The following is a 144,179-nucleotide window of genomic DNA, read 5'->3' on the forward strand; positions in this document are numbered from 1 at the left end:
AACAGTATGCCAGAACTCCGATTGCCTTAAATAATAGATTCACCCCTCTGTCTCAGGACAACACACAATACTAGAATCATTTTTTAGGGAACCCCCAACCCCAGTGGCCGGATCGAGGAGATTACACCCCGACCGGAAACAGACAAGGGGGAAAACGAAGACAAAGAGAGGGAGAAGCGCAGGACGTAAAACAAAAAAGACAAAAATCCCATTAGGTAAGGGTATCTATAACATTAGTGGTGTAGATCTTTCGGAGGACGAACTGAGAGTTTTAGATAAAGGTCTTAAATTTGCCCCAGCATGTAACCTTAGCAAGTTCAAAATGTATATCAGTTTGCAAAAATTTGTAAGAACACTAAACATCAAGAGGTATTTTCTTTCTAAACCCGGTGAAAGGTCGGTTTGTGCTAACCCCACAGTGAATATTGGTACACACTCTAATCTGGCCAATAAATCGGTTTTTAACCCCCCAAAATATGATCATAGACATGTAGAGGTTTTTAAGAATATGGTCTCCAGTGACCTAGAGGACCTGAAAGTCAGAAAAGTTGGTGATCCTTCTTTCTTCAAAAAGGGAATTAGTACTTTGGAGAAAAACAATAATGTAGTGATCCGGCCCGCCGACAAGGGGGGTGGGCTAGTGGTCATGAGTAAATCTTATTATCAGGGAGAAATGGACCGTTTACTGTCAGATAGAAGGATCTATCAGGTTCTTAATAAAGATCTGGTTTTTTCAATTTAAGGAGGAGCTAGAGACTCTTGTCTCCTCGGGAAAGTCAGGAGGAGTGCTTAATAAAAAGGAAGCTTCCTATTTGAACCCAAGCACCTGTAGAAGACCGATTATATACTTCTTACCTAAAATCCACAAGGATCTCCAGGCTCCTCCTGGAAGACCCATTGTAAATGGTATAGATTCTGTCTCAGCGCACTTGGGTCAATATATAGACTATTTTCTTAAACCTCTGGTTACCACCACGTCAGCCTTTCTCAAAAATACGAAACATATCATACAAATTGTGGAAAATCTACCCTTCAGTGACAATAGTTTATTGGTGACAGCCGATGTCGGCTCACTATATACAATTATTGGACACTCTGATGCTGTCCGATCTGTGCAATGGGCCCTTGATAGGTCGGATTTATCCCCTCAACTCATCAGTTTTATTTTGAGAGCGCTTGAATTTTGCCTTGCCAGGAATTATTTTTGGTACAGTGGGAATTCTTCTTACAAATTCTCGGTGTTGCCATGGGCGCTCGGTTCGTGCCGAGTGTCGCAAACCTATTCATGGCACACTGGGAGGAGGAATTTGTCTTTGGTAGCAGACCGGCACAGCTGATCTGCTACCAAAGATATATAGATGACCTATTCATGATTTGGGAGGGTGGTTTAGTAAGTCTCCAGTTATTCATGTCTAGGCTGAATGGCAATACTAAGAATATTCATCTCTCATGGAATGCTGATGCTAGCAGCATAGCATTTCTAGACTTGGAGATTTTCAAACATGAAGGTGCGTATAGAACCAGGAACTACTGTAAACCGACCGACACGAATGGCTACATTCCATTGGATAGTTGCCATCTTAACACTTGGCTACTTAACATACCTAGAGGACAGTTTATTCGCCTTCGGCGGAACTGCTTCCTGGATAGTGATTATTTTTCACAAGCCAATGTTATGGCAGAAAAGTTGCTACAGAAAGGATATACTAAATCACACATTACGGAGGAGGTAACTAGAGTGGGGTCCTTCGACCGGTCCACTTGGTAGCAGACTCTAATAGGAATAAGAATGTGATCCAGAACGATTTCCAATACAGGATAGTCCTGGACTATAACATTCAGCATAAGAAGGTGGAAAGAATTAATTTAAAACATTGGAATATTTTGAAAAAAGATAACATATTAGGGCCTACCCTCCCAGCCCGCCCAAAATTTATTTATAGGAGACCACCAACCTTACGAGACCTATTAGCCCCTGCTGTGATCGATCCCCCTGTTATTAAAGAAAACCGTATTTTTAATTTTATGACAGATTTTTATGCGTGCGGAAAATGTCCAGCATGCAGACAATGCAAATTTAACATTAAGAAAAAGAAGGAGTTCTCCGCTACTGCAACAGGAAAATCCTATCAGATAAAAAACGTAATCACGTGCGATACTGTAGGCGTAGTATACATGCTGCAGTGTGAATGCGGACTTCAGTATGTGGGTAGGACATCTAGACCCATGGGAGTCCGCATTTCTGAGCATGTTAATAACATTAAACGAGGCCTCAAGACCCATTTTGTTTCTAAGCATTTTAGATTATGTCACAATAGGGACCCCAAAAAGTTGTCATTTTTGGGGCATTGAAAAAGTCACAAAACATTGGAGGGGTGGCAACTTCATTAGGCAACTTAGTCGTAGAGAATCCTTCTGGATCCACGAAACCCGAGTGATGGTCCCCAGAGGGTTAAACGTTGAGTTTGATCTCAATTGTTTTATCTCTGACAAATAATTGACCGCACTCGGGTTTCTAGATAAAGACATTTGGTCCGTTTTGCAGTTTTTAAGCTTTTCCCACGTAATTGATATTATCAGATATTTACCGTATTTTGATTTCTGTTGGTTTTTGTTTTAATGTTTTTTATGTATTTTATCTACGGTATGTAAGAGATTGCCACAGGTGGTAATTAATAAGCAGAAATTTGCCCATTGCAGGTTTGCTGATCATTTATACTGGCTAATCGCATATTGACCGCTCCTTAATGAGGATATATGTATAAGCATTCATTCTTAGGTTTTATTAAATCTCCTTTTGTTCATTTATCTATCTTTATTAATTTAATTAACAGCGTGTGTCCTTGGTTGATGTCCCCTAATAATAATCGTAATGAATTCCAGTTCCTTTTTCCTGCTTCGGTTATTAGACACTCCTTGCAGACATTCAGCGTATATATTTCTACTAGGGTGACAGGTAAGCTCCACCCTCGCTGACAAAGTCCTTGTGGACGTAACGCCGCGTATGGGGGAGGAGCTTTACGTTCGACGTCACCCGCTGCCATCTCATGCCTCACAGCCGTTCGGACGCGAATAGGCTGTCTGTAGCTGACCAGTGCTTTTTGTATTTGCCGCGCCGTGGAGTGCTTTATCACTTTGATTATACCGAACTTTTATATTGATATTCTCATTGAATAAAAAAGTTTTTTACGGTATACACTTAGATATACTTTTTTATTCTTGGGGATTGCTGTCCTCCATCCTCCATTGAAGGTTACAGCTTATCTCAGGACCTACTGAAGACCGACCATCAGCAGACGAGATCCAGTGCAGCTGTCCACCAGATATATACCCAGGCTTGTCCTGACCCCCTGTAATTAAGGGGTCCACCCTTTCTGGTAAGCGTACCTATATGATTTGTACATGACATCTGAAACGTACGAAAAGGGACCAGCCTGCCTGTGACAAGAAGAATTTAATATATGTTTTGCTTTATGGACTTTTAATTTTATTCTTTTACCAGTTTGCGCTGCACTTGTTTTTGTTTAGTAATCTGTTATCGAGGTTGGTGAATCCTTTAGTGTTCAGCTTGCATCCGAAATCACGTTTAGTTTGCGCTGATTGCCCTCTGTTTATTATATAGTAGCCAATAGCTGCCCTAGCGTCGGTTTTTCGTCCGTCTGACTAGCATACAGACGAGCGTTTTTTTACGAAGGACTCGAGTCCGTCAGAAAGATTTAAAACATGTTCTAAATCTAAAGTCCGTCACATTTTCGATAGAAAAGGTTCCCTGCAGGTCTGATGAAGCCCATACACGGTCGAATTGTCCGACGGATTTGTTCCGTCGGACAAGTTTGGTCAAAAAGTCCGGCCGTGTGTAAACGGCATTACAAAAGTCAGAAACCCTGCCCATTCAGCTATCCCCTGCTATGGCAAATAGCCTTAAGGCCGCATTCCCCTTTAACCACTTGACGACCGCCTCACGCCGATGTACGTCGGCAAAGTGGCACGGACAGGCAAAATCACGTACATGTACGTGATTTGCCTTCCGCGGGTGGGGGGTCCGATCGGACCCCCCCCCGGTGCCCGAGGCGGTCGTCTTTTGTCCAGCGGCGATCCGTGATGAGGGGGAGACCATCCGTTCGTGGCCCCCCCCTCGCGATCGCCGCCGGCCAATGAGAACACTCCTTTGCTGCTGTATGCTAAACAGCAGCAAAGGAAGTGATGTCATCTCCCCTCGGGTCGGTATTTTCCGTTCCGGCCCGAGGAGAGAAGACATCTATGTGAGTGCACAACACACACACACACAGTAGAACATGCCAGGCACACAAAACACCCCGATCCCCCCCCCGATCGCCCCCCGATCCCCCCCCAATCACCCCCCCCCCCCCCTGTCACAAACTGACACCAGCAGTTTTTTTTTTTTTTTTTTTTCTGATTACTGCATAGTGTCAGTTTGTGACAGTTACAGTGTTGGGACAGTGAGTATTACCCCCTTTAGGTCTAGGGTACCCCCCTAACCCCCCCTAATAAAGTTTTAACCCCTTGATCACCCCCTGTCACCAGTGTCACTAAGCGATCATTTTTCTGATCGCTGTATTAGTGTCGCTGGTGACGCTAGTTAGTGAGGTAAATATTTAGGTTCGCCGTCAGCGTTTTATAGCGTCAGGGACCCCCATATACTACCTAATAAATGTTTTAACCCCTTGATTGCCCCCTAGTTAACCCTTTCACCACTGATCACCGTATAACCGTTACGGATGACGCTGGTTAGTTCGTTTATTTTTTATAGTGTCAGGGCACCCGCCGTTTATTACCGAATAAAGGTTTAGCCCCCTGATCGCCCGGCGGTGATATGCGTCGCCCCAGGCAGCGTCAGATTAGCGCCAGTACCGCTAACACCCACGCATGCAGCATACGCCTCCCTTAGTGGTATAGTATCTGTACGGATCAATATCTGATCCGATCAGATCTATACTAGCGTCCCCAGCAGTTTAGGGTTCCCAAAAACGCAGTGTTAGCGGGATCAGCCCAGATACCTGCTAGCACCTGCGTTTTGTGCCTCCGCCCAGCCCACCCAAGTGCAGTATCGATCGATCACTGTCACTTACAAAACACTAAACGCATAACTGCAGCGTTCGCAGAGTCAGGCCTGATCCCTGCGAACGCTAACAGTTTTTTTGGTAGCATTTTGGTGAACTGGCAAGCACCAGCCCCAGGCGTCAGGTTAGCGCCAGTACCGCTAACACCCACGCACGCAGCATACGCCTCCCTTAGTGGTATAGTATCTGTACAGATCAATATCTGATCCGATCAGATCTATACTAGCGTCCCCAGCAGTTTAGGGTTCCCAAAAACGCAGTGTTAGCGGAATCAGCCCAGATACCTGCTAGCACCTGCGTTTTGCCCCTCCGCCCGGCCCAGCCCAGCCCACCCAAGTGCAGTATCGATCGATCACTGACACTTACAAAACACTAAACGCATAACTGCAGCGTTCGCAGAGTCAGGCCTGATCCCTGCGATCGCTAACAGTTTTTTTTGTAGCGTTTTGGTGAACTGGCAAGCACCAGCCCCAGGCAGCGTCAGATTAGCGCCAGTACCGCTAACACCCACGCACGCACCGTACACCTCCCTTAGTGGTATAGTATCTGATCGCATCAATATCTGATCCGATCAGATCTATACTAGCGTCACCAGCAGTTTAGGGTTCCCAAAAACGCAGTGTTAGCGGGATCAGCCCAGATACCTGCTAGCACCTGCGTTTTGCCCCTCCGCCCGGCCCGGCACAGCCCACCCAAGTGCAGTATCGATCGATCACTGACACTTACAAAACACTAAACGCATAACTGCAGCGTTCGCAGAGTCAGGCCTGATCCCTGCGATCGCTAACGTTTTTTGGTAGCGTTTTGGTGAACTGGCAAGCGCCAGCGGCCTAGTACACCCCGGTCATAGTCAAACCAGCACTGCAGTAACACGTGGTGACGTGGCGAGTCCCATAAGTGCAGTTGAAGCTGGTGAGGTGGCAAGCACAAGTAGTGTCCCGCTGCCACCAAAAAGACAAACACAGGCCCGTCGTGCCCATAATGCCCTTCCTGCTGCATTCGCCAATCCTAATTGGGAACCCACCACTTCTGCAGCGCCCGTACTTCCCCCATTCACATCCCCAACCAAATGCAGTCGGCTGCATGAGAGGCATTTTTATGTCCTCCCGAGTACCCCTACCCAACGAACCCCCCAAAAAAGATGTTGTGTCTGCAGTAAGAGCGCGGATATAGGCGTGACACCCGCTATTATTGTCCCTCCTGTCCTGACAATCCTGGTCTTGCATTGGTGAATGTTTTGAACGCTACCATTCACTAGTTGAGTATTAGCGTAGGGTACAGCATTGCACAGACTAGGCACACTTTCACAGGGTCTCCCAAGATGCCATCGCATTTTGAGAGACCCGAACCTGGAACCGGTTACCGTTATAAAAGTTAGTTACAAAAAAAGTGTAAAAAAAAAAAAAAAATATGAAATAAAAAAAAATAGTTGTTGTTTTATTGTTCTCTCTCTCTCTATTGTTCTGCTCTTTTTTACTGTATTCTATTCTGCAATGTTTTATTGTTATTGTTATTGTTATTGTTATTGTTATTATGTTTTATCATGTTTGTTTTTCAGGTGTGTAATTATTTACACTTTACTGTGCTTTATTGTTAACCATTGTTAACCATTTTTTTGTCTTCAGGTACGCCATTCACGACTTTGAGTGGTTATACCAGAATGATGCCTGCAGGTTTAGGTATCATCTTGGTATCATTCTTTTCAGCCAGCGGTCGGCTTTCATGTAAAAGCAATCCTAGCGGCTAATTAGCCTCTAGACTGCTTTTACAAGCCGTGGGAGGGAATGCCCCCCCCCCCCCCACACCGTCTTCCGTGTTTTTCTCTGGCTCTCCTGTCTCAACAGGGAACCTGAGAATGCAGCCGGTGATTCAGCCAGCTGACCATAGAGCTGATCAGAGACCAGAGTGGCTCCAAACATCTCTATGGCCTAAGAAACCGGAAGCTACGAGTATTTCATGACTTAGATTTCGCCGGATGTAAATAGCGCCATTGGGAAATTGGGGAAGCATTTTATCACACCGATCTTGGTGTGGTCAGATGCTTTGAGGGCAGAGGAGAGATCTAGGGTCTAATAGACCACAATTTTTTCAAAAAAGAGTACCTGTCACTACCTATTGCTATCATAGGGGATATTTACATTCCCCGAGATAACAATAAAAATGATTAAAAAAAAAAATATGAAAGGAACAGTTTAAAAGTAAGATTAAAAAAGCAAAAAAATAATAAAGAAAAAAAAAAAAAAAAAAAAAAACACCCCTGTCGCCCCCTGCTCTCGCGCTAAGGCGAACGCAAGCGGCGGTCTGTCGTCAAACATAAACAGCAATTGCACCATGCATGTGAGGTATCACCGCGAAGGCCAGATCGAGTGCAGTAATTTTTCCAGTAGACCTCCTCTGTAAATCTAAAGTGGTAACCTGTAAAGGCTTTTGAAGGCTTTTAAACATGTATTTATTTTGTTGCCACTGCACGTTTGTGCGCAATTTTAAAGCATGTCATGTTTGGTATCCATGTACTCGGCCTAAGATCATCTTTTTTATTTCATCAAACATTTGGGCAATATAGCGTGTTTTAGTGCATTAAAATTAAAAAAAGTGTGTTTTTTCCCCAAAAAATGCGTTTGAAAAATCGCTGCGCAATTACTGTGTGAAAAAAAAAAATGAAACACCCACCATTTTAATCTGTAGGGCATTTGCTTTAAAAAAATATATAATGTTTGGGGGTTCAAAGTAATTTTTTTGCAAAAAAAAAAAAACTTTTTCATGTAAACAATAAGTGTCAGAAAGGGCTTTGTCTTCAAGTGGTTAGAAGAGTGGGTGATGTGTGACATAAGCTTCTAAATGTTGTGCATAAAATGCCAGGACAGTTCAAAACCCCCCCAAATGACCCCATTTTGGAAAGTAGACACCCCAAGCTATTTGCTGAGAGGCATGTCGAGTCCATGGAATATTTTATATTGCGACACAAGTTGCGGGAAAGAGACAAATTTTTTTTTTTTTTTTTTTTTTTTGCACAAAGTTGTCACTAAATGATATATTGCTCAAACATGCCATGGAAATATGTGAAATTACACCCCAAAATACATTCTGCTGCTTCTCCTGAGTACGGGGATACCACATGTGTGAGACTTTTTGGGAGCCTAGCCGCGTACGGGACCCCGAAAACCAAGCACCGCCTTCAGGCTTTCTAAGGGCGTGAATTTTTGATTTCACTCTTCACTGCCTATCACAGTTTCGGAGGCCATGGAATGCCCAGGTGGCACAAAACCCCCCCAAATGACCCCATTTTGGAAAGTAGACACCCCAAGCTATTTGCTGAGAGGTATAGTGAGTATTTTGCAGACCTCACTTTTTGTCACAAAGTTTTGAAAATTGAAAAAAGAAAAAAAAAAATGTTTTTTCTTGTCTTTCTTCATTTTCAAAAACAAATGAGAGCTGCAAAATACTCACCATGCCTTTCAGCAAATAGCTTGGGGTGTCTACTTTCCAAAATGGGGTCATTTGGGGGGGTTTTGTGCCACCTGGGCATTCCATGGCCTCCGAAACTGTGATAGGCAGTAAAGAGTGAAATCAAAAATTTTCACCCTTAGAAATCCTGAAGGCAGTGATTGGTTTTCGGGGTCCAGTACGCGGCTAGGCTCCCAAAAAGTCCCACACATGTGGTATCCCCATACTCAGGAGAAGCAGCTAAATGTATTTTGGGGTGCAATTCCACATATGCCCATGGCCTGTGTGAGCAATATATCATTTAGTGACAACTTTATGAAAAAAAAAAAAAAAAAAAAAAAAAAAGTGTCACTTTCCCGCAACTTGTGTCAAAATATAAAATATTCCATGGACTCAATATGCCTCTCAGCAAATAGCTTGGGGTGTCTACTTTCCAAAATGGGGTCATTTTGGGGGGTTTTGTGCCACCTGGGCATTCCATGGCCTCCGAAACTGTGATAGGCAGTGAAGAGTGAAAGCAAAAATTTACACCCTTAGAAATCCTGAAGGCGGTGATTGGTTTTCGGGGCCCCGTACGCGGCTAGGCTCCCAAAAAGTCCCACACATGTGGTATCCCCATACTCAGGAGAAGCAGCTAAATGTATTTTGGGGTGCAATTCCACATAGGCCCATGGCCTGTGTGAGCAATATATCATTTAGTGACGACTTTTTGTAAATATTTTTTTTTTTTTTTTTTTTTGTCATTTTTCAATCACTTGGGACAAAAAAAATAAATATTCAATGGGTTCAACATGCCTCTCAGCAATTTCCTTGGGGTGTCTACTTTCCAAAATGGGGTCATTTGGGGGGGTTTTGTACTGCCCTGCCATTTTAGCACCTCAAGAAATGACATAGGCAGTCATAAACTAAAAGCTGTGTAAATTCCAGAAAATGTACCCTAGTTTGTAGACGCTATAACTTTTGCGCAAACCAATAAATATACGCTTATTGACATTTTTTTTACCAAAGACATGTGGCCGAATACATTTTGGCCTAAATGTATGACTAAAATTGAGTTTATTGGATTTTTTTTATAACAAAAAGTAGAAAATATCATTTTTTTTCAAAATTTTCGGTCTTTTTCCGTTTATAGCGCAAAAAATAAAAACCGCAGAGGTGATCAAATACCATCAAAAGAAAGCTCTATTTGTGGGAAGAAAAGGACGCAAATTTCGTTTGGGTACAGCATTGCATGACCGCGCAATTAGCAGTTAAAGCGACGCAGTGCCAAATTGGAAAAAGACCTCTGGTCCTTAGGCAGCATAATGGTCCGGGGCTCAAGTGGTTAAGTGGGCCAAATCCTCCCTGAGATATCTGAGTATCCAGCTTACAGACCGCTTTGACACTCTATACATGGGCAATTACCCCCCCCCCCCCGTTGCTGGCTGCATTTAGACGAGACCTGTCAATATGGACTAAGACTGCATTCACCTGGCTGGGAAGGGTAAATATTATAAAAATGAATATCCTTCCAAGGATACTATTTTACCTGCAGATGCTACCTGCGCCCTTGCCCAAAGGCTTCTTCGCCCAACTGTCTAACATGCTGGCTGGGTTTGTCTGGAATTCATGGATACCGCAAATAGCTATGAGAGTACTAAAGCGCCCGAAATACGCAGGTGGTTTAGGTATTCCAGACATACAGAGATACTATAGGGCTATGGTTCTCCAACGGATCCTAAACTGGCGCTTCCATACCCATTCCAAGCTTTGGGTCTCTATGGAGAAGTATATGGCGGGCAGGAACTTGTCCTACCCCCATGACTCTCTCAGGAACACAGGGGGTTGTCAGATGGCACGACTCATGCGCTTAAGGTATGGGACCAGATCAACCAAATGCTGGGTCTGGCTCCCTCTGTGTCCCCGCTGGTGCCATTGGGGGGGTTTTCTTTGGTTCCCTCCTGGAGAACAGATGGCATTCTTTGGGCCCTGGGTGGATGATGGTAACGCCAGTTGTGGTAAACTTATGAGGAATGGTAAACTGTTGCCCTTTGAGACCTTGAAAGCCCAACATGGAGGTTCTCCAATGAATTTCTGGAGGTACAGACAATTACACCAATTTTTTTAAAGTACATGGCAGTTCTATAAGAGATATTACTTCTCTTACATCATTCAAAGGCCTTTTTATAGCTGATGAGCCTATACCGCATATGGTCTCTGAACTTCACCAACTACTGGGGTCTGCCACCTCTGCCACCAAGCCCACATATATCCGGGCCTGGGAAAAGGACCTTGAGTCCGAGCCTACCGCTGCTCAGCTGACCCACCTGTACCTGTACCAGCTCACACACTCAAGCTTCATTGACTCCAAAATGCAGGAGACAAATTATAGGATCCTGGTACCAAGTGCCCGCTAACCTGGCCTGGATTTACCCTTCTACCTCTGAACTAAATATGTTGGCGGGGCTGCGGAGACTGTGGTATGCTTTTGCATCCATGGTGGGACTGCCCTGTGATAGTAATATTTTGGATGGACATTAGCGCTCAGATTAAAGAAATTCTGGGCCTTGAAATCCCCTTCTCTCCGATTCATTTTCTCCTGCATATTCCTCTAATTCCACTTAGTCAGTATAAAAGGAGCATGTTGCCCCACTCGCTGAACTAGCTACTGGAAGCGAGCACAAATTCCTGGTAGGGAGGAATGGGTACATAAGGTGAATGAGATCAGGGAGGCTGAGGATTGGATTGTGACTTGTAAAGGTACCTGGGATCGTTTTGCCAGCACTTGGTCATTATGGTTGGACCACATTCATGATTTAGACCACGTATCCTGCAGTTTAGACTTAGCACTGTTGGAACTAGCAAAACCATCTCTTAGACAGCGTATTCAACCCTAGCAGTAGTAGGACTAGATATACTCTCAGTAAAGGCTGTGACATTGATTATCTACTCTCCTTGCTACGAAGAACATCTTTTATACTCTATGATGACGGACTTGGCGTGGACGGTGACAGCTTTCGTGAGATTTCAGATATCATCCTGATTCTTTCTTTTCTTCCATTTCTTGCTAATCCTTTTCTCTCTTTGATTTTTTTTTATTCTTTTGAAAGTTGTTTTATATGTTTTCTTGTGTATGTATTAACCCAACAAGTGATTCCAATGTCCTGCCACTATAAGGGAACCCATCTGACGTTTAGATGGTATGGTTTTTCTTCTCCTTGATGTTCCAGGAGTGCTTGGATATGGTTCCGGCCTAAGTGTTGTGTTGGAGGAGGCCAGCTGGAGGCGACTGTTGCCCCCTCCTCTGATGTATGGCCCAGGGGGAACCATCTTGAAGTCAAGCTAGACCTTTTGCTGCCCAGTATTGGACTGGCGAAGGGTTTCATTGCTGAGAAGTTTATACATACCAGTCGGTGATAACATAGCAGTAGTCACCCGAGTCTTTAAAGGGATAAACACCCGAGCTATGTATGACGTTAAACTGATTAATTTTCTGTATTCCCTTTGTGTTATGCCTCTTTTTGCTAAGTATAAAAAAGGGAATGTGTCAACTGAATGCTGATATATTAGCTATTCAGAAAATGTTTGTTATGACATGTGTTCCTGCTCTAAATAAAGGTTATATAAAAAAAAGAGCTAGCTGAAGACCTAAAACCCTCCTTCGAGCTTTCCTCTTGAGAACTACAGTGTATCCGCCCCCCCCCTCACAAGGAGCAAGGACATTTGGTGCAGGCCCATACAGTAACCAAGGACTCAGTTTGTTAGAGCATAGGGATAGGAACTGTATAGTGTGCTAGTGTGAATTTAGAGTTTGCACAATTCTGGGGCTGTAATGTCAGGGGATTAAAGGAAGGGGCTTGACGGAAGCCTGGTCACTCCTCTACCCTTTTCTTTGCCTGTAGCTATTGACTTCATTCAGGGCCAAACCTTGCTCTTTATATGTTCTTGAAGTATTCTAATTGCTTATAGTTGGGTTTGCCACCAGTCTATTAACCGTGTCTTACCTATTGTATGATACAAACTCTTGTTGCTGAATACATTGCCATTAATCTTCCAGTAAACAAATCTAACTGGTTTACATTGCATGTGTGTGTGCCTTTGAATTATTTTGCTTATAGCAGAAATGTCAGAAACCAGGATGTCAGAGATGTTGGAGGACTTGCAAGGTCAAGGCAACCAGTGGGGTAGAGAATCTTTGAGCAGCCCCACCTGGGGGTAGCGCTGCACATTTCTCACCTATGACAGACAGCTATGACCTAAGTTAACAGTTTAAAAACTGGTGTGTTGAAATAATATGTTTATATAAGGAACGGGGTCACATAGTCAGCAATCATGTGAAGAATGTTCAAAATATTCTGTGACCTTTATCCTCCACGCATTGTTCATGTACAGTTTTGTAGAGCGTTTCTATGTTTGTCTGTACACTATATAGATGACAGTGATGACTTCCTCTGTGTTAGGGAGTGTCTACGTGTGCTCTGTTGCCAAAACAGCTACAGTCCTAAGTTCAATAGGTTCAAATTGTTTTTTCTAAGCTGTATTATTTCACTTATCTCCACCTTGGGATCACTTGAAGATCTGACTTCCAGCTAAAAGGTCAGCCAATTTTATTCTGTATTGGAAACTGAACTCCTAGTACTGCGGGAGGTATGTATAGTACATTATATTATTTATAGGTTCATTTTATCAGTCTATCTAATCTATCTATCCATCTATCTGTTCACATCATATGTGGTTATTATATATCCAGGATACATAGTAATGTATACAAGTGCATATTATAGGAAGTAAATTAACTGCTTCAGCCCCAGAAGATTTTACCCCCTTGCTGACCAGAGCACTTTTTACAATTTGGCACTGAGTTGCTTTAACTGACAAATGCGTGGTCATGGAATGCTGTACCCAAACAAAATTTGCGTCCTTTTTTTCCCACAAATAGAGCTTAGAACAATTTTGAAAAAAAACTATATTTTTTACTTTTTGCTATAAATAAATATCTCCAAAATGTTTTTAAAAACTAATTTCTTCATCAGTTTAGGACAATATATATTCTTCTACATATTTTTGGTAAAACAAAAATCGCAATAAGCGTATATTGATTGGTTTGCTCAAAAGTTATAGCATCTACAAACTATGGGAAATATTTATGGCATTTTTGTGGCATTTTTATTATTATTATTTTTTTTTTTACTAGTAATGGCAGTGATCTGCAATTTTTATCAGTACCTGCGACATTGCGGCAGACAGATCGGACACTTTTGACTAATTTTTGGGACCATTGACATTTATACAGCGATCAGAGCTAAAAATAGCCACTGATTACTGTATAAATGTCACCGGCAGGGAAGGGGTTAACACTAGGGGGCGTTCAAGGTGTTAAATGTGTTCCCTAGTTAGTGCTTCTAATTGTATGGGGATAGGACTGACTGGGGGAGGAGATATATCACTGTTCCTACTTAGTAGGAACAAACGATATGTCTCCTCTCCCCTGACAGAACAGGGATTTGTGTGTTTACACAGACAAATCCCCGTGCCGGGTAACCAGCGGCGATTGCGCCTGCCGGCCACGCGCATCAGGTCCTGCGCCGTGCAGCGGGCGCGCGCGCAGCCTCTGGCAGCTCTTAAAGGATACAACTTACCCATACAGGGTTTCGCCCAGCAGAGCCATTCTGCCAACGTATATCGGCGTGAGCCGGTCGGCAAGTGGTTAATAAAGGTCCACTTTATTTACACTTATTTTAATGAAATACTTGATTTGTTAAGTACCCCTGTCAGTGGTAAATGGTTTATCTCAGCCCTATAACTGCAACCTTGTCTGGACAACTTGATCTGTTTAATTAAGTTAAAAAATAACAGAATTACTGGCTGGATCGCCAGGTCGAAAATATAGGAAAAAAAGCCTAAAAAAAAGAAAACAAATGCAGTCACCACATCTAAAAACAGGTAAACTGCAATATATTAAATTTATGTTTTTGTGTTTAATACCACTTTAGAGGTGGTGACACAGCTGGGTGCCAGTGTACACAAACTCATAAAATATCAGGTGTGCTATGCTCACTATGACCTAGTATTTGTGGAAGATAACCTGTGCTCAATATTCCAGAAGCATACTTTCACATCCAGGATATCTGATAAGCCGTTGCTCATGTAACTGCTCCATGATAACTGCTCTAATACTCTGTAATCCATATTTTATTTGTATTGAAGCATAAATGTATATCTATGTGTTGTGCAAATAGATATATTCATTTAATTCAGTATATAGTATTAAATCCTTTTACTTTACAACATTTTACAATTCTAAATCTCTAAATCCAGCTTATATATAGTTAAGAAAACAGGCCAATACTTAATAAAATTACTGTTTTTTTTTTTTTTGTATAATGTTAGCTCAATGTAGTAACTGATGGTTTATGATTCGAAAACATGATGTCTCTGCGGCTGGTCACATGATCTCACCCAAAGGAAAAAGAATAATTCTGTGTAATCCATTTTAAAATGGAGAAAATATTTATTAAGTTTTAAAAAAAACTTTTACTGATCTACTATAACATTTTAGTAGTCTATGGGTATAGGGTTTTGTATATGGGATTGTATGATTTTTTTTTCCCTTTTTTTTGGTTGAACTAGATGGACTTGTATCTTTTTTCAACCTGTCTAACTATGTATTCTAGTCATGCCCAGAATTAATTTTATCCTTAAAGTAGAATTTTAGGCTAAAGCTAACTAGTCATAAAAATGCTTCCTAACCCTCCTAACACCTTTACTGACTAACCTGAGTAAGAAAGACGTATATACTTACCTATTTTCAGCCCGCTCTGGATCATTCCCGTGACTTGGCCCCCCTGTGTCAGCCAGTGGTGGCTGCAAGGAAGAGGAGGGAGCGCCAACAACGCATGAGCCATAGAAGCCTATGGGTGACATCACCTCTCTCCTCTCCCCTGCAGCTGCCGCCAGCTGACACGAGATCACGTGACCAGACCAGAGAGGGCTGAAAACAGAAAAGTATATACATCTTTCTTACACAGGTTAGTCAGCATAGGTAGTCGGAGGAGGAGGAGAATTCTTAAAAGATGCTAGCTTTAGCTTGGAATTCTACTTTAGTAATTATATAAAGCTTAAGTTGGAGTTTCGTTTTCTCAGCACAGTTTAATTTTCCACTGAGGATAATGTCTAAGTCAGAGTTTCATTTTAACACTGATAATTAACACTGTTAGTCACAACAATGAGTCCTTCTCCTTGTTCTTACACTCTCTACCTCCTTTGGTCTATTGGCCAATTCGATTGTAAGAAAATTCCTCTGCAGCACCCTGTGCCTGCCTTTAGGCCTCCCCAACTCCATGCAGACCTCCCCCATAAATCCTCACTCTGCTCCTGACAGTCTCCACCGGTCCCGCACTCCCTTCGGCCACTTGCTTGAAGGAGGAGAAGCTGTAGGAGGCTGAGACAAAGGAGGCTGGTTGGAATGCTCCTTCCATACACAGATCTTACCCCGTTACCTGATCACACTGATGATAATAGAAAGAATGCCAAGCTTCTTAAAGGCTTCTGTTGTCAGGACTAAGAAAGCAGGTTGAGGAAATGGCTGCAGTAATAGTTTTTAGGCAGTCTGTCCTCTATTCTATCAGCATCTTTGGCAGTGTGAGCAGGGAGAGGGTCTGTGTGAGGTCGGAGCACTCCTATCAGCACCCAGGCTGACTGGCAGCATCTGTGTAATGGCTGCTTAGTGCACTCTACCCCCCTACACTGTCACCCAATCCCTCCCCCTACAATGTCAGCTAGCGCCCACTATCCAATCGAAAACAAACAGTCAGCGCAAAACTCAATGACTACTAACAGCAGCTGAACACTAAAGGCAAATATATAAACCCTTTTAAACTAAGTATACTGAACAGTGCAGCGCTAAATTAATAAACAACTAAAAACAATCTATGGATGAAAAGTCCATAAGCTCGTATGTAAAAACACACATGTAGATGGAAAGACACACAGACGTCAGCGGTGATAAAGGGTGCTTCATGCAAAAGTCTGAGGTGCTCCTTGGTCCGTGCTCACACCATTTGTTTAGCCAAACTGCTCACCTTGCATAATAGACCCCTGAGCTAACAGGAAGGTCATAGGAGCTTTCACCACCTCTGGTGGTAATGGTAAACTTGTAGATGGAAGCCAGGCACCTCTCAAACTCCGCAGATAGAACTTGTAAATCTCCCGTGACAACATAAAATACAAAGAAAAGATCTAGTGCTCTCTGTATAACTTGCAACTGGTATCATTTATTAAAAGACAGGTACTCACATCTATAGCACTTAATCCAAGTGCTAGGATAAAAAGCGAAAAAAAGACTGGTAACAGCAAAGCTGGTAAGGTGGCTGTAGTGACATTCAGAGGAACTCCCGCACGCGTATCGTCCATAGGACTTCCACAGCGGTAATGGAGTCCCATGATGCCACTGTGTCTTATATAAATAGCCCCTTATCACAATCATCTGTGTAATTAGAAAAACGAGCGGTAAGCATCCAATCAGGACGCACCACTCAAAAGTAGGAAGCGTACATCTGGTGTGGTTACCATAGTGATCCCTAGAGCACGTCATGCGGCGAGGGACATACATGATAATCCGACTATGTGATTGGAGAAAAACGAGCGGTAAGCATCCAATCGGAGCGTACCGCTCGAATGTGGGAGGTGTTTGATAGGCTGTGGCTCCATAGTGATCACTACGCTGCGACGGCGCGACGGCGGATCACGTGGCCGTCCGCCTCGGAGGGTACCTCCCACCTCAGACAGGAATAAACTAAACCTGAAGGATGTTTACCTATTGCCATGGAGATCCGGCGTCGCGTCCACACGGCGGCCGGTCACACGCCAGTCTGCGTCACAACATACCGCCCTCCTGGGGCGGAGGAAACATGCAGCCTCAAGCGTGTGTGGTTGTCACAGCGACCAAAGGAAAGCTGGACACACACCACGTCGCTATTGCTAATCTAATGTCATTCAAAATAAATTTGAAGCGTAACAAGACATACAGGTAACCAACCTACATAATAGAAGGGGTCACCCTGGGAACCAACCTGGCTTGATACTCCCTATAACTAAGAGGTCAACATTAATGCCTGCATAGTCTGTGGTCACCCATGGTCACCCAAAAACCAGCATCATGTATGAATATTAGACCTCAAAGTTGTAGCCAGATGGAGACTAAAATATAATAAAGTAATGGTCCCAAAAATAGTCAAAATAAAAATACCTAAACAGGTGTCAATCGCAGACAACCTTCATTAAAAAGTGTATTATTAAAATAAGTTAGTCACTACAGCCACCTTTTACAATCGCCCAAATAATACACAAACACCAATTACATTAAACAACACATAACACATAAAGCTAAAGATGGATAAAAAAAAAAAAAAAAAAAGAACTACCGGTCAGAAATAAAACAATTCAAATCAAACTCAACATTGAGCCCCGTAGGTACTCCCACATGTGTTTCATATACCCAGAAAGACTCTCGGCGGCTCAATTGTCTTATAAAATTGCCGCCCCTCCAATGGGGTGTTACTTTTTCAACTCCCCAGAACTTTAGTTTAACAGGACTGCGTTTATGAAAGAGTTTAAAATGTTTGGAGACATTGTGGGAATCCAGGCCTTTCTTAATATTGGTGATATGTTCACCAATACGAATATGCAGGGACCTAGATGTTCTTCCCACATATTGTAGGCCACATTCGCATTCCATGATATACACCACTCCTGTTGTCGAACACGTAATGAAATCCCTAATCTGATAAACCTTTTTAGTGGCTGTGGCTATAAACTCTTTACGTTTTTTAATATTGCCCTTGGTTTGTTTACATGGTGGGCATCGCCCACAGGCATAGAAGCCTGTCATAATGTTCGAAATCCTGTTGACAAATGTGAGTGGTGGGTCAATTACCCCCGGGGCCAATTTATCTCTTAAGGACGGTGCCCTCTTATAAACAAACTGGGGGTGTTCTGGGAGTACAGGGCCCAAAGTTTTGTCCTGTTTAAGAATGGGCCAATATTTACGGACTATTTTTTCAAATTTTTTATATTGAACATTGTAGTCCAAGATAATTCTAATATTACCTGTACCATCTTGTTTGACCTTAGGGCCATTGGATACCAATGTCTTTCTCTCTAAAGCTCGAACAGCCTCAATATGTTTATCAATATCGGTTTTATTATAACCCTTTTGGACAAAACGGGCAGATAAAACCTCAGGTTGTTCAAGGTAGTGATGCTCATGCGCACAGTTCCGCCTTATGCGTACAAATTGCCCCTTGGGAATGTTATACAACCATTGAAGATGGTGACAACTCCCAAAGGGTATGTACGCATTGTGGTCCGTGGGCTTAAAATGATTTTTTAACTCCAACTGATTGTCTTTCAAAAAAATGTCTAGATCCAAAAAAGTGACATGAACTTTATCTATATTCCAGGAGAGAACAATATTTCTATTGTTCTCATCGAGTTTCCGCATAAAGGCATCCAAGTTAGATCTATTTCCGTCCCACACCGCTGACGTCTGTGTGTCTTTCCATCTACATGTGTGTTTTTACATACGAGCTTATGGACTTTTCATCCATAGATTGTTTTTAGTTGTTTATTAATTTAGCGCTGCACTGTTCAGTATACTTAGCGCCCACTATCACCCAGCTCCCCTCTTATGCCCCGTACACACGGTCGGATTTTCCGATGGAAAATGTCCGATCGGAGCGTGTTGTCAGAAATTCCGACCGTGTGTGGGCTCCATCGGACATTTTCCATCGGATTTTCCGACACACAAAGTTTGAGAGCAGGAGATAAAATTTTCCAACAACAAAATTCGATCGCGTCAATTCCGACCGTGTGTGGCCTGTTCCGACGCACAAAGTGCCACGCATGCTCCGAAGAAATTCCGACACGGAACAGCTCGGTCAGGTAAAATGAGCGTTCGCAATAAATACAGCACTTTCGTCACGCTGCAATGTTAAAAATGGTTTAATACAGCGCACTCTCTTCTTCTTCTTCTTTATAATGGGACAAGAATTAAGTAGTTTTGCTGCTCATATTCACACACACTTCTCACAAACTAATTTCTTTACTATTTTTCGGGATTCCCTCAATATATTTTGATATATTTTGATTTGTCACATCTGAGATAATTTTTTTTTTTTTGGTTTTTAAGGCCGATTAATTTTTTTAGGGTTTGTATTTTTTTCAAGGCGTATTTTTGGTTTTTGGGATTTTTATTTGTACTCGTGAAAATTTTTGTGTGTGTTTTTTGGGTCAAGTTACCACAACACCATTAATATGTTGTTCTATTTAATCTGTAGGAGATTGTTTGGTGTTGTTGTCCCTTGTTAATTTCACATTTTATGTTAGAAATGTACCTGAATCGTCACCAACAAACTGTCCTTTTTGGATGAAAACACACAGGAGAGTATAATTTCCCAAATAAAAAACTTTTATTAAGGGCTCACAACTAAACAAAGAGGGAGGCAACGCTGGAGAAACAGCAGAAATGGGTGAAGCCTTGGACCCCCAGGGCAGACATCAATCATTTTCACGCAAAATTGGTGGCCTGAGGAGTCCTTATCTAAAGGAGTGCAGTCTGGTCCAGAAGTCCCAGAGATCCGGAAAGCAGCAGATGACATACATGTCCCCAGGCTGTGGTCATACAAGAGACTGCAGCTTTTGTCAGACCAGACTGAACCCAGGGCAATCACTCTCTGGTCTTCTTTCCACGCTTCCTTCCACGCTGTGGCTGTGGTGGTGGAGTTGTGGCAGCAGGAGGAGGAGGAGGAGGATGGTCCAACTCAATCACGTCGGTCTTGGGTGTTAGTTCCCCACTCACCCCCTTACTTAGGACTTTATAAAGCAGGTCCTCACACAGCTTGCCGTGACCCTCCTGCATGCCCTGCAGTTTTGTTTCAGCCATGCAGGCAAAGGCCTCTTCAGGAGTGGGTAAGGCTCGGAGGGATGCAGAAGCCTCCTGAATGAGCCTGAGCGCAGAATCCTGCATGGGAGTCGTCTTCCTCGCTCTTTTATATGGAAGGCGGAGGGGAGGAACCTGCGATTCGGTCAGGCTGCGACTGGTCCCAGGCTTCTCTTGGCTGACACTTAACCCCGCCTCCTCCTGGCTGCCACTAATCCCCGCCTCCTCCTGACTGCCACATTCCACAACCTCCTCCTGGCTGAGGTCTTCCTGTGTATGAAAAAGGGACATAGTTTTAGTATTTTATTCATCAATCACACACAATTTTCACCTTCTGACTGTTGCAAACTGAATGTTCACAAATATAACAGACTAGCATTCTGAGCCCAGCATTTTTCATTCTTGTCCCAATTATTTTTGCCCACTACTGTCTATTGATATGTAAAAAACTTTTTTCAATCAGCAATTAGTGATCAATACTAACATCTAGTAAACATCATTTCTTTATTGTCCTGAAATCTGTAGAGGAATGCTATACCTGACTCCAGCTGGGCTCCTCCACTTCTTCCTGGCTGGAAGGCCCAGGTTGGACATCGGAAGCCTCAGCTGGGGTGGAAGGAAGAGTGGAAGGAAGAGTGGAGAGGGATTCCCTGACTTCAGTGTGGTCTGACAGAAACCGCAGTCTCTCATAGTACCACAGCCTGGGGACATAAACGTCATCTGCTGCAGCTCCGGACCTCTGGGAATCTGTGACCTTCTTGCGCTCCCTAAGATAAGTGCTCCTCAGGCCACCAATTTTGTTTTTTACAAAGGGGAAGGTTGCTGTGGGTACCACCGGCTTCACCAACTCCAGCAGTTTCTCCAGCGCTGCCTGCCTCTTTTGTTTATGATTATAATGGGGGATGTCTCACCTGCCACAGACAGGCCAGCTCCCTGTATTTGTCTATGAACAGGGGGAGGAAGTTGTGGTCATTGAAGCCATCCATTTTCTCTGCAAGACACAACACAAGACAAACCCTAAGGTCAGGCCAAACTCTCCTAATCTTGTTAAAATCTAGGCTTCTATTTCAAAGCAGTATAGGCCCAAGTTTAGATCTTACCTTCGTTATCACGATCGGCGCTTTCGATGTTCCTTCCTCCGCTCACAGATCTTACGTAATACGCACGCGTGTTACGCTTTATACACACTGCGCATGCGTGTAACTCCGCCCGCCCCTGACGTTCTTTCTAGTCTATTCCCCGCCTCTTTTTGTTCTGCGCAGTGGGGGAAGAGCACATGGCGGATACACAGCAGGATCGTGCTAATTATAGCAACGAGGAGGAGGAGGAGGAAAGCCCGGAGCCGGAAACGTCCCGATCCAGAAGGAGATTTAAGGCCTCAAATATGTCCTTTGGGGAGATGTTGGAGATGGTGGACATCCTGAAGAAGGCCGACTATGACGGAAAGTATGGACCTTACCCCAACCCCAATGTCAGAAAGGCCAAGATAATTGCGAAAGTGGTCAAAAGTCTGCACCGGAAATTCGGGGTACGACGATCGAAAGATCAGCTCAGGAAGCGGTGGTCGGACCTCAAATTACGAGAACATGAGCAGTACAGAAAGATCCGGAGAGTGCTGCAAAAAAGTAAGTAGTTGTCCTGTGCTCCTATTCTTTTTATGTTTCTTACGTTAGTGCTGCTCCATGTGCTTTTCTTACAAGTGTACATTTTTAAATGGCAACTTTCATGTTCATGGGTACATTATTCGTTCGTATCAAAGATTTTTCTTTCGGCCTCTAAAACACCATTGTTTAGGCCATATGCATTTGGCCACATTTTTTACGCCCTACTTGTCAGAAACTATTTTGGTTGTGTAGATGGCTTTGTTACTAGAATGAAATGCAAACTAGATTCTGTGTAAGGAGAGGACACTCAGCAGCTGCTTTCACATCTGGACACTGGAGCACTAGTGTGGGACACAAGAACACCATTTTTATTAGGGGGCCACACAGGTGCTCCAGTGTATACTATGGGGAGTCTCCATCTGTGAAGCTTGTACCAAACAGGTAAAGTATTGAAGCTTTACAAAGGACACTGAAAACGCTACATTTTTGCATTTGGCCAAAATAGACAATTGTACCCCACTTCCGAGCAATGTTTCCTATTTATAGTTCTGCCATCAAATCACTGTGTGCTAAGTATAGCATTTGTGTTTTACATAGGGGAAAAAAGACTCAGAGGACACCCCTCAACCGAGGAGACCAGAGACCCCCCACCTCTGGAAGAAGGGGAAATTCCCCCAAACCAAGAAGTGCAGGAGGATGAAGAAGACGGGGTGGAACTAGCCACCACAACAGGTGAGTGTCTGCGACCACAGGCTCAGGTAAGAGATGGATGCCGGCATATTTTTGATACCTGTTTTTGTTTGGTTTATCTCTTTTTAGGTGATCGTGATGTTGGGGATCCAGATCCTTTCACATCAGAAAGTGCCCAGATCCTGATCGGGGAGATCATGGGGTGTAATTTACAATTGGAAAACCTAAAGAAAAACATCAATGATGTTATCCAAAAAAATAAGAACATCATTGATGTTTTGGGGCGAGTTTAAAACCCCTCCCAATCCTTTGGTTTTTTGGTGTGCTCCAATGTTCAAAATGTTTGCAAGATTTGTAGAAAAGCCTAATTTTTAGGATGCACACAGTGTGCCAACATGTGCTATCTGCCATCACGGGAGATCAATGGACGCGTTTTGGGGTTGCAACCCCTTCCTCTATAATAAAGTAGCTGAGAGGAAGGGGTTTCTCCCCCAAAACACGTCCCTTGATCCCCCGTGATGGCAGCTAGCACATGTTGACATTGGTAAATTTGTGTGCATCTTCCAAATTTGCCTTTTCCTGGGGTGACTTCACCACATCTGAACGCAATATCAAACACAGTTCTTAAATACTCATGTCTGATATTGCCTTCAAGTTCTACCAAATGTGAACTTTGTAAGTTCAAGATTTGTGTCTTTCTTGTTGGTTTTACACATGCCTGTTTTATCTGAAATAAATGGACCTTTATCTGGTTTATAATGCTACCCCAAAAATTGAAAAACAACAAACATGTGGGTTTGTTAGAAAAACCTTTTCGGGGGCGTGGCTTGGCAATGGCGCTGTGAGGCTGCTTTTCCCGGGAGCTCCGTGCATCATTCGCGTAGGGAACCGGAGTTAGCGCACGTACCGAGACAATACTTACATGTCCACGACGGACAGACCACCGGGATCACCCACAGCGAGCAGAAACACGGACATCACCGCGCATTTCTTGCGGAACTCAGCTACTCCGTCGCAGGCCCCGGATTCCAAGATGGCGCCGCCACGCACTAACACTGCAGGTACGGCATCGCTTAAGAAGGCTGGTAAAGGGCTCCCTAACACTTCTCAGTGGACTGGGTCTCTCCCTAACAGGCCGGACTCTCCGATCGTATCCCCAGACATCTTAGGGGCAGATGGTTGCTCGTCTTCACAGACTGCCAATACCCAGGAGCAACCATTCCCAGAATGCTGGAAGGAGATACTTGCCCTCCTCCCCACTAAACAGGACATTACTGAATCTGCAGCCTCCATTGTGAATACCCTATCTAAAGAAATTCATGATCTCAAACAAAGGATAGATACTGTGGACAATAGGGTATCTGAGGTGGAAACATCTACTTCCTTGTTAGAATCCAGAATGTCTGCTATGGAAAAGGCACACACAGAATATAAGAGACGCCTGATCCTGATGCAACTTTCAGTGGATGATGGCGAAAATCGCAGCAGGAGAAACAACATCAGAGTGCGTGGCCTACCGGAAGCCACTTCGGGAGGTGACCTCAGGGCTACGATTATGGCCATATTTAACCGTTTATTAGACAAACCCCCGACGGCAGAATTTGAATTAGACCGCGTACACCGTGTCCAAGGTCCCAGAGGAGGTGATGATCTTGCACCGCGAGATGTCTTGGCGAGAGTCCATTATTACACGATCAAGGAAGAAATACTATGAAAGGCATGGACTCAGGGCCCCATAGACTTCGATGGTGCATCGGTGCAACTATTCCCGGACCTATCACGGTTAACCCTGCGGATGAGAGGTTAATTGCGACCACTTCTAGAAGCGATCAGAACAGCAGGAGCCACCTACAGAGGGGGTCATCCGTTCCACCTGATTGTGCTGAAAGGCAACAACTCTTTTGTATTACGATGGCCGGACCAACTTTCGGAGCTGTTTATGTTCCTGGCAATCCCCGGGTTCTCGGTACCTAACTGGTTGGACTTCCCGATCACATTCAACAACCCGAGATCTACATCACCTAGACCCCAAAGAACCAGCAGAAGACGGTGTCGTTCAAGATCCAGAATAGCCCCAAGAGACAACCCTACCTCTCCGGAATCCTGATCGGACTCATTAGTTCAAGAGTACCACTTATTGAGAGAAGATGGATTTCTGGGGGGCCCTAGAGGCCTAGACCGAACTGGTATCCTTTTTGTGCACACTTTAAGTCCACTCAGTTCCGTGAGTGGTTCACAAGGTTAATGGGGGTTATACTGAATGTGTTATGAGGTAATACCCTACCCCACAGGGTGGAGATGGGGTACATTAGAATCAATATTTGAAACTAAACGGAGCTGGTGTCATCCCACCGCACCTCCCCCTCGTTGTTTAAAAAGTTATGCAGAGGGAATTTTTATTGTCCTTCGCTATGTTTTTTCCTAATTTTTCTCAGACACGAGAGCGGGGTGCCGGGGTGGCCCTTATCTAGAAGGCCAGGGGGCACATATAGAATCTTACCCCATGTTTAAGACAAGTGGGATATTTGTGATACCTAGGTTGTTCTATGAGCGCAATGAATGTATATCAACACGTTCATAAGCATATATATTGCGAGTGAAAATAGGCCCTTAGTTTGTAGGGTTTGCACTGTAGTTATTTAGTTGTTACTGGATCTTAATGTTAGATGTATCTAGAGGTAATAGTCTGGTGTTTTACACAATGCCGGTTCCCGCCAGATGACACGTCTCCCTCTGTGTCACGGAGTCTAGTCTTCCACGCCCACCAATAGGAAGCGCATATCTGCGCAAAGCTTAATATAGCAACAGTTGGATAACCTTTGTCCTTCCTGGTCTCTTCTGCTATCTTTGCTCTGCCTTACTTTCACCTCTTTCCCGCTTATTCTCTTTCCCTTCGTGTCTCGCTCCCTTCTCCCCCCCCCCCTTCCTTCCCCCCCTTTCCCTTGCCCCCTTTCTGTACCCACCTTCGAGTGACCCTACCCAATCCCAATTTATACAGGTGCGCGGCATGGCCCCCCCGGGAGTACCCCCGACTCCACGTCCCCATGGGGAGATAAAATTTACCTCCTTAAATGCTAGGTGCCTGGCTACGCCGGAAAAATGCTCCAGGCTGCTGGCGGATCTTAAAAAATCTCACATCCAGGTGGCGTTAATTCAGGAGACACATTTCAAACAGTCGGCAGTCCCCAGACTATGTAATAGAGACTTCCCGAATGTCTACCATGCTCATTCCCCTCTATCAAAATCAAAGGTTGTCAGCATACTGATAGCTAAATCGCTGCCGTGGACTCTATTGGAGGAGAGAGCAGATCCACTAGGCCGATACTTGTTTGTAAAAGGCAAAATCAGAAATACCACAGTGACCTTGGTTAATGTTTACTTCCCTAATTCTGACCATCTGTCCTTTATGAGGTCCCTCATTCCCTTAATTTTGGATTTTAGGGAGGGACTGTTTCTGATGGGAGGGGACTTTAATTTTGCACAAGAACCACTGCTAGATGTCTCGAGAGGGGCGTCGCATTTATCTTTCTCCTACCTGAAAAAACTTAAGACAGAACTGGCCAACCTGCAGTTAGTAGACCCTTGGAGGATCATGCACCCAGAAGATAGGGACTATACCTACTTCTCTTCGGTACACCGCACATACTCCAGGATAGATTTTTTCCAGGTCCAGCATAAAGACCTCCCGTATGTCACCGCCTCCCAGATCGATTATATCTCTTTTTCTGATCACGCACCCACTCATGTGACCCTATGCTGAGATACGGAACTTAAGTCCCCCCCAACCTGGAAGCTAAATGAATCACTATTACAAAATCCAGAGGTAGGTAAGGAGATAGTTAAGGCACTCTTCAATTATTTTTCAGAAAATACAGATCCGTCGCTGTCTCCAATGACGGTATGGGAGGCACACAAATGTGTGATACGGGGAGAATTGATCAGGATTGGGGCTGCAAAGAAAAGGGAAAAAAATAAACAGATCGATCTTTCGATTTCCCAGGTACGATCTCTCGAACTGCTACATAAGAAATCATTTGCCGAAATGCATCTCAAGGCCTTGTTAAAGGCCAGAGGTGAACTGAAAGATCTTTTGTACTAAAAAACGATACAAAGTCTGGCCTGGGCGAGAAGGACCTTGTTTGAATTCTCAAATAAACCAGGTACAATGCTGGCTAGATTATTACATTGCCCGAGAGAGCGCACCTATATACCATCTATAGTGACTTCACAGGGGTCCAAAGTACATTCCTCTAAGGATATAGCAAACGAATTTGCTGCTTACTATCAACAACTGTATAATATACACAGGGGAGAATCTGCGGAGTCCCTTGCAGAAAAGGCTGCGGCAGCAGGGGAATACATCCGTTCCTCAGGTATGCCCACCCTACCAGATGACGTAGGAGACTCTTTGGAGACTGATATTACGTCTGAAGAACTCTTATCAGCCTTGGCACAAACGAAGCCAAGGAAGGCACCTAGGCCGGATGGTTTTACCCTGACCTACTATCAGACCTTTATGCCTATTTTATCACCTCACTTCCTGAAAGCTTATAACACGTTAAAAGGGGGCAGTCCTAGCTTGGCAGACTCGCTACGGGCATTTATCTCTCTAATACCAAAAGAAGGGAAAGACCCTAACCACTGTAGCAATTACCGCCCGATTGCCCTACTAAACGTAGATCTTAAATTGTTCTCCAAGATTCTCGCTAACAGACTACTACCGCATATCCTGCATTTAATCCACTTTGACCAGGCAGGGTTCGTACCGCTGAGGGAGTCGAGAGACAACACTATAAGGGTCATCAACCTTATACACGAAGCACGGTCTGTTAAAAAGCCTTTTCTGCTGCTCTCAACGGACGCAGAGAAGGCTTTTGATAGGGTGGCCTGGCATTTTATGCGGGCCACACTGGAACATATTGGTATCGGACCAAACATGAGAGGCTGGATCTCATCTCTATACTCGGCTCCCTCAGCGGCGGTGCGGGTTAATGAGTGGCACTCAGACTTTTTCAATATCACTAACGGGACGAGACAGGGGTGCCCCCTTTCCCCACTGGTCTTTATTTTGATGCTTGAGCCATTTCTATGCAGTGTCCAGGGAAACCCCAATATCACCGGGATTACGAAGCCCTCAGGACATCACAAAATTGCGGCCTTCGCTGACGACCTGATTTTTTTTGTATCCAATCCACAAATATCATTACCTAACATTCTAGCTGCTTTAAGGGCGTATGGCGACGTCTCAAATTTTAGGGTCAACTGTGCCAAGTCCGCAGTGTTAAATGTTACCATACCAGTCTCAGAAGCACGGACCATGTGCAAATCCTTCCCATTCCGTTGGGCAGAAAAATCTATACGCTATCTGGGAGTAGACATCACTCCGGACCTGGCACATTTGTATGCACACAACTACCTACCACTATTACAAAGACTTAAAATAGATCTCCAGACCTGGCATAAGTTGACTTTGACCTGGTTTGGGTGATGTAATGCCCTGAAAATGACGGCTCTAACACGGGTTCTATACATACTCCAAACACTGCCGACACAGATACCTTTGACCTTTTTCAAGCAAATTCAGTCTATAGTACGGGATTTTATTTGGGCTCATAAGTCTCCCAGAACGAAAATGCAAACACTGGCAAGGCCCAAGGAGAGAGGAGGCATTGGTCTCCCAGACATCCTCCGATATTACAAAGCAGTACACCTTGCCAGGATTGTTGATTGGCATTGTCACAAAGACTCAAAGCAATGGGTAAGAATGGAAGTTGAGGATGCCTCTATCCCTCTGTGTTCGTCCCCGTGGCTTACGTCTCCGCCCCCCGCGGACTTGAAAGCTCACCCCCTGATAGGGGCCACACTCATGGTAGTGAGGAGAATATTCCATAATACGGACATATCTTTGCTACCTTCTCCCATGACACCGGTCATTGGAAATCCAGATGTCATTCCCGGTTTAACTAGCCGCAGGTTAAGGCAACTGATTACATTTGAGAGACATTCCCTGGGTGAGATATGGCCTCAAGGAGAGCTTCCGTCTGCGGTTACCATCTCTAGACTTACGGAGCCACCGCTAGATAATCTTAGCACCATGCAGCTCAGACACTTTCTGAAGACTCTTCAGAAATCTTCCTACGTCCCCCGGGATCTCACTCCTTTGGAATCTTTATGCAAATCTGGGGAACCAACAAGGCACACACTCTCATTCCTATACAGTCTCCTTACCACCCAGAGGGAAAACCCGACTCCAGAGTTTCTATTAAAATGGGAAAAGGACCTAGGGATCCAGTTCTCCGCACAACAAATAGAGAAAGTTTTGGTATTGGCACACAAATCCTCGATCGCGAGCCACTATCAAGAATGAGGGTATAAAATCATGACCAGATGGTATAGAGCCCCATATGTGTTACATAAAATGTCCCCTTCATTATCAGATAGATGTTGGAGGTGCAATACAGAAGTTGGTAGTATGTTGCATGTCTTTTGGACGTGTCCAGTGTTGAGGCCTTTCTGGAAGGGGGTGACATCGACCATTAAAAGTTTGACCTCAGTCGAACTCAAAGACAATCCAGCTGCATGCCTTCTGCATTTGACCCCGAGACCAACCCGAAAGTATAAGAAAACACTGACAATGCAACTCCTAAATGCAGCGAGAGCTTGTATCCCTGCATTGTGGCGAGAACCCCTTCCACCTACCAAGGTCCTGTGGTACTCTAAAGTAAATTGTATCCTCCGTATGGAGGAACTGACTGCAACTTTACAAAATAAGGAGGAACAATTTAATGACAAATGGAGACCCTGGAGATATTTTGTAAGCACTAACGCATACCTACATGAGATAGCTCAAGCACAAATCCAGGCTACCTGAGATGACAACTCTGTGGGTATCATTTAAACAAGTACATGTATGCATCCCTCAGAAGTGCTGGGGGTGGGGTCGGGGGGGAGGGAGGCAGTGTCGCAGCCATTTCTTTCCCTTACCCCCTTTGGCTCTCCTCTTCTCTTCCCTCCTCTTTGTCTTTTTCACCTCTTTCCCTTCTAGATATCTGTTCTAATCTATCTTGAGTTTCCTTTTCATGTCCTCTGTACTAGTATGCTCGCTACGTAGCCGTGGTGACGGCATTGATGGAGATACTGTAAACACTTAATATACGGCGAGCCGGAAAAGTTTACTAATATATTATGTGATATATTTGTCTGAAAACGTTTAAGCACTTTAATGCAATACAATTTTGTTTATGACCAGTTGGATGTTTATGCAAGGAGGCCCATTTTTAAGGTACCTTGCTTTACTATGTATGTAAAAGATATAATTTTGGCTGGAACATACCTGTATTATCACATATGTTTGTATACACCTGATACTGGTTTTCAGTCTCAATCTAACGGAATCAAAATGTGTTATTGTCAGAAATTGTATGACTGGACTTATACTGGATTATGTATCTATGCCTTTTTTATAAAAATAAAGGAATTTAAAAAAAAAAAAAAAAAGAAAAACCTTTTCAAAATGCACATGTGATTGTGAGTTGAAATAGTATGACCCCGAGTTGGGTGGTGGGATGATGTGGACATGTTTCCCATCAATTGCCCCTCCGCAGTTGGGAAAGTCCCACCGCTGGGCAAAGTGGGAGGCCACAGTCTGCCATTCCTGTGGCGTGGAAGGAAACTGTTGAGGAAAAAAAAAAATTAATATTTTTGCTCAGAAACATGGCAAGCAGATTAGGCACAAACATTATGGGGCAACCTCCAGATAGCATTTATTAAGGGGAATTTAACAACACCAAAGTATAAGGTACACCTATCATATTCCCCTTCCCCCCCCCTCTCATGGGCCATTTCTAACATTATGGGGGGGTGGAAATCTTGGACAGGTAACCCTCTTCACTTCATTGAGAGATGAATGCCTAAATACAGGGTATTACTTGGAACAGCCCCTCCTTAGTTACACTATTGGCAGCCCACTGGACAGGTAAGAAGTGTCCGAATACAAAGATAGAAATACACACTGTACACATTTGAGCACATTTGAACATTCTGCTATTACCTGTCTCAAGATAATAATAGGATCTTAAAAATTCAAACAGTACCATTTGAAAGTATACAGGCAGGCCCTTGCACTACATGCTTTGGGGAATTCATCCATAAATCAGAGCACAAAAGAGATGGGTATAGTGTGTATGGGTTTGGCAAAGTCAGCAGATAGATGATTGAGGATAGATAGAGAATTGGGATCAGCTGACTTAGCAGTTGGGGGAGGGAGGGTTACTAAAAATGATTTGGGGACACCACAAAAAAAAGCCTCTGCCACTCTGCCTGAATTTAAAGCTAAAATACCATTTCAAAACATTTTAGGGGGTGTTCGGGGTAAAGCACTACTATGGAGCTGATAAAATACATTAATTTAAGTGACTACATGCGGTGAATATAGGGCCCGTAGAGCATGCTGGGGAGGTTAGTGAAGGACAATCTGTATGAAGGACCTAAAAAATTAATTACATAAAAATCCAGCATGCATGAGGACAAAGGGGACATTCACAGCATATTACAATCATGGTAATTAGGGAATGAGGAAAGAAATACAATATATTAGCAAACATTAAATACAATAAAATGTGATATTAAAGGATAAAAATCTTACCTTCATATACTCCTTCTGCAGGACCTGGATGATGGCAGAACAGGTCTCTGGGATTATGATCCCCAGAGCCTGGGGGGAGATGCCTGTCGAGAACTTCAAGTCCTGCAGACTTCTCCCTGTCGCCAAGTACCGCAGGGTAGCGACGAGCCTCTGCTCCGGAGTGATGGCTTGCCTCATGCAGGTATCCTGCCTGCTAATATAAGGGGTCAGCGAAGCCAACAGATGGTAAAATACGGGGTCCGTCATCCTGAGAAAGTTCCTGAAATCATCAGGATTATTCTCACGGATCTCACGGAGCAAAGGCATATGAGAGAACTGGTCACGCTGAAGCAACCAATTCTTGGTCCATGAACTCCTCCCCACCCTGTTCATGGACTGGACTTGTGTCAAGGTAAGGACCCCAACACCAAGCCCCCGAACAGCACGAACTCTACGAGGAGTACGCATACGCAACATGGCTAGAAAACGGTCGGCTGCTCAGAACGAAGTAACAGAAGGCACTGAAGAACAGGAAGGCCTGTGAAGAGCGACCTGAAAAACAGTAACGAACGCACAAGAACACACTGACAAGTCAATGGTACTAGCTTGCACGCACTGAAGAGCAGATACAAACCCACAAGCACAAACTGAACGGTAGAAAACGATCTGAAAACGAGTCTGAAAAAGCGCGAATCGTCTCTCACCAAACTTTTACTAACACAAGATTAGCAAAAGGAGCCCAAAGGGTGCTGTGCTTGGTTCTGAACTGGCCTTTTCTAGTCTCGTCGTACGTGCTTGACGTCACCGCGTTCTTGGCGATCGGAAATTCCGATAACTTTGTGCGACCGTGTGTACGCAAAACAAGTTTGAGCCAACATCCGTCGGAAAAAATCCTAGGATTTTGTTGTCGGAATGTCCGAACAAAGTCCGACCGTGTGTACGGGGCATTACAATGTCAGCCAGCCCTCCTTCTACAATGTCAGCCATTATCGCCCACTAGTGGTGACCCAATATCACCCATTCCCCATTCCTGCAATGTCAACCAGCTTTCCACACTATTGCACTATCCATCACTTAGTTTCCAAGTTTTTTCCAATGTATCTGCTCAACCACACCCTCAAAACCTCGTCATAGTGCCTGCATGCACACCACCCCTCCTCTCCCACAAACATATCTACAAGCTGCCCCCTTCTCTGCCCACTACACCACCAATTCCACCACCACCCTGCTCACGACACTATCTGATTCACCCCCACCCCTCCATTCTCAACAACACACACACTTGCATGCCACCCATTTTACCATGTCTGCACCTCCCTGCTCTCACCAGTATGCATTATCCCCCCTGACAGCCGTACCCATGCACGATTTTCACTGCCCTCACTCTAGCATTACACTGAGACCTTTACCCCTTCTCTCACCAATATTTTCCCACACTTTCAATCCACACCCCTCTCTGCTTTCAACCTTTGCCTGTTGGAAGAACTACACCTTTCTCCCTTGTAGCTAAACCTACCCCCCCCCCCCAGATAACCTCCCTTTTTCCCAATTCCCTGCATCCCCACTACTCATGCTCAAACCACCCACACCTAGGTCATTCTATAATGGACACACTTTTACTTGCTACATAACATAAAAAGACTCATTAGCTACTTGGATTTGTAAATATTTTCTCTCTTAAGAATGATAAAGGTAAAAAAACTAAAAAAAACTTTGTCATATAAATTTAAATTAATGTATGTTATATTATACATTCTCCTTTTAGCCAACAGTTCGAGCTTTATTCAACATTTCACGTTTTCCAGTTTCCCTTTTTACAACAGCAGCAGCACAGTGGTGCAGTGGTTAGCACTCTCGCCTAGCAGTAAAAAAGGGTCGCTGGTTCGAATCCCAACCACGACACTACCTGCCTGGAGTTTGCATGTTCTCCCTGTGCCTGCGTGGGTTTTCTCCCACACTCCAAAGACATGCTGGTAGGTTAATTGGCTTCTGTCCAAAATTGGCCCTAGTATATGATTGGGGACCTTGGATTGAGGGTAGGGACTGATGTGAGTGTGCAATGTACAGGGTTAGGGACAAGGGTCAGGGTCAGGGTTGTAGACACACACTCACTCAGGTTGAACTGGATGGACTGGTGTCTTTATTCAACCTTACTAACTATGTAACTATGTAACTATGTAACAGGACCTGTTGTAAAAAGCCTATTGTTCACAGAACTCAGTTGCTCAAGCTGGGTTTTAAACAAACACATGAATGAGTAAGATTAATGCCTCATCTCACTTACTACCACTCCCTCATTATAGCTGTGTGGAGGTATTATTCAGACAGAACCTGAGCCTGAAGGTAGGCAGTTTTCTGCTGCTCTTTCTCTGAAAAAACCTACAGTACCCTGGGTGGGTCGATGGTCAATCTATGTTGCTTTACGTCACCAGCCTGGCTGTACTGTTTACAAATTAGCATAGGAATGATTGTCATATCATTATTTTCATATATATATATATATATATATATATATATATATATGCTTTCAATGTTTTTGGAGCGCAACTCTTTCCTATACTAATCTGAGTCCCACTGTGCCAATATCTCACAGATGAGTTGCTGCTCTTAATCACGTAAAGACATTATTTGAGTTAAAGCGGAGTTCCATCCAAAAATGGAACTTCCGCCTTAAATGTAGGTGACCCCCTGACATGCCACATTTGGCATGTCATTTTTTTGGGGGAGGTGCGGGTACCCTGTTTTTACGGGTGCCCAGTTCCCACTTCCTCCCCTGGCGCCGCAGCGCCGGAAGAGAGATCAACTCTCCCCCCCTCCCTCCCTGCAATCTTCTGGGACATGTCACAGGTCCCAGAAGATTGCCCAGCCAACCACAGTGTGGCTCACAGTGCGCGCCTGGCTGTGAAGCCACAGCCGGGCGTCCACACAATAACAATGCCGGCAACTCAGAGAGTAGGGGGAGAGGAGCGGGACTTCGTGCGCCCACATCGCTGGACCGTGGGACAGGTGAGTGTCTGATTATTAAAAGTCAGCAGCTATACTTTTTGTAGCTGCTGACTTTTAAATGGGTGGAACTCTGCTTTAATCTTTGATTAACTAATTATTATTATTATTATTATAATACAGGATTTATATAAAGCCAACAGTTTACGCAGCGCTTTACAATATAAAAGGGAGACAATACAGTTATAATACAATAAATTACAAGAGGATTAAAAGGGCCCTCAGAAGAGCTTACAATCTAATAGGGTGGGGCAGGTGGTACAAAAGGTTGTAACTGTGGGGAATGAGCTGATGGAAGTGGTAAAAGATTAGTTAGAGACGTGATAGGCTCCTTCCTTTAGCACTCGTATAGAATTGCCGTGTAGCAAAGGAAGGAGTGAAGGGTGACGGAGCGGAGGGTCAGTGGAGGGATGAGTGCTGCGGACGGGTGAGACGAACGCTAGTGCACACACTTCCTGGGTCCGCCGTGGCCGCCTGTTGTGTTCTCTGTTATCATGGCATGCTTTGCTGTGAGAATTCCCAAATGCTGTGGAGTGATTTGCCCTTTGCTTTTATTTTAAATGTGAGTGTAATTGAAGGCGTTTTTTAATGTGTGATTAAACCTTTTTAAACGGTAATACACTATTGGGGCTTTTTTTCACTTATATGTTACATCACCAACGTAAGGAAGGTGTTCGATCTATGGAGCAGTGGATTTGTATGCTCGCATGCTGACCCCCATGAGAGTGGGTTAAAAGCTCTGTCAGGCCAAACACGAGAGTGAGAGGCCTTAAAAGCTGGTGAGTTTGAATTTCAGAAGGGAGTGGAATCACGTCATGGAGGTGTGGTGGATGCTTTGAAACACAGCTGATCAGTTTGGAGTCACCTTCACTTTTTGGACTTTCTTCATTAAATTGTCTTCAGGATCTATTGGGACTATTATTATCAGTATTAACACTGTTTAATATATTTATATATTTGGGATTTTGCAATATTTTTTCCAGTGTCAGAATACCTCCTTTGTGGGTATAATAATTTTTTTTAAATCACTGTCACAGGGTGTTCTGTTTTTGTTTGTAGTTCATTATTTGATATATATATATTTTTTGGGGGGTAATAGGGAAGATCACTTTACCCATACAGTATTTGTGCATTTTAGTTACCGTATATACTCGAGTATAAGTCGTTCCGAGTATAAGTCGAGGCCCTAATTTACCACAAAAAAATGGGAAAAACGCATTGACCCGAGTATAAGACGAGGGTGAGAAATGCACAGCTACTGTAAGTGGAAAAAGATGGTCAACAATGCCCATTTGCAGCTGTATACCTCCCTGTGTCCTGTGCATATGTGTCATGTGTCCTGTGTATATATGTGCATGTGTATATGTACCTGTGTCATGTGTATATGTACCTGTGTCATGTGTATATGTGCATGTGTATATGTACCTGTGTCCTGTGTATGTGTCATGTGTATATGTACCTGTGTGCATGTCTGTGTGCATGTGTGTGCATCCTACCTGTGTCCTGTGCATCCTCCGTGCGCCGCTCTTCACCGATCACCGTGTAGTATTCGGCGCCCATTCACTGTTCAAAAGCCGCGCCTCCTCGTCCAAAAAACTCCATTTCCCAGCAGTCAGCGGTCAGCCTATCACGGACATTCTCTCATCCTCATACCATGGACGAGGATGAGAGAATGTCCGTGATAGGCTGTACACTGACTGCCTATCACAGACGAGGAGGCGCGGCTTTTGAACAGTGAGAGCCGCTGCCGAGTGCTATGTAGCACACGCTGGCCACCGTCTGCCTGCATGACACGCTGATCATGTAGGCAGATGGCGGTGACTCGTGTATAAGTCGAAGGGGACACTTTCAGCCCCAAAAAATACGGTATATATTTTTTGTATCATCTGGTACACGTCCCTATCCATTGTAACTTATTGGCTATATAGGAGTGTCTGATACCTCCCCACTATCTGGGGGTTAGTGCCACTATTCATCCTTGGTGAATTCAGCTTTTTTATTTATTTTTAGTTTTTAAGTGCCAGCTCCAATAGTACTTTGACGTTGAAACCATAGCGCAGAGGTGGCAATACAGGCCTGGGGCGATGTTTGTTTGAACCTGTATACCTTCAGTTTTCATATAAAGAAATAGTACTTGAACTACCTGAGTGTAGCAATGAAAACATTTAAACGACTTTCAGCTGAAAAATAATAGTCTTTAGAGCTATCTTGTTGTAAATGTAAATATAATACAGATGCAATAATATCTATACATTGTTTTTTTTCACTGAAAAAATGTATGTTTTTGAATTATGTACATAGCTGATTTTTTTTTTTTTTTTTTTCAGACTCGTTGAAATGGGAAATACAAACCGAGGTTACTTTTTTTTTTTGCACCTTTTACCTGTTACTACACCATCTTTCTTTCAGTCTTGGTCTCTGCATCACCCACTTTATGGTAGCCCTGGTTCACATCAGTGCAGCTTTGAAATCGCGCTACTTCTGCGCTATTTCAGAGCCGCACATCAGGGCAATTTGCACTGCAGATTTCATTACCGCTTGCAACTTCATTTAGCAGAAGTCTATTCAAGTCGCAATAAAAATGGTAAAAAGTAGCGCAGGAACCTTTTTTATAATCGCGTGACATTGCAGTGATATGAACTGTTCCATTGCCGGCGATGGGGTGTGACTTGTCATGCGATTTGGAACTGTCAAATTGCATGACAAGTCACACCGGTGTGAACAGGGGCCTAATATTGTAATCTACCATAGACTAGATCAATGGGGAGATAACCGGAGGAAGCTCATGTGCAAAGAAACAGATTGGGACTTGTAACATTTGATGCCCTAAATTACCATTTTGCACATGTTTATGCCCTTTTGGTGCCACTTGGCCAGTCTGTCTCCATCAGGAGACTCACTGCCACTAACAGTGTACTTTGGATATAAACACAGCTGTTTGATTTATTTCTTTCTTATATCGAACCATTAACTAACCCAATCATTAAAGTGTTACTAAACCCAGGATCCTGCATCAATATATCTGGTCTCCCACACTACACAGAACATGGAAATGCAATTATTTCAGCAAATATAAACTGCTAAATACCTTTTCTTATCAGCAGTATATAGCAGTCATGTGACTTCTATCAGTGTCTAAAGCTTGTAGGAGGAGACTTAAAGCGGAACTGAATAATCCTATCGTTTTCAGCCAAGGAAGCTGCCATCTTAATAAAAATATGTTTTTGGTGTGTTCAGTTGGGAAGGTTACTCCACTTTTCCTTCTCTGACAGGAAAATAACTGGTTTTAAAGGCTCAAGGATGTTTACCTTCATGCATTCTATGCATAAAGGTAAAAAACTTTCTGTGTGCAGCCCTCCTCCCCCCTAATACTCACTTGAGCTCCTTCTCGATCCACTGCGCACGAGAGCTGAGCTTCTCTCTGGTCTCTCATTCCTCATTGGCTGATGCTAATGTCAATCACAGCCAGTGAGCCAATAAGGAGAGAGTGGGGGTGAGGCTCAGCCACGGCTCAGTGTGTCTTATGGGTGCATAGAGCAGGTCTCGGGAGCGAGCATGCACCAGTGCCCCTAGAGCAAGCAGCTTGCTGTTGGGGGCACTGGCTGAGGAGGATGAGCCAGGAGCACCGACAGGGGACCCACAAAGAGGAAAATCGGGGCTGCTTTGTGCAAAACCCTTGAACAGAGTAGGTAACATATAGTATAACAAGCTTAAAAAGTATAACATGCTTGTTTTTTAAATGAACCTTCAATGTCACCTTAGGATAAATGTCCCAATGTGGTCATAGGCAGCAATAAAACTTGAAAGAGGTTCTTACTCTTCCTCAAACTAAAGTGTTTGGCTTTAAGTTTAGAAGGAAATGACTGCCCTTACCTGGTCCCATGTGATGCCATATGGTAACTTGCATTATCATGGCCCTGGTTGCTGGCAGCATAGTGAAGCAAAAATGAAGCCCAAAAGTTAGCCTACTGATCTGTTCATATATGCATTATTCTGACTTATTTGTCTGAGTTTACAATTAACTACAAATAGTAATGTTTTATTCAGGACCACATCACCCTCACCACGACCACCACCACCACCATCCCCATCATCATCATCCCCATCTTCATGTAGGTCATCCTCCACACCATCAGATGGGTCCACATATACACGCTGGCCATCATGTGCACCATGGACCACAAGGCCATCATGGAATTCATGGGCATCATGCGCATCATGGGCATCATGGACATCATGGAAAACACTAAGTCTAGAATGGTGAGACAATAGTTGTTCTGCTAAAAAAGTAACTGTGTAAGCAGGAAAATAGTTATAATTCATATATGTCTACTGTTTTACATGCCAAAGTATTTGTAATTCTGGCTAAACAATCTCTCAATCAATGATTTACAGAGTTGCATGTTACACAGCCAAAAAGATGATACTTATTTCCTGTTTAAGCAATTCAGCTTCCTGGTTTCCTGGCCTCCTATGTTGTCCTCCCACCTCCAATCTGATCAGTGGACAATAAATCAATTTCTTCAGTCCAGTGAGCAGGAAGCTGAGACAGGATGGAGTAATAATCCTGGAAGTAGCAGAGTGATCAGCAGAAGTGTGTGTGTATCACAAGAAATTGATGTTTGCTATACCACATCATTTCTCAAATTGACTTCTAAAACTGGCTACAAACTATACAATTGTTATACAATTTTCTTGTACAGCTTTCCTTTAGATTTACCAAAACCATATAATATGAGGTCAAACCTAAACACTTTCAAATTGCATTCAATCAGACAGGCCCTTGCACTACATAGTTGAAGGTAAAGCTAAAGGAAATTGAATAACAAAAATTGTATAATGTGTATTCAGCTTAAATTGGATAGTTTGCTGTTGTTATCGCTGACTGAGCACTCTCGTTGTTATAAGAAAATGAAAATCCTCTACATTCCTTTAACATGGGATGCCCTCAGCAAAAATTAAACTATTGTTGCATGGAATAATTGTTATTTGATTTCCAGCTCTATTGTGTACATAGATGGTGTACAGAATACTTGTGCTGCGTACACACGATCGGACATTCCGACAACAAAACCATGGATTTTTTTCCGACGGATGTTGGCTCAAACTTGTCTTGCATACACACGGTCACACAAATGTTGTTGGAAATTCTGAACGTCAAGAACGTGGTGACGTACAACATGTACGACGAGCCGAAAAAAATGAAGTTCAATAGCCAGTGCAGCTCTTCTGCTTGATTTCGGGCATACGTGGAATTTTGTGCGCCTGAATTGTCTACACACGCTCAGAATTTATGACAACGGATTTTGTTGTTGGAAAGTTTGAGAACCAGCTCTCAAATTTTGTTTGTCGGAAATTCCTATGGAAAATGTCCGATGGAGCCTACACACAGTTGGAATTTCCGACAACAAGCTCCCAATCAAATATTTGTTGTCGGAAATTCCGATCGTCTGTACGCGGCACTACAGTTCGCCATATTACATGGAGTACACATTTGAATTGTTTAGCATTTTAAACAAACATAGCTGGGCACAGACTGAAAATGGTTATTATAATAATTATTAATTACATAATGGCCTGTGTAGCAATTACATATTGTTAACCTTTAAGATAAAGTGGTGTTTTCTATGACAGTGTGCTCTGCTCTGGCATATTGTACATGTTGTTTCATCTACCAACCATAAGAAATTCGTTTTATTCACAAATTGATATTTATGGTTTTGGAAATCATTCCTTTCCACATACCTGTAGTGACTGGTAGTAGATATTGTGTAAACAGCCCAAATCTGCCACTGTGATGACTTCTTGCATTGGCTCCTTTAGGCCTGGTTAACACCTATGCATTTTTTAGTGTGTTTTCAGTTTTGCAGAAACACACTACAGTCCATTTAACATGGTTTTCTACGGATGTTGTTCACATCTGTGCATTTTTTGGAAAGGGCCAGGGATTTTCTTCTGGTTTTTGGTTCCATAGACTTCAATGGATCAAAAATGTGTATTAAAAAACACAAAATGCACCTGGAAGGTGCAAACTGCAACCTGCATAGATGTGAATCAGGCCTCACCGTGTTAATGTGCGTGTTACGTTCTGTTTGTCTTTGTACCTACATGACCATGATGGTACTGGACATGAATTACAAGCATGTGCAAACACCAGAATGTAATGATGTGGTCTCTGTTAAACAAAACATTAGTCTTCCCACACTCCTCTTCTCCAACAATAAACCACTAAAATACACTTCGAAAACAGGTTTGTTCTGTTTCGACATCATAGTCCTTCTACAGTCAGACTTAAAGCAGAACTCCAGGCATACATTTTTTCTTAAAAGTCTGCTGTGCAAAAAGTTTACTCACGTCGGGTGTACGCTACTTTTAGGATCCCCGCCTTTTCTTTAATATTTACAGATTTATTCATGCTGCATTGCATAGATTTCACTATACTTCCGATGCTGTGACTATGAGAGCCATAGGGGGCAGAATCTGGTGCAGCTGTGCATAGTAACCAATCAGCTTCTGACTTCAGCCTGTTCAATTAAGCTTTGACAATACAACCCAGAAGCTGATTGGTTACTATGCACCAGATTCTGTGTGCACCTGTTTTTAGTAAATCTCCCCCATACTGTCATTTATCTGCCCCTCCTCTCCCTTTTCCATTCACAAAATGCTTGTATTTTGTGAACTATTCACAAAATACAAGTTGTTTTTTGAATGGATACAGGGAGAGGATGGGTGGATAAAAGACAATACGAAATCTGTATAGCTCCCATAGTTGCAGCAACAGAAGTATAGTATCTGTCATGATTTCAATTTTAGGGTAGCAAAACGAATGGAAGAAAGGGCAGCAATCCTAAAAGCAGCATAAACCCCATGTGAGTAAACTTGGAGTTCTGCCTTAAAATAACTGTAATGCCGCGTACACACGATCGAACTTCTGGTTGGAAAAAGATATGATGGCTTTTCCGACGGGATTCCGCTCAAGTTTGCCTTGCATACACACGGTCAAACAAAAGTTTGCTGAAATTACGACCGCCAAGAACGCGGTGACGTACAACACTACGACGAGCCGAGAAAATGAAGTTCAATGCTTCCGAGCATGCGTCGAATTGTTTCCGAGCATGTGCAGGAATTTTGTGCGTCGGAATTGCCACAGACGATCACATTTTCGGATAGGAACTTTTTCCGACCGAAAAATTAAGAACCTGCTCTCAATCTTTTGCTGGCTGTAATTCGGCCAGCAAAAGTCAGATGGAGCATATACACGGTCGCATTTTCCGACGGAAAGCTCTCATCGGTCTTTTGCGGGCCGCAATTCCGATCGTGTGTACGCAGCATAAGGGTCCTAAGGTTAAAAACTATTATTTTACTTTTTTTTTTTTTCATACTGGAATATTTGTTCTGACAATATTACAATATTGTAGGTTATATATAGGTTGGTCATATTAAGGGTTGTTAACGTTTTCAGTCAACATTCTTTTTAGAAGCCTAATTGTTGATGATTAAAACAGGAACATGTAAGTATGCAGGCATCCGGGGTAAAGCTGTCCACAGACCGTCCACTGCACTGCCGACTCTCACCGCTGTCGGTATGCAATCGTGACCGGGAAGACTACCCTGCAGAAGAGTGATCCAAAAGCGAGGCTTGAAGCGCTCGTGGAGCGCAGCGTGGAAGGGATGACGTCGATAATGGTGCAGAGGATGGTCTATGTGGACAGCTTTACCCTGGATACCTGCTTACTTAAATGTGCTGGTTTTAATTCTTCAACCATGTGATTTGCTAAATGTTGTACCTTCATTAAATGTAACCATATTGCTACACTTAGAGGCGCCTCTCTTCTCTTTTATACTCTGTAGCTCCCGCTGGATTTTGCTTCTAATCCCCTTGTGGAGGCTTCCATTTGTGGATGGACATTTTATGGTTGCACAACATATCACATTGCTATAATCTTTTTATATGGACTATAAACTGAAGGATTTATGAATAAATAGTTGTGGAAGGAATCATTTGAATTTCCATTATTTCTTATGGGGAAATTTTCTTTGATATACAAGTGCTTTGGATTACAAGCATGTTTCGGGAACGAATTATGCTCGCAATCCAAGGTTTTACTGTACTTATTTGTAGCATTTCCATTGGCCTGTGAAATTCAACAGTTTTCTTATAAATGTCGACAATGGGGCTCATTGGTTTTGTTCTGAGATCACTAACTAATATATTCTTTTTGTAGATGTGGAGTGAAACACAGCACAGCACCACAATGGCAATCTTATGGATCATTTACCATGACCTGAATTACCTGTCCTGAATCAACAAAAATTAAAAAATCTTATATAATTCTTTTCATATTTGATTATGTAACTTTCAATAACATAAATACCTTAGCAAACAGTGATCAACATAAATTACTCAATGTGCAAATAAAATGTTTTCAATAATAACATGTCTTAAGTTAATATGTCAAATTGATTCTTGACAGACTTCACTGTGTTTAAATTATGTGTATATACAAAGAGACGTGTACTTCATGCTATGTACTTTGCCATGGTATGGATTTCATATGTTGTTTAGAAGAGTATAGCCATACAACTATATAATTGTTCAAATACATGACAATGAGTGAAGGCGAATATTTATCCCGAAAAGGCGATGGCCTGAAACAGGCTTACAATGAAAAAACTATTTTAGGATCAGATATTATCTAACAATATGTGAACAAATGAATTGAAAAAAAGGAGTAAAAATTGTAGTTGGTAACATTCAGCTGCACTTGTTTTATAATGTTAAAGACATTTTGCTAATCATCCAAGTGGCTTCCTCAGTTCTACTGATTGTGAGGAACATTATAACTGAGGAAGCTACTTGGGCAAGTAGTAAATAAAAACTCTTTAACCACTTAAGGACCAGCCGCTGCAGATATACTGCAGCAGGTTGGCTCCCCTTGGCGAATCGGCGTCATGGTACGTCGGCCACTTTAAGAGCTCTAGGGGGCGTGCGCGACGTGAGAGCGTGGCCGGTGGTCGCGATGACTGCTGGCCAGTTATATCGCTCCCGACAGAGAGAGAACGGAGATATATATAATACATATATATATATATATATATATATATATATATATAAACAGACAGATCACCTTTCTGTCAGGGGAGGAGAGACAGATCTGCTGCTCCTTAAGATTAGAAACAGTGATCGGTCTCCTCCTCCAGGCAGTCCCATCACCCCACAGTTAGAACACACATGAGGGAACACATTTAACCCCTTGATCTCCCCCTAGTGTTAACTCCTTCCTTGCCAGTGACATTTATACAGTAATCAGTGGCTATTTTTAGCTCTGATCGCAGTATAAATGTCAGTGGTCCCAAAAAAGTGTAAAAAACTGTCCGATCTGTCCGCTGCAATGTCGCAGTCCCACTACAAAATTGCAGATCACCGCCAATACTAGAAAAACAAAAATTAATAATAAAAATGCCATAAATCTATCCCCTACCTATTTTGTAGATGCTATAACTTTTGCGCAAACCAATCAAAATACGCTTTTTGCGATTTTTTTTACCAAAAACATGTAGAAGAATATATAAAACTGATGAAGAAATGTTTTTTTTACATTTTTTGGGGGATATTTATTATAGCAAAAAGTAAAAAATATTATTTTTTTTTTCAAAATCGTCGCTCTTTTTTGTTTATAACGCAAAAAAAAAAAAATTGCAGAGGTGATCAAATACAACCTAAAGAACGCTCTATTTGTGGGGAAAAAAGGATGTAAATTTTGTTTGGGTACAGTGTCGCGCGACTGCGCAATTGTCAGGTAAAGCGATGCAGTGCTGTATCACAAAAAATGGCCTGGTCATTAAGCGGGCAAATCCTTCCGGTCCTTAAGTGGTTAACATTAACATTGAATGTGGCTAACTACTATTAGCTATACCATGACCTAAACCTTTACAGACATAGTGATGCAGTGGCTGCAATCGTTTTTTCAGGCTATGTGCATTTTCTGTAAGTACAGAAAACACCTGTTACAGCTGGTGGGGGAAAGCTGCAGCATCACACTGATGCTGCAGCATGAAAGTGAGTATGTATGTTTATTTGTTTATCTACCCCAAACTTCTCCTTTAATTTTTAATTGTAGTCTTTGGCCCTGCTGGTAAGATTCACCCACTATTAATCCTGGCGACTATGGTTCCCGGGACATAAAGTTGGGACACCTGTTTGTGTGACAATTCTCTAAGACAGGAATTTCAGTAAACTCTAGAGAGATTTCCTTTCGTGCCTTAAGGAAGGGAAATGCAGGGAAATCTCCATAGCAGGACGAAAAAAAATCTGATAGGGGTTGTAAACCTTCCCTAACACTAAAAAAAAGTTTTGGGATAACATACACTTTAAGCAAATCTCAACCAGCTGCTGTTATTGAGAGGACAGGACCACCCCCTACCACCTCCTTTAACACTTAACTGGTAAGGCCACATGTCATAGAGGTGTACCAATAGTAAGGCACAAGAGGGATAATGGGATGTGTCTGAGCTGTGGACTGGCAGAGCTGTGTTTTTGCTAATATGTTTTGGTGTGTAATTTTTTGTTCTTGTCATTTCAATTTTTTTTTATATTGTTCTTCATTCTACAGTGCAGACATAATCTCATAACACTATGCTCATTCTGTTGTTCATACTGGCCTATTGGACAAGGTCCATCTACACCTTTTATATAACCTCGGCTATTACACTATTAGGATTGTGGGCACAAGTAAATAGAAAAGCTACTAAAAGTGATTGTGAAGTCAGAAGGTTTTTTTTTTTTATCTGTATAGAAAAAGCCTTCTGTGTGCAGCAGCCTCCCTAGCACCCCCTAAGACTTACCTGAGCCTCCTATCTGTCCAGCGATGTCCACGAGTGTCTCGGCCGGCCGTCCGTCTCTCTTTCTCCTGATTGGCTGAGACACAGCAGCGGTGCCATTGGCGCCTGCTGCTGTCAATCAAAGTCAGTTAGCCAATCAGGAGAGAGAGGGGGTGGGGCCGGGGCTCCGTGTCTGAATGAACACAGGGAACTGTGACTCAACTCAGGTGCCCCCATAGCAAGCTGCTTGCTGTGGGGGCACTCAACAGGAGGGAGGGGCCAGGAGCACAGAAGAGGGACCCGAGAAGAGGAGGATTCGGGCTCTTCTGTGCAAATCCAGTGCAACAGAGCAGATAAGTATAACATGTTTGTTATTTTTATAGAAAACAAAATGAGACTTCACAATCCCTCTACAAGAACAGGTGAATTATTCGACTGAAATAGAACATACTGGGTATAACATTTTCAAAGAACAGACTAGCCACCTTTCTTTGCATTTCATCAAACTCGGCAGTTAAAGACAAAGTGATTTTTTATTATTTACTATACAAAGCATGCTTTTATTGGAGGTAAAGGAAAAAAGAAAAAAGACACAGTATGACAGGAGAACATTTTATTGTCAGTACAGTTCCAGTAAAAAATTGAATAGTTCATTAATTCCTGGGTTTCTGCATCATGTGACAACAAACTGTTGTGTGGGCCTAATCCTCTCTTGCCAGTGTACAAAAATACCCTCTTGTGTACCCCCCTTCCCACCCCTGCCACAGGTTTAAATTCAGGTCACCATGTCATGTGACCTGCAGTTAGCACCACATGTGTGTGACAAGCAACAGTGACACTGACATGTCTGAATGTGACACTATGAGCTGCATTGATGTTCAGTAACTAATCCAAGTCACACATAAAAAAAAGTTTTCCTTAGTTACAATATTAACAAAACAAATTCCAATTTTAGAAACACAAGATACACTCATTACCTATAGGTAAGTGCAGATCTAAATGTGCTTCCTGACTTACATCTTATGTTTCTTTGTGTTTCAAAAGTTGTTTGCCAAATGATAACTTTTCATAAAAAGACATAGCCAGTTGTTTTAGAAGTATTTGCCCAAATTTATAAGTATCTGCGTGTCTGTCTCTAATTTGGGATTCATTTAAAAACATGGCACAAAAAGCAAAGGCGTGCAATTGTAGATAACAACCAACTGAACGTGTATTCACGGCAGTGAAGTATACCTCCCAATATGTTCACATGCAGAATTGTGACTGTTAAGCTCTCTTGCTGATCTGCTCATACTCCCTACAAAATATCAAACACCCCCTAACAGTCCAATCAAACTACACCCCTTCCCCATGCCCCTCTCCTACGCACTACCAATAGAACAACCATCCATGAAATTCCTTGAGGTATTCTAAACTACTAAAATCTGGTAGGTACAAAATTACTATAGGTAATGTCAAATCTTCTTATCATTTGAACCATGTTTTTAAATAGGCCTCTAGATTGATAATGATTTTTCTTATTTTTCTGATTTATTACATCATTAGAAAATGCTCTCTTAATTACAGTGCTATTATATGACTTGTGGATAAGTGGTCAATCCAAGGAGTAGCACAGTAATTAAAACAGATTTATTTAAACATCTTCCAGCAAGACCACATTTTGCTCATTACACAATGCTCTGCACATACATTTCCCACATCTTTCTAAACTGCAGTAACCTAAGTGGAATCCTATGTATGATGTTCAGCTCAAACATTTAAGAGGATTCAATTCAGATCAATTAAGAAACATTAAAATAATTGTAGAGCATTGAGTAATAGGAATACCCTATGTGTTTTCTCAATTAGCACACCCAACGCACAAATCTGTCCAAGAAGGCATTTTCAGTTAGCCTGGCATATTCCTTCTCTTTAAAAATGGCTGCACTCTCACCTAAACTAAGCTGCTTTAGAACCTGCATGTCAAGGTCTGTTCCCACAGAGACCAGAGTAGAGACAACATTATTCTTCTTCATTGCTGAAACAGCTTCCTTCAGGCCTTCATCACCAGTAACACCATCAGTGATTAAGACAAAAGAGGTCTCTGCAAACCGTCGTGCTCCTCTGGTTTTATCTTGAAGGATTTTGTTGATGGCATAAATTATGGCATTTCCAATGTTTGAGGATGAGTCAAAGTAAGTGAGACGTGAAAGACCTTGGGAAATCTCAGTAAGGTTGTAGGTAAGAGTGAATGCCACAGCCTGCTCATCTTTTCCACCGTACTGAAGAAGGGCCACACGGGCATTAGCTGTGTCATCATCCTTCTTTGATAGTGACAACTGTCTTGAGACCTCCTCCACAAAGGATGCTGCTTGTTTGAAGTTTTGTGCTCCAATCCTCTCAGAGCTATCCAGAATGAAGACGAGATCCACTGGGCGCTGTGAGCACTGAGCAACGGCAAGCTCTGTGAAAGAAAGGTGTATATATACTATGTATACAGTTCATATACACACTATATATACTACAAACATAGCTCTACATCCTAAGATATCTGCAGATAGTTATTTTTACATTTCTTCTTCCTTCTCTCCTCTCTTAGGATTAAGTTCATAATCAGAAGGATGACAAAGAGATAATTGACCTTTATATAGTAACATAAATATGTCATTACTTGTAGTGAAACATGGATGATGCTTAACCGGTTCCCGACAGGCTCACGCAGATATACTGTGGCAGAATGGCTCCCCTGGGTGAAATCCCATATGGGTACATCCACTCCTTTAGCGGCCACCAGAGGGCACGTGCACGCCGATGCATGGCGGGGGACCTGATGCACGTGGCCGGTGGCCACGATCACCGCTGGCCACGCGCTTTCGCATGCACGAGCACCAGCACGGGAATTTGTGTGTGTAAACACACAAATCCCTGTGCTGTCAATGAAGAGGAGCCATATCGTTTGTTCCTACTAAGTAGGAAAAACGATGTCTCCTCTCCTAGTCAGTCCTATCCCTCCACAGTTAGAACACACTGAGGGAACACACAATTAGCTCCTTGATCGCCCCTAGTGTTACCCCTTCCCTGCCAGTGACGTTTACACAGTAATCAGTGCATTTTTTAGCACTGATCGCTGTATAAATACCAATGGTCCCAAAAAAGTGTCAAAAGTCTCTGATCTGTCCGTCGCAATGTCACAGTACTGCTAAAAATCGCAGATCACTACCATTACTAGTAAAAAAAAAAAATAATAAAACTGCCATAAATCTTTCCCATAGTTTGTAGACACTATAACTTTTGTGTAAACCAATTAATATACGCTTATTGCGATTTTTTTACGAAAAATATGTAGAAGAATATATATTGGCCTAAACTGGTGAGGAATTTTTTTTTTTTTTTTTTAATTTGGGGATATTTATTATAGCAAAAAGTAAAAAATATTGTTTTTTTTCAAAACTGTTCTTTTTTTGTTTATAGCGCAAAAAATAAAAACTGCAGAGGTGATCAAATACCACCAAAAGAAAGCTCTATTTGTGGAAAAAAAAGGACGAAAATTTAGTTTGGGTACAGCGTCAAACGACGGCGCATTTGTCAGTTAAAGCGACGCAGTGCCAAATTGTAAAAAGTGCTCTGGTCAGGAAGGGGTAAAATCTTCCGGGGCTGAAGTGGTTAAAGTGTTTGTTACCCCAACACTTCATATTCCTGATATGTGCCTGCTGTACCATGTACTTGTATGAAAAAGTATCCAGTTCTCTTTGTATTGCTTCCTTTGTGTGAAATCCCTGGTGTTTCTGCCTGTCCCCTTGTTTTCCTATTAAAAACTGACCAAACACTAAGCAGAAGAGCACCCCATGGTCAGTTTTCTAGCTATGTTGGGATCTCAGGGTACTCTCCTCCAATGATACACCCCATGCTGCATAGACATTTACTGAACAGAGGGAATGTGATCACTTATAAAAAAAGGAAAAAAGGTATATATAATTTTTTTTTTTTAATATCTATACAAAAATGTTTTGCCTTTCTATTTTAAATAGAATGGGTTGTTTTACAAGGTGATCATTTACAATCACTTTAATGTATGCTGACTGTGTTTCTACTGTTTTGAGACATTTTTACCTAGTGGTCAAGTTTGCATTATATATATGTTATTACATACAGATCAATGATCTTTATGGAAAATTTATATTTACCTTTGATCATAAACCGCATTTAAAACAAAGGACAGACTAAACGATGGTATCCACCCACACATATGCTCACCTAAACTTGGACTAAAATGATCTACGTTAAAGTAGCACCTCCTTCAACACTTTAACAAGTTCAGGATTATCCTGCCACATTCAAAGCAACAGAAAAATAGCACAATATTACATACTTGCAATATAAAGGCAAGCCATTGTTAGTATGCCCATGCATATATATATATATATATATATATATATATATATATATATATATATATATATATATATACTCATGTACACAATGCAGTATACAGTAGATCACAATGTATTGGTAAATAAGCTACATGGCATGGATACTGAAATAGGTTCCCCAATCAAAACTATTATTTAGGTATGGTATAAGGACAAGGAAAGCGATAAATAGTTGTCTCCTAAAGAGAGCCAATGCTTAGTAAATTTAGTTAATTAAATTCAGCCTTAGATTCCTAACACAATGGTATTCCATGATTGGTCATTAGGTATTATTATTATTATTATACAGGATTTATATAGCGCCAACAGTTTGCGCATCACTTTACAACATCGGGGAAGACAGTACAATTACAATACAATTCAGGTAGCAGGATTCTTCCAAATATTTATTTACCATAAGGGCACAGTGACAGTATAGTTAGAGGAGGGCACACCAAACCTCAAAATGCACAAATTATGAGGGTTTTTTTACATTTTGTCTGTCCATGTTGTGACATTTTGAGGCTAAATTTATCAAAACTGTATTGTAAGGGATGGACAATGCAAGGGATGCATTGTATTAAAATGACTGCATGACATGAAAAGATGTGTGCACAACAGGGCATTACTATTCATCATGACTTCGGAAAGACAAATTGGCTTGGGGATGGAAGCTAATTTTTATGCACATTTTACTCTACATAATAAATAACTATTTTAACTGTTGAACCTATTCAGATGAATAAGCAAAAGCTGTTAAGGAAGGTTGGATAAAGTGAATCAGATAGCGGTATACAAGAATCAGAGGATTAAGATGTCAACAGGGAACTTGCAGAAGGAATCAAATGATTCCAACAGAACTACTTGCTACTGTTATTAATATGTATTAATAACAAGAAAACATTTCAAGAAATTTCAGAAAGGGAACTTCACAGAAATAAATTTTTAAATAGTTTTCAAAATATGCAAACAAATATATAATCTTTATATTTTATACATATACAAAACATTTACAAGACAAACTCTTCAATATAGATTTATTGATAATGCGCCCCTCCAGAATCCTGTCTGAGGACCAACTATATATCTCTACTCATAGTATAAAGCTATACCTGACTATGCTTCACAACTTGAAAATACAAACCCAAATGCATACACCTGTTAAACCTGTAACAGGGATCTACCACCTTATTTCTAACTGGGGATGACCATTCTGATTTAACAGAGTCCAATTAGAGCTTCTGAGTCTCCTACAATGTCTGCGTGAACCATTTTAAAAGTGTCAATAAACAGCCCGGTCCACTTCTGCCTCTCATCTCCATTGGAAAACTTGGCTTTCTCAGCCGTATAAACCATCATAGCAATGAGTTGGGATTGCGTTGGGGGCTCGGAACTCGCCTTCTGGGACTCAAGGAATTCAGCAACCTGAGGGATGGTTTTGGGAAAGGCGATCTCCACACCCTCTTCATTAAGGTCGTAATTAACGATAGTTGTTGGGTTATGTCCCTTCCGACCTGCAAGTGAGTGTCAGAAGGACAGGGTCAGGGCTCCCTTTCCTCTGAGACAATTGTTATTAGACCAAAAGCATTTAGAGATCCTTTTTGCCTTTTAACTTTATAATGTCCTCAGTGTTTTAGCTCTCTAATTCCGCAAAGATATCACTGCCTCTTTTTTGACTACACCAAACTACCAGATCACACAGGGGGTCAGAAACAGGGGCAAGATAGACAGATCATGCAGTGAAATTGCAGCAACAGAAGCAGTGTAAAAAAAAATCAGTAGAAAGATATAATGATCTTCAAAAAGATATAGTTATGCATCCTCACATTATTATTTTGATCACAGTTATTTGTAATAGTTAAATTATTAAAGGCACTTTTAGGGCCATGTCACGCTAGCTGTCCTGTTGCTAGAAGCATTCATCTGTTCCTACATGTCACTGCCTCCCTGACCAATTTGCTGCAGTATCTAATTCTTCAGCATGCAAATACTTTATGTACAGGTGACTATTCTTTCTTCTTTTGTAACAATCCTATCATTAACAAGTTGCTGCCAGTGACTGGATGTTTAGTGTGACATGGGCCTTCCAATTAAGGAGGGGGGGGGGGTTAACATAGACAAATTTGACTTGTTTGTTGATTTCACTTTCTTACATTTTTCATTTTAACATCTTGGAAAAAAGCTCAGATGCTCATTAAAACAGCATGTCTAGTTGAACTCAAAGGAAACAGATCAACACTTGCAAGCAATATATAGGGGGTCTGTTTATAACAGCTTTCACTAGGGATGTACACAACTTTCACTTATTTTTCACACATTTATTTCAATATAACATTTATGAATAGATTATCGATTGTTCTGATCATTGCTAGCTGGTTTCCCAGTTTACTTCTATAATTAAGATTTACTGTATGCATGGGCTGACTGATGGGTAACGTGAGATAAATACCACAAATGCATGTCATCTGTTTCCCATAAAAATAAATGAGAAAGTATAATCATGGTGGCTATGGTGAGAAGGGGCTAAAGCAATCAAAAGCCCTCCATTGAGTCATTGTGAAGCACAGTAAAACCTTCTTAGAACAGAAGGTATTTGCATGTCTCATTCATCACATATGCCAAATATAATGGGGATTATTCTTCATTTCAGGATAGTGGGCGAGCTATGAAAATAACTCCTTAGTGAGGAACTTTTTGGCTGAAGCCAGGTAGGCAGTATCTAAAAACGTCCTTACCAGTCTGTAACCAATTTTCCTTGTAAGACTGCACTTGAATAAATAAAGTTCATCCCTCCTCAATGGCAATATTATTTGTATGCTGTTTTTACTGCAGCTAAATTGTACCATGAAAGGTTGCTCCAGCACAATGGTCATCAACCCTGTCCTCAGGGCCCACTAACAGGCCAGGTTCTATGTATTACCTAGCGGAGATGCAGACTAGAATGCTGCAATCACTGAGCAGCAAATGATATCACCTGTGATGTATTTCAGTTATCTTGCAAACCTGGCCTGTTAGTGGGCCCTGAGGACAGGGTTGGTGACCACTGCTCTAGCACACAACATTCGATTATCTTTTTATTGAGGCAAACCTCAAGCTTTTTGTTGTGGAAGGGGGAATGCCAGAGTCTGTGACCACCTATGGAGTTAACAAAGTAATGCTCTGCTACAGGCTGCACTCCTTCACCACCAGTGAACCACCCTTACCCAAAAGAAGGAGCAGAGGAGCAACTCTCCTTAAAGAATAATCTTTTGTTTATTGTAACATAGCAATACACCAACATACCACCTGTTGCTAAACAAACCTCACATGTTTCACTCCTCAAGGGAGATTAGTCATGACTCTATGACTAAACTTCCTTGAGGAGTAAAATACGTAGGTTTGTTAAACATCAGGTGGTATGTTGGTGCATCATTATGTTACAGTAAACTGAAGATGGTTCTTTAAGGAGAGCAGTTCCCCTTCTCTTTCTCGTGGGGACTTTCAAACTACAGGCACCTAAGCAGTTTGCTCATTTCAGATTTTGGTTTTGAGATTACAAAATGGAAGGTCGCAACCATCATGCAGGCACATGGATGACTGCTGGGTAGTGGGGGTTGTATTTTTCCACAGATTTTCTTTAAAAGAGAAGTATAGCATAGCAGCATCAGTTCAATACTTCATCTGTCCCCTGCCATTTCTAAAACTCAGAACTGAGTGATCAAAGACCACTGATCGCTTAGTTCTTATTCTCCACTGAGCAGAGAGCCAGTCAGTCACTGGCTGTCTTCTCTGCTCCCCAGCACTCACTGGAGTCCCGGGCTGTGCAGGGGGCGGGAGCGGCTAGCTCAGGGTTTCAGTGGCTTACTAAGAGGCTGAGCCAGCTGCCGATCCAAGCATCTGGGTGGATCCCGACTTTACAGTCGTGATCTTTCCCGAGCCTGTACCGGCTCAATGATGTCAGCTGACCTTGGACTTTAGCTCGCTGTCAGCTGAAAATGGGTCACAGAACGAACTGCACCCCTGTGTGCAGAAGGAACTGCACTCCTGTGATTCTCAGAAAAAGTCTAGCCAGAAAATCTTTGGCTATACTCCTCCTTTAAATAACTTAATGATTACGAAAACACCAGCAATTTTAAAAAATAGTGTTCAATTAAAATTTTAGGCCCCATTCACATGTATTGCACAGTGTTTTTGAATCTGCATTTTTTTGCCACGTTTTCGAAGCAGCACCAATCATTTCATTGGGCTGCTCTCTGCATTAAAAATGTGCCAAAGTAGATCCTGCACTTCTTTTCTGAGCTGAATATGGCACGTTTTTGGAAATTGCGGTTTACGCGCTTGTTTTGTCGAGTGACAAAATGCCTGTGTCTTTTGCGTGGTTTCCAGCTATTTTACCACATTCCAGAATCGCATGATTCTGCCAGCGATCTTAGAATGCCCAAATGTGAATGGAGCATAACATTGGAAAAAATGATAAACAGATACAAAATTAAAAAATAACCATATTTAGGGATGTTTATTATTAAAAAATCTGCAAAGCTTTATAAATAGGCCCCCTCTGTATCACCTGTATGTCTGTGGAGACAATCCAGAAGCATGCATGGTTGGGGGGCATTGAGGACATGTGGCATTACTTTGGAATGTCTGTCTTTTCCAGATAGCGATACTTACACAAGTCCACACACTACGTATTGCATTAGAATAAGGGATAGATATGCATTACCTTTACGTTATAATTACCTGATTGACATGGCAGATCTGGACACACAATCTGAGGGTCTGCAAAAATTAGAACATTTAGACATTAAAGAAAATTTTTGCATTTGAGAACATTAAAGCAAAATACAATCTAATGGTAACACCTCTATAAAAAAATTCTAATAATAAACCACATCATAATGTGCCTTTCAATAACCTATATAACTATGCATGTATAGAGTTGCTGGTCTGTGGAACAGTTTTACTTGAAATAGGAAATAACCAAAGTTGCATTACTGTGCTCTTTTAGTTTATTATAATGTTTTGTTTATTTTTGTTTATTCATTCTATTTACCCTGTAAATCCATGTAAAGATTGCTCTTAGAAACTGTGGAATGCTATATACTTACTATATAAGCTATTGCTTGTAGGGGTATGCCATATATGAATATTCTATATACCTGGGCACAGTCGCTCCTCCATGTTGTCTATGAACTCGTCAGCAACCAGTTCAGAGAAAAGTTTCATCTTCTGGATTTGCTGTTGCTGGTTGCAGGCGATGGAAGTCAGGGTCTCAGCATCATCCTCTTTGTTGAACATGTCACCGATGCCAATAGCATTGACTGTGACGTCCCCACCACACAGTGAATTCAGGCCATCATCAGGGTCTCTTGGGTCGTGACGACCATCAGTGAGCACTACTGCAAAAACTTTGGCTTTGTCACGTCTTGTTTCTTTGATTAGTGTATTATAAGCAAACTGCAGAGCAGAGGGGGTCCATGTTCCTCCCGCAATCCATTCCAGACGCCTCACTGCCTCCTTAAAGCTGGACAGAGAGTCAATGCGGGGATCATTCAATTGAATAGCCTCAAATGTACCCTCATGACTGTACTGGACAACGCCAACTCGAGCACCTGTAGAGTGATATCCAACTATATTAGCAAATAAGCTCTATTATATCAAAACCAGCCACAATTCATTTAAACACGTAAAACAGAAATACAACAGGTTCTTCTATTAGCAAAATGAATTCTTTTTTATAAAATTGTCTCTTAAAGGAAAAGTTCACCTTGCAGTGATTTTTTTTCCTTAGCTGTTTAAGCACTTGCATACATGGCAATCATGTGCAAGAATAATGTTTTTTATTTTCCATGCTAGTGATTGGCTATGCTTTGCGCCATGGAATTTCACTACATTCATTATGCTCTAGGGAAAATTCCTTTGCGAAGCGCAACTTTCTTTGCAAAGTGAATGGTCTATCTGGCTTTAGTTAATCAATTCCTATAAGTCTAAAGTCAACCATTATGGAAAAGCTTACATTTCTAAATAAGTCTAAGGCTGAACTAAAGAAAAAGGTTGTATTAAAAGAGATTTAAGCCCCAAAAAATTCCCCCTGCCTCAACCCCAGTCCTCTCTCATGGGGGGGGAGGGGGGTCATTCAACTTGGAAGAGGATAGGTGCCGAATCATAGATTGGGTGGATCTGCAGAGGACAGTGGAGGAGGGGGGGGTAGAATTTGCTGGTCAATTATTGAAAATAAGTCATGATTGGATTTACCCTTTGTCCTCTTTTAAACAAAGTAAGGATCTGTGCGGTGTTATGTAAAAAACACAATTAAATTGTTAAAAAAATAAAATGTAAACATGATTCTCTTTTGAACACCTAATAGTCTTAGATTGCAGTGTTCTAAAGTACTGTACCTATGTCAGAGTTTGGATCTTTGGCAAAGGATCCTAGTCTGCTTACAACATTAATGACAAAGTTCTTCTCCAGAGTAAAGTTGGTGTAGCCAATACTTTCAGAGCTGTCAATAATGAAGACAATGTCCAGAGCACCACAGCGCTTTTCACAGTCTGAAAAAGGAACAGGGACAATACAGTTCACACAATGCTAGAAAACATTCTTATATTTAAAGTGCAACTAAACTCTTATGCCCTGTACACATGTTCGGACATTCCGACAACAAAATCCATGGATTTTTTCCTGACGGATGTTGGCTCAAACTTGTCTTGCATACACACGGTGACACAAATCTTGTCGGAAATTCCGAACGTCAAGAACGCGGTGACGTACAACACGTACGATGAGCCGAGAAAAATGAAGTTCAATATCCAGTGCGGCTCTTCTGCTTGATTCCGAGCATGCGCAGAACTTTGTGTGTCGGAATTGTGTACACACGATCAGAATTTACGACAACGGATTTTGTTGCCGGAAAATTTGAGATCCAGATCTCAAATTTTGTGTGACGGAAATTACGATGGAAAATGTCCGACAGAGCCTACACACAACAAGCTCCCATCGAACATTTTCCATCGGAAAATCCGACCGTTTGTACGGGCCATTTCAGTCAACATCAACTAGTTTAATCCTTATGCTGCTAGCCTTAGTAAATATACTCTATATATATTTAAACTTTTTTTAAAAACATTTTTTCAGTTGCTTCCTGGTTTTTGGACTAGGCCAAAATGCTGCCATACACCCTATGAGTCTTCTTGGGCATTTTCTTTTCTTACATCTAGAGGAGAGATTTTCTCATCTAAGCACATTCTTCTGCTTGCATGCTTAAAGAGGTTGTTAAAACACTAGTTGAAATTGTTGGCATCCCCTCTGTTTTAGGCAGATATAAAGCACTGTGTGTCAATTTTTTAAAGACTATGGGGGTCATTTACTATAGCGCTATGGCGCTAATTCGCGCAAATTGCAGCGAATTAGCGCTAATTTGCGGCAATTTAGCGCGAATTAGCGCTAAAACGGTATTCACTATAGCGCTGGTGAGAAAATACTCCCAAAATCGAATTTACTATAGCTCCCTGAAACTAAATAGAGCCCAAACCCTTACTCTGCTAAAACCTAGAGAATTGCACATGGAAATAATGTTTAGAGCATGATATAATTGCCTAAATGGTACTGAAATATGCGGTATATTATTTAAAGATTATCTGCTTTTAAACTGTGTGAAAAAGTGATTTCTACACTGAAATATCTTTAAAAGTCTGAAAAGTGAAAAATTCCCCGTTTTTGACAACTAGGTGCCAACACAACTGAGCATGCTCAGACCTGAAAATAACTCTCATTTTAACTCAAGTGTCTTTTTTACCTGGAGGTATAGTAAATACCAAAATGAGAGCTAATTAGAGAGCATTTTTTGGGAGTTAAAATCTGCTCTAATTTAGTCCAAATGAAGTTTCAGTCATTGATTCTAATGGAACAATTCTAACTTTCACAAAAAAACCTTTTAATGTTGAGATGAAATGTATCTTTCTGTGAAATAAATTTTCCTTTGCAACATTGTTGCTTGTACTTAAAATATTTTGATTTTAAGAATGCTACAATGTGGAATGTTTTGATGTTTTGGTAAAATATATTTTTCTCTGTCACTTTCACTTGTTATTCTTCATCTCACAACAATCTTTACCCCAAACTCACACAGGTGTCTTTACAATCCTCAAACAATACCATTGCTGATGAAAATTTAAAATGAATCACAATTTTTTGTGCTTTGTATTATTTCCAAATATTCATAATTTGAGCCCAAAAAATGTGATATGTGTACCAACATCAGAAATCAAAATGTAATTCCCAAAAATTTGAGGGTAATATTCTACTCTCACCCACAAAAAAACACCAAATATCACAGAATAAATCAAGAAGAATAACTCTTGAGTAATGTAATTCCATCACCTGTATGTCCATAGAAATGCAGTATTAATGTGTTTTTATGTGTATTTATGTGTAGTTATGTGTAGGAGGGTCTCACATGTGGCAGCTCTGTGGCTTAGAGGTTAGAACTTCTGCTTAGTATCTCTGAGGGTCTGGGTTCAAATCCCAACCATGTTACTGCATGTGGAGAGGTTGTCTCATCTCCCAGGTCCTATAATTATGTCTAAATGTAGTAGTTATGTGTAGGAGGGTTCCACCACCATTGTAAGTCTTTTCCAGATACACTATATAGCCAAAAGTATTGGGACGCCTGCCTTTACACACACATGAACTTTAATGGCAGCCCAGTCTTAGTCCGTAGGGTTAAAATTTGATTTGGCCCACCCTTTGCAGCTAGAACAGCTTCTGGGAAGGCTGTCCACAAGGTTTAGTCTGCCTATGGGAATGTTTGATCATTCTTCCAGAAGTGCATTTGTGAGGCCAGGCACTGATGTTGGATGAGAAGGCCTGGCTTGCAGTCTCTACTCTAATTCAGCCAAAGGGTGTTCTATCTGGTTGAGGCCAGGACTCTGTGCAGGCCAGTCAAGTTTCTCCACCCCAAACTTGCTCATCCATGTCTTTATGAACCTTGCTTTGTGTACTGGTGTGCAGTCATGTTGGAACAGGAAGGGGCTTTCCCCAAACTGTCCCCACAAAGTTGGGAGCATGAAATTGTCCAAAATGTCTTGGTATGCTGACGCCTTAAGAGTTCCCTTCTCTGAAACTAAGAGGCCAAGCCCAACCCCTGAAAAACAAGCCCGCACCATAATCCCCCTCCACCAAATCATTTGGACCAGTGCACAAAGCAAGGTCCATAAAGACATGGATGAGTGATTTTGGGGTGGAGGAACTTGACTGGCCTGCACAGAGTCCTGACCTCAACACAACAGAACACCTTGGGGATAAATTAGAGAGGAGACTGTAGGTCAGGCCTTCTCATCCAACATCAGTGCCTGACCTCACAAATGCACTTGGAAGAATGGTCAAACATTCCCATAGACACACTCCTAAACCTTGTGGACAAGAAGAGTTGAAGCTGTTATAGCTGCAAAGGGTGGGCCAAATGAGTTTTGAACCCAATACTAATACTGGGATGCCATTACAGTTCATGTGTGTTTAAAGGCAGGCATCCCAATACTTAGGCCAATATACTGTATATTGCTTGTGACACTGAGCATGGCTATGGACTTAGGGCTGGTTCACACCACAGAGATGCAGAGAACATGTGTGGGGTTGCCTGGTGGCTTAGTGGGTAGCAGTTCTCTCTAGCAGCACCTGAGATGTTGGTTCAATTCCCCAACATGCTAATACTTGTGTTGAAGTTTATATGTTCTCCCTGTGTGGGTTTCTCACCACAATCTTAAGACATGCTGGTATCCTATTTGTCTCCTGTCGAAATAGGTTCTAATGTAAGAACGTTCATTTTGGACTTTATATTGGAAGCTCATTGCAGCCAGGGACTGATGTTAATGTTTATTAGCACTAATCATGCCCAGGAACTTGGACATTTCAAATTTTAGGGTTTACACTGCACAGGTACATGCTTAGAAAACTGTTGCTTTGTTTATGTGGATGCAAATGGACTTTGGTCTTTGTCCTGTAGTTGGAGATTTGATGCACATAGCCAAGGGCTAACAGAGTTGCGAACACTATTATGTGTTCCTGCCCATCAGGTGCAATCACTTTAGACATACATGAAGAGACAGATTGAAAGATACTGGTGGGTGTGTACTTCTATTGGGTGTGTCAGTGTGCTAACGATACAACCTCTCTTATATAAAGGCCTGCAGTAGGGGGTTCGTTTGGCCTCAGAAGGTCAGGTTTTTTGCTGTGATTTGTAGGGGGAGAAGGAATGATAGTGGGAGATTTGATGAAATTCTTGTGCATTTTTTCAATCAAAAGTGGGTTTATGTGGCCATGCTGTCAATGTTGTGTGTGTATTGTTCATGTCTGATCATGCAAACATTGTTTGGAAGCATCTGCTGACCTACTCTTTTTGATCTTGTTTAATCGTGTACACCGAAATGCAGCTTCCAGCAGAACATGGTCACCAATGTATGTATGTGTGGATTGTGGGCTGGTGGTGGGTGTTTTGAATAAGTCTTTTGTAATATTATGTGGGAATGCTTTGTAAGAATGACTGTTAAGTATGTTTCTATAATCTTGCAGATAACAATGTGATGTGTTGCCCATTATACACAGAAATTAAAGCTGTGTCCACTCTAAGGTTTTGTCTAATTTTAGATTGTAAGCTCCTATGAGCAGGGCCCTTAAAATCCCATTGCTAAATGTAGCACCATATATCCTGTCAAATTTTTTGAAGCTAGTAAATGAATGTAATTTTTTGTTTTTCTGTTGGTATAATAAAAGTACATTATTGAGCCTTGTTGTGGTGTTTTGGTTTTTTTTTTTCTTCTTCCTTCTTCTCTTTAGTTTGTGGGTGGTGGTTTTGGGAAAGTGCAATCTCTTATATTTTATTTCAATATGTATTTGTGCACCAAACAACTAATCTCTTTGCCCTGGTTCACATTGATGCTACTTTGAAATCGCGCTACTTCACTTGAAGTAGCACGATTTCAAAGTAGCAAGGTCAGTGTGATTTTAGGTGCTACTTGATAGACATCCGTGTGGCTTCATACACAAATGTCTATTGAAGTCGCACCAGAAATCGGCAAAAGTAGTGCAGGAACTACTTTAGCAAATTGGTGCGGTGCCACAAAAAAAAAGTTGCATCGATTGGAACAGTGCCATTGCTGCCAATAGTCATGCGATTTGATCTCTCAAATTGCATGACAAATTGCTCCAATGTAAACCTAGGCTTCTGCACACCTGCAAGTAAATGATAAAGGTAGAATCTTTATATATAACAGCTGTGGAGAATTGCAGGTAATGAATTCAGCTGGTGGATAGGCAGTGTTTGTGTCAGCTTTAGTTCACATTGGTGCGATTTGACATGTCAAAGCGGTGACAATTGCACTGTTTTAATTGGTGTGACTTTGGGGTGCAATTTGTATTGATATCAGTGCAGAAACCTGCACAGATGTCTCTGAAATTGCCCCTGCAGTCGGGACTGACATGCGGGAATGAAAGTGTGTGATTTCAGCTGAACGATTTCCTCCTGCTGCTAACCCAGGGACACCATTTCTTATCGAACGCCTTTAAATATCATAAGTAGAAATACAAATTTGCATATCTGCAAATAAACAAAAATAATAAAATTCTAATAGTGGTTGCGATCAAATATTTGCAGCAGCGATCAAAAGAGTGTAGTTTCGCCTTCTGACCCAGAAATAAGTCATTGTAATCACCCAGAAGTCCCTGTGCTGGTCAAGATCTCCATCTAGGTGGACATGCCGAGGTCCCTCTTTAGCAAAGAGGAGGTGCGGCTCATTTTCCGGATAAGGGTAAGATATGTACTTGTGCTTAATCAATGCGGGGTGGATTTGGTAGTTAGATTTGGTGTGGGTGGGGTTCATTGATTTGTTTGGAATTTCCACACATTTGCTTCTGGCCCATGTGCACACATCACTTCCTGCATTTGTTCTGCTGATGTAAATGCAAGTATAAATGAGAGCTCCTTTCTATTAAAATATATATGACTTGTTTTACAGTTGGGCGACTTTGGACTTCTGAGTTGCTTGACAAGTTGTAACCCCATGATTCTTAATGAGAACTAGGGATAGGCCGAACATCCCCCCTGTTCGGTTCGCAGCAGAACATGCGAACAGACAAATAAATGAAATAAATTTGTGCGAACACCATTAAAACGGCTTCCCGCCCGCCGTATGCCAAATGATGTCCTCGGCTTTGAGCGGGGATATCTGAGTGATGCCTGTAGCTACAGACATCATCCAGATATCGTCTTTTAGAGCCTGCGAATCTGCATACCATAAGAATGATCATAGTGGCTGTTCCACTGCTTGATCATTCTAACAGGAGGCGAGAGGGGACGTCCCCCCCTCCCGCCACCCTCCGGTGCTTGTACCGACTTACCACTACGATCAGTGAGTCGGTCACAGGATCTGCCAGCCCCGGATGTTTAGCATAGAGATTTCTGGTGGACCAGATGGTCGCCGGAATCTCTATGATCGTTCGGAGGCCGGGTGTGATGTTATGACGTCACGCCCGGCCTCTGTATTGAAAAAAAAACGGCGCCGCTTCGGCTGGGAAGCAGAGATCGTTTTTTTTTTTTTATTTCAGCCTTCTAAGCCTAGAGGTGAGATGTGGGGTCTTATTTACCCCACATCTCACTGTAAAGAGCACCTGTCATGCTTATTCCTATTACAAGGGATGTTTACATTCCTTGTAATAGAAACAAAAGTGATCAAAAAAATTTTTTTGGGAAAAAAAGTGTCAAGCTAAAATAAAAAATGTAAAATTAACAATAAAAAAAAAAAACTTTTAAAGTGCCTCTGTCCCTGTGAGCTCGCATGCAGAAGCGAACGCATACATAAGTCCCGCCCACATATGAAAATGTTGTTCAAACCACATATGTGAGGTGTCGCCGCGAACGTTAGAGCGAGAGCAATAATTTTGGTCCTGGACCTCCTCTGTAACTCAAAACATATAACCAGTAAAAATTTTTAAAGCGACTTCCCTGTGGCATTCCCCGTGACGTCAGAGGGGGGCGGGATCACCCGCCCTGCGTCAGAGGGGGCGGGGTCACCCGCCCTCCGTTATTTAAGAACTGTCAGAAGAGGAGAAGCGTCACACAGCGGGAGCCTCCCATCCAATCGTGGATGCGGAGCAGCCCGAGGAAAGAAGATGAAGTGAAGGCGGCGCCGCTGAGGAAGATGCCGGATGAGAAGACTGGATGAAGAACCAGAAGAACCAGAAGAACAAGAAGAACCAGAAGAACAAGAACCAGAAGAAGAAGAAAATGGAGGAAGAAACCGAAGGAAGATTGATGAAAGAAGATACAAAATAGAAGAAAGAAGAAGCATTTAAATAAAGGAATTGTCAAAAACTGTCTCTTGTCATTTTTAACATTTTTGACATTTTTTTGGTGAAATGGTAGGGGTACTTTTGTATCCCCTTACCATTTCACACAGGGGGTAGGGCCGGGATCTGGGGGTCCCCTTGTTAAAGGGGGCTTCCAGATTCCGATAAGCCCCCCGCCCGCAGACCCCCACAACCACCGGGCCAGGGTTGTGGGGATGAGGCCCTTGTCCTCATCAACATGGGGACAAGGTGCTTTGGGGGGGACCCCCCAAAGCACCCTCCCAATGTTGAGGGCATGTGGCCTGGTACGGTTCGGGGGGGGCGCTCTCTCTCCTGCGGCCTGCCAGGTTGCGTGCTCAGATAACGGTCTGGTATTTGTATCATTTTGGCGCGGGGTTCCCCTTAAAATCCATACCAGACCTGAAGGGTCTGGTATGGATTTTGAGGGGGACCCCCACGCCTTTTTTTTTTTTTTTTGGCGCGAGGTTCCCCTTAATATAATGCTCTGAGGAAGCTATTGAATTAGCGAAACATGTAAGCAGCACTAACTGGTATCTCTGAGGAGGATTTACGGATGGCCACACAGATATACTTATTAAACTGCTCTGCATGTATCTTCGTTTCCTACTGACCGTGATCTAGCTTGAGAGCCTGATGACAGCAGCTTCAACAGCAGACACTTTATATGGAATAACAGCGAGGACAATCTTTACAAAAACAGCTGATGAACACAAGTATTGTGAAAGCGGCAAGCTGCACAGAGATTAGTAAGCGGGACTCCGCACTTCAGCTCCAGTGACAGCTACCTATAGACCGGTGAGGTCTCTTTTCAATACCACCCACTGTATACTGGATCCTCTGATATCTGATATAATGGGCTGCTTGATGAACCGCTCCAGCTGATGGTAAAGTCAGATTCATTTCTTAATCTTGCCTAAATGCTGTATAACATCTGCTGTGCCTTCTTTATTTCTGGTCATCCTTGAACAGACTTTTGTTATATAGTGAAACTGAAGCTGCAAATGTCATAAACTAGCTTCACGGAAGCAATAAGGAATTATCTCACTACACTCGGGACTGCCTATTAACACTATCTACATCCACCTCTTCATGGATTAACCCCTTTGATCACCTGATGTGCACATCTACAATCTATACAGATTTTTTTGAGCGATCAAGATCTCCTAGTGTGTGTGTATGTGAGAATGAGTGCTGAATGAGCTTTATTTAGAAATAGGTGGCCACCTATACCTCCTCCAGACATTAGGTCTTTTTAATGTTAATTGGGAAATAGGGTTGTTTAGTGACATCTATTTAATATGTAGTATTTTTCAATTTTTTTGGATAGTTGTTAATAAAAATTTATACCTTCATCACTGACTTGTCCTCATGGAAGAGTGTCTTTGTGGTTTTCACGAATTGTTTTATATGATTACATATAACTCAGAGGACAACTAAGCTCTGGTGTCTCTGATTTTTATTCACAATCCGAGATACCGAACTTTGACGGTGTGATAGTCTGTTTTAAATAATCCCCATTGAAAGGTTCAGGCCAAGGTACGGCCATTACATTTCCTGGAGGGACTACAGGCATTGGTATGTTGGAGTAGTTGAGATTTCCTTTTGGCATTGTGCCTTTCCCTTTTTTTGGTTTGTCTATATGAGGCCCTTGTCCTCATCAACATGGGGACAAGGTGCTTTGGGGGGCTACCCCCAAAGCACCCTCCCAATGTTGAGGGCATGTGGCCTGGTACGGTTCAGGAGGGGGGGGGGGCGCTCTCTCGTCCCCCCCTCTTTTCCTGCGGCCTGCCAGGTTGCGTGCTCGGATAAGGGTCTGGTATGGATTTTTGGGGGTACCCCACGCCATTTTTTTAAAAAATTTTGGCGCGGGGTTCCCCTTAAAATCCATACCAGACCTGAAGGGTCTGGTATAGATTTTGAGGGGGACCCCACGCCAATTTTTTTTTTTAATTTTGGCCAGGGTTCCCCTTAATATCCATACCAGACCTGAAGGGCCTGGTATGGAATTTAGCAGGACCCCCACTTCATTTTTTTAAAAATTTTGGTTCGGGGTTCCCCTTTGGGGAATTCCCATGCAGTTTTTATTAATGAACTTTTATGTGTATTGTCGAGCCGGCAATTCAGTATAGCCGCGAGTAGTTTTAAATAACTTTTTTTCCTTTCAAATGTCATTTTGCTGTCAGACTGTTCTAAACACGGGAAACATGCGCCCCTTTACAGGCATACTATAGACATCCCCCAGGTACGAAATTTAAAGGAATATTACACTTTTATTGTTTCACTCAAAGCATTATTAAAATCACTGCTCCCGAAAAAACGGCCGTTTTTAAAAAAAAATTTGGCATTGATCCATGTCCCCTGGGGCAGAACCCGGGTCTCCAAACACTTTTTATGGCAAAGAACTTGCATATAAGCCTTCAGTGAGAACTTTGGATTTTGCAGGTTCGAGCCCCACTGACTTCCACTATTCCAGCATATGTGATCTGACAGGCATTATTGCCGCAATAGCGCTGCTTTCCATTTGCATTAGCGCTGACTTTCTGAGAGTTGAAGTCTTCCTGGCCTTTTTTGAGACTTATTTTTTGGTACTGCAGGATAATTTTTTGGCGCTATAGTAAATGACCCCCTATACTCCTAAATACCTTTTTCCACAGCTCCGCTGTGCGGTCACATGATCCCCTTCCACTCTCCTTCCCCTATCTAAGGAGAGCAGCGGAAGGTGCTGAGATTACCCTCTGACATCAGCCAGCAGAGGGAGACCACGTGACCGCACAGTGGAGCTGTGCAAGAAGGTATTTAGGAAAATTATTTTTAAAAAATTGACACATAGTGCTTTATATCTGCCTAAAATAGAGGGGATGCCAGTGATTTTAATACATTAATAATACATTACAGGAATGTAATTCAATAGCCCATATAAGCCAACAGCAACCAATGGTGAATGTCAGCACCAATTTGTGTACAACATGGTCCACAAAGAAAAGGGGAAATGGTGAGGAGCACCGGGGCTTTGTGATACCCAGATATTTTTTAAATAGTCATACACAGTAATGAAAATATATAACAAACATTTATCGAAAAAGCTAAAATGTCACCTCTATCAAAGTAGAGGGCATCACTGAACATTAAAAATACAAATAGCTGTAAACATGGACAAGGATATACAATACAGTGAATCCAAATAGATACTCTATTTTGCGTTTTGCTAAGCGGCCCAATGCGTTTCGACCAGTGTGGTCTTCTTCAGGGTATTGCCCTTTGATAGCACAATGGAGGATTATATGGATGATAAAATGTACACGTGGCAAATTCACCAGTTCCCCTTTCCTTTGTGGACCATGTTGTACATTACAGGAATAGCCACAGGAGGGGAGGGGTGGGGAGGAGATCATCTTTCACACAGACTACTGAGCTGACAGGCAGGAAGGGGGGGTGGAGACTCACAGCAGAGAGCAGAGAGCGGGACAACGGAGGCACGTAAACTGACCACAGTATCATGGATCAGCAGCCATGATTATCATAGTAAGCACAGGCAGGGGGACACAGGAACAGGCAGAATTAACTAGGTATTTTACATCATACAATGAGACGAATTACAGGGCACAGGCACTATAGGATCATACAAAAGAGAACAGGGAAGCGGAACTTTAAATGAAGTACGCGGAGGGTCAAGTGTTTTGTGGAGTTATAAATAACATAGGAAAGTGGTAAAGTGCAGCGTTGTGAAGATGAAAGTGAGATTCCCGTGACGGGATCAAACTAGTAACAAACCATTACTAATGTGCATAAACCATGATAAAATACATCCAATATTACTCTAATATACAAACAACAATAATGATGATGTTTATATAAACCAACAGTGCATGTATATAATAGAATGAAAGTCCATAAAGTGACTCCAATATATAAAGTGATGTCTTATTGAGATGAAACCGGTCGGGATGGGCTCTGCTGATGCCACTGCGATATTTGATTTTACTTACATGCCTTTTAATGCCTTCTCAAATGTAAGTGACCATTTTACTTTTTTCAATAAAATGCCTTTTATGTAAATGGAATCACACTATGTGGCCCAATTTTTTTCCTGTTACCATATATAATACTGGGAGGATCCGTTCTTGATCTTTGGTCACTGTTTCCTTGGTGGATATCCATTGATGTTATACATTGTGACGGACCCCCACCTGATTGGTCTACATCGGAAACCATGTATGCTGATTTTCTTCCCTGGGTGTGTTACACCACAAGCTCTGTTGACTCATCAGGCATATGCCTAGTTGGGTTCAACTTGTCTGGTAAGCCTCTTTCCTTTTGATGGTGGATTATCAACAGACAACTAGTTCACAGAGATTAATCTCACAAGTCACTTTATATATTGGAGTCACTTTATGGACTTTCATTCTATTATATACATGCACTGTTGGTTTATGTAAACATCATCATTATTGTTGTTTGTATATTAGAGTAATATTGGATGTATTTTATCATGGTTTATGTACATTAGTAATGGTTTGTTACTAGTTTGATCCCGTCACGGGAATCTCACTTTCATCTTCACAGAGCTGCACTTTACCACTTTCCCATTTGTTCACATACTGACAGATTTCTGTTGTGCTGGCAGCTATTATTTATCACTTTAAGACAGTGCGTTTTTTTCTTTTCTTTTTTTCCATATAATTAACATATAGACATATAGATATACTGTAGATATGTTAATTATAACGCCACACAACACTTGACCCTCCACTTACTTCATTTAAAGTCCCACTTCCTGTTCTCCTTTGTATACTTTTATAGGGATGGAGGCTGATGACGTCATCTCCTCATATAAAGTCCCATAGACCCCTCTTTTAGATATGCTGTAGATCATGTTTTAAAGGAACAGGAGCATTTTTTTTTTTTAATTTTTTTTTTTTTAGGGTTACAACCACTTTAAGCTAAGGACAGAAGTATTCTGGGAAGTAAATGCTACATGAATCATCTGCCGTTACTCAAGATGGCCATGACTAGAAATGCTAGGGCGTGTTTTTCAAAGTGTTTTTTTTAACAAAATAAAGCATGGAGACATAGATGGATGGGTGCGTTTGCTTTAAATATAAAAAACGATTAAAAGTGCATTTTCAGTTTGTGGTGCTCAGATACAATTAAGTTCCACTTTAAACACATCCAGGAAAATTGCAGTGCCTTGCAAAAATATTCACCCCCCTTGGCTTTTTACCTATTTTGTTACATTACAGCCTTTAGTTCAATGTTTTTTTTAATCTCAATTATATGTGGTGGTTTAGAACACAATAGTCTAAGTTGGTGAAGTAAAATTAGAAAAATATGTACATAAAACTATTTTTCAGAAATAAAAAACTGATAATTGGCATGTGCGCATGTATTCACCCCCTTTGTTATGAAGCCCATAAAAAGCTCTGGTGCAACCAATTACCTTCAGAAGTCACATAATTAGTGAAATGACGTCCACCTGTGTGCAATCTAAGTGTCACATGATCTGTCATTACATATACACATCTTTTTGAAAGGCCCCAGAGGCTGCAACACCTAAGCAAGTGGCACCACTAACCAAACACTGCCAAGAAAACCAAGGAAAACGCCAAACAAGTAAGGGGCAATGTTGTTGAGAAGTACAAGTCAGGGTTAGTTTATGAAAAAATATACAAATCTTTTATGATCCCTAGGAGCACCATCAAATCTATCATAACCAAATGGAAAGAACATGGCACAGCAGCAAACCTGCGAAGAGACTGCACACCAAAACCCATGGACCGGGCAAGGAGGGCATTAATCAGAGAGGCAGCACAGAGACCTAAGGTAACCCTGGAGGAGCTGCAGAGTTCCACAGCAGAGACTGGGTATCTGTACATAGGACAACAATAAGCCGTACGCTCAATAGAGTTGGGCTTTATGGTAGAGTGGCCAGAAGAAAGCCATTACTTTTAGTAAAGAACAAAATGGCACGTTTTGAGTTTGCGAAAAGGCATGTGGAAGACTCCAAAAATGTATAGAGAAAGGTGCTCTGGTCTGACGAGACTAAAATTGAACTTTTTGGCCATCAAAGAAAATGCTATGTCTGGCGCAAACCCAACACATCACATCACCCAAAAAACACCATCCCCACAGTGAAACATGGTGGTGGCAGCATCATGCTGGAATGTTTTTCAGCAGTCGGGACTGGGAAACTGGTCAGTGTTAAGGGAAAGATGAATGGTGCTAAATATTGGGATATGATTGAGCAAAACCTGTACCACTATGTGTGTGATTTGAGGCTAGGACGGAGGTTCACCTTCCAGCAGGACAATGACTCCAAACTCACTGCTAAAGCAACACTTGAGTGGTTTAAGGGGAAACATGTAAATGTGTTGGAATGGCCTAGTCAAAGCCCATACTTCAATCCAATAGAAAATCTGTGGTCAGACTTAAAGATTGCTGTTCACAAGCGCAAACCATCCAACTTGAAAGAGCTGGAGCAGTTTTGCAAGGAAGAATGGGCAAAAATCCCAGTGTTAAGATGTGGCAAGCTCATAGAGACTTATCCAAAGCGACTTGGAGTGGTGATAGCCGCAAAAGGTGGCTCTACAAAGTATTAACTTTAGGGGGGTGAATAGTTATGCACATTGACTTTTTCTGTTACTTTGTCCTATTTGTTGTTTGCTTCACAATAAAAAAAAAAACATCTTCAAAGTTGTGGGCATGTTCTGTAAATTAAATGATGCAAATTCTCAAACAATCCATGTTATTTCCTGGTTGTGAGGCAACAAAACACGAAAAATGCCAAGGGGGTGAATACTTTTGCAAGGCACTGTATATATTTTTTGTTTCGGATACAGTGGGGAAGATTTGGAAATCCTGGCAGGTTTTAATTGTTGTGTTTTCTTTAGGTCTGGAGACATGCTTGGCCAGTCCATCACCTTTACCCTCAGCTTCTTTAGTAAGGCAGTGGTCATCTTGGAGGTGTGTTTGGGGTCGTTATCATGTTGGAATACTGCCCTGCAGCCCAGTCTCCAAAGGGAGAGGATCATGCTCTGCTTCAGTATGTCACAATACATGTTGGCATTCATGGTTCCCTCAATGAACTGTAGCTCCCCCATGCCGGCAGCACTCATGCAGCCCTAGACCATGACACCCCCACTACCATGCTTGACTGTAGGCAAGACACACTTGCCTTTGTACTCCTCACCTGGTTGCCTCCACACAAGCTTGACACCATCTGAACCAATTAAGTGTATCTTGGTCTCATCAGACCACATGACATGGTTTCAGTAATCCATGTCCTTAGACTGCTTGTCTTCAGCAGACTGTTTGTGGGCTTTCTTGTGCATCATCTTTAGAAGAGGCTTTCTTCTGGGACAACAGTCATGCAGACCAATTTGATGCAGTGATCGTACGGTCTGAGGACTGACAGGCTGACCCCCCACCCCTTCAACCTCTGCAGCAAAGCTGGCAGCACTCATACGGTCTATTTCCCAAAGAAAACCTGGATATGATGCTGAGCACGTGCACTCAACACCTTTGGTCAACCATGGCGAGGCCTGTTCTGAGTGGAACCTGTTCTGTTAAACAGCTGTATGGTCTTGGCTAATGTGCTGCAGCTCAGTTTCAGGGTCTTGGCAATCTTCTTATAGCCTAGGTCATCTTTATGTAGAGCAACAATTATTTTTTTTAGCTCCTCAGAGAGTTCTTTGCTATGACGTGCCATGTTGAACTTCCAGTGACCATTATTTGAGAGTGAGAGCGATAACACCAAATTTAACACACCTGCTCCCCATTCACACCTGAGACCTTGTAACACTAACGAGTCACATGACACCGGGGAGGAAAAATGGCTAATTGGGCCCAATTTGGACATTTTCACTTAGGGGTGTACACACTTTTGTTGCCAGAGGTTTAGACATTAATAGCTGTGTGTTGAGTTATTTTGAGGGGACAGCAAATTTACACTGTTATACAAGCTATATACTCACTGCTTTACATTGTAGCAAAGTGTAATTTCTTCAGTGTTGTCACATGAAAAGATATAATAAAATATTTACAAAATGTGAGGGGTGTACTCACTTTTTTGAGATACTGTAAATGGACTGCCTGTGCGTTTACACCCGACTGCCATCCGGTCCTATTTGCCAGCAGATGGAGAACAGATCCCCATCCGTTTGTTTTTAGCGCATAGCATCGGATGTCGGCGGTTGTCAATGGACACATGTCCGTTGACACCTGCCGATCCAAAGAGGAGGCTGGTGGGTTCGATCGGGTCTGCCTAAAAAACTGACAGGCGGACCCGATTGGTCCTCTAGTGTGAAAGGGGACAAAGTAAGGACAAAGGCAACAAAAAGTTTTGACCTGAGTACTGCTTCAAATTTACTAAGAAAATGAGGTATTTAAATGGCTAAATTAGGGCTTAATTTTAAATGTACTTAATTTTAAGATTTGTACGGTATATAGGTCGAATCTGGTGTGTAAAAAAAATGACCCGGAGGCGCATGCGCGGCAGCTTCACGGATGGCCGCCTGTTCTGAGAGCTCTGGTCCACTGTAGCCAGCTCTCTCCGCCACAGCCCCCAAATGACTCGGATCACATCAGCCCCACTCCCCACCGACTGCAGAGGTCCCGAGGACCCCCCATGGATGGCAGGGGGCACAGCAAGAAGGGACTTATCCCAGCAACTTGATCCCGGGCCTACAGCCATGGCCTCCCCAAATATGGCACCTGCCAGGGACACACGAGGCACAGAGTCTGACCCAGAGGAATCTGATCAGGATGGCCTGGATGCCCGCACAGAGGGGCCATATCATACCACAGTGAGTACACAGATGAACACCCTGTTGTCCCCGGCCTCCACTGAATCATTGCTGGACAGAACTCTGGATGGCCTTCTCCTCATCCCAAGCACGCCAGAGCATCTCAGGGCCCAAAACAGATCACTCCCTAATACTCCTACTGACTTATCCTCATAATGGAGACATTTTACAAAATGCTTTCCAGGGGCTTGGCCCAAACCGTAACACAGATCACATCCACTATCCAAGCAGATATGCATCACTTCCATGCACCAGAATAGGAGCAATTGAAGCTAAAACTGACCAAACAATCGCTAGAGCTAATCAGAACACTAACAGGATTCAGGAGCTCCATGAACAACTGGACATTGTATTCTCGAAACTGGATGATCTTGAAAATAGATCCCGCAGGTACAATATTAAACTCAGAGGCCTCTCTGAATCCTTTAAGGACACTGACAAGTTTATCCGCATGTTCATTAAAAATTTAATCCCAGACATACCCAATCATCGTCTGGAAATGGATCGTCCCCATAGGGCCCTTCAACCCCCAGGAAAAGATGGCTTACCCAGAGACATCGTGGTAAAACCACATTTTTACAAGGAAGACGTTATGCGGCGAGCTTGGGAATCGGAAAACCTTGCCATACATGGACATCCCATTCAAATATTTGCCTACTTGTCTCCCTACACAATACTAAAAAGAAGACCTTTGAAACCTCTTCTCCAGGTGTTGTCACAGAAATCTATCACCTATAGGTGGTCTTTCCCTTTCCGCTTAAACTTCACTCACATGAACAAATCCTATGGCTTCTCCACCTTTGCGGATGAAGAGTGCCTGCTTCTGCAAATGGGCTTCATCTCCCAGACCCCGACAACCTCATCGGACCCCAGAGGTTCCATCTCATCAAAGAGACCTCCACCCGCAAGCCCTATCAAGTCTATGTGGCAAAAACAACAAGGAAAGAGATCCAAGGATGGTCGCGCCCCTAATGCGGATGTTCCTTTCACTCTCTCCTAGGATTTTGCTCACCAAGCTCTAGAAAGTTTGGTCATCCAGTCCTTTCTCCACCACGAGTCAAACCTGTTTTGACCCACTTTACCTATTAATCCTATGACAAAGGAGCATGTATAGCCACTACATTAGCTCTGATCGGATGTTACTTGTTCTGCATACCAACCAGACTCAACTAGCACTTTCTTCTACCCAGATTCTTCTACACATCCAAAGACCTGTGCGGTCTAAACGTCCCCTTTTTTTTACCCCCCCGGAAGTCTTGCTTCAAAGAGGGACCATAATATCTTTCCTTCCAGGATCTCAGAGACTTCAAAGACTGCTGTTGGTCCCCCCCACCCTGGCTTTTTGGGGGGGAGGCAGAAACTCTCAAGTAGTGGTTCTTGCTTCCACTATGCTCATATGTTTTTTTTTCTTTGCATCCAGAGCTCCACCTTTTTTTTTAGTTTTTAGTTGGCGAAGAGGCTGGAGCGGCTGCACTACGCCTCCAATAGTCCCAGAGTGGCATTTTTCTACCATTCAGGGACTGTTCTACACCCCCTACAATTGGGGATGTTTTTTGGGAAAAGATTTGCAATAAGAGGGACCCCGTACCTTCTTCCTGCAAAGGGGTTAGGGTTTTCTTTTTTTTACTTTTGTTTTGTTTGTTATAGTTCTCTGTTCCATGTTTTTCACTTGCCATGTCTTCTCTTCTCAGGACCTGTCTACATCACCCCTCCCTCTCACCCCTCCTTTCCTTTTTCTGGGTCACCTAGAGGCCTATACCCACAATCTGACCTATGTTCTCGGAAGCTTTGGATGGAAGATGTTAAGAACCAACACCTGCCTCCACGGGTCAGGGTAAGATCCCTATTGTTGATGCATTTGTCCCACCCTCTGATCCATGCATGCTGACAGCACCATTTCTGCTCCCCTCTGTATAGCTACCCACAACATTCAAGGGATTAACTCCCCAATTAAAAGACGGAAACTTTTCAGACTCTATCAATCACAAAAGATTGATATCCTTTTGCTACAAGAAACCCACTTCCCTTCCACCTATAATTCCTCTTTCTTACATAGCAACTATTCCCAGTTCTCTCTCTCTAATGCAGGGAACAAAAAAAAAAGTGTAGCCATATGCTTTTCTAAAAACCTTAAATTCTCCCATTTGGATACCATCAGAGACCCCACAGGTAGATACCTATTAGTAAAAGATTCCATAGACGGTACAACTTTTAGAAACTATTAGATAAGCACCTGAACGACCGCAACATACAGGGATATACAATGTAATACTGACATATAATAACACACATAGGTTGGACTTGATGTACTTGAAGCTCTTTTAAGTGACCCAGTTCAATGCTTAATCCTCGCAAAGGACATTCAGTAATTTTTTCAACTAAATGACAAAGATTCCATATCTACAGAAACCTTGTGGCCAGCCCATAAGGCTGTAACGAGAGGGAAGATTATATACTTCTCGCCTCAAACGGGTACGCAGGGCATCCATGAACCAAACTCACTACAGAGTTCCACTCATTACCCATAAACGCAACCCTACTAGAGAGTCCTTAGATCGTCTAGAAACAGCCCGGACAGCTTTAAACCTAGTCCTAACCACAGAAGCAGAGAAATACCTCAGATGGTCAGGAGCCCGGTTCTACTCCCAGAAGGACAGGATCGGTGCTAAACTAGCAGTCAAACTATCTCCTAAACCCTGATCCCTAGCTTTCCCTAAAATACGCACCCTGATAGGAGATTTAACACAAAACCCACAACGCACCATGGAACCTTTCCATGAATTCTTCACAGATCTTTACAAGGATAATAAACCTAGCACACAACCTCACCTTGATGGCTTCCTCAACATCATATTCCTCCCAAAATTGTCAGCGAAACATTCTGACCTTCTGGACAAACCGATAACTGAAATGGAAGTCTTGGAGTTGATAAAACATCTTAAACAAAACTCAGCTCTGGGACCTGACGTTTTTTTTCGGCCTGCTACTATAAAAAATTTGCTACTACGCTAGTTCCCTAGATGGTCAGATTCTTTAACTCGCTCAGGTCGGGATCTCCCCTGGATAAAGTCCTAAATTTAGCATATATCTCAGTATTACCCAAACCTGGTAAGGATCCGAATGTAATTAGCAATTACCGCGCAATCTCTTTAATTAACGACTTAAAAATTTTGACAAAAATATTAGCTAATAGACTATCATCCTGTATGGCTCAATATGTCCATAAGGACCAGGCGGGCTTTATCCTGGGGAGACAGGGACCTGACCAGATAAAAAGGGCCATAGACATCATCTCACTACTCAACTCCCAATGGGATGGCGGTCCTCCTCAGGAAAGCTTATTGCTGTCAATCGACCTCCAAAAGGCCTTTGACACAGTTACATGGCCTTACCTGTTTAATGTGCTAGAGAGATGGGGCTTTGGCCCCAATTTTCTGGGGTCACTCCGATCCCTGTTCTCTAACCCCAGCGCTCAGGTAAGACTCAAGGGTTGCTACTCGGATCCCCTTAACATCGAAAAAGGCACCAGGCAAAGATGTCCGCTTTCAGCCCTCTTATTTGCTATAGCTATCGAGACCCTGGCCATCGCGATTAGAACCCACCTTGACATTAAGGGAGTACTCTGTGGACCCCAAGAGCACAAATGCAAAGAGCAAAAGTGTATTGTTCGCAGATGATCTCCTATTATTTGTTACCTCCCCCTTATCTTGACCCCCAACATTTTCTCTTTACTCAAAAAATTTGAAAATGCTTCCGGTCTTCGGGTTAATGTATCAAAATCCTTGGCATTAAACATCACAGTTCCCTCCAATTTACTTGAAAGTTTACAGGACCACTTCCCATTTGCCTGGTGCTCTCATATATACCATATTTAGGTGTCAATTTAACCTCCGAGATGGATTCATCATACTCCTCTAACTACCTGTCTATGTTCCACAAACTGTCGTCAGATCTCTCTACATGGTCTAAACATAACCTTTCATGGCTAGGCCGCATTAACGCTATCAAAATGACACTCCTCCCACGCCTATTATACCTTTTCAGATCTCTACCCATCCCGATTAGAATCAAAAATTTTGAAATTCATCTTGGAACCTAAGGGCAGAAGATGCTCCAAAAATATCCTATTCAGACTTAAAACGCAAGGAGGACTTCCCCTCCCCTACATTTGGTGGTACTACCAAGCAGCTCAACTTGCTCAGATCTCCATTGCATACTCACGTGACTTGAAATCCGATTGGGTGTCAATGGAGAGGCAAGCTCTTCCCCATCACACAATTGATTTTCTACTGTGGTCCCCCACAAAACTCAGACCTCCTATCTTAGCTCTTACTTATGAAGATCCTGGCCTTTCGTTGGTAGCTCAACAAAGGTTTAAGTAGAATAGCGAACTTCTTTACGTCTACAGGCCCCATTACACTTGGATACTGCACGAGCAAACTGGAGATGCCCACTTCAGAAAGGTTCAGATACACACAAATTATTCATTTTCTTCAATCTATCTGGCCTAATAAGCCGGAACCTTCCCGGGTCACGGCTTATTAATCTTGGTGCTCGAACGTCACGGATAAGAGGGGGGGAGGGAATATCCATCATCTACTCTTCATTATCTTCATCTCTGTCCAAACCTTCCTATGCCCAAGCATGGGAAAATGACCTCCAGATAGAATGGGAACCGGAAAAATTGAATGTCTGCTTCCAACGATCCTTTAAAGGTATATTAAATATTTTCCTGATTGAGGCCAGCCTCAAACTATTTACACGTTGGTATAGGGTTCCCTATCTCCTCACTAAAATCTACCCAGATGCTTCCCAGTTGTGTTTTAGAGACTGCAACCACATGGGCACAATGTTCCACATATGGTGGACCTGCCCACGAATACAAAGCCTTTGGAATAAACTTTTCTCTCTAATATGCAAGGTAACGAATACTCAGGTTCCCCAAACATAGCACTCCTTAACCTCAAGTTGAAGAAAGTAGATAAATATACACAAGCGCTGATCTTCTTCATCCTTTTAGGAACCAAAATTACTATAGCATGTCATTGGAAAAAACCTCAGTCCTGATCTCAGCAGTGAAGCGCAAAATCTCCTGGATTATGTCGCAGGAGAAAATAATAAGTATTCTACAAGACAAGATCCATGTTTTCGAACTTATCTGGGAACCCTGGGCTAAACATTGTCATATACCTCTATACCCTGGAAATAACTCCTCATAATGGTCTTACTTCTAGGTGACCCATCTATCCCCCCTCATCCTACCCTGTCTCTCAGCTCACTTCCTCCTCTCTCTAGAACTTCATTACCTTCCTCTCTCTCCTCTTGTGCACCCTTTTTTGGGCCATAACTAGAATTACATGACATGGCTAGTTTCTACTTTTTTCTTGCCATGTTGGTTTACAGATGGAATCTCGGTTTATGAGCTCAGTCTCCCTGGATTATCTAACTACACTCCTGATCAGCCATATATATACCGTATATACTCATGTATAAGTCGAATTTTTCAGCCCCTTTTTTGGGGCTGAAAGTGCCTCCTTCGACTTATACACGAGTCACCACCGTCTGCCTACATGATCAGCGTGTCATGCAGGCAGACGGCGGCCAGCGTGTGCTGCATAGACTTGGCAGCGGCTCTCACTGTTCAAAAGTCGCGCCTCCTCATCTGTGATAGGCAGTCAGTGTACAGCCTATCACAGACATTCTGTCATCCTCGTCCATGGTATGAGGATAAGAGAATGTCCGTGATAGGCTGACCGCTGGGAAATGGAGTTTTTTGGACGAGGAGGAGGCGCGGCTTTTAAACAGTGAATGGCCGCCGAATACTACACAGGTAGGATGCACACACACACACAGACACATGCACACAGGTACATATACACATACACAGGACACAGGTACATATACACATGCACATATACACAGGACACAGGACACATATGCACAGGACACATGACACATATGCACAGGACACAGGACACATGACACATATGCACAAGACACATGATACATGCACAGGACACAGGGAGGTATACAGCTGCAGATGGGCATTGTTGACCCTCTTTTTCCACTTGCAGTAGCTGCTGCATTTCTCACCCTCGTCTTATACTCGGGTCAATAAGTTTTTCCCATTTTTTTGTGGTAAATTAGGGCCTCAACTTATACTCGGAACGACTTATACTCAAGTATATACGGTACTCCAGATCTCCAGTTCCAGATCTCACCCTAGTTCAATGACTTGTATCACATAGCAGTAATTCAATAAGGCCCTAGGATATGTATCAGCCCCAAATACTTCCTCCCCCATTATATAGTAGGGGACTCATGGCAGTGTTAAATGGTCAAGGTGGTTTAGGCTCCCCCATCCACAGCGTGATCCCTTTTGAGGTGGCTGGTAGGACCCTTACCTTCCCTCTTTTCCCCTGCTGACTAATAGATACTGTTGTGACTCTCCTACACGGTTATAATTCAATGTCATGGTTTCCCAAACATCGCTTAATGATATCCAGACTGAGATCAATTACCATTGGATGGACTTATTTCACCATCTATGGTACACTAACTAATGTGTTTCCAGAGTTTGTATTCTGTTCATCTGATGCTTTACAGGCCGTGTTGGCCAATACATAATTTTATTCTCTGAAAGTTATCTTCTTGAATGTTACTTGTATTCTTGCTTCTTAAAACCAATAAACTTTATTGAACGAAAAGAAAAAAATAAATAAAAATGACCCATTCTTGTATTCGATAATAAACTTTTAGGCCCTATTCGTACATTCAGCAATGCACATGTTACTGCAATGCATCTGTTCTATGGTTTATTTTTTAGTAGTGAACATAACAAAAATATATACAAAATTCTATACATTCTTATAAAAACAAGCTAATTAAAAGTGAATAATAATGAATAAATATACTATACTGAGCATCCAAGGAGTGTTTGTAATAAATAATCACAGTGAAAAAAAAGAAAACTAACCACAGCATCCACATGTCTCTCGTACGTATGTCATGACATCACATTCCTGTGCAATAATAGAAACAAATGATCTTGTAACATCCAGTTAATACAGCTGTTAAGCATTGTTTAAAGCAATATCATTTTGGACTTTAAGTAATACAGGGTAATTACGCTGTACAAAGTATGTTGTAATGACATGGCACATGATCTATCAATAATTAAACATTTGCTTCCAATTACATAACCTTATTATGACATCATACACTACTTACAGTCAAGGCAGGGTCACCAGGAGGTCCAATGTCACCCTAAATATAGAAAACATAAGAAGTTACAATCTGCCACCAATTGTATATAATATTAGCTATTAGAGATACCTGTATTGTACACTACAAAACTACCATTAGATGAATTTTAGCCTTTGTACAATTTTTGCAGACCTGAGGTGGGGGAGGGATTGTGGCCCTGGTGCCTGTGAATCTCTAAGGTGCATATAAAGTTCAAGCTGATAATATGCCCTACAATCTGCTTTAAATCTACCAACATCTACTGTATGTAGAACATGTATCTGCCTGGCTAGATAATAATGGAATAGATTGTTTAGGTAGGGCCTCAAATAATATCAGAGATTGTACAGACATTGTACATTCAAATTTTAAGGTACTGTAAATGGTCATCTTTAGGGAGGTTTTTTATGTGCCCAGTGGGACCCATTGCACTTGGTGAGAGATCTCACTGACCTAATCAATCTCTCACCATTAGGTTAAACAGATATAAAAAAAACAGATTCCTCCAGGCAGAGGCAGATGCCAACACTGGAGTCTAAGCATCTTGATGTAACTGGGCAAGCATCTAAGCAACTGAGCAAGTGACTTCTCTAGGACACGGGAAAGAAAGTCAGGTATCATGGGTGCATCCAAGTACCACTATGGGCTGAAGAGTAGGTGTTTGTGTGCAGCCACCAGGCAGGCTGGCTGCTAGTATATTAGTGAGTGAGCCTTAAGACTTGTACACAGAATGAGAATATCGGTCGAATGAGCGTCCGTTTTTATTTGCATCCTAGTCTCATATCGCAAATTAAGAGGTTACTCAACTTACAAAATTTCCCCTACGGCAGAACATAACTTCGGAAGTGATGTAATGTGTTGTATTATATTGTAATGTGTTCTTTTGTTTCCGAGCATGTGTGGTCTTGCTCTTCTGATTTTTTTCGGATGAATACTATACTGATTAAATGAAAATCGTACAATCTGGTATCGTATGACAAAAAGTTTGTGTCTGTCCGTACGAATAATTTCGGATGAACTGCGGTTATCAGTTCTCGAAAGCTCTGTACTAAAGTTTAGATAATTGTATGATTGCTTCGAAAGCGGTATCTTTTGTCCGATTTTCTGATCGTGTGTACTAGGTTTTAGTGTGCCATAATGAATGGGTGGTCTAAAAGAGGAGTGCTGAGACATCAATTTTCAAACAAAGCAGGGGTTCTGGAAAGGCTTCCTGCCCTGGAATTTATGATGCCTCTCTGTGACCAGCGAGGTCTTTGATGATCCAAAAGCCCATATGATTTTACATTTGAGCTAATAGATTTAAAAACATGTAGGAGAATGCACATATCGTACCTCGCCTCCAGATTCCCCAGTTGGTCCGCGGGGGCCAGGCTCTCCGGTGGAACCTTTGTCACCCTAGAAAAAAGAGACAGCAAAATCCATGTTACTGTACTTCATAGATCATTGTTTGGACATAACCAGATAACATGAAGTCACTGAAAACACATGTATAAAAGAAGCACTTAATTCAGTGAAAGCAGACTACTTTACTGGATACAACAATGATGGTGTCTTCTGTTTAGGTTGGCTACTTACAAATTCCCCCTTCACTCCTTTGGGTCCAGGGGCTCCTTTTTGTCCAAAGTCGCCACGTCCTCCCTGTGAAAACATTACATGAAGATCTCATTGATGAAAGGCAATATCATAAAATAAGCATTATACAATTAGTCCACATTAGTCAGCACATCGTATTATTTCACTGAAAATTAAATGCAACAATATCATACTAACTGTATATCTGCAATGCAAAAAACAGTGCGAACACAGAAATGTAATTATTCCTTTCATTGGTATTGAACAGTCAAAATGGTGAATGATAATTGCTAATTGGCTGCTCTAGATTTCTGTTGTTTGCACGCTGTTTGACATAAATAAATAATCATTAAAAAAATGATTTTGCGTGGCAACAAGCCATAGCAGATAAGGCAAACTGACCCCAGTTCATTGGTAAATATTAACCCTACTGCTAAATTCAAGCTCATAATATCCATAACCTGCCTGGTATAAAGTTCTTTTAGGAAAATGCTCTGACTGAGTAGCTCTAGAAAATCCAATAAGCACACAAATTCTCTCAGATCCCTCAATCCACAGTTACTAAATTGTCCTGTTAAGTAATAATGTATAACAGTAGTTATATGTCATATGCCAAATAAATACATGTTTTTGTAGTTTAGAACACAAAAGAGGAAACCATGTCTAGTGCAAAACACATAAAATATTATAATTTCTCACCTGAGGTCCTGGTGGTCCTTTGTCTCCTTTATCACCCTAGATTAAAATAAGAAAAAAAATCAACTACTGTTTCCAATTTTATATAAGAATAAATAAACAGGACTATAGATCTTTGGTAACAGTGTGGCCATGAAACAATCTATACTCTACACAGTGGCAGACATGAACTACAAAAGACCTTGTGCAGAAAATCAACCATTCAGTGGCCATCGTATCTGCAACATGTGCACAACCGCCTATCAGGATTCCTACTTTTCTACAACTGTCCATACTATTTTCACTCTATACATCCTAGGGGTAAACTCCACATAAGACTGGAGTCTTGATTCATACTAGTGTATGGCACACCAGTGGGGAATTCCCAATTCACAGCATGGCTGTGACAGGTTGACCCTAAATTTTAAGCCATATCACTGTTTATAACTGCATATGTATATAACAGAAGAATGCCTAGGTAGTTATCTTTCACTTTATGGTTAATTCTCCATGAGACTATATGACTGACTTTATAGTGATAAAGTTGGGTTGGTTGAAAAGATAGATGATAATATCTCCACCAAAACCCTAGCTAGTAATTGACAGGGGCTGAATTCTACTTTACTACACAGTACCTAAAACAGAAAAAAAATAGTTTGGACTTGCTTTTTATCAACACTTACTCCTCCATATCAAATGTGTATGCATGCTCTTTGCCTGCCAGCTTCAGCCATATCATGTCATGTGTCAGAAAATGTGCTTATGTGGCATAAATACACCTGGGAACCCTACATGGTACCTGGCTTCAAAGTACATACTGTATCATTCTAGGCTAAGAGCCCAACCCTAACCCTTCTTTCACTGTTCTTATGGGCCCCTTTGGTTTTTGGAGTAGCTACATCATATCTCGCACTACACAGACAAAAGAGTTGATTTACTAAAGGCAAAAAAGCTGTTCACCTTGCAAGGGAAGATGCACTTTGCACAAGGTTTCCCCCCGGAGCTTAGTGATGAAGCTCATTCTGTCACGGCTTCCGTTATCCAATTATGCACAAGCAAAAATGTTGTTGTTTATATTTCTTGCATATGATTGCATTCAATTTGTTGCAAATTGAAACTTTACCACATTTACTAACTTTTAGGGTAAACTCCTTTGCAAAGGGCAAAGTGAACCGCCTATTTGCTTTAAGTAAATCAACCCCAATATGCCCATACCTAAATGTACATACTTAGAGAGAGCATGTGTATGTGACAGGCATCTGTTAACTGCAAAACATGCTATAGGTCTTTATCAGTCTTGTAGTAAAATGATGAATGGCACCTATCAAAGTTCATGCTAGCAATATGTCTCACCAGCACCATATGTGAAGAATTAGGTTTTCATTCAATCATTCTTAGAACCGCCACAATACAACCAACATTGCAGGTTTAAACGTGCTTTTATTTTTATGGCTAAGACACCTTTTTACCAGAAAAAGTTACCCTGCCCTGTCCTGAAATTTTAGTGTAAGGATTCTGTAGATGATTGAAAATAAAATATTTTTTTTACTTATTAAGATGTCCTGGTGAATGATATTGCAAGCATGCAGATATCCATGGCACCACTAGAGAACAACAGGCTGCTGATGGGAACTGGCAACTAGGACAACAGATGGCAGCCTGAAAATGTTTGTACATGCTCATGGTAGCCTATAAAAATGTTAGGTATGTAGTCTGGTCTGAAATTTAAGGAATAGAATAAAGGGTAATTAATGTTAATGGACATGCTATTTCCAAATATCTCTTACCTGACAGCAAAATCTAATAGTAACTCTGCACAGTTTCTAAATCTGCTAAATGACCATGTGTGGTCAGATCAAATTAACAGCTTTACTGGAATCCTCTTCAAAGCAACCTAGGAACTTCCAAACAATCCTATTGAAAGACAGGCTTTCTAAAATGCGGTATTTGCAAATACTGATCCACACTCCCAAGCAAAGAAGGTATAAAGTGATGGGGGTCACTTTATACCTTCTTTTCTTGGGACCTTGGCCCCTCTCTTTTGTCAGTGTGTTTTCGGGTATGTTGACCCACTCTTATATATGATGGAATTACGGATGCTTGAAATTGAAATTGTCCCTCTCCCTTACCAATAGGGCATGTTGGTGTTCTCTATTTTTGACTGATCCACACTCCTACCCCTCACATGACACTATTCTTGTCTGGCAATTGGCTGTCTAATTGTAACACGTCTATAGGTAAGAAGGACATGCTTACACTCTACATAACTTGATAGAGGAAATTCTTTAAAAGGCTCTGCCAGGGTACTGAAGAGATTTCATGTAAGCTTTCAGGTTAGATATAGCACCTTATGGTACCTACTATATACTGCTGACTCTAGTTTAGTACATTACTAAGCAGTATAGGATTAACAACTTTTAAGAGCTTTTTTCTATATGTGTGTAATATATATATATATATATATATATATATATATATATATATATATATAAAGCACATGTGATTTTTCTGCTCCTACTTACTGGAGATCCCCGTGGTCCTGGGTAGCTGATACCAGGTCTTCCTCTGTCTCCCTAAAATAAAATGAATTGCATTAACAGACTGCATAAAAATGGCATCATAAAATATTTATCTTGCTGCCTTTGGGGGAACAGGATGACATTTTTTTCACTGTTAGAGCAAACCAGAGCACACCTTTTAGGGTTTTTATGCTTTGCTCTACATCTTGAGCACACTGTGTGTGCTTTTCATTTGTTTGGGTTTATTAATTCTAAGGATACAAAGTCTGTTTAATTATTTTGTGGTTGAAATAAATAGATTTGTGTCTTTAACAATGTCTTTAACCATTTAGCCAATGACAGACTGCCAGTCAGTACAGGTAAACAGTGAGAAAAGATGATCAAAATTCCTAGGAGTTAAAGAGGGATGGAGACCACATAAAAAGGCCTATAAAGTGTCTATTATATACGCATGTCTACCTTAGGTCCTGGTGCTCCCGGGTTTCCTCTTTCTCCCATGTCCCCTGGGTCTCCACGTGAGCCCTGCAGAAGAAACAAACATTACTGTTTAACTACAGGGGAACACAAAATATTAGATCTAAAGTGTTAAGAAAACCAGGGTTGGGTAGAAACCAGTGACTGCAGAAGCAGACATAGATCAGGAATATGCAAACAATTCATTAGTTAAAACAATGTGAGTATTAGTATATTTAAACATGACTATGGAAGAGATCAAAAACTCAATGATATAGCTTTATTCAGAACAATTTCCAAATTAGCAGAACTGGCAGATGGTGATTTTTTTTTTACATGACTGCTAATCTGTCTATTCTTCATAGATATATAAAATCAGGACTGATTAAATGGCATGATTCTTCACAGATAAGACAGATCTATAAACAAATGTTCTGTCAAATTTCATATTAACCAGCAACAGATTTGATGCAAACCACCACTAGGAATCGTTTATTGACTCAGATAAAGTAATACATAGAAGCAACCATCATGCAGTGAATAGCTGCATAAAATATTCTCAAATAACAAGATACCTTGCTAAAGAGACTATTTATAGAAAAATACTTTACCCTTTCTTAGTACCTTGTGTGGATTACTATTTACACATGATTGCTGTACCACAATGAAACAGAGTGTATAATTGCACTAAGTGCTACCCCAACATTTCATGTTACTGATATGTGTCTGTTGCACTATGTATTTTTGTTAAAAAGTATCCTGTTCTCTTTGTATTTCCCCCTGCTTTTCTATTTCAAACTGACCACGCTAGTCATAGAAGCACATCCTTCCCAGCATGGTTTATATATATATGTTAGAAGGCCAGTGTGCTGGCCTGAATTTATGGGAGGAGCCCGGAGGGTATTTAAGCTGACCACTTCCCCTTCCTCTTTGTCAGTTTCAGTGAACGATACTACATGTCACTGTGCTGACTCTTCCCAGCTTACTTTGTGTTCATAAGTCTGTGCGTTCGATTACAAGTGGGTTGCGGCGTCTTCGTCGGCGGTTCTCGCTTGCTGTTACAGGTAGGGTTCAAACCTTTTTTTTCATATGCAATGTTACCATTGGATATGTTTCCTATACCTGCAAACTTAGATTTGCAGGCTTGCTCTGCCTTGCTTGTCATCCTATCCACAAACATACGATTTGTTCGTAGATCCAAGCCTCTGAGCCATTGTTGGTTGTTCTCTGATATCACTCGATACAGGCTTCATTTTCTCATAGGATTCACTGTCTATGGGGTTGCCGTCTCATCCATTTGGAGATCAGCATGTATTATTTGCATGGGTTCTGTGTCTGATTGAGGTGGTAATTAGACCCACATGGGGCCTTGTCTGCACTTTGATTAGCCTGGGGGGCTGGGCGGTTGGAATGTGTTCGGTTTTAGAAGTAAGGTGTGGTATACACGCTGCAACCGATTTGTATTGGATTCACTTCATACATCTTACAACCGATTTGTATCAGTGCCATCTCTTTACAGCCGATTCATATTGCATACCTGCTACAATCCGATTCCAACCTAGTCGCATCGGCAGCACAACGGTTCGCATCAGATGCATCCCGCTCACTGATTCTTATTAGTCCCTGTTGTACCCCACAAATGGTTCGTTGTTTATGTAATTTTCTACTGACTGTTTCGTATTGCTTTCATGTCATACGAATCACAGTCGGATTCAAGCCTAGTCGCCTCGGCGGCACAATGGTTTGCATCGGTCTTATCCTGCACACCAATTTGTAGTGGTTCTTACCATACCCTACGATTCATTATTTATTTTTTGTCCGATTCACATCACCTCAGCAGCTACATGCATCACAGTCCACTCCGAACCTAGTCGCACAAGCGGCACAACGGTTCGCGTCACGAGTATCCCACACACCAATACGTAACAGTCCCTATAACAAATCGACGATTCGTTACGTATGCCACTTCGCAGTTCCTTCCTACATATACAATTTCTGCTATCCTTTTCTTTTTCGCCTATCAGTAGGTGACCTTTCTTGCAATCGCTGCAAGCTACGCATCTCATCATAACTCCTTGCAATCGCTGCAAGAACACGCATCTCAGCATATACCCATTTGCAATCGCTGCAACATGCATCTCAGTATAAACTCCTTGCAATCGCTGCAAGAACACGCATCTCAACATTTACCCATTTGCAATCGCTGCAACATGCATCTCAGTATAAACTCCTTGCAATCGCTGCAAGAACACGCATCTCAACATTTACCCATTTGCAATCGCTGCAACATGCATCTCAGTATAAACTCCTTGCAATCGCTGCAAGAACACGCATCTCAACATTTACCCATTTGCAATCACTGCAACATGCATCTCAGTATAAACTCCTTGCAATCGCTGCAAGAACACGCATCTCAACATTTACCCATTTGCAATCGCTGCAACATGCATCTCAGTATAAACTCCTTGCAATCGCTGCAAGAACACGCATCTCAACATTTACCCATTTGCAATCGCTGCAACATGCATCTCAGTATAAACTCCTTGCAATCGCTGCAAGAACACGCATCTCAACATTTACCCATTTGCAATCGCTGCAACATGCATCTCAGTATAAACTCCTTGCAATCGCTGCAAGAACACGCATCTCAACATTTACCCATTTGCTATCGCTGCAAAAACATGCATCTCAGTATAATCTCCTTGCAATCATTGCAAGATCACGCATCTCAACATTTACCCATTTTTGCAATTGCTGCAACATGCATCTCAGTATAAACTCCTTGCAATCGCTGCAAGACACGCATCTCATCATAACTCCTTGCAATCGCTGCAAAAAACACGCATCTCGGCATATACCCATTTTGCAATCTCTGTAAAATTATGCATCTCAGTACAAACTCCTTGCAATTGCTACAAATACACGCATCTTACCATTTACCCGTATACAATCACTGCAAAACATGCATCTCAGTATAAACTCGTTGCAATTGCTGCAAATACACGCATCTTAGTGTTTACCCACTTGCAAAACATGCATCTCAGCATTTACCCATTTTTGCAATCACTGCAAAACACGCATCTAAGTATAAACTCCTTGCAATCGCTGCAAAAACACGCATCTCAGCATTTACCCATTTTTGTAATCACTGCAAAACACGCATCTCAGTATATACTCCTTGCAATCGCTGCAAAAACACGCATCTCAGCATATACCCATTTGCAATCGCTGCAAACATGCATCTCAACATATACTCCTTGCAATCCCTGCAAGCACACTCAGTGGTGCTCATACAGCCCACTTCATTTTTTAGTGGCACTTAATCGGTCACTCGTCTCCAGTGGCATTCATACGAGCCACTCATTGTTTTCGTCTATCTTTTCTCCCTCAGGTCAGTCGAGTTCAGGTTCCATCCTGTACCAGGTTAGACGTTATTTCCCAGGTAAAAAAAAACAAAAAAACAAAAAAACAAAAAAACAAAAAAAAAAACGCTATGTTTGCATCTTCACCAGGGCCAGTCGCATACAAGGGGGACACATAAAAAAAAGAAAAAAAAAAAAGTAAAGAAATCTTGTTGCACTCATGTCACCCCTACTGCAGGTGTTCCCGGTCGACCGAGTTTCAATCATAACCAGGACCTCGCTACTAGAGCGTCAGTCAGGGCCTAGTTCATGGGCTTTTCTATCGCATCATTCTGCAGCACCCTTTCACTATACCGTTACTTCACATACATCATTGGACGTGATCTCCAGGCGTTAGTTCTGTCACATATGTCTATACATGACACTCTGTTTTCGAAGGGCGACCCTTCACCTCGCAGACAAGGTCGCTTAACAGTAGACTTGCTGGCAGTGCAAGTGTTAGCAGGCCGAGCACACGTCACCCCCTACAGACCGCAACATTCCTACGTAGGCCGTACCAGACTTCTACTTCTCGCCCCAGTACGCCCTGGGGTATTGGTCTTCAGGTTTGTGCTTGCCACAGACAGGCACCCGAGCTATCGGTTATCTGGCCAGTCACCTCCTGGCCCACCTCGGTCGCCACGCACTCTTCTGAGTTTTCTAAATTTCCACTCAACATAAGTTCTGCACAACAGAACTCTGTCAGCTCCTGTCTATGCCTATCATTCCTTTTTCTGTACCTCTTCCTTTTTCCTCCTCTCTGAGTTTTCTCTTTACCACTCCGCTCTCTATCCTATGGCTATGACTCCTCTTAAATATGAGCACCCAGCCCCCTTTTTGTCTTCTGGCAGCGAGGACTTCACACCCGCCCCTCTGTTACCCCCCCCCCCCCCCAAACGGCTCAGAGCGCGGCTGCCTGCAGTCCCTCAGGGGACGGAACATCCCCAAACTCATAGCTGAGTCGCAGGGATATTCCCTTTCCTGCTAACGGCCAGGAAGGCAAAGCTTTTCAGGCTCCTCTTCCCGCCTCCAGCTGCAGCTGGGCCCAACAGGCATCCCTACAATCCATGCACTCTTTGGTCTCCCCCTTAGCCGCAACAGTTCGGACGTCCAGACCAGAGTCACACCTTTGAAAGTTCGCCCATCCATGGCCCTCCCGGACCTGGTCATGGTCCCGATGACAGCTTCTCCTTCTGCAGGTACACCAGGCTCTGCACCTATCGTCCTCCCCATTCATCTTGTCCCGACCAGCATCAGGGAAGATATATTGGAGGGCAAAGACGTCAATTGGCATCCCTGCTCATCTCAGTCCATGACTTGGCTGACAACAAATCATACGCCTGGGGGGGATGTCTCAGTGGTTGTCAAGTCGAGAGACCTCAGCCTCAGTCGTAAGCTGTCAGCCACTGAGTTCACCCTGGCCTTCGGGATGTTCAGAGATGTACTTTGTTCAGCCACCCTCAGCAGTAGGGAGGAGCGGGACTTATACCTTCATGCAATGACAGATCTTGCTTACAAATATGGAGGTTTTGCCGTCTACGACCATCGGTCGTTTTTCAGCCAAAGCAGCAGCGAGACTTGCCCAGTTCCAGATAAGCTCTGACTGGAGCCTCACAGACACGGAACTCTTTTGTCGCCACTTCGCCCACAAAGCTGACGGTTTTGCCCAATCCCTCACTTAAACCTGTCACACCAGGCCCAATGTCACAGGGTTATCCATTATCCGGACGATTTTCTGCTTATCGAACACCTAGACATACCCCGGTAGATCTAGACAAGCTAAGAGAGGTCTTCAACAATCTCAATGAACACATAGTGGAAGGCCCAACACATTTCATAAGTTTCTCAGGCATCGTCCTGGATACGCACGCCATGCAGCCTAGCCTGCCTTCTGACAAATTAGCTTGTGTTAGGTTGGTCATTCAGGAGTTTACCCAGTCACAGGAATGTACTAAAAGACAGCTGCAGTCCTTGATAGAGATGCTCAATTTCGCTATGAGAACAATTCCTCAGGGGCGGTCGTTCATCTCAAGGCTCTTAGTCTTTCTTGCCCGAGTGCAGGACCCGACCAAGTCCTCAGACTAGACCCAGCAGCAATAGCAGACTTGGCTATGTGGGACGAGTTCCTCTTCAACTTCAACGACATATCAATGTTTTTCCCTCAGTATCAGCTCAGTCGCGCCAGGTAGTCACAGATGCTGCAGCCTCCATTGGCTTTGCTGCAATTTTTGGCCATCACTGGTTTGCCAGACCTTGGCCCCCGGAAATCTGCCTGATTCCTGGCTTCCCTCGATCTTCGTCATTGTTCGAGCTGTACCCCATCGTGGCAGCAGCCCAAGTCTGGGGCCACACGTGGACAGATCAGACAGAGCTCTTCACCACAGACAACCAGGTTACAGCTGACATCATTAATAAGGGTAGATCCAAGTCGCTCCCCGTCATGTCCTTCCTGCGCAGTCTGCTGCAATTGTCACTACATCACCAAATTTAACAGTTACTGTAAGCATATCCCTGGCAAGTGCAATACCGCAGCCGATGCACTGTCCCGCTCCAATTTTGTCTTTCTTCCAGGAGGAACCCGGAGCCGACCCATCATCCACTCCTATCCCACCTTGGTCTCAACTAACAATGGATTGATGCCACACATTGCCAATGCAACCCGGCTCATCTACCACTCACTGTCTAGCAACACACTAAAGGCTTATCCTACGGCCTGGAACACCTACCGTAGGTTCCTTGCCACTTGTCCCGGAACCACAGTAGATGACGTCACTCATGTCCTAGCCTTTATATCTTATTGCCACACACAGCTGGCTCTCCCTCATACCCCTATCAGGCTGTACCTGGCCGGTATCCAAGCCACTATGTCCTTTTATCTTTCGGAAATCGCAACAAACCGGACCCGGAGTGGATATAAACTTCTTTCGAACCAGCAACGCCTGGTGCCCAACAACGATCTTTTGACCGTCTGCTCTTTCACCCAGCCAGCCAGTCTCCAGCCCGTTACTGCCTTTTCAGGTCAACCCCCTGAGTGGAAATCCGTTTATTAAACATGTTTGGGTCCTACTGGTCAACTTAGGCCTAGACCCTGGGCGGTATTCTGGATATTCCTTTGGATCGGCGCAGCCTCAGCCACATCTCAGCATGGAGTACCAGACCATGTGACCAAGAAGCTAGGCAGGTGAAAGTCTGCCTGCTTTACCAGATATATATATGTTCCCTCAAGATGGCCCTTTCTCCAAGCTCACTCAATGAGGTTAGAGGCAATAAAGATACTTCCCTACCTGGTTATTTTTGGCCCCTTTTCTTGCCATACCTACCAGACGACCAAAAGCCACACCTCAGGTCTATTTATGTTGTGAGTCTTGTCGCGTGTTTATGTGATCCACATTTGTCTCGGTCTTAGGGCCAAGACCATAAGTTAGAAGGCCAGTGTGCTGGCCTGAATTTATGGGAGGAGCCCGGAGGGTATTTAAGCTGACCACTTCCCCTTCCTCTTTGTCAGTTTCAGTGAACGATACCCTCCCTCCCATTCCCCTTTTTACAGCACTTCTCAGCAAATTCTCCTCCACAATCATCCATTACTTATCTTGGGTATGGCCCCTTTTCTTGCCATACCTACCAGACGACCAAAAGCCACACCTCAGGTCTATTTATGTTGTGAGCGTGTTTATGTGATCCACATTTGTCTCGGTCTTAGGGCCACGACCATAAATAAATATATATATATATATGTTTTGCCTTTCATTTCTATGTTAAAGTGAATGGATTGTTTTACAAGGTTAGGGCGCATGTACACTTTAAACAAGGACAGGGTAAAACATAACAAGCATACTTACATTTTTGCCAGGCACTCCAACTGTTCCCTGCGCTCCCCTTGGTCCTGGAGCTCCACGATCACCCTTTAAGGACAGAATTGGATTAGTATACAGTTTAATCACCACTACCTCCAGTACAAGCATAGCTGTGGATTTTATACACACCATTAATATATTTCCATTTATTACTCCTAGGCTACACCTGGAGGCATTTGTGAATGTAGAGTATTCATGCACTATTAGGATCCAATCACAGCACAGGAAACACGTCTATTCACAGTGCAATTTAACACACACATTCTGAATAAGCTGTGGATGCACATGCTCTATTTGTGAAGTGTGTTTGCATTTGTGTGGTGCACAGTACGGCACTGTTTATGTGCGCTGGGGTGCTATTAACAATGCATGGCAACACACTTCAACACATATATATGTGTCCTGTCAGTCACCGTTCTCTGCCTTGCCACTTCAGCGCTCACTGGAGAGCTGGACTGTTGAGGGGATGAGAGCGGCTGGCTCAGGCTCTCAGCTGCCAATCAGATATCTGGGTGGATCAACATTATTGCTGGAATCCTTCCAGAGCCTGGAGCGGCTCTGTGTTGTCAGCTGACAGCAGATTTTAGCTCGTTGTCGGCTGATGCTGGGTCACAGAAGTTCAAAGGCAAGTGCACTTCAATAGCCCAGAAGAGAAGTATGACCAGAAAAGCTTTGGCCATACTTCTCCTTAAAGAAGGCTAATATTACAAGGATACAGGTAAGGATTATATAATATTGTAGATGATTTCACAGCGGTCAAGCCAACAGATTTATTATGGAGCCAGTTACTAAGCTAGTTGGCAAAATGTAGTATCTACCTTTGCTCCTTTTAGGCCAACTTCTCCACCAAGTCCTCGTGGACCCTCTGGACCAGGATCTCCCTGAAACCAAAATACATTATGACATCACATCCACCATGGTAATTTTAATAATTTATTGCTGAAACACATTTTAATGTAACTATTTTATTCACCTTCTCTCCTTTGGGTCCATCAGTGCCTGCACCCCCTTTGGTACCAGGATCTCCTCTGCGACCCTAGAAAAAGATATGGAATGAGTAAAAGCCTAATGCAGCAAAATATCTTGACTAGGGAGCCACAATATACTGCAAGTGTGAAAGTGAACCACATAGACAACATAGTACAAACAGTGGGCGATGAACAATAAGCAGCAATAACAGAAGATAATGTCTTACTGGCTCTCCTTTTGGTCCTGCTGTCCCAGGTCCTCCTTTATTCCCTTTTATACCTGGACCTCCAGGAGCCCCAGAATTTCCAGGCAGACCCTGAAAGATATAAAGAGACTTGTGTTACAGCAGTAAATGCTTTATGTTTTTGAAGACCATAAATAAGATCATTATGCACGTAAAATATGCATATAACACTGCAATAATAAAAAAAACTATAGTTCTGTTCCTAAAAAAATCATTTGATGGTGCCTCCATGACTGATTGGATATGGTAACATGAAAGCGGATCTTCAGCCATTAAAATAACTTTCTTCCTTCTGGCTCCCCCAACCCTTATAATATATGGGGCTTGTTACCTTATTTATTAAATGCATTCTGACTTTTTTGTGTTGCAATGCAGCACTTCCTTCTTTGTCGTCTAAGCTAGAATGACGTTAGGCTCTGCTGCCTCCTAGGATGTGTTATCTACGCAACACATCCTAGGAGGCAGCTTCACTAACGGGTGCATGCCAAATGTTCAAAGATGGTGCAGAGGGACAGGATCAGTGTATCGGTGGACTGAAGTTCCTCTTTAAACTCCTCAGAATGTCATATAAATGTGTTGGGAAATTCTGAACATGTCTTATGTCAGGCTACAGGCCTGCTGGTTATGGTCTCAGCTCCTCCAACCTTGTAGAGAGGTAATAAACAACAATGTGTGTGGATATTGAAAGGTATAGTTTGTTAACCACTTCAGCTCCGGAAGATTTTACCCCCTTCATGACCAGGTCATCTTTTGCTATTTGGCATTGCACTACTTTAACTGGCGATTGCGCGGTCATGCAACGTTCTCAGGGCCGTCTTTAATATTGATTGGGCCCTGGACAAACATTTTCTTGGGCCCGGGCAAACATTTTCTTGGGCCCGGGCAAACATTTTCTTGGGCCCCCTCCATTCTGAGACATACAAAAAATAGCAGGCAAACTCAAAATCAGTTTACTGCAGCAGATCACATAGCGATTGCAATTGGTTGCCAGAAATTACAGCCTATCCTTACCACTCACTGGCAGTACAAAGTAGACATGTGCATTTGTTTTCGTCCGAATTTCAGGTATTTCCGTTATCGTTTTAACAAACGATAACGAAAGTGCAGAATCCGAAAAACGAAAAATCCGACATAAACAAATGCTTTATTTTCATTTTCGTTGCTACAACAGTTCGATATAGATAGGAGATTCGACATGATGATGACAATAACAATCTGTGTCCATCAAACCTGTGGTCGAATGTGCCTAACCTTAACTCTATTAGTCCAAGATTATTCTACATAGAGAGAAAAGATTCGACATAGAGAAAAAAGATTCGACGTAGGGGAGAAAAGATAAATAAAAATAATGATGATGATGAATGTTATTGGCTGATTGTAACCAAAGAGGAGGAGTAGTAAAATAGCTAGAACTAAGTACACACGTACTTTGGCTTATGGTGTCTGTTGAAAGTTCTAAGAAGATTCGACGGAGCAGGTAAACTATACGGCGTCGTACAGTTTAGCTGCTCCGTCATATCTTCTTTGAACATTCGACAGACACCATAAGCCTTCAATGACAGATTCGACCTTAATTTGGATTTTCGGACGAATGCAATTTTTGACGAAAAACGAAATAAATAAAAACAAATTTTGGGAGTAACTAAATAAATTTATTTTTCGGACAAAAACGAAATTCCGAAACGAAATATTTCAGTGTGCACATGTCTAGTACAAAGTCAACAATCTGATGGTGACAGAAGGGCTTTCTATGATAAGCATATTCCAAAAGTTCCATAGAGAAAGTTCAGGTAGTAAGTGACACAGAAAGTGTGAAAATGTTTCCATGATAGGTTACCTTATCTCCTTTCTCTCCGAATGGCCCTGGTGGTCCATTACGTCCAGGCCTTCCAGCATCACCCTGGAAAAAAAAAAACTCAAATATTAACAATCTAAAAAGAGGTCCATTAAGTGGTCAAGTGTGTGGTTATAACAATGAGCTAAGACATGCTAAAGAGACTCTCCACATTACATTGTGTATGTGTAGACACTAGCAAACTAAGTAGAGCTCCCTAACACTTCCCTAACACTCCTTACCCCAATCTGTCCGCTTAACTCCTACTTTATTAGCTTTCAGAAGATCCCTGAAAACCCTTCTCTTCAGAGAAGCCTATCCTACCCACACCTAACAACTGTATTTTAATTTTTTCCATCAGCTCATCCCCCACAGTTATTACCTTTTGTTTCCACTTGACCCTCCCTTCTAGATTGTAAGCTCTAACGAGCAGGGCCCTCTGATCCCTCCTGTATTGATTTGTATTGTAAGTGTACTGTCTGCCCTCATGTTGTAAAGCACTGCGCAAACTGTTGGCGCTATATAAATCCTGTATAATAATAATAATAATACTATACTTTTAATTTTGTAATTAAACACAGGAATTGTGAAAAGATAAAGTACAGTAAGTTGATTGTATCCTATATGTATTGGCAGACTTTTTACGCAATACAAGTTGGTACGCTTAATTTGTCACAAATCTTTTGGCCCCCTCTAGTGGAGAATGTTTGAGTAGCACCCCTATATTTAGGAAAAAAATGTGCCATTGAGACTTGAGGGCTATTTACAAAAACATGAGATAAAGAAGTTGTACAAAATCAGCAGTTGTTGCTTATGGTAGCCAAACTAATTTAATCTCTGGAAACATGAAACAAAGAATCAGGTTGGTCACCATGGGTATTTTCTCACTTTTTCACATTTTCTTTTCTCATGTTTTTAAAAATTATAAAGTGCCATCTCAACACAAAATAACTTTCAACATTTTTACCTATCCATTGTAGTTCACCAAAAACTTTTCAGTAGACATGATATACAGTATATGTGAGTATATGTAAGGCCTAGACTAGTAATCTGGCTACTCTGGAAGATGCCAGGGAGCTAAATAACAAAAAAGTATTCATGGGCTGGTATGAGCACCTGTCAGCTGTCCAGCCTCAGTAGGCAAGTTTTAAACAAAACGTGTACTGAGGAATTATGGAGGTTGGCCTTGCCAAATCCTTTTTCTGGTTGTCTTGCTGATCTAGTGGCTCCCCTGCTTTTCTTTGTTGGATTCCCAGCCTTGAGATTAGCACACCAATGAGAAATTAGATCTTTTCTTATGGCAGGACTGATTTTGTTGTCCAAATTAAACTCTTATGCCCCGTACACACGGTCGAATTTTCCGACGGAAAATGTGTGATAGGACCTTGTTGTCGGAAATTCCGACCGTGTGTAGGCTCCATCACACATTTTCCATTGGATTGGACACACAAAGTTTGAGAGCTTGCTATAAAATTTTCCGACAACAAAATCCGTTGTCGGAAATTCCGATCGTGTGTACACAAATCCGACGGACAAAGTGCCATGCATGCTCAGAATAAATAAAGAGATGAAAGCTATTGGCCACTGCCCCGTTTATAGTCCCAACGTACGTGTATTACGTCACCGCGTTTAGAACGATCGGATTTTCCGACAACTTTGTGTGACCGTGTGTATGCAAGACAAGTTTGAGCCAACATCCATCGGAATAAATCCTAGGATTTTGTTGTCGGAATGTCCGAACAAAGTCCGACCGTGTGTACGGGGCATTACTGTAGCCTTATTGATTAATCAAAGTATAACTAAAGGCAAGGCTTCTTTTTTAGTTTTGGATAGAGTGGAGAGGGTGCAGAACACCTGTCAGTTTTTATTGCTGTCTGTGCCCCCCTTAGGGAGATTCACTCTCTCTGTTTGTAATGTTTACTGTATTACTGAAAGTATAGGAATAGAAGACAAATCTTCCAATGGGACCATTAGTTCTGGTGACCCTGGTGACCACTTCCTGTTTTGGCTATGGGGTAGGAAGTGAAGGAAAATCCCCCAATGGGACACAGATGACAAAAAAGACTGACAGGGGTTATACTCCTTTACTCTCTTCAAAATAAAAAAAAAAATGCCTTTTCTAATGTAAGACAAATAATAACCAAAAAGCCCACATTATTTTAAATATTGGATTTGTCAGACAACTGCATTATATGTATATCTAAAACTGCCACACATAGGAAAGTTATCTGATGAGAAATCTATGTATGTTTTGATGAGCTTTTCCAGTCATTTGCCGAATGTGACCTAATCTAGCATCAGATGTCCATAATGGTGATCATGGGTTCCATTGGAGCTTCCATCATCCTCTGTATAATCTGAATGTTTGACATTTATGCCTCTCACAAACGATCAGATTGTTGTTGATTGATTGTTGTTGGCCAACAAAACCATGGAATTTTGTCCGAAGGGCGTTGGCGCAACCTTGTCTTGCATACACACGGTCACACAATTGTTGGCCAACAATTACGAATGAAGTGACGTACCAGACGTACTACATGGTTCTTCAGCTCTTTAACGCCACCCTTTGGGCTTCTTCTGCTACTTTCGTGTTAGTAGAAGTTTGTGAGTGTTGATTCGCGCTTTTCATTTCGCACTTTTCAGTTCGTTTCTGAATAGCCGTTCGTCAACCAGACATGTTGCGGAATCGGAGGAGATAACGTGTTATTCATTATTGGCCTTGGAGTTATTGCTTTGACATTATTTTTTTGGTTGAATAATGATTTGATATATTTTCTATATTTTTGGATGCATAGAATGCACTTTTTGGCTAAGTTCTATTGGCAGATAGCATGTCTAATTTTATTTGTTTTATTTTTTTAATGTACAAAAAAAAAATTGTGGAGAATAATACTTGGCTATGTGTTTTACTTCAAAAGACAGTTTGGGAGTAGGCAGTTACATTTTAAAAAATACAATGTAAAATTAACAAGGGACACCAACATAGTTGTATCTTTGATCTTAAAAACTACGGGATAATGGTGTTGTGGTAACTTACCCAAATGAAAAAAAAACCATAATAATATTATTCTTGATATCACTAAAAAAAAAAAGCCTTTGAAAATTTGTTTGCAATAACTCCATCAGTATCACCAGCAAAGCAGCTTCATTATTATCCCATTAAATAAGAAGAGAATTGTGCGCTGCATTTCGAGATTTCATAATTTGCCACGTCACGAATGTTAATTCTCCACTACGATACGTTAGTTTACAAAAGCGACCGCTTTTGGCTCGTCCTTGCTTCCAAGCATGCGTGTTTGTACTTTAGACTTTTGTCCGACGGACTTGTGTACACACGCTCGGAAAATCCGAAAACACACATTTGTCCGCGGAAAATTTGAAAACCCGCTAGCCAACATTTGTTGGCAGGAAGTCCGACAACAATTGTCCAATGTTGCATACACACGGTCAGATTTACCGACAACAGCCTGTCTATCCAGTCTCCACTAAACTAAAACTTGTAAGCTTGGTTGAACTATGCCTGCATGCTCACCCAACATTTAAAGGGCATGGGCAGCCTAAATCTCAGTGAAAAATTCAGTTGTAGATTAGACTGTCCACAGCTAAGTAAATTGTTACTAGGAGTCTGATCAGCCCCATCAGTAACAGCTACTTGATAGTTTAAAGTGGTTGTAAACCTCTGACATGAAATATGAACAAAGCATATCCCTCTATAGTGCGTACTGGTCTCAATCCAGAGCAGTTTCATTTCTGTCGGCTGCCTTGTTCCTCTGCTATTAGAATGAGTCACTTCTGACAGGTTTTTCTAACACTGAGAGAAAAAAGTTGATAGGGGAGGGAGCTCCAGCACACAGCCTATGATTGACAGCCTCAGCTCTGTTCCTGTGTGCTGTGTGAAGAGGGGTGTCCCTTCCCTCCAATCAGCTCTCAGCTCAGCTCACTGAGCTCTGTGAGTGTAACTTCATTTCCTCGCCTCCTTCCTTCTGTTAGCTCAGACAAGCTGTATAAAATCTGTACTTTGAATGGATGTAAACTGCAAATAATCAGGGAGAACCTATGTAGAAGGATTTGTTTCATCTCTAGGCTGGTCACTTCATTCAGCATATGTAAGGAGTTATAACCACTTTAATTCTTGATTTACAACCGATCACTAAAACAGCATTGGTCCATGAGCATAAGAATTTATAAAAATCTAATGAAATGATCATTGGGAATATATGCTGTATATCTTGCAAAGGCAAGACCTTGTTGCGTGAATAAACAGATGTAAGCCATCTTGAATGTAAATGAAGTGTTCTATGATATCTTATCTCCTATGGCTGAAAACATAAAGAAACCACACACCTTTGGTCCAGGGTCTCCATCATCTCCCCTGTCTCCAGCATCTCCTGCATAGCCATTAGGGCCCTGAAGAATAAATAATATACATATGTGAAATTTCACAGTACAGAATGTGTTTAAAAAGGTCTATAGCATTAGTTTCTATAAGCAACAGAAGAGCACATACAAACTTCCAAAGTCACCCAATAACATAGCCTAATCAAGCACAGCAAAGCAAAGTTTTCCTGCTCTGTCCTGACTCTCCAACCAAGTCCAATGTAAGCTGACAATGTTCTTTTGTCAGATCCAATTGGGAACTTTATTTCAGAAGGGCAACAGGTACACAACCAGCAGCTTGGTCATTTGTCTAAATCTTTACCTGTACTAGCAATGCATAACTCAATTATTCTGTACATAGCACCTTTAAAAAAACTGGCATGGCTATGGCTAAGCAGTTATGTTAATTTGTTTTGCTTATTTTAACTCCAAAAAAAGTTGTTATAACTATATTTATATAATAATCAAATATGTATGATTTTTTTTTCAAACTGCCCAATAAATATATTGCTTCCATGCAACCATGGCAAACTCAGGGTGAACATTGTTAATGTGCAGAATGCCCCTTGGAGTGGTCATGCACAGATATCCTGTATAGTTTATTAAAGGGAAAGGAGCACCAGAATGATGTAATATGCAAATAGTGCCTTCAGTTAATGAAGTCTAATGGACCCAATCTTCTTCCACATGTTACTGTTACTTCATTCTCATAATGGACAGCATCATTCACCAACAGTGAGGCACAGGAGTAGGCAGGGGATGGGTATTCATAATTGCGAAACAGGAACTATATGGATATGAGAGGCCAAGGTACTTACTATGCATGGCTGCCTGTTAGGGAAGTTCGCTTAGCTTATGAAAACTCAGATTGTAAATCTATCAGATGTAATGGTCATTGCTTCTTTCTTTAGATCAAAGCAGTACATAACCACTTTCAGAGGTAGGTTCCTGTTAACTTCGTCAGGGTTGTATTCAGACGTCATGCTAATCTGGGCTCCTGCATACAATGTTTTTTTATTTTATTTTACAGACTCCCCATGCTTTATTTTTGCACCAGTTAATACAAAAATACGACAATTAAGTCGGTACACTATTTGATTTTAAAGTTTTACACCTTATGGTATATATGATCCTGAAAGCTTACCTTATCTCCAGGATCTCCCTTACAGCCAGGAGAACCAATTCGACCCGCTTTACCCTATAAAAAAAAAATATTGAAATTGGCCGTCAGTGACATTCATTTATTGTTGAAATGGAAACTCTTTTACCCTTTATTTAACATACACTGAAAATCTGTATAATAAAACTGCATTTCAAGCAGTAAAAACACACGGTTATTTATTACCTTCAGAATAATTTTAGCTTGTACATTGTTGTGGGGGCTAAATAATGCCCGATTCTATACAATATCTGTCTAAATAATTTAGCAACTATCTTCTTCTTTTTATGTTAATATGAATACATTTGTAAATTCAGTATATATAGTCTTAGTATAGTGAAGGTAGAGATTTGCGCCTACCTTCTGTCCATCTGTACCATTTCTTCCAGCCAGCCCAGCTGATCCCTGTGTCATAAGGAGAAAACAGTTAATAAAGCACAAACTTCAACCTCTGAACCCTTTAATTACACCCATCCACCAAACTACCTACCTTTCTTCCATCTGTTCCAAAATCTCCCTGTGAAACACAAGGCAAAGACAGTTACAGGTGACCAACCACACTTACCATATCAAGCATGACTGATGAAGGAGTTCATTTTTACCTTTTCACCTTTCAACCCTGAAACACCCTAAAAGAGAAGGAACTGTGGTTATATAAAATCATTTATAATGAGAACAGTACAGATTGGTGATAAATGTAGTTCTTTTGAACTTCAAACCTTGGGCCCGGGATATCCAATTGGTCCTTCAATTCCAGGGTCTCCCTAAAAGAGAAGAGATCAAGACATGAGCACAGTCAAATATTAGGTCAGGTAGATTACATGCTTTCTAGTACATAAATTGGTTACTGACCTGCCGTCCTTTTGGTCCAACGGCTCCAGGTTCACCAGCATTTCCTTTGGCACCCTAAAAAATATAAGAGAAAAGATCAGGTGTGGAAGTAAGCAGGTATTCAGAAATGTGATCAAAGGATGCTTTAATGCTTCATGTTCTTCTGCAGATGTCTCTGTAAGGTATATACTCAAAGAAAAAAAATTACCTTTCTATGAGTTTGATCTTTAAGTCCAGTCTTGAAAATCTTTGCTGACCTATTATATTAATTTGTAGAGTTGGGAGAACAATTTGAGCCGAGCAAAAGTTCGGCCTAAACATCGCCTGTTCGGCGAACACCGGAATTTGCGGGGCGCTTGGTGGGATGTTCGTCTGCCGAGTGCCCCACAATGCCAATCAGGGCATAGTGAATAGCTGGTCGTTAAGGAGCAGGTCGGGAAGCTGGTTACTGCGTCCTTAACAATGGATGCGCCATCAGCTGTCAACTGAATGAAAAAAAAAACATCGCCAGCAATAGCAAAAATTTAAAAAAAAAACGGCCTAGGGGTGGCCTGGTATGGTTCAGGACTGCTGAACTGCATGCTCAGATAAGGGTCTGGTATAGATTTTGGGGGGGGAAACCCACGCCGTTTTTTTAAAAACTTTGACGTGGGGTTCCCCTTAAAATCCATAGCAGACTCAAAGGGCCTGGTATGGATTGTGGGGGGGACCCCACACCATTTTTGTTTTCCTTTTTTGTATTGCCGGAAATGGTATTGCATTGCTGGAAATTTTAATTTTATTTTGTTTCTTTATAAATTTCAGTTCTATACATAGTACAGATTCGCCACTTTACAGGCAGATTAAGGGGATCCCCAGGCACTATATTTAAAGGAATTTTTCATTTTTATTCTTTCACTTTAAGCATCATAAAAATCACTGCTCCTTTAAAAGCAATCTTTTTAAAAAGTTTTTTTTGCATTGGTACATTTCCCCCAGGGTAGTATCCGGGCCCTCATACCCTTATTATGACCAATAACTTGCATTTATGCCTTCAAAATGGGGACTTTTCATTTTTTTAAATTTGGGTCCCATAGACTTCAATGAGGTTCACGGTTCGGGCCAAACTTTTGCAATGTTCGAGAGTTCTGGTGCGAACCGAACCAGGGGGTGTTCGACATATCTCTATTAATTTGACTTAATGCTGTTTCTATTAAAGTAACATAGGTAACACCTTACAAAGGTAACAAGGTAGAAGAAAATAAGGCTGGTGCTACTATGGGAATAAATGGGCAGTCTTCTAGAGACAGGGATTCATTGTCACAGCCCTAGTCACCATGCTACCATACATACAAAGGAATGGTAATGCTTCTTAGTACAATTTTCTACCCATTGCATCCTGTGATTATTTTATCTAAAACTACTGCTAGAGAGTGCTATTGGAAGCAGCATGGTATATATTCCTAACTACATTTAAATGTGTAGGGTGGCAACAAAGAAAGATGGTTTCAGGTCTCCTGAACTACAAAGAGTCTTCTGACTTCTATCAACATACCCTGCATCCTCTTTCCTCTATATGTCTCTTCCTGCATTTAGCCTCAAATGTCCAGAGGTGGACGGATGAGGGGAGCGAAAAAGGAAGAATTTATCACAAAATGTACATTCTGAGACTTGGTGGTACCTCCTCTAAGCCTGCTGCCATAGACCCTGACCCACAAATGTCCTATTTTGCTGCTACTTTGGTGGAAGCAGACTTCTAAAGGAATCAGCAGCACTGGAGTTATACACCTGAAGGTGTTTATTTTAAAACTTTAAGGGGATCTAATATCTGACATTTTTGTATATGTAACACGAATAGTTTGCACTGCAAACTCTGCAGAGAACTAAAGAAAAGAGAATCAGTTGTAAATGTATATAGGTTACCTTTTGTCCTCTCTGTCCATCTACACCAGGGGGACCTGCAATCTCCAAGCAGCTCAGTTTATAGCACTGAAAGAAACAAAAGAATTGTATGTATGAACAGAAATACAATATCAGCAACAACACGGCTAAATGTACACATACATTCAAGTTTCCTGACCCCTGGAAGATCTAGATTTCATCTAAGATGCAAATATATATTTAGTGTATGTAATGACATGACGTTTGCCTCCAATTGCTCCATTAACAGAGAATAACAGGTGTTCAGCTGCAATTTTCCTCTTGGCATATTCTGTCTATACACAATTAGACAGACTCTTAATTACGATTGAATCACCGATATCATGCTGATGTTTACAATTTTGTAAAGGTGAACAGGGGAAATGATATACTTCATTACATAATAAGAAATTAGCACACTATTCTAGAGGTAAGTAGTGGACTCTCTAAGACCCTTTCTGATGAGCATGCCCTTTGGGCAATATATCTACAAAAATTTCGGTCAAGAGGAGGATTTTGAAAGAGAGGCAAAATAACATAGATAAATAGATGAAAAATATTGAGATACAAGGATGGAGTATTATAAAGGAGCTAAATACAAAGAGAAAAAAAATACTAAAGCTGGCCAAAGATGGATCGAAACTTAGCCAGTTCAGCAGGGACTGTTCCAATTTTCGATCCATGTGTGGTTGTGCCTATTAAACAGAAGCTGATTGTTAGATCAACTTTTGCCAAACAGGCTTCTGGAAACTTTTTCTCAATCAGTCAGCTGCAGCCGCTGATCAGTATATTTTGACAGAGGAGTCCCGCTGTCAGAATACAAAGTCCTAGCGGGGAGGATTTCTTTATCCACTTTGTTTGTGTGGATGTAGGAATCTGTTCATCTATGACCAGCTTAAGGAACATGAAAAGGAGGGAGGATAGCAAGGAGAGATTAGTTGTGATGTACTGAAACAAACATACAATGCTCGTGCAAATGTTTTAAAAATGTAAATGCTAACTAAATTTACTACTGAAAGTCCACAAATTGTGTACAATAAAGCAAGATCCTTTACAGACAGGTTAGTGTTACAATAAGTGAATATTATAGTCATAAAAAAGTGGTGTATTGCAAATATCAAGGGATGATTCTATGCCAGAAATGTTCATACTGCATTATATATTTAAACTGTAAAAACTATAGCTACGTCCCTTGAATACACAGTGAGAAGTAGACCCTTTGCTAACTGTGGGACACAGAGTAATTTACTTGCTAATATGCAAATGCAATAAATTATATGTGGAAAAGACGAAAAAAAAAAGAATTTCAGGCTACTTTCATGACTTACAGTATCTCACAAAAGTGAGTACACCCCTCACATTTTTGTAAATATTTGATTATGTCTTTTCATGTGACAACACTGAAGAAATGACACTTTGCTACAATGTAGTGAGTGTACAGCTTGTATAACAGTGTAAATTTGCTGTCCCCTTAAAATAACTCAACACACAGCCATTAATGTCTAAACCGCTGGCAACAAAAGTGAGTACACCCCTAAGTGAAAATGACCAAATTGGGCCCAAAGTGTCAATATTTTGTGTGGCCACCATTATTTTCCAGCACTGCCTTAACCCCCCAGAGCTTCACAGGTTGCCACTGGAGTCCTCTCCCACTCCTTCACGACGACATCATGGAGCTGGTGGATGTTAGAGACCTTGCGCTCCTCCACCATCCATTTGAGGATGCCCCACAGATGCTCAATAGGGTTTAGGTCTGGAGACATGCTTGGCCAGTCCATCACCTTTACCCTCAGCTTCTTTAGCAAGGGAGTAGTCATCTTGGAGGTGTGTTTGGGGTCGTTATCCTGTTGGAATACTGCCCTGCAGCCCAGTCTCCAAAGGGAGGGGATCATGCTCTGCTTCAGTATGTTACAGTACATGTTGGCATTCATGGTTCCCACAATGAACTGTAGCCCCCCACTGCTAGTAGCACTCATGCAGCCCCAGATCATGACACTCCCACTACCATGCTTGACTGTAGGCAAGACACACTTGTCTGTACTCCTCACCTGGTTCCTGCCTCCTGCCACACACACTTGATACCATCTGAACCAAAAAAGTTTATCTTGGTCTCATCAGACCACAGGACGTGGTTCCAGTAATCCATATCCTTAGTCTGCTTGTCTTCAGCTGTATGCAGGCTTTCTTGTGCATCATCTTTAGAAGAGGCTTCCTTCTGGGACGACAGCCATGCAGACCAATCTTCTTATAGCCTACGCCATCTTTATGTACCGCAACAAATCTTTTTTTCAGATCCTCAGAGAGTTCTTTGCCATGAGGTGCCATGTTGAACTTTCAGTGACCAGTATGAGAGAGTGAGAGCGATAACACCAAATGTAACACACCTGCTCCCCATTCACACCTGAGACCTTGTAACGCTAACAAGTCACATGAAATCAGGGAGGGAAAATGGCTAATTGGCCCCAATTTGAAAATTTTCACTTAGGGGTGTACTCACTTTTGTTGCCAGCGGTTTAGACATTAAAGGCTGTGTGTTGAGTTATTTTGAGGGGACAGCAAATTTACACTGTTATACAAGTTGTACACTCACTATTTTACATTGTAACAAAGTGTCATTTCTTCAGTGTTGTCACATAAAAAGATATAATAAAATATTTACAAAAATGTGAGGGGTGTACTCACCTTTGTGAGATACTGTAGGTTTGTTGAACCTTATGTCTCCTTTAGCACACCACATTGTAATTGAGCACTAAGGGAGATCTGAAAGTTACCAAAAGCAAGAGGGGATGATACATGGACAGATTACGCCTACAGAGAGAATGTAGGTGGATCCAGGTTGAGTTAAGAGCTTTTGATGATCCAGGATTAGGCTGGGTTCACACCAGTGTGAATTGGATGCAGGTGTCTCAGCATCCAATTTGCATAGCAGGGGATTGTGACCGACTCTCTATGGAGTCGGTTCACACATCTCCACAGCGACTCTGATGCGAATTGCACAGAAGTCCTGTGCATCTTTTGGTCCATTTCAGATCCAAATTCAGACCAAAATTCGGACTGAAATCAGACCTGAAACGGTGAATGGAGACGCACCGGACTCCTGCTGTAAGCTGCTGTGATGAAGGTGCATTAGAATTCCAAAGCTTTCTATGATGAAGTGGCAGTCCTAAATCTATCTGTTGGAAACAGGAGGATCTGATGTTTAATAATGAAAAATTTAGATTCTAATTTTCCCCGTGTTCTCTGGGGTTCTCTGCCGTTTCTGACCTATAGAGTCCCACTACTAGACTTTTGCAGCAACGTGTGACCCTCTGGTGGTAGCTTAAGTCAGTGGTTCTCAACTCCTGTCCTCAGGACCCACTAACAGGCCAGGTTTGCAAGATAACTGAAATACATCACAGGTGATATCATTAGCTGCTCAGTGATTGCAATATTCTAGTCTGCATCTCCCCAAGGTAATACTTAAAATCTGGCCGGTTGGTGGGTCCTGAGGACAGGAGTTGAGCACCACTGGCTTAAGTGATACAACAGATGGGCTCATATTGGCACATATTGAGGTATGCATTAACTGAGGTTGATTTGTATATTAATAACAATCAAACAAATTTGGATTAAGGTATATAAAATAAAAAAAGGGGTTAATTTGTTGTATTATGATAGATGTTATGTACAATTTTTACGAGATATGAATTGATATGGCATCCTTAAAATAATGGCAATATTGCCTTATGTGTCAACTTGTTTATTGATTAAATCTACTAACCACTAATTTATATGTTATACACGGTTTGGGATCAGACAATATAGAGTACACTGATGATATGCGCACTTTATACATTCTCATTCTTGTCCTCACGCTCTTCTCCCCATCAGGTTCAAGAAGCCATGAGGTGTGTGACATCCAGCAATTTGTTTGGACCAGTACGAGGTGGCATACAGAAGTGGGGTTGTACCTTCCATGGATTGAAAGGCTGGACGTGTGAATCACAGCATAAATGGGAAGGGGAGATGCCCTGAGCACAAGGCCATACCCTCTCTAAGGAAGTCCCTATCTGGAAAGAAATGCAACAGCAAACATGTGGCTTGGTACATCCGTGCCAGGCATGATAGCTCTAGCAATATGCCTACTGGGACCAGACAGCCTGTACATGCATGAGTGTTGTGGTACTCGGCCTACAGGCTTTATGGCCAAATTACCTAGTTTATAATCCTCTCCCCAAAATCTTCGACAAATGTGGTGTATTGGTTAAACAAAAGCTACTTGATGAAAAGATGATAAGTACCAGGTAGCACTACACTCTACTATGAGTATGCGGGCTAGCACTTCATGCAGTGGATGATCCCAAGATTTAGTATAACAAAACTCTCAGACTCTGGCCAATTATATACTATCAAACCTGCATGCTTACAATTTTGAGAAACTGCTCTGAAGATACAGTGCATAAGTACAATATAAATGTCCACTTGAGATATCCAGGAAAATAGCTCTTGTCCTTTGAGTGGCTTATATGAGTACCCTGATACCAGCACATAATCTGTAGACAACATCAGCCTTATGCGCAATCTTGACATGTACAATATACAGTTTGGGTTAATCACACCGATCACCACATTACCATTAAAAGGGAGACAATAGTCATATTGAATGAACAGGTACATGTCTCTCTACTAGGAGCAGGGCCGGTGTTCTGTTGAGAAGTGCCCCCCATCGAATAGTGCCCATGCATGCGCAGGACAAAGCCGCACTTCAGCTGATTTGCCCATCAGCTGGAGTGACGTGACCAGGGCGCAGGCGCACATCTTAGGAGGCATCTCTCGATGGGAGATACCATTTCACGGCCACAAATGAAACCTATACAAATAGCGGGGGGGAGGAGACCGTAGTTCTCACATTGTGCCTCGCTGTTGCGGGGCGGTTTCACAGTGTGCTGATGGTCCGGTTTTGTCTGTATTGCAGGGCAGGTTTGCTGTGTGTTGAACGGCCGGTTTTGCCTGTATGAAAGGGCAGGTTGCAACACAGACAAAACCAGCTCTTCAACACAGCCACTAGCCACCCTCCAGCAGCAGCGATGCACAATCTGAGAACTACGGTCTCCCCCGCTGTTTGTATAGGTTTAAATTGGGCCTGTGAAATGGTATCTCCCATCGAGAGATACCTCCTACGATGTGCGCATGTGCCCTGGTTAGGTCAGCCCAGCTGATCGGCAAATCAGCTGTCGCGCTGTTCCGTAGGGCGCATGCGCCATACATATCGGGCACTTCTTGATAGCGGGCACTTCTCAACAGAACACGGGACAAGGGGTGGGCAGGAGGTACGGTTGCCCTGGGTGCAATGGTTTATTGTAGGGATGTGGGTGCCCTGACCCTAACCCTAAAGGAAGGAGGGATGCAGTTTAGCATCTTTGCCCTGGGCGCAGGATGACCTTGTCCCGGCACTGACTAGGAGAATGAAACATCTGATCACTTGTTTGTGACGATTGTCTGACTATAATTTTATAACAAGTTTGGATTTATTAGTACAGAATAGCGTACAGTTGCTGCAGGGCTCACTGTTAGTCGGGTTGGATTACGTACCACATTGGAATATACACAAAACAACTATATGCTAATACACATGAGATGACTGGGAATTCTTGCTACATTTTGTACAGCAGTTATTAAAACTAACAAGATTGGAGCTATATAAACATGTCTGCAGAGAATGTTTTAAATTGGTGGTCTCCAAACTATGGCCCAGGGGCCAGATACAGCCCTTTTGCTTGCCTATATCTGGCCCTTGGGGCAATGTTCCTCTCACTGATACAAGACACTATTCCTCCCACTGACACCATTGATGGGGTATTATTCTTCCTATTAATACCAATAATGAAGCTTTTCTACTGACTCCAATGATGGGACACTATTCTTTCTACTGACACCAATGATGGGGTACTATTCCTCCCACTGACACCAGTGATGGGGCACTATTCCTCCCACTCACACCAATGATGGGGCACTATTATTCCCACTGACACCAATGATGGGGTACTATTCCTCCCACTGACACAAATGATAGGGCACTATTTATCCCACTGACAACAATGATGGGGTACTATTCTTCCAACTGACACCAATGATGGGGTACTATTCCTCCCACTGACACTAACATCTGGCCCGCCTAAAATCTGAAAGACAGTAGATTGGCCCTTTGTTTAAAACATTTGGCGACCACTGTTTTAAATGATTTTTTTTCAGCGTGTCATTTTTTATATACTTTGATACAAAGAAAATACAATATAATCAAATGTTATCATTAAGAATTGCTATTTGGATGTGCTTAGTGGAAGAAATGTAGTTGACCCAGACAGAGATATCTCCAGACTTTTGTTGGTGGTTTATATTATTTATAGTAGGAGTTTCCTCCATTTTGGTCAGATAGTTATATGTACTAAAATAATTTTTGTAGTGTACCATATATGTGTTTATATCTATAGCTATACATATCTGTGCATATCATTTTATCTACAAAAATTACTACTCAACTTGTGTTTACATACCTCTCCATAAGCTTCGTGTTTCTGCAGAAAGATACAAAGATACAGTTAGATTCTCAACGAATTCACAAAAATCATAATGTACTTATAATATTACCTACATACTATTGTCAAATGTCCTATGTTTTTAACATATAAAGATTGTTTTTTTAATCTAGTAGTCAAAGGGCAAAGTCTATGATCAGTAAACATTAACACAATGGACCCATTCACACTTGTCTGATTTGATACTTTGCATTTTGAATGAGCTGCCAATGCACCAGAGCAGACATGGTAGTGCATTCCCATGCATTGTGATGTGCAGCAACACACAAGATGTGTTGGGTTGGCATTCAAAATGAATGGTTCCGCAATACACAGTGGCATACCTATGGAGACAGCCGCTGACCACAAATGCTGGAGGGGAGTTATTTTTACACCATGCCACTGACCAGCAATACTAGGGGAGTAATGTTTCTACCAATGACCACCAATGAAAGGGGATATTATTACGGCCACTTACATCAATGCAGGGGGTTATTATTGCTGCCAAAGGCACCTAAGCTGGAGCATATTTTACTGCCACACTAAAAGCCATAAACCATGAAACGACACCCACTTTATTGGCCAAACACCCAGGTGTTCAGCATGCGGCCATTATACACACCCAATTTTTCTTCTTGCTTTGAGGCATCCCTCTTAACTATTTTTCGATGTTGGAAACATGCAGGAGGTGGTGAATGTGAGCTCTTGCACATCGGGAGGGTTGACAATATAAGTTCAGTATGAGTGCATAAAGTTGCAACCGTACATACAGCTGCTGCTATCTGCCCTCCACCAGCTAATTCTACCCCCCCTTGGTGTGCATGACATTTTAGTTCATGATTATCACTGAAAATAATTTTGATGTATGGGGGGAAGTTTAAAAAAAATGATCTGCCCCAGGTGCCTGATATGCTAGGTGCACCACTGGCAACACACCAACATGCACACCATGTGGTAATGTTCTCCAGACTCTATTTATAGGTATAATGCCACTTTTGGACGGATGGACCCATAGAATCTATAAATATAGAGGACAGGAGAGTGAGTACACTATACTTTATGCAATTTTAAAACAAAATTAAAAAAATATATAAACAAAAAAAAATCCTCTAGCCATTTTTACAAAAATTGGATATAGTGGTAAAGTGTTCACATTTCTTTCGGGTTTTTAATTCTGCCTATAACCCACTGATGAGACTTTCACTCACTTCCTATCCCTGTGACGCCCATGCAAGAAATGGGCAGAGTGTGGGTCAATGGTACAGGAAGCCACAGACAGAAGAAACATCAGAAGTGCTAACCATTTTTTACTTTGCTTGATTGTATTTACCATTAATACCTGCGGAAAAAGCAAGTGAGAGAAAATCTTCCCAACAGGAAGACAGTGGCAATAAAAAATCTTACAGAGGCTCTAGGCTGACCCTGAGAGTTTGATCCAGTTTGGGAGGCTGCCATTGCCTGACTTCAGGAGGCATTGCTGGTTCCAGGGCAGACATGCCACTGTCCATTATGCTGCAGAAGTGCGATTTGGTTTGGAACAAGCACTGCCTCCAGGAGTCAGGAAAAGGTAGCTTGTGGCACTGAATATAAGCAGAATAGGACAGATAACAGTTGAGATAGTATTTCTTAAAAATAGGCTTCTCCTATGTGTTCTTCGAGCAATACAAAAAGGTCAAAACTACCACTTCGTAAAATGTTAGACAAATGAAACTGTAGGAGTACATAAGATTAAATCTGAAATTCTTATCTTATCTGAAGTTACAAGTTCAATAACCGTAAATAAACTGCCCTTCTGGCCCAGAATCAATGCTAGCAGCATGACATACAAAAGCCAAAAAAAAGAAGCCCTCCTTGAAACAACCATGGCCTTTTTGTTTTATTAATGATGAATTGCCCTGGGTACTTATCATATGCACATTTTTAAACCCTTTATGACAGCTATTCAAATATATGTGGCCTTAACGCCAGGCTGCCACGTGCACTGTCTTGTTCAGGGTTGCGCTTCATCTGAAAGTATCCATCATCAGCTGCTAGGATGGGCTCCCAATGAAGTCAGCACTGTGCAGCCAATCACAGAAAGGCTTAATCAGGAGGCCCTTTTACCAGCCCAATTGTTAAAGTGACATTTAAAGCGTTGGCTCTTGCCAATGTTATAGGGTTAATGTCAGCTATTCTTAAATATATTGTAGTGCAGCTAATGTAAGTATCTGAATTTGACATGATATCATCCTTTTGTAATCACCTATACAGCAGTACCTAGACAGAAAGCTAGGGGCAGGAAAGCTGCATGTACATGAGCTGACAGGGGACATGTTGACAGGAGGAAGAGCTTAGTGAGCAGAGATATAACTTCATCAGTCAGCTGCTGCTCCTTCACTGTCCAATCCAAGGGCTGGTGTAGGGAAGATGACACCTTTGTAAACAAAGAAAATTGTGCCATCCTCCTGGCTGTGCTGTGTGATGGGGCTGTGTAAAATTTTAGGACTGGATGGACAGAAATCGTTTTGTGGGTACACAGCCCCCATGTACAGTATGTCATCTGTGTATTTAGATCTTTGCTTGGAGTTAAAGAGAAGTTCCACCCCCCCCTCCAAAAATTAGAAGTCAGCAGCTACAAATTCTGTAGCTGCTGACTTTTACTATTAGGGAACTTACCTGCCCAGGCATCCAGCAGTGTTCACAACTGCACATGAGCAAATTGCGATGTGCTCTGTGAATAGGCTGGTTGCGCGGGGAAGGAGGAGGGGGTACCAGGTACCTGCTGCCCCCCAAAAGGTACAAAATGTGGGAGTAGAGGAGGCAGACAAGCAGAGCTTCCCCTTTTGGGTGAAGCTCCGCTTTAAGCTTTTACCAAAAATTAGTTCTAACCATATGATTCATTAGTTTCACAGTATTTTTTAGACTGACACTCTGTGAAGTTTAGGTATGCTACTTTCTAATGTGTGTTTCAAGACACTGAACTTACCATAACTTGAATGATTTTATCAATGGTACTCTGATCGATCTCAGTTTGGTCATTGGGATTGGTCACTGTATATGCGTTCCTGAACAGCTCATAGGGTTGGCTTGCAATCTCCCTGAGACCAGACTCATACACATCACGACTTGCAGCTACAGAGAACAGCTTGATACCTTTAGACTGAGCTGATTCGACCTGTGCCTTCACTCCTCCACATGGATTTCCAGTCACATGACCATCTGTGATCACTACTGCAAAATTTACTACATCCTGACCTTGGCTAGCCTGAGCCCTTATTGCAGCATCAATTAGTGCTGTCATATTAGAAATGGCGCAGTCAGTGAAGGTGCCCCGTCCAATATACTGGATTCCACGCAGTCGTGAAAGATATTCAGTCTTGTCGGCAGTAAGTTGGCTGTAGATTTGGACCTCATCTGAATAATGCAGACCACCATACACCCAGTTCAGAAGGATCTGGTCCCGGTAGGCAGCATTCTCTAGCTTGTCCAAGAAGGCTGGAATGAATCGCTTCATATGCTCCAGCAAGCTCTGAATTGGAGCGGTCTGTAGAATTATACTTTCGGATGTATCAATGATGAAGAACACATTGACTGGACATTTGGTTTTATCTGTAAGAAAGTATCAAAGAATATGTTAGTGCTGAGTGAGCTTGTGCCTGGCAATGTTCCCATAACAAACTGCTGAGGTCCTTGGGCCACACATCATATGGGTGTTTATTTATTTCATTGGCCTGAATTTTTATTTATTCTGACCATTGAAAAGAATAAATGCTGAAGTGCTAAACACAAATAGCGTTTAGACATGTTTAGCCACGTTTGGTGTTTTTATGCCTAAAAGCTCCTCCTTTGAACATGATACTTCTGTGTTCAGGAGAAGAAGCTTTAAATGCCTCTAATATCTGCTGCTCCTTTTTGTTCTAGTGGCTGGTGGGCATAAAATAACAGTAGGGTGGGTTTCCTGCAAACTTCATTGTCCAAGTCACCTCCTTCCTTGACATATGACAGTGTTCAAAAAGGGCATTTGTTATTCTGTGTGTCTTCCCACGTAAACGTAATAGTTTTTGTTCACAATTTTTTTTTTTTTTTTAATTTCAAATTGTTTTTTCTTGACCCATGTATCATCCACATGCCTGAACCAATAACTTTGTGTTGTACCCCTGAATGAGCTCCAAATCCTCGATGTACAGGTGAGCTAAAATGGGAGACATTGGTACTCCTAATCTTTGTTCTTGCTGGTGTTGAGACAAAGGTTGGACTGGCTTGAGTTCCATTCGGCTGCCAAAGGTCTTATTCTATTTCAGATGTCTCGTGGCAATCTCATCAGCCTTGTTTCTGACAATCATTAGAACTGATAAAGTCACTTGGATGAGTAGTAAAACATCTTCAACATTAAAGAACAAATCCAGTTTAACTACTACTAGCTATACTATGACCTGAATACATGAGAACCTTCACAGACACCCTGTCAGAAAGTCTGCACGTCTGTGTGAAAAAACATCTAATCAAGCCACAGTATAGGATAAGATTTAGTATTCATCATTCAACAGAAGACAAGTCTCTCTTGGAACAGAATCTGAAAGTCTTCCTGAGAAAAACACCCTGGAAGAATAATGTCATCTGAATCTGCTGTAGTTACCATTCACTGGGACTGTTGTAAAATTATAACTTTCTACCAAGGCACACAGTCATAGGCAGTAGTAGAAGGGTGATCAGTATGAGACAACATGTGTATACAGAGCCATAAACATAACGTCTAGGGTGCAGGCACTAGGATCTATTGGCTAGCATGTTAGGTTAAAAAGTAGATACTAATCTTGGCACATAGATGGCAATAGAGAGAAAGGAAGTTCAGAGCATTTTCAGAGCATGAGCAACAAAGGCATTATCTATTGTTAAAACAATCTTTTCAGACACAAATCTTACAGATTATGCCACAGTGTCCTACTGTAGGAAAGATCTAAGCTAGAGGACATTTTGTAAACTAAATTTGGCCATACGCTTGTAGGCAGATGCAGTTTACTTTCTCCACTGCAGGTGGCACTCAACCACAGTGGCATTGCAGATGGAGCGGAAGTCAAGAGGAACGTGGTTCCGCTATGGTTTCCTGGGTCACTGGGGGAGCTATCTGACTGGATGCTGGTGTTCTATGTGACCCTGATGGCCACCTTGGGTCGGGCAAGTGTATTTAAGACCCTGGCTGCCAGGCTTGGCATGCATTTTGCATATAGGTAGTCTAGGGACAGGTCACCCATCTGTCAGAAACAGTAATTCGTGGCAGGGAGGTTCCAGGCAAGTAGGGAAAGAGCAGGAACATCCTTCCTGAAAGCCTCCCCATTTTGGTACGGACTGGCCAGGCTGCATTACACACTTCGAGACAAACGCTGTTGGTGCACCCAAGACCTACTGCTTTACTTTTTTGCTGCAACATTCTGAAGGTGCACCCCACCGGGTTGTCTTCCCACTTTGCTTTGTTGAACCTTAAACGAGAATTGCAGCCAAAACCTGCTTGGCTGTATTTCTCCTGTGGAGCATGAGAGTGCAGTTCATTCTGCACTCCTGTGACCCGTTTTCAGCAAACAGCAGGCTGAAGCCCGCTGTCAGCTGATGTCACAGAGCCGGTCCAGGCTGGGGAAAGATTGCGACCATATGGTCAAGATGCACCCAGATGCCTGGACCGTCACCTGGCTCAGGCTCTCAGTGAGCCACTGAGAGCCTGAGCTAGCCGCTCCTGTCCCCTTCAAAGCCCAGCGCTCCAGTAAGTGCGGGGGAGGGGGAGAGGAACACAGAGTTGGTGACGGACAGTCACCAGCTCTCTTCTCACAGAGCACTGAGCAATCAGTGGTCTTTGAACACTCAGTTCTCAGTCTTAGAGCTGGCGGGGGACAGATGCAGCATTGGGTAAGTATGATTAAAAAAAAAAAAAACATGCTTCTCTTTTAACTTCAATACAGTTCTGTTTCTGAAACTGGACTGTGAGTGTTTACTGCAGCTGCGCCACACTGCACCTCCTCACGCACTGCTGATAATCCAGCTGAAATTAATTTATAGGATGGATGTGTTGGCTTCTTCTAGTTAGACATCCTTTGATTGAAAAAATCGAAGGAGCTGGGTCTAAAAAATTGTTGGACAAAACAGCAGTGTGTTTGTGTGTTCAATAAGCAACCTAGCCTTCTTCATCTGCTTTAACTGCTTCCCGACCGCCTCACGACGATATATGTCGGCAGAAGGGCACGTACAGGCAGAATCACGTACCTATACGCTGCCCTTCAAGAGGCGGCTTGTGGGCGCGCGCGCCCACCGGGAACTTTGTGAGCGTGAGCGTGAGTCCCACTGACTCGATGTCCGCGGGGATACCTGCGATCTTCTCACGGAGAGGAAGAAAGGGGAAATGGTAATGTAAACAAGCATTTCCTTGTTCTGCCTAGTGACAGTGTCACTGATCACAGCTCCCTGTAATCGGGAGCGGTGATCAGTGTTGTGTCACACACAGGCCCTCCCCCCCACAGTTAGAATCACTCCCTAGGACACACTTAACCCTACAGCGCCACTTAGTGGTTAACCCCTTCACCGCCAGTCACATTTACACAGTAATCAATGCATTTTTAATTGCACTGATCATTGTATAAATGTGAATGGTCCCCACATTGCGCCAAAAGTGTCCGATCTGTCCGCCATAATGTTGCAGTCACAATAAAAATCACTGATTGCCGCCATTACTAATAAAAAAAATAATTAATAAAAATTCCATAAAACTATCCCCTATTATGTAAACGCTATAACTTTTGCGCAAACCAATCAATAAACGCTTATTGCGATTTTTGTTTTACCAAAAATATGTAGAAGAATACGTATCGGCCTAAACCGAGGAAAAAATACGTTTTTTTACATATTTTTGGGGGATATTTATTATAGCAAAAAGTAAAAAATAATGAATATTTTTCAAAATTGACGCTATTGTTTTGTTTATAGCGCAAAAAAAAAAAAAAAAAAAACCCACAGAGGAGATCAAATACCACCAAAAGAAAGCTCTATTTGTGGGAAAAAAAGGACGTTTGGGAGCCACATCGCACGACCGTGCAATTGTCAGTTAAAGCAACGCAGTGCCGAATCGCAAAAAGTGCTCCGGTCTTTGGCCAGCTAAATGGTCCGGGGCTGAAGTGGTTAATATTACAAGTCTAGTGTTCTTAAGCCTATGGTCTATCAAAATCCACAAAAACATTATATCATTAATATGTTTGCAACCTCACAGATCTTCTGTAGTCTGAGAAAAATATCAAGTTACCTGCACATGATTTTTGATCACCATTCTGTGCCCAGAGAGAGCCAAATGTGGTGGCAAGCAGCAAACACAGCACATGGAGCTTGGCCATGACTGCTCTGTGGAGATAAACAGAGGACAATACACCACAATGTTAATGATACATAGCATTCAGATACTGATAATATAATGAGATATATCAGTCACATGCATGACAGCACCACAAAATTTAACATTCACATAGCATTAATTTACATAAAGATTAGTGGTGGAAAAATAAACATATCCTTATACTCTGCCCAGTGTTCTATCTGTGTTCTTCTTGGGGAACTCCCCCCCTGTCCTGATAACCATTGTCATTGGGGCAGAAAGCATACCTCCCAACTTTTTGAGATGGGAATGAGGGACACCTATCAGCAAAAGTATGCAGGCATAGGACACACCCCTTGCCACGCCCCCTTAAAGGAGAAGTGTACAAAAAAAAACAAGATTGGTTAAACCCACAAGTGTTTTTTTTTACCACTACTATTCCTTCATATTGGCTTTTGGAATTTACAAATGCTGCAAATTAGAAATCAGATGAAAGGTTTAGCACTGGAAAACACTTTATGATAGATAAAAAGTGCGTTTTATATACATCTATATAGATTAGACCAAAATGAGGGACAAATGAGGAGGAATGAGTAACAGAGGAACATTGCCCCAAATCAGGGACAGTCCCTCCATATCAGGGACAGTCCCTCCAAATCAGGGACACTTGGGAGGTATGCAGAAAGTGATCGAAAATCGAAAGTTTTCATTTTTCCAGGAACAGAAGGTGAGGGGAAATCTTATAACTGGGAACCCTTGTCTAACAAAGATTATTATTCCCTAAATAGAGATTCCCTTACTTCCTGTTGTGTCTGCAAGACAGGAAGTGAAAGAAACTCTCCCAACAGAGCACAGACAGAAAATAAAACAAACACCTGTGGTGGAATGCAATAGGGGTTTAGTGAGTAGAACAACTGAATTCAGAATTATAAGGAGGCCAAGCCTTAGCCAGTACAGGGCCTGGGTTGCATTCTCAGGAACGACAGAGATTTTTTTAATCTACTGATATGTTTCATTGTTGGATGGAAACAGTGTCCTCACTGTCCACATTGGCCAATGAGAGTCTCTCTTTCATTGTGCCTTACTACGTTGGTGGCATAAAAAAGAGAATATGATTGGTTGTTAGGAGCAGAAAAACAATTTTTTTTTCAGAAATGATCATAAAGAGGCCCTCAGTGATGGTGGTCTATGTAAAATAAAGAAAGGAAAATTAAAATAATGACCATCTCATCAGGCTTAAATAACATACTTGGAGTTGTGGCCCATAGCTTGGTAACTAAAATGGCCAATGCGATTATTATTCCAAAAATTTTTTTTTAGAAGGACCATATTGTGTTCAAAGCTTACAACTATCTGATTTATCGATCACAATCACGAAAACGTCATAGATTTAAAGTAAACCTGTCACAAACCAGAGCAATTCCAACTTAACATTAAAAAAAATACATCCGAAGAGGTTACCTTTAACAGGAATCAAAATTCAAAATCTCAGCACACCTAGAGATACAAGCTTTTATCTATAGTTAGGCTTTTCTTCCACATTAAATCCTTCTATACTGTATACCCAGCCTCAGGTGATAGACAGAGATTAAACAAATCCTCCTACAAAAGTTGTACCTGTTTATGCGCAGTTTTCTCTTTTCTACACCAATTCAAAGTGCTGAATTATAAAGCTTCATTGTGAGTTCAGAAAAAAGGGGGCAGAGAGCTGAAATCACACAGTTCAGAGCTCACTGAGGAGAGCTCCGGGATCTGATTGGAGGGAAGGGAAAAGACACCCCCACCCCACCTCCTTCACACAGCAGACAAAAATGATGATTCCTGAAAACCTTTCTCTTCAGGGAAGCCTACCCTACCCTCACCTAACAACAACTGTTTTTTCATTTTCTCCATCAGCTCATCCCCCACAGTGATTAACTTTTGTTCCACTTGACCCTCCCTTCTAGATTGTAAGCTCTAACGAGCAGGGCCCTCTGATCCCTCCTGTATCGATTTGTATTGTAAGTGTACTGTCTGCCCTCATGTTGTAAACCGCTGCGCAAACTGTTGGCGCTATATATGTATTATAATAATAATAACATTTAGTGCTCTTAATTGAGACAAGTACACACTATAGAACAGGGGTCTCCAAACTATGGCCCTCCAGTTATTCAGGAACTACAATTCCCATCATGCCTAGTCATCTCTGTGAGTGTCAGAGTTTTACAATGCCTCATGGGACATGTAGTTCCGCAACAGCTAGAGGGTCGTAGTTTGGAGATCCCTGCGGGGATATGCTTTGCTCCTATTTCATGTCTCAGGTTTACAACCACTTTAAAGTCTTATGTAAATGTTGACTTTTTCTGCAAAGTCAAGTTTGCCGCTTCATCCTCTCAATTTCAGCTGCTCTCTATTGCTCAATGAGGCCACCCATCTCCCAATAAGGAGACTTGGGAGGAGGGAGGGTATAGGGCCAACCTTGACTTTTGAATGTAATTCAACTTCCTAGATTTTTAGATCTATTGAGAATTTTTTACATATGGATTTTATTCAAAGTATAAAAAAATGCTTAATTTTAGCAGTTTTACAAACGCTTTACTTGAGCATAGAGTAAAGCCCCTTACACGGGCCGTTTTGATCTTGTTATTCAGGTGCATAGTGATATCACAAATCAACAAATGGACTGCCTGGTTTTTTTGCACTATTTATTGGAATGCATAAGGAATCTGAGTGGAATATGGAGCACAGTGCACTTTATAGCTAATTATTTATTTTATTTTTTTGATTATTGAATTTATAGTGGATTGCAATTTATACTACTTATATTTCTAATATGCACTTTTTGATATTTGCAATGGCGTTGCACTTTTTTTTTTTGCAGGTGGACCTGTTTGGAAGCTCCATGTAAATTTATGGGCAGTCATTTATATCCAACTACCTCCGAGTCTGTCCAGGACCGGAAAAAAGGAAAAAGGTCTGCCTCCTTTTTACGATCTTACAGACCTAAACACGATGGATTGGTGATAGTCTAACGTAAACAGGCACAAGTCTGTTTTTATGGGTCAACATGGGTCCGGAAAGCTCCTCTTTTGTAAAGGGAGAATAAAAGTGAATGGGCACAAAAATCACAAAAGCAATACCTGTCCGGTTCTGCTCCAATTCAGCAGATCTGTTTGCAGATCCTTTGCTTGTCTGATTGTATGGTTCCCCTGTGAAAGGCCCCCCGAGTGTTACTAGTCCCTCCTCCTTCTAATAAATGTAAATCAGAAAAGGGTTTCCCAAATCCAGGCACACATGACGTCATATTATCAGTGGAGGGGACTTGCAAGATTATATATAAAATCAATTCAAGTGCCCCTTTTAAAAGCTGAAAAAGTATGAAGTACAAAAGTGCTTGAAATTACCAAAAATAATAATGAAAGTATTACTAACATAAAACATCCCAAAGACACTGTACCTATAGGGTCTGAGGCATACCCCTGGAGAGGACACAATAGTAAATCTCACAGCAACTTTACCTTTTGACAACAGGCAGCTTTGTCAAAACAGGTATTTACAAACAGTTATTAGTTAAACAGTTAAAAACTTTTTAAAAAATTGTTCCAATAAAGACCAAATGTCAAATGTATTATTTATTTATACCTATTCAAGTCGGCTATTTTGCCCATATTAGGCTTCACCAGGCTGCATGCTGTTGGTTGATCACAGAACTACAAGTACCAGCAGTCCCTGTCCACATAGCTAACAGCAGGGTATTTCACCTACATAGCTTGATTTTAGGCAGATACAGTTTAAAAGCTTAAACAATTGATTTATTCTGTGGGGTATACCATAATGGAGAAACAATACAACCACACGCAAGATTTTGCAAAGTAAAGTAACCAGAGTAATACAAAAATAGAGTACTAATATAATTATCACTGATGCTTTTTACAAGCTATGTATACCAAGCAAAGCAAAAGAAAAATAAACTGAATAGCAGTGTGATTGTCACACTCTGCTGATTTCCAGCACTGCCCTTCATCTTTTTGGAAGTGAATAAAAAATTAAAATGTATGTGATGCATAGACACTTACCTAACAGATAGTCAAGCAATCAGGGATGTTTTATTTGCTCAGTTATTGGCCAGATCTGTGCATCCTCTGTGGGGAGAGAGAAGCTGCTTCCTAGGATGGGACCTGCTTCCACCGACAGAAACTTTTGCTCCCTACACCCAAACTCAGCTTTTTTTTTCCAACTTTGGCTCATCCCCTTCCAGGCATTGGATATTATAAGTGGGCTCTGTTACCACTGGGTGGTGCTGTGGATCCACTGTATGGAGGGCTGTAGGATGGTCTCATTTTATGGGAAGGGAAAGTCTCTGATCCTAAATCTTTTCCTTTGCAGATTACTTTTTGAGTAGCAAAATCATTATTTAGTGGTCTGATTCACTTATTTAATGCTTTCCAGCTGCTGTAGGACTACAAATCACAGCAGACAATGACAGTGTGCAGGGATTGTGTCATTTTCCTGGCTGCAGTATTTTCCTGGCTGTAGTACTCAAGCTTGAGCGACTATAGCTAAACCATAAACTTTCTAGGGCTCAGATATCTGCAAGGGTGTGTCACTGACAGTACAGTACAGATAGTACAGGAATGAGAGAGGCCAGATGATACGTAAGGTATCGGCTGTGTGTCACACATTCTTGGAAATCAACCATCACACTGGCAAATTATCACAAGAACTCAAAATTCCCATAACCAGGTAACAACCATAAAGCAACACACACCCCAATATTCCACTGCTGCCACTAGATGCCTATACTAGCTGATAACATGAGCTAGATCCTTGTTTGGTGGAAGAGGAAAGAGAAGAAAGCTTTCTTTGTGCAGGTAGAATGGGGCAGTAGATGTTATCACAGGCTGCAGTAGTGCTGGTCACCACCAAAGGGCGACTCGACATCTAGTTGGCTGATAAACTCCTTGCTACTATCTCTAGTGACCCTTTCCCCAAATGCTTATAATAAGAGAATTTCATGGGCAGCACTTTAGACCTAGAGGAATGGGAGGACATTTGGAAAACACTAATAAAACATCAATCTGTGACCTCTACAAAGAAAACCAATACAAAATCCTCTATCACTGGTACCTTACACACCTCCATATAATAAACACAGCGACCCCTTCCACTTTTTGGAGATGCAACATATCAATATGCAACCTATACCACATCTACTGGGAATGCCCTAAAGTACTTAGGCTATGCTGTAAAATACTGTACTTTTATTTATTTATTATTTCAGGTACTTATATAGCGCCGTCAATTTACACAGCACTTTACATATACAATGTGCATTCACATCAGTCCCTACCCTCAAGGAGCTTACAATCTAAGGTCCCTAACTCACATTCATACATACTAGGGACAATTTAGGCAGGACCCAATTAACCTACCAGCATGTCTTTGGAGTGTGGGAGGAAACCAGAGTACCCGGAGGAAACCCACGCTGGCACAGGGAGAACATGCAAACTCCAGGCAGGTAGTGCCTTGGTTGGGATTCAAACCAGTGACCCTTTTTACTGCTAGGTGAGAGTGCTACTCACTACACCACTATGCCGCCCTGTATAGTCCTGTAAGCATATAAAACCTATTTATAAGGAAAGGTGATTTATTTTGCATCTATGCGTTATTTAAGGCCTGAGCTGTTTTTCTAAATTGTGAAAATTTGTCTAAACTGTTGACCACCAAATTAAGAAAATATCATTTCACTTCTATATATTAATGTGACGGGTGAAACGCAATTTACTTTTATTTTTCTGACGAATGTTGAATCAATTGGCAAGACAATTAAATAGTTAAGAGTGCCTATCTTGTTTGAGTTCTCAAAGTATCCAAGTATTCTCCATGGTGATTGTTCAATTTGTAGAAATAATGATGAATGGAATGATAGCACAGCTGTGCTTATGAGATACTACCAGGTACTCTTCCAACAGCTTTCAGCATTCATAGATACAGATGTGCATTCTTCATTTAAATTCAATGGACAACAAGCAAAATTTGACATTTTTGGCCACATCTGATAATGTAAATAAAAAGGATTAGGGCTGACTATTTTGCTACTCTACCTTACAACCTTTTCATCAGAATGGTAGATTTGAAGTGCTTCACTAAAATGAGCATAGATAGTCATTGTTTAATTAGGGTAGAATTATATTTTGGGTAACGAGCAGAGTGCCTTCACATAAAACTAGATAGACTGAGCTCTTGGCTGATGTGCCCTTTAAACAAATACACAGATGACTCTCTAGCACAAGAGGGGTGACAGCAGCCCAAAAATCTCTAAGATCTCTCATAGCAGTCTGTACTCAAATGTCAAAGGAAAGTTGGTTGCCTCCTTCCAACATCCATGCAACACCTTTCTACTGTGATACCAGAGTAGCTCTTCGGATGACAGCCCTCAGTTAGCTCTCTGTTGCTTCAGTATTCAGGCCTTCATGTTGCCCACTTGAGGCCTCACAAACAGCAAGCACCTGGCAGTGCTGCCTTGGAGGGCAGCAAGCCCTCTAGTCTGTGTGTCTCTCCTGAAGGAAAAAACCCAGCAGCTCTGTTTCTCACAGTATTTATACAGACTCCCAGCTGCCTTCAGGGCCATCCTCCCTGGGATTGGCCAGAGCTGTATAAATATTTATACTGCTATTTGCATTACTTCACACCTACCTTCCAAAGGATTCTACTGCTCTCTGGAAAGCAGAGGAAGCAGTCAAACCAACAGCAGCTGAAACACTGAACTAATCACATGCAGCTGCCTGCACTGATTATAGTGAGCACAACTAAATTTACCTAACACAGCAATTGCAGCCACTAATTTTACCTAGTAACAACAATACAGCTCCACTGAACACGGCGAGCCAGCACTAAATCTAACTAATCCTAGCATCCATTTAGGAGGGTACTACATTATACAATGTATTATCCACCCTATTAGATTGTAAGCTCTTCTGAGCAGGGCCCTCTTAACCCTCCTGTATTTTATTGTATTATAACTGTATTGTCTCCCTTTTATATTGTAAAGCGCTGCATAAACTGTTGGCGCTATATAAATCCTGTATAATAATAATAATTCTGTAAGGTATTTCAGTACCTCTTGAGCCAAAGCTGTTTTTTTTTTTTTTTTTTTGCTTTATACATTGTTTCTTTTTTAAGGGGGGGGGAGATAATTACAGACACACACGCAATGTATACGCTTGAAAGCAATACCACCTTTTTTCATACACCACATTTTCCTTTATTTTCAGCCTTTGTATTTTACAAGGTATATGCTACTTTTTGCTGCTATGGTTGTAGTTCTCTGGGGGCCAGTAGACCTCTTCTTGAACGTAGCGGGCACCTCCAGGATAAGGATAGATGTATATTCTTTACAAGCTTCAGAAGGATGTCCACATAGTTAAATATTTTCCTGAAATGTTTTACGATGTATTGCATTACAGATTGTAGCTCAGCATCTGGTAATTAGGTTTAAAACACAAATTCTCCTCTCCTCTCCTCCTTTCCTCTTTCTAGACAAGTCTTTAATATTAGGGTCCAATGTTTTTAATTCATGAATCCTATAGGACTCTCACTGGCTCATCCACCTTATAAAATGACCTCCCCTCTAATGTCTCTCCACTTTCTCTAGCATGTAATTACATCTTATGAGAGTGGAAGAGGAGAAGAAGGAGGGATAAGTGCTGGATATCACGCTGGATAATACACATGCGTTTATGACCTTGATTAACTTTGAGGTCCACAAAAGAAGGAGAGCACTGAATGGTTCAATTGGTAACAAGACTGAATATTTGAGAAAACATGGAAGATTTTTCATAAGTTTAAGTTGAATGACGGACATGTCAAAGCTCCGCTCTCCTCTATAGAGATCAGATGAAAACGGACTGCCTGTCCATTTTCACCCGATCCTATTCGATCCGATTCTCCAGATGGATGGAAAATAGGGTTTCCATCCGTCTGGATTTCACGGACAGGATCGGATTGGATAGTGGCGGATGTCAGCGGACATGTCACTGCTGACATCCGCCATTCCATAGAGGTGCATGGAGCGTCCGATCAGGTCCACCTGAAAAACTGATAGGCGGACCAGATCGGAAAGCCCATATGAAAGGGGCCTAATGGTTGGTCTGTTAGGATCAGCCCTGACCTCTATCTTGATATGTGGGAGGGGGTGCCTGGATCTCTCTCTTGGGATTCCAGAAGCAGCACAAAAAGATGTCCATGTGAGTGTAGGAAAGCTTTCCTTGGATCTCGGAAGATGAGGAATATGGCCTGGGAATAGCACACAGTGTAACAGCAGTGGGCACACCACAGCATCCCTTCTGTAAACCTTGTGGGATAGTGTTCAAATAGTTAGACAGTTACTCAGTTAATACCAAGATTTTGGAAACTAAATTATTCAGATTATGCACCTTTTACCATTATGCTGAGTTGATGTACACTCACCGGCCACTTTATTAGGTTCACCTTGCAAGTACCGGGTTGGACACCTTTTTGTCTTCAGAACTGCTTTAATTCTTTGTGGCATAGATTCAATAAGGTGTTAGAAACATTCCTCAGAGATTTTTGGTCCATATTAACATAATAGCATCAAGCAGTTGCTGCAAATTTGCCAGCTGATATCCATGATGCAAATCTCCCATTTCACCACATCCCAAAGGTGCTCTATTGCAGTGGTTCTCAACGCTGTCCTCAAGTACCCCCAACAAGCCATGTTTTGGGAATTTCTCTTAGATAAAATAGCTGTCCAAAATACCAAGCCATTGACTCTGATCGGGAAACGGGTCTCACAACCCACTTCCTGATTGGCCAGGAGGAGAATCTGTGTGATAATAGTAAATATAATCTAGTGAGTGCTGGAGTGGCAGAGCAAACAGTGACTAAAGACCAAGAACTGAACAATCAGCGATCTTTGGTCACTCGGCTGCATCCAGCTAGGTGAGGATGAATTATTTTTTTTTTTATATACCCTCACTTCTCTTTTAAAGCAGTAGTAAAGTCTCAAGAGCAAAATAACATAAATGGTCCCCCAGCAGGTTTAAGTCATAATGTACTAGTATGCACTTCATCTCTCCCCTAGAAATAACAAACAGTTAACCCTTGAAGCCGGGGAGTAGGTTTCTTAACGCAAAGGTGGATTGGTGAATTTTTTCATTTTCTTGGAGTTGGGCTTTATAGCATTTGAAATACAATTTTTTCAGTTGTTGTCCTCTAATAGTCTTCACTGTGCGTTTCATCAACCTTCAAAAAAGTTATACAGTTTTCCTACAAGATAATTTGGTTGCTGGCTCATGACCCACCTCTATACTCCTTCCCATAATAGCTAGTTATCATAAACAAGTGGTTGGTGCGGTTTTACCAAAGACCACCTACACTACACTTACATTCCCGCTGAAATGTACATTACCAGCTCTCTCACTTATGTTTGCCTGGGCACCATACCAAATGTAAGGCTTGTTACAATACAGCCTGAGCCTTGCTTTCCTATTTCAGAAGATGTATATAAATGCTACTCTGTTATGGACTGAACAATAATGTATAACGTAATTATCTTAATAGAGAATTACTACCTGGCCATAGAAACAAATAAGATTCCATGTTTTGTAAGCACACATTGGAAAAGCTGAACCCTAGCTGGTTGCCATTGTAAACCTTATGAACGAATATTACCTTTGCACCGGTTGCCATTTTTCTGCCCAAACAAGCCAAAGTGATTGAAGGAGAATACCAATCTATGAGAAACCCACTATGTCACTAGACTACACATTAGTGAAGATGGAATCACTGTGCACAGCAGGAGAGGAGGTTTCCATCACTCCTGGATGCATGATGGATGCTGAAGATTCTTCAGTTGGCGTAGCTGTAGAAGAAAATAAAGATGCACGGCATGGGTGGCGGGAGAATCACTTTAAAGTGTTTGTTAACCCCAAAAAAAAATTCAGATCCTTTCCATTAAAGCAGATTAAACAGCACAGGGCTTGTGCTGTGTAATCTGCCCCCCTCTAATTTGTAAAAAACCTGCCTGATCCTGCCACTTCTGGTGTCCCTCTGTAAGCTGACCACGATAATCAGGGCTGCTGAGCTCTGACCACTGTGGTCAGTTTACATCCCTCCGTCATCCACAGCTGTCCTCTCTGCTCTCCTCTCTCCTCCTCACCCCCTCCTCCCTGCCTGTCAGCTCTGTATTCTGTGTTTCTGTCTCTGCCCCCCTCGATCCCCGCTGCTATTAGTGAAAATAAAAAACTTACAATGGTCACTGCCAGTTCCTTTATTTTAGGCAGGCATACCACACTGTGTACGTTTTTTCTAAAAACGCGGATTGTTAATACATTTTTAGATCTTCAGGCCAGTCACTTGACTAGCGGCCACTTTACATTTCGATACAGGGCTTCTACGGGAGGGGCTGAGCAGCCATGTGACCTCCCCTGCTGATGTCAGAGGGAGATCTCGGCCCCTCCTGCAGTAGCCATGTATCGAAGCTGTAAAGCGACCATGAGTCATATGACCAGACTGAAGAGTGCCCTAAAAAGGTATTTACAATCCTCATTTTTAGAAAAGACTTTCACAGTGTGGTATGCCTGCCTTTAATAGAGGGGCTGATAGTGTTTTAATATTTTGAGTTAACAAACACAAATTTGATATTTAAAAATGTTTTATTGGATATGTTTTATAGTAGAAAGTAAAAAATATTGCTTTTTTTTTTTAAAGCGGTTGTATAGTCTTTTTTTTTACTTTTACTTACAGGTAAGCCTATAATAAGGCTTACCTGTAGGTAAAAAAAATATCTCCTAAACCTTTACGGTTTAGGAGATATTCCCCTTGCTATGCGCCGCTGACTGCAGCGGCGCATGCGCACAGGGGATTCTCGGCTGAAGCCCGGCAGCTGCCGGACCTTGCCGAGTAAGAAATCTCCCGCGCGCATGCGTGGGAGTGATGACATCGCGGCTCCAGCCACTCACAGCGCTGGAACTGCGATACCCGGAAGACACACCGAGGCAACATGACAGCTCCCTCGGCGTGGACCAGGTAAGATACTGACGCCTCGTTCTAAGGTAAGTATTTCATAATGAGCTAGTATGCGGTGCATACTAACTCATTGTGCCTTTTGCTTTACAGGGTTAAAAAAAAAAAAAAAAAAAATTGCGGGTATACAACCGCTTTAATTGTCTGTCTTTTTTGTTTTTAACACACACAAAAAATAATTGCAGAGGGGATCCAATACGACCAAAAGAAAGCTCTATTTGTGGTAAAAAGAAAAAGGCCATCAATTTTATTGGGGTATAGCAATGCACGACCACACAATTGTCAGTTAACGTAACGCAATGCAGTATTGCAAAAAATGGCCTGGTCAGGAAGGGGGGTAAATCTTCCGGAGCTGAAGTAGTTAAGCTAAGATTAGTTTTTATTATAGTAGCCAGAATCAGATTCTCACTTTTATTCATTCAATGCATTATATCAATGCACTATAAAGACATAAAATGGAGTGTCTGAATGGCTTGGTTAAAAAAAAAAAAAAAAAAAAAAAAGTTTTACTTTGGAGCCTTTGATAAATAAGTTGCACTATGTGTTATAGATTACATGCACAGTTGGGAACAGTGTGTATTTGGGCTTCTTGATAAATTGATGCAGTACAGAACTTAGTATTGTTTTTGGACAGTTCTTGCCTGTGGCTGTGAGTCAGTAATAATTACTTCTTTGCTTTATATTTTTCTCCATGCTTCTTTGCAGCCGTTAACATGACTAAGTTCCCTGTGTTTTTACCTGCATAAAGCTGCACTGCACAATTCTTTCCATACCACTATGGCAAGAGTTAAAACTTCGGCTTCCTGCTTTTTCCATCAAATTAAAGCCACTTGGATAGAAAACATATGTTTTATTTTTCGGTCTCCAAGAGAAACTAAGGGGAAAAAAAGATCTGACATTTGGTTTCCATTAGGAGATCCTAGATTGTAGAGCATCTTATTACTCATAATATGGAGCCTGTCTGGGGACTCACCCTGGAGTGAGAAGTGAGTGGGTTATATCCTGAGACCCCTAAATTGTCAGAGTATTCCAAGAGGGACACCCATACTTAAACTATGTAGAATTCTGAAGAAAATAAATACATTTGTTTCCAGTAAATATTCAATTAAGCATTTAAAAGTTTGGACCTCCTACAAAAGCCTCCTTCTTTTCTTCAGTGGGAGTGCAGCCATCTGCCTTCACAATAGTCTTCAACATTGCTTTCCCTCCAAAACGGAACTCTCTCATATATCATTTCTGCAGAAACTTGGTCCCAGCTTAAGAATCTGCACTAAAGTCTATTAACACTTTCACAGTTAGAATAGTGTTGTTTTGTTGCCCACACTTAATTGGTCATAATGGTTGCAGATCATTAAAGATATAGGTGTTGAGCACTTCTCCAAGATGCCCAGACTGCAAAAAGCTCTTTTTTCTCCATATTCTACCCCCTACATGGATGCTGCTCCAGTAATGTAAGCTATGCCATGTGACAACCTTTATGCCGAAGATATACTGTACCTCTGTATTACTGGCATTACTGCACCTGTCATACCAGTGTCACTGTGTTTACCAATATACAGTGCCTTGAAAAGGTATCCATATCCTTTGAAAATGTTCACATTTTGTAATGTTACAACCAAAAACATAAATGTATTTTATTGGGATTTTATGTGATAGACCAACACAAAGTAGCACATAATTGTGAATTGGAAGGAAAACGATACCTGTTTTTCAAATATTTTTACACATCTCAGGTGGGAGAATCTGTCCACAGGATGTTGGTCGATGCACTCCACAAATCTGGCCTTTATGGAAGTGTGGCAAGAAGAAGGCCATTGTTGAAAGAAAGCCATAGAAATTCCTGTTTGCAGTTTGTGAGAAGCCATGTGGGGGACACAGTAAACATGTGGAAGAAGGTGCTCTGGTCAGATGAGACCAAAATTTAACTTTTTGGCCTGAAAGCAAAATGCTACTGTATGTGCGGTGGAAAATTAACATTGCACATCACCCTGAACACACCATCCCTACCGTGAAACATGGCAGCATCATGTTGTAGGGATGCTTTTCTTCAGTAGGGACAGGGAAGCTGGTCAGAGTTGATGGGAATATCTACAGGGCAATTTTAGAAGGAAACCTGTTAGAGTCTGCAAAAGACTTGAGACTGGGGCGGAGGTTCACCTTCCAGCAGGACAACGACCCTAAACATACAGCCAGAGCTACAATGGAATGGTTTAGATCAAAGCATATTCATGTGTTAGAATGGCCCAGTCAAAGTCCAGACCTAAATCCAATTGAGAATCTGTTGCAAGACATGAAAATTACTGTTTATAGACGCTCTCCATCCAATCTGACAGAGCTTGAGCTATTTTACAGAGAAGAATGGGCAAAAATGTCACTCTCTAGATGTGCAAAGCTGGTAGAGACATACCCAAAAAGACTTGCAGCTCTAATTGCAGCGAAAGGTGGTTCTATAAAGTATTGACTCGGGGGGCTGAATACAAATGCACGCCACACTTGTCCAGGAACTGTGAAACCAGAGGCTCCCTTCACAAACAGTTCAAACAAAAAGTTCCCAATATAAAGGGGTTACCTTCAGGGACCACTTCCACTTGTCCCAAGTTCATCTACACTATTGTTTCTCCAAGTCCTGTGGTCACGACAATGTTAAATGGACAGGAGGTTCCATGTCTGATTGACATTGGGTCTGAGGTTACCATTATGGGATATGACTTTTACAACGGTTTGGGACCTGTTGTCTCAACAGTACCCATGGTCCTGGCCATGAATGTCCTTAAAGACTTGGACTTGTCTAGGCTACTAGCCAAAGTTTCCCATGGCTCAACATGGGAATGCGAGGATCAAGTAGCCTGGTGGAATCTGATCAATGCCTGTGAAGTTACATCAGTGAGATATCTGGTGACAACCAGGGAAGGTTGTGGTAGTCTGCCTACTGTCTAAACAAAAGCTACAGCTGCCCCAAAACAAGAGCTGGTGTGCCCTCTCTCCAGCGCCTAGAAGAAGTTGCAAGGGGTCACTGTCATGATGGAGCCTCGGAGAGACCCAGATGTGACAGGGGAGTGGCTGACAGCTAGAAATCGTTTGAAAGTTCATTGGGGCAAGGTACTGGTTAAGTTAATCAATCTCGGACCTGCACCTGTCTATGTACCAAGGCAAATAATTCTCACAGAAATCTATGTAGTGTCCAAGAGGTGTATGAAAGCCTCCCAACCTGTGGTAGAGGCTGTCTGTGCCCAATTGCAAGCTTCCATGTTTACCCTAGAGCACTCCCAGTATCAACAGCTATTAAATCAGCTGGCACTCCACTTACAGTTGTTTAAAGTGGTTGTAAACCCTTACACATCACTTTTATCTACAGCTAAGCCTATAATAAGGCTTACCTGTAGGTACTGGAAATATCTTCTAAACCTGCACGGTTTAGGAGATATTTACCATATATGCTTGCGCTGACAACATCGGTGCATGCGCACTAAAGAAAGGGCATGATCGTGACGTTTCTATAGGGCCCGTGCCGTCGGCTCCCACGTGCCTGCGCGGGAGTAACGTCCCGCGACTCCGGACAGTCACAGAGCCGGAGTCCACGGCCCTGGAAGGAAGATGTGGTAAAGATGGACGCGGCCACCAACGGGGACCTCGGGGACATCGCGGGCTTTGTTTGCAGGTGAAGACTGTTCAGCAACTGCTCATGGTGACAGGCCAGTTTAAGTCCGCACTGGTTTTCTGGTGCTGGGAATCTGGTTTACCTTACAGACAGATTGGGGACATCGCTGTCTGCTCTACTATCCACCAGACTTTAGTACTGCACCACAGGATTAGCACCTCTCTTCTCAGTGCCACTTGCACCGCCATTCTACCTGCCAATTATTACCTACAAAAATGCTGCTCTGTTAATGTAAACTATGCCATGTGACAACCTTTATGCTAAACATATATAGCTGTATTACAGGAATTACTGCACCTGTCCTGCCAATGTCAGTGTTTCGCCAATATAATAGTGTCTGGAACTGTTATGTCAAGTGTCCTGCCGCAGTTTCTACAGCCACATTCTAGCACTAAGTGATTACTGATTGTTGTTCAAATTGTTATCTGTCACACCTACAACCCAATAATAATTGTTCCGCCTTCTGCTGGACTCTGTGTGCTGTTTTTCTAACTTGGGTACCAACCACCTGGCCCGCCCACAGAGTATTGTGAGGGCCTTCGACAGAGCAAATGTTTATCTTTGATTTTGCATTGACTCTCTTTCACTTGATCCATTCTATAGCTACAACTGAGGGTATTACTCTGTGGGTTACTCACAGAATCAGGTATGGGGTATATGCTAAGCATGTCCATAAGGAGTGTGCAGTAACCCAGGTGTGTACCATCCTGTAACAACGAATCCTCATGGCGAAAAGGTGGGAAGAACCATGAAGGCATTAAAGTGTGTGACCAGTGGGGTGATGTAACACCTGGTCATCCACCTCTGAGTTGTTAAATTTTAGTGCTGCGGGTGCAGGTTGCAAAGTAACAACTGAAGACCATCCAGCAACTGCTTGGCACAGCTCTGTTCCTTAATTAGACCTAGTAGAAGTAAGTGCACAAACTTAGCTCATCAGCCTGTTTTTTCTCTTTCATTGCCAAAACAGCAGGCTATGAAAGGATATGTGACTAAGGAATTAGAACTTCAGCAGCAGTTTATTTCCTATACTCACCCATCAAAACAGTGACTATGGATTTCAAAGAAGAGCTTTGATCTGTGCACAGAGCGGGTACATACAGCTTTAACAGTACGATAAGCAGGGTTTTTTTCTCAGAAAATAGGTGCAGGAACTCAACAACGACTTCTCAAAAAAAACTTCCCCACCCCACACAAACCCTCCAAACCGCATCAAATAGTGAGTGTGGTCAGATTTCACTAACAGTGGAAGGGGCAGTAAATACTAGGAGTGCATTATAAACAGAGTGCACAGTTTGGGGGGGGGGGGGCTGGGGGTGTTACACAGAGGGCAGAGTTCAGCCTTCTTCCACAGCTGTTACCTCTGCATCAACCATCCGCCTCACTTTCACCCCTCTTCAACTTTGACCTCTGCATGCAACCTCCCTTCCTCTGTCTGCATCTTCTCCCTTCTTCCTTAAAAGCTCTGCCATCTTCCACTTGTCTTACTTGTGTTGGTGTAAGCTGAACCACCCAGCCGGCTCTAGTACCTCACCGCACACTAAGTGGCTCTGCCTCTCTTACCTGCAGGGGGATCATTCAGTTGGGAACTGCACCTGCATCTCCCTGGTCCCCATCCTGCACTCAGTGGCAGTCACTCAGGAGATCAGATCTATGGGATTCGTTGGGAGACAAACTTTCACTTGTAAACACAGAAGCCGGACTTCTGTGTTTGCAAGCGATAGTGGTGATCAGGAAGCAGAGGGCCTGAGCCAGAGGTGGTGGAACTGAGTTCCACCAAGTTCGAGCTGAAAAAAGCCCTGAAGATAAGACATAAATTTGAGGCATCTAACTGAAAACATGAGATTGTAGTTTTTTTGCCTGAAGCTCTTCTTCATGAGTTGGCGACCCACATTTGTTGTTTGTCTTTTGGTATGTTTCTAGGTTATTGAATGACCAAGAGATTATCCAATAGACTGTCTAAGGAGAAGATTTACAAACTGATTTGCTAGTCATCTCTGGGTCTTGATAAGAGATTAGAAGTTGCCATAATTGTAGCTAAATTTATGTATGTGCAATGTGAAAAGTGATCCTGACATTTTTGGAAATTACTTTGTTCAATCCAACTGTTAAATGTTTGTTGCTCCCAAACTCCAATTCAGTTTTCTTAAGAAAAGTCATGACTGTTCTACTCTTGTACGGTTGTTCAATATCATTGAGATGTGATCCAAATTGACCTGATTCAGGCTTTTGACAGTTTAAACATTGATGCTTATTTACCAAGAAATGACAGGTATAGCACATTCCCTGAGCGCCATGTGAAAGGGGGCCCCATTCTGTGGGCCTTGCAAAAGTTTGCAGATTTACAGAGCCTGAAGAAACATAGGACAACAATGCTATGTCTTCTCTTTTCGCTCTTGTAGTCTGCAGCACAGCTCTCTCTGTTTTGAGGAGCTAAGAGCTCTTGAAGAAGGTGGTTTTGGGAACTTTCGGTGTGGAAGTAAAACCTCCACACCTGTAATCTCTTTAATAAATTGGTAAATTGCCTAGCTGAACAGACATCTTCCTCGAAAAGGCATACGTGTGAGACACATTTTGTAAGCAGCTTCGGGTGTCCAAGCTTTTAGCCATAAGATTCTGTGTACATGAGTGGCGATTACAGCCCTTCTGGAAATTTGTTTTATGACAAGTTCTAGGGCATCTACACAGAAAAGTATAGCAGAAGGCAATTGCTGTAATTGCTGTGTAACAGCACGATCCTGAAATACAGGGCCATGTTGGTTGTTCATAGTCCTAGTCCAGTTAGATGCAGTTTGACATGCTGAAACTGCAGCAAGAACTTGTCGGCAGGTGCAGTTTATCCTCCCCTCTGTAGGTGGCACTGTTGAGCTGGTCAGTCTACAGAGGGAATGGAGTTTCAGAGGATCTTTGTTTCTCTGAAGCTTTCACAGGTGCCATTAGGGGAGCAGCTTTATGATTGGACACTGTCACACTTACTGGATTCAAGTGACACCTTAAAGCGGAAGTAAACCCATCAATTTAACAGTTTAAAAAAACAGTTACATTTCCAGCATGTGACAGGAATCTAACTGTCACATTGGTTGTGCTCTCAACCAAACTGTCAAACCATCCAATAACTGGTGTCATAAATGATCACATGCGCAGCGTCATGGCAAACAGCGGCCAAGATGGCAGCTTCCTTGGTGAAAAACATAAGATGGTTTACTTCCACTTTAACTTAATAAGTGGGTCCAATGCACTCACAATCCCTTACATGTTTATTGGGATTCAGCTCCAGAACACATCAAAACAACAGACCTCCTATTCAGGGCTCATGGACCCCCACTGATTGAATCAGCCCAGGAAGTATTTTGGAAATAGTATGATACTGCTTAATTTAAGACACATAAAAACATGTTACATTGTACTTACATCCATGTAACAGTAAGAAGCGAAATTTAAAAGGAAGCTGCGACTCCCTTGGAATACTTCCTGCGTTCAATCTGACATCATCAGTGACCATCCCTGTCATCTTTTCTAAAACCTTTGAGGATCACATTCAGCATCTGGACTGGGTGTTCACTTGCCTCTTGCAGTACGGGTTGAAATTGAAGCCTAGCAAGTGTCACATGATGCGGGAGAAAATTCAATACTTGGGACATATTGCTGAAGCGGGAGGGGTATCCCCTAATCCTGCTAAGATTCAAGCTGTTCAAGATTGCAACGCCCAGGAACACTGACTGAACTGTGTTCCTTCCTGGGACTGGTAGAATGCTACAGATGATTCATGATCCCTACATTCCCCACATTGCAGTGCATCCCACCCAGTTATTGAGTCTCCACAACAAAAGAGGCGGCCTTCGCCTAACATTCCGGCCCAATGGAGTGAGCCACAGCAATAAGATTTTGATGCCCTAAAACAGAGTCTGACTTCAGCCCCTCTTCTGGGTCTACATGGATGGAAGCCTGTAAGGTTTGGGCACTGTATTAGCACTAGATCAGAATGGATATGAACAAGTGATTTCATATGCAAGTCACAGTCTGTGGCCCTCTGAATGAACCCCCCATAACTACAGCTCATTCAAACTGGAGCTTCTTGTTAAAGTATAGTCATAAGTGCTGTTAAAGTACCACCCGCGTGCTGAGAACTGTTTTACCTAAGTTACCTGTGGTGTCCAGACTTTGATGACATATTGTTTGGAACTGCTGAGTAAGCTCCTTGCCACTGTCAACCTCATTTTTTTTTGTTACTTCCAAGTTACCAACAATAATGGTGCCACTTTGGTCTCTGCATGCCTTCACACCACCTTGGGTACCAATCTGTTGGCCCTGCCTGCAAGATTAAAGAGAGCTTCTAGGAGCATCACAAACAGTGAGATGTTTGTTTAGGAGAGGGGTAGCAGGAATAGCCGACTTCTCTGTGGACTCTTTTTCCACTTGATAGAGTTCAGTACAGATGTAGAGGGAGTGAAAATTCTTTCAGGAGCGAACCAGATGTCATAGACTGAACATTCTATCAGTTCATGAACTTGCAATATTTTGCAGGGATTTGTAGGTCTTGTAGTACCCAAGGGGGCATACGGAGGTGAGTGTTAGCACAATGTCAAGGCTTTTGCAAACAGGGGCAATGAGTTTTTCATTGTTAGCAAGCATGTTTTGTGAAGCACCCTCTTCAGTATAGTGACAATCCTGGGAAGAAAAATTTTCTGCAGCTTCCTCAAATATTGCCTCAATATCCTCTTTATTTCCTATTGTGTCTGTGTCCTCTAGGTCTGGCATATCAGGATCCGACTCCGAGAAATCTGTCTAGGGAAATGTGACATAGATGCAGAGAATTCTGTTTTAGTCAAATAGGCAGCTTGTATGCCTGAAATAGAGCTAGAATTGTATGCTAAGAACAGTGTTAGAGCCAGTTATTGCTTTTGTGCAAGGGACACATCCTCACTCTGAGGTTGAGTGTTGTGCAGGCTTTCTGCAGAGCAAATGTTCACCTGTGATTTTGCATTGACTCCCTTTCCCCTGGTGTCCGCCAAAGCTACAAGTGTGGATATTTCCTATGGTGTACTCACAAAATGGGGAGTGGAGTATATGGTGGGTATGTCCATAAGGAGTGTGTAGACCATCCTGTAAAGAACCCTCATGTCGAAAGGGTGAGAAGAAACACCTGAGTACCTTTTAAGAACTCTAGGCAGAAGTGGTGTTAAAGTGTGCAATCAGTGGTGTAACGTAACACCTGGTCTTCCAACTGAGACTAATCTCTGAGTGGTTGAATTTTAGCGCTGCAGTTACAGGTTGCAAAGTAACAGCTGAAGACCATCCAGCAACTGTCCGGCTCAGCTCTCTTTCTTAAATAGACCATCTAGCTCTACAACTGTGATTAGGCGTGTGTAAATGCCCATGTAAATTAGCACAATTGGCTGGTAATGAGCCTTGTGGGGGCCGCACTTTGAGCCCATTAACGCTCCATTGCTTTGCACAGTACGGTCAATCTTAACTCTAGTTACATGCCTAGAAGAGGTAAGTGCACAAAAATTAATCGGCTTACTTTTTTCTTTCAATGTCCAATCATTAGGCTATAAAAAGATATGTGACTAAGGAAGCAGAATTTCAGCAGCTGTTTATTACCTATAGTCACCCATCAGAACGGTGACTTTGGACTAGCATGATTTCAGAGGAGAAGAAATTTGGACTTTGCGCAGAGCAGGCACATACAGCGTTACCAGTAAGATAAGATATATTTGTGGCATCTAACTGAAAACATGAGATTGTGTTTTTTTGCCTGGAGCTCTTCTTTATGGGTTGGTAACCCACATTTGTTGTTCATCTTTTGTTATGTTTATGCGTTATTGAATGACCAAGAGATTGGCCAATAGGCTGTCTGAGCAGAAGATTTACAAACGAATGAGTTATTGGAAACATGATTTGCTGCAGTATAATCATTTCTGGACTATGAGTTTTAATAAGAGTTTAGAAATTGCCATAGTTGCATATGTGAAAAGTTAGAATGACATTCTTGGAAAAAGCTTTGTTCAATTCAGCTGTTAAATGTTTGTTGCCACCAAACTCCCATGAATTTTTCTTAAGGAAAGTCTTTACTACTGTTTTACTCTTGTACAGTTGCTTAGTATTATTCCACTGAGTTTGAGATGTGATCCAAATTGATTTGATTCAGACTTTTGGCAGTTTAAACATTGACCCTGATTTACTAAAGGAATAGAGCCAGTGGCATAGTCAGGGTATGGCAGGTATGGCACATTCCCTGGGCGCACTTGAAAGGGACCCCATTCTGTGGGTCCACAAAAGTTTGCAAACTCACAGAGCCTGCAGAGACATGGGATAATAATGCTGTGTCTTCTCTTCTCCCTCTTGCAGTCTGCAGCGCAGCTCTCTATGTTTTGAGGAGCTAAGGTCTCCAGAAGAAGGGGGTTTTGGGAACTTTCAGTGTGGAAGTAAAACCTTTCCACCTGTGACGTCTTTAATGATTTAGTCAAGTTCCTCATCAAACAGATGTGTTTCTTGGAAAGGCATACGTGTGAGGCACCCTTTTCTGCCAGCTTCAGCATGCTGTTCCGATGAGATTAGCAGAAGGAGCCCAAAGGGTGGTGCACTTGCTATTGAACTTCTTCCTTTTTCTAGTGCCGTCGTACATGTTATACGTCACCACGTTCTTGACGGTCGGAATTTGATGTGTGTATGCAAGACAGCTTGAGCGTAATTGCATCTGAATTCTGTCAGAAAAACCTTCAGAGTTTATTCCGACGGCAAAACCGGTCGTGTGTACAGGGCATTAGTCTGGCATATCAAGATCAAACTCTGGTTGAGAAATCTGTCCAAGGAAATGTGACATAGATGCAAAGAATTCTGATTTAGTCAATTAGACTTGTTGCATGCCTGAAATAGAGATAGAATTGCATGCTGAGACAAGCGTTAGATCCTATTCTTGCTTTTGCGCAAGGGACGCATAGTCACTCACGCATGAGTGTTGTGTGGGCCTTCGGCAGAGTGTATGTTCTCCTGCAATTCTGCATTGACTCTCAAATGCCTGGTCCCTACCATAAATACAAGTGAGGGTATTCCCTGTGGGTACTTTCTTCTGAAGGGTTGGAGAGTGTACTGGACTGACTCAGTTGATCGTGAGTCGATGGTTGGGTGATGGTAGTGGTAGGGTGGAAGAATTCTCTTCCAATGCTTGCTGCCCCACTACAGTTTGAAGAAGATGGTGAGCCCTTTTTGAGGGCATGGGCTGCTACCTTTGGGTATGGCCTTAAAGATAGTTTCCCATGTGAATAGGGGGGGAGTAGAAGAGGGGGGGGGGATAGCCCATTATTCAATAAAATGCCAAAGAGTATAGTTTGTGATCATTTAATGAAAGTTCAGAACATGGTTAAGCCAATGCGTTTCAGGGAAAAAGACTCCCCCCTTCTTCAGGGATCCTATTGTTTGTAGATGGTGAGCGGAGAAAATCCCATATGGTGTGTTTGTGATATCAGAATTTGAGTTGCTCAATGATTGTTGTGTTCGCACCGGATCCATGCACTGACCATCGCGGTCGGTATCCGACATTCTGGATACAGCAGGCACAGTCGCTCTGTTCCCTCAATTATCCCGAGGGCGAAAGCCCCCACAATGCTCCAACCTGACACCCGTGTCCACGGTGTCCACTGCTGCAGATCAGGCAACCAGGTCAGCGCTGGAAACACACGAGCACACTCCACCATCTTGCTCCTCTGCCTCATTGTGTCTGCTAGTAGGGAACACTGGTTCTCCTCTGGGGCATGGCACCGCCCCCTCGCTTCCAGACAGGCTGGTGTTTGCAAAACTGATAGGCAGGCCCCTCCCCCAACGTGCTGTTTTACCCCTTTGTTAGACGAACTGAAGTTTGCAGGCACACTGGAACTAGCAGGACTTGTCTGGGCATGTCGCTCGACACTGACTGTGCCCAAGCAACTGAAAGCAGATGACTGCTGACTTTTCGGGTGGTTGCTGGTAGCAACAATAAAGTTTGTAACCCATGCCTCACTGAAGGGAACACTTTAAGCACAGTGTCACCCGAAAGGCAGATCCCCGATCACCCCAGGCAACAGTAGACATCTCCAGGCACACTTTCCTGTAAAATGCGATCGCCCGCTGTCGTTGCTACAGGTGACAGCTCATGGTTGAAAACTACTGAATTGCAGATTTAAAGCAAAAAATGTCCATCCCAGCCGCGGTTGAGCAACTGGGTAAGCAGGGCAGCAATAACTTGGAAGGCAGCTCCCACTGGTTGTTATGGACAACGGTACTCAATGCTGTAGTACTGAATTCAGGTAGAGCACATAAATCCTTCTCCTGAGTTAAATTCCTCAATTGATGGAACAAAAGTGCAGTTCCCTGGCTCTGCCAACTTCGGTTGCAAGGGGCATTGTGTGAACAGACGTCCCGGATTGAGCCCCCAAATGTAGCAGTACCCTTTTAAGGGTTGCTGAGTGTTGTGGTCTGTCTGTCACCCTGCCCAGCCAGGCACACAATTTCAAGCATCCAGAGACAGGAAACAGTCCTTGTACTTGTTTTTGTTTTTTATTGAGGGGAATGAACTTGGATAGGTATAGGGAAATCATGAGATGCCCAGATGATTGAAAGTCAATGTTGGGACTAAACTATATACACTCACGGTATATACAATCTCCTCTCTTCCTCCAACACATCAATTGCTTGCATAATATCTCTCCTCAACACCTCCAGCACATCACTTGCTTGCACTTCCCAAGCCAGCTAGCACTGATTTGTAGGCCTGACAGAAGCCCTTTGCAGGCAGGGACCGTGGGCCCCTTTAGTGTAGCAAAATTGTAGGTAGTCCCAGTGCTAGCTGTCCATGTGGCAATGCTCCCAGCACCGCCTTTTCAGGCACTGCCAGCCCTCCTGGCTGCAGCTGCCTCTCTCCACTGCTCATGCCACCACAATCCCAGACTACTCATCCCAGTCCTCTCAGGCTTGCCTCCCCAGTCCTCTTGTCTGTGTGTCACTCAGCAGCTCTCTTGGCTGCCTCTGTGGAACTCCTGGAGACTTGCCCAGCAGTGTTCTCCTGCTGTCCTCGCTTACTCTTCCTGTGCCTCCTGGTCAGGACACCTCCGTGGGTTGTAAGAGGGTCCCGTTCGCACCCGAGACCAGGCCCAAGGTCACCCCCCCCAGGACTGGGGAGCTCCCTCAAAGGCACACTTCATCTCCATTTTCCACCCTATCACCAACTCCTCCCCAGCTGGGCTGACCCTGGGTATTTAAGGAGGCCTACCCCCTGCCAATCCAAGTTGGGGATTGGTCAGGGCTCCTCAAAACACCCCAAGCAGCTCCACCTCCCCTCTCTTCCTTCCTTTCCAGAATATTCTAGAAGGCTCTGGAAAGAAGTGGGAGGTCTGGGTGATGCTGCCTGTGAGTCACCAGTCTGCTCCTAGTCACTCCCAACCCAGATCAAAACACACCCGGGCTTGGTTGCCAGCCAAGCCTGGAAATTTACCTACTCTCACAAACTCTAGCCATTCTACTTCTAGTACACTAGCGCTACAGGGGCATTCTAATACAGGAGGAATGTTACTGGCAAGACCATCAGGTGAAAACAGAGGGGAGAAAGGTCTAAAAAAACAAATGCAGCCACCACATCTAATGACTGGTAAACTGCATTATATTACATTTTTGGTTTTGGGTTTAATACCGCTTTTATTTTCCTCCACTGACCTTCTAGGCCCAGGACATTTTTTTGAGAGCAGGTGTCGCAACATTCTGGATGTGATTGTATAAATGTTTTATATGGCGACAAAAATCCATAAACTGTTCTAATGGAAGAAATCCACCTGTGGAAGCAAATGGATTGCTATGACATGAACATTTTTAAAATATGTTTACTCTGAATCATCAGGGAATATTTTTCTTCCCACCAGTATTTACCCTTGCACCCTGCATTCGTATATCAATCTATTAGCATCCAGCATCCCTTTTTCATGAGCTCCACTTTTGCACTCTATTCTGTCTTTTATTATTTATTATGTTAAATCACAAGAGCTTTTCAAGGTAAATATTTACAGTGTGGGATTGAAACTGCATATAAACGACCACCAGTGTAGAGCTGATATACACTGCCAGAAAATGATACACACTGTGTTTTGCCATGTATATACATATGTACGCACTCTCCAGTGTGGTTATACACATTTCTACCCACTGTGTACAAGGTAACAGTCTGTGACAAGTTAGGATCCCAACATAGACATTTGCTGCAGTAAAGACAGAGAACTTGTAGCAGCAGCTATTCTAAATTGATGGACATAAATCATGGTTTTCTGGATGACTGATTCACTTTTTTCATCCACCATTAATATCTGTTATTATATGAGCACCTACTTGTAGGTCTTAAGCTTGTTAATACTAGTCTAATAAGTATTGTAGAGTAGGGACACAGAAGTACCCAGCGTAGTAACCCAGTTTGGCCACTAGGTGCCTTAGTTAGCCTTGAGAGCAGGCCTACAGGGATCATTGTATTGGGAGGTAGGGATGAGCCTGATGTTCGAGTCGAACGTATTTATTTTTACATATATATTTAATTTTAAATTTAATGTGAATGATGTGCCTGCTTTCGAGAGCAAATCAGATTGAAGTGATTGTAATCTTCTTTGTACTTTTGCTTGCTTCCTTGCGTTTCATTTCTCTTTCAGAGTTCCAGACATGATTAAGTATTTTTCCATCGCTAAACAATGAACAAACTTTTTTATAAGCACCAAAGTTGAAATGGAATGGTCTCTATTATTTTAATATAATTAAAGTTCTCCCAAGATCTCGCACAAGTCTTGTGTTAAGAAAGGCACCAATGACGGACTGACAGAGATTGCATTTTTATATATGTTACTTTTTTAACTTTTGCGACATTGATTTACCATTAAATTTTTCGATATGTTCAATGTTTCAAAACACTAGCAATTTTAAATATTTTTCAAAACTCCCAAGTCACACCAGCAAATTTCACACGGCACACTAGTGTGCCATGGTACACAGTATGAGAATCACTGCCTTAATCCATTACTTTTCCCTTTACTAATCACTTGTTGTATCTCAGTGCTAACCTCCAGCAGCCTATTTCAATTTACTTCCTGTCTACATGCATGCACTGCAGTAATGACCGCATGGCAGTAATGATGCCGGGTTTCCTGATATAACCATGCCTGTGCAATGTGTGTGTTGAAATGACCATTTATAATTATTATCAGATGCCTGTGTATCAGCGTGACAACACTGGGGCACAATTGGGAGAAATGAACTGAACGTTGTCACCAACAACAGCAAAAAGGACTTTCATGGCAGGATCATCAGATATCATTTTAAAAAGAGCTGAAGTCTTCAAAGATATTGCAAATTATTTTTGAAATAATATTAGCATGTGAAAGCATATATGAGAATTTACTTTTTGGCTTTATATATACTGTATTGCTTATATTTTCAGTGTGGGGACAAGAGTAGTGAATCCATGTCACCACCTGTCATACACACATATGCTGTATCAGATGAACAAAACATTTTATGACCGTCGGGTTGTGTCCTACTTTTCAGCAGCCCTCAAATGTCTATTGACTTCTTTACAAGCAATGCTAGTTGAGTTCCTTTAATTATGTATAATAAAATAAATTAGGTTATTACGGTAGGTAATCCTGTGCCCTGTCTGCCCTAATATATGTATGAAGCCATTGGTGATGCCAATCTTTGTTATAATTGGTTGCAGTGTATTCTTGCGAACTTAGCAGTGCAAACACAGAGATTTCTTAATTAAAATTCTGTGGTCTTGTGTCTGGGCCTTATTCCATCACACAGCAGAGCCTGCTGGGATGAGTCCACTTTGAATGATTTCCTCATGCATACCATGGGAGAAAGAGTGTGCTGCTTAGTGCTAGAGGATTGCTGAAGAGCTACTGGGTTCAGGGTCAGTGCAATGGTTGCCAATGAAGGCAGTTTGAGATAAGCAGTGTCATTTAATGTTACAGCAATAATAAAGCAGACCAAGAAAACATTTTTTTTTTAATGGTATTTCCTTTTTTTAATCAAAACAATCAAAACTTGGATGGGAGACCATCTGGGAATACCAGCAGCTGTACTACATCCCCTGATATTCTCAGATGTTCTTCCATCCAATTACTTACCAGACTTAAAGCTCAACTGCAACCAAAATTGGACCATTGTAACAATGCAAAAAAACTATACCTGTACATCAACTTTAACCACTTGCCGACCAGCCGCCGCAGTTGTGCTGCGGTAGAACGACACGGCTGGGCGAATCGTCGTTACCTTACATCGCTTCGCCCTGTGGCCACTAGGGGCGCGCATGCCCGCTGCTCGCCCCCGGAGCCGATGCGGTTACGATGACCGCCGGGCCCCCGCGATCGCTCGTGACACGACGAGAACCGGGATCTTTGTGTGTAAACACAGAAATCCCAGTTCTCCGAGGGGAGAAGAGACTGATCGTATGTTCATACAAAGTATGAATACCGATCTATCTCTTCCCCATAGCAAGTCCCATCCCCTCTTCAGTTAGAACACGTAGCAGGGAACACAGTTAACCCCTTGATCGCCCCTAGTGTTAACCCCTTCACTGCCAGTGACATTTTTACAGTAATCAATGCATTTTTGTAGCACTGATCGCTGTATAAATGCCAGTGGTCCCAAAAATGTGTCAAAATTGTCCGATGTGTCCGCCATAATGTCGCAGTCACGATAAAAATCACAGATTGTCATTACTAGTAAAAAAAAATAATAATAATAAAAATGCTATAAATCTATCCCCTATTTTGTAGACGCTATAACTTTTGCGCAAACCAATCAATATACGCTTATTGCGATTTTTATTACCAAAAATATGTAGAAGAATACATATTGGCCTAAACT

The 144,179-nt window shown here is 42.1% G+C and overlaps 1 protein-coding gene and 1 long non-coding RNA gene across 3 annotated transcripts; one reads left to right on the forward strand and one right to left on the reverse strand.

Moving 5' to 3' along the window:
• Nucleotides 1-12,993: 12,993 nt before the first annotated feature.
• Nucleotides 12,994-42,798, forward strand: LOC141146916 (uncharacterized). Its single transcript, XR_012245000.1, has 4 exons — nucleotides 12,994-13,151; nucleotides 36,690-36,718; nucleotides 38,410-38,622; nucleotides 42,588-42,798. It is a non-coding gene; the product is annotated as an uncharacterized lncRNA (long non-coding RNA).
• A 2,983-nt stretch (nucleotides 42,799-45,781) lies between these two features.
• COL6A2 (collagen type VI alpha 2 chain) lies at nucleotides 45,782-120,837 on the reverse strand. Of its 2 annotated transcripts, none has more exons than XM_073633711.1 (28): nucleotides 120,679-120,836; nucleotides 116,558-116,652; nucleotides 112,262-112,884; nucleotides 109,276-109,296; nucleotides 102,746-102,811; nucleotides 100,865-100,918; nucleotides 100,732-100,776; nucleotides 100,615-100,641; nucleotides 100,503-100,529; nucleotides 100,373-100,417; nucleotides 99,998-100,051; nucleotides 98,821-98,883; nucleotides 94,480-94,542; nucleotides 92,625-92,714; nucleotides 92,403-92,465; nucleotides 92,248-92,310; nucleotides 91,415-91,477; nucleotides 84,181-84,243; nucleotides 83,725-83,775; nucleotides 81,227-81,262; nucleotides 80,531-80,593; nucleotides 80,288-80,350; nucleotides 78,941-78,976; nucleotides 78,687-78,732; nucleotides 55,949-56,101; nucleotides 54,710-55,162; nucleotides 54,291-54,329; nucleotides 45,782-47,626 (listed from the first exon to the last, which is right to left on the reverse strand). In XM_073633711.1, the coding sequence occupies exons 2-28, from the start codon at nucleotides 116,643-116,645 to the stop codon at nucleotides 47,028-47,030; spliced, it is 3,057 nt and encodes a 1,018-aa protein (XP_073489812.1). In that variant the 5' UTR covers nucleotides 116,646-116,652; nucleotides 120,679-120,836; the 3' UTR covers nucleotides 45,782-47,027. The 2 variants fall into 2 exon arrangements, with proteins under 2 accessions (XP_073489812.1, XP_073489813.1); XM_073633712.1 differs by lacking the exon at nucleotides 45,782-47,626 and adding an exon at nucleotides 50,615-51,085 and having other exon boundaries at nucleotides 120,679-120,837.
• Nucleotides 120,838-144,179: the final 23,342 nt, after the last annotated feature.

The sequence above is a fragment of the Aquarana catesbeiana genome, linkage group LG06 (genome assembly GCF_042186555.1).
Source record: "Aquarana catesbeiana isolate 2022-GZ linkage group LG06, ASM4218655v1, whole genome shotgun sequence".
Taxonomy (NCBI): Eukaryota; Metazoa; Chordata; class Amphibia; order Anura; family Ranidae; genus Aquarana; species Aquarana catesbeiana.

What these genes read in the sequence shown, in the direction of transcription:
- COL6A2 (XM_073633711.1), bottom strand. Translation starts at nt 116,645, where the DNA reads ATGGCCAAGCTCCATGTGCTGTGTTTGCTGCTTGCCACCACATTTGGC. An exon ending in ATGGAGACCCTGGACCAAAG is followed by an intron (nt 94,543 to 98,820) that starts GTGTGTGGTTTC and finishes TTTTTTTTCCAG; the next exon opens with GGTGATGCTGGAAGGCCTGG. An exon ending in ATGGACCCAAAGGAGAGAAG is followed by an intron (nt 92,311 to 92,402) that starts GTGAATAAAATA and finishes TTTTGGTTTCAG; the next exon opens with GGAGATCCTGGTCCAGAGGG.